This window comes from Scomber scombrus, chromosome 9 (genome assembly GCF_963691925.1).
Source record: "Scomber scombrus chromosome 9, fScoSco1.1, whole genome shotgun sequence".
In the NCBI taxonomy this organism is placed as follows: domain Eukaryota; kingdom Metazoa; phylum Chordata; class Actinopteri; order Scombriformes; family Scombridae; genus Scomber; species Scomber scombrus.
Genome location: NC_084978.1, coordinates 20,804,351 through 20,948,529, shown reverse-complemented (window position 1 = coordinate 20,948,529; position 144,179 = coordinate 20,804,351). Strand labels below are relative to the sequence as shown.

Below are 144,179 nucleotides of genomic sequence, written 5' to 3'. Positions count from 1 at the left end.
TAATGGAGTCATTATCTTGCTGTAGGGTTTCTGTGTGGATGCTGTGCACATATGGGTTACACAGCACTGTAAACTAAAAGGATCAGAGGGGAACTAAGGGTTAATTGACTGTTAAGCCTCCATGCTTTAGAGATCAAAGATTTTGAAGTCTTACGATCATAATCAACACCTTGCACCTCCATGCAAGCCGCTGTTAGAGCCCTCCTGGCAAGGTCACCGCTGACAGAACTTTAAGCTGTCTGTGTGTATCTGTGAACATCTGTGTATATTAGTGAGTGTTAGTGAGTGACACTGAGCAGTGTTAGTGTCTGACTGTAATGGCAGCCCACTCCTAGTTAATTAATTTTGTTGTATGCAAATTAAAAATCCAAAATGTATGTGTTCATCATTTTGCATGCTTTTTAATGTAGCATATTAGAACTAACAATGCATCTGCATAATAGGGGATCCTTTGAAATTACTTAAAGTTCAACTGAACCTTTTTTGCTGTAATAATAATGTCAACATGTTTTTAAATGTACTGTTAATTGTATAATTAGAATTCAGAAAGCTGGAATTTAACAAGCACTTTTTGTCTCAGATGGCTGGGGCAGGAGGCTTGTTTAATTGACAGTAGCTGGCAGGCTAATGCTACATCATACAGAAGCAAGACAAAATAAACAAATCACTATTAGAAGTCAGTGTGTTGAAGAGAAGTGACCAAGCCAGCATCTAACAGGTTCAAAATTACATTTGCACGTTTTAATGTTGTTTAATGCAACTGAGCAGCTAATTTGCCATCTAGTTGCTAACTCATGCATGCAGTTTTGTTAGCGTTTCCCCAGTTAATGGCTGGCTTCTATAAGGCTCAGTGTGACCGTCTGCTCTGCCTATGATAGAACGCCATTATTGTTTTATGCAAGATCCGATTGGCTGTATTAAAATAAGGTCTCCAGCTTAAGTAGGTGGATAGTGGAACGTACTTAATCAAAATAATGTAAAACAGGGGGCACAATTATGAAATCAAACAATTAAATAATACATTTCTATCATTTGGTTTGAGATTTATTTTTCTCAAAGGATAACATGGGGCAAGGGATTTACAGACCTGATATGTATGCTGTAGCAGACGGAAAAAGGCAATTTAATTTCAGTTGGACTTTAACCTGCAGTGCAGAACTTTTACATATAAATGAACAACTGTTACATTCAAGCCCTTGCCAAAGGGCTGATTAAGCCTATTACCGCCAGGTAAATCTCTGTATTTCACAGTGTAAAAGTTTTCAATGTGGTGTTGGGTTTGACATTCCTGCACTTGCTGGATGAATACATTCCGTGCATGCTCTATGCGCAGTATGCATTCATCCAGCTCTTGGTGCTCTTCAGACCCCAGGACGAATAGCTACAGCAAGTCTGCAGCTACTGGGGATCATAATAAACTAAACTAAACTAAACTCTATGGGCCAGTTTCAATTAGCTCTCTGCTAACTTGAATGGGGATAAAGTAATTTAATTGTGCAGCTTTTATGTTATTGGAATGGATCCAATTCTGATAGTGAAATGTGTCATTGCGCTAGGGTTGTGTGATGCTCAAAACAATTTCTCTACTGTTTTACAGCTGCAACAGTAGGGGCAGGGAAGGCTGTGGCAGAGCCTATAACGTAAACATGTGTCAACAGTATTTTTTTGTTATTATTTTCACCACCACAAGGAAGACACAAAAGTCTAAATTCTAAATGGTTAATAAATAATTTGCTATTCCTTAAACCATAGGTCAGTAAAGCACCATTAATAAGAGCATCTTGGTGGCCAGATTGTGAATAATCTCTCTGTGAAGTGTTTGTCCTCTTCCATATCACACATGCTTTGGCTTTTTAGCTAGCTCTTTAATTTAGCAGGAAGATCCCCCTCCCGCAATGTGCCATTTGTCTCCATTTGAAAGGAACACTTTCACCCTTGCTCTTTATTCAATTTGTTAACATTTTGGTCTGTGGGTTGGACTACCACTTGCAGGGACCAATGACTAATAGTTTTCCTTGACTGATAAGCTTTGGCCTGAAAATAAGATGATCCCTGCCTCCCTTTCCAAACACCTGCTTTCGGAAACAGACTTGTTGAAAATAACAGCTTCAGACTTGTCCTCTTGGAGTTTGATTGGGAGTTGGAGTTGAAGTTTTTTCCCGAGATCATAACATAAATCCCACATTTGTGTACTTGTCCAAATGTGTTTTCAGTGTTTATCAGTCACATACGCACACACACACCCCATTATCAGACCCATCGAAACAGACGCAATTATTTTCTGTTTTCAATCTACATCATTTTCTCTGGCAATAAGCATATTTCTCATTTGAACTCCATATCATGATGTTTTTCTGATATTGGTAATTCTTGGCTCTTTGGAAGATAATTTGGTCATCAGGGGATGCATGCTAAACACTGTTACGGCTGACTAGCTGAAGCAAACCTGCCAACATTAAGGGTACAAACAACCTAGTACAAAGGTGTCACACCTAATAATCAGTTTGATGCAAATTATCTGCTCCTCGGATATAATACCCATACTTTTGCAGACTTAATTTCCTTTCCAGTTGTGACCGAAGTGTAGCATCATTGCAAAATGAATGTTAACACTGGACCTGTGTGACTGGTGTAGTACACCTGTATGTGTGAAAGAAAGTGATATATGTGAGTGAAATGTAGGTACCAGTGCATTTCTAATCCAGAGGTCTGCCAGGAGTGCAGGAGCGAGAGGGAATTACCATCTGTTAGTCCTCTGCCAACATCCAACACAGTACTAACCGTCTTCCTCATGCATAATTACCCCCACACACTCTCCATGAGTCTGTTTCTTCTCCATGAGATTGCCTCAGCTTGTTCCTAAAGCCTGATTTAGCAGCAGATTACAGAGTTAGATTAACACAGTCAAGCGTCAGGAATTGCTTTAGAAAGCAGACCCCAGGTCAGTACAGACCTGTTTCCCCTGAAGGATCAGGTCTGGATCATTAAGGCTACATTGAGTGCTACTGTGGGATGAATTTCACAATGTGAATTAAGTTTAAACTGTTGTTAATCATTCCCTCTCATCCAAGAAGTTACATATTTTGAGTCATTTTCATAATTTAAAATTCACCAAATTCACTGTTACTAGGGGAATATGTGTTTCTGCAGCACAGTAGGCTGTGGATTATCAACAGCGTGGATTGAAGGTTGATGTGGAGTGTTGAACTGTAGTTTAGTTACCAACCTATTTAGTCTGCCCTGTCAGTCCAGTCACATAATGGTCTGTGTGCGGATGTTTGCAAGATATCCTGCAAGGAGACAGTCTTCTTTCCACTGCTTAAAGAGTGTGTCTGTCTCTGTCTGTCTGTCTAGACATTTTCAGAGATGCTGGGAGACCATCAATAGCCTTTTCTGTCAGGTTGACAAGGTAACCGCTGTTTTTCTCTGCTGTTTCTACATGAATCCTGGTTTCAAGCTGAACTGAAGGCTCATTTAATTCAAAGCCAGCTATAGAGAGAGGAAGGGAGGGATTCTGCTGCAGAAGTATAACTAACTAGGATGCAAAGATAAGGAAAACATCTTTCTTTCTTTATCACTGCAAGAAAGATGGAGAGGTGGTTTTGTATGCTCCTCCTGTGCTTTTTAAATGTCCCTGCTTTTTTTATCAGATGAGAAGATGTCTGTTTCCTTTTCTCTCTCTGTCTCTCTCCCTCTCTATTTCTCTCTCTGTCAATTTCAAAAGCCTTTCTTCCTATCTCCTGATCTTCATTCTTCTCCATTTCATCCTTTTCTGCCTCCCTCTTTAATTCTTGAGGCAGTCAAAGCAGAACAGACATCATGCTCAGAGAACAAAACAGTGCATGTTGTCAGTGAAACTGAGCTGCAACATTTCACCTCTTGTTTTACTAGTTATCTTTGCTTTCCTTTTCGGATATTCTCTCTTATCAAATGACCCCCCCTTCCTTTCAGTTCTTTTTGGAAGGGTGTCTCATTGCAGGGGCTTCCATATATATTCTCTTCTCCTCTCCTCTTCCCTCCAGAGGATCCTCTGCAGCATTGATGTGTGATATATGACTCCCCTGGGCATTCAGGGAGGCAGGTAGCCTGTTAAGGGTGTAGGTTCTCAGGTCTGTTGATATAGTGATAGCAAGAGGACATCTTCAACTGCTATTTAGGTGTGCTTCTCTCCTATGTATGTTTGGCTATGTGTATGTGTGCACAGAGTAGGCTGTAAAATTCTCAGTTATTTATTTCACACATGCTCATTAGTATACAAATGACTCACAGTAATGTATTTGCACACATAAACATGCCAAATATGCAAAGCACGAACATATATTGTTATACTCTGCTTGCATACATCTCTTTCCACACACATACACACACACACACACACACACACACACACACACACACACACACACACACACATACAGACACATAGACATGTGTATGGATATGGATGTCTCATTAACTCAGCTCCTGTTATGTATCCTTGACTGATTGATACTGATAGATGGAGAATGAGGTAAAACAGCCTTTTCTCTATTCTCCCTCCCCCGCTCCCACACAAACTCCTCTCTTCCTCTCTCTCTTTACCTCTGCGCTCACACTCCTGCTCTCTCTCTCTTTCACACTGCCTCAGCATCTCAGAGCCACCGGCTGCAGGCAGTGAGGTAAGAGACTGTGTTTTCACACACACATACACACACGCACAGCGCAGAGTGGAGCCAGCACTGACGCGCACACACACAAAACACACATGCGTGCGTAGGGAGAAACCAGGAGGTTGACGTGGACTCCAGCTATAGTATTTCCACTGGCTGCAGTCAGACATGTAGGAGGAGGAGGTGCTCTGCTTGCCGTTCCATGTCCGCTTCAGTCCTCTAAGCACCTCCCATCCCCCCCTAAACGCTCGCTCCCTGGCTCTGCGGTTGCTGAGGGGCTGGCTGGAATGACCCGGGTGAGCGGGAGACACAAGGAGATGCGCTAGAAGGGGCTGCCGGCCGGGAGGACTGTCTGATCCTTGATCCCTCCTCTTCTCCTGCCTGACAGCTTCACAGCAGACCTCTGATCTGCCCCACAGATGCATGCCCATATAGGAGGGCATGGCTGTGTAGACCGAGGGTCTTCATCAACCACAGCCACAGAGAAAAGGACCACCACAGTGACATGCAGGTAAGAGGCAGCACAGCTGGGGCTGCTCTGCTGGATTTCCATCAATATTGATCTGCACAGTTATGAAAGAATTAGCTATGTGTAGTCAGCAATACAGATTACTCATCTCCTTTAATTGTTATCCATGTTTATCTATTGGTTTGATTATTTACTGAAGGTTTTGATGTTTGTCTTGTTTGTGTGAGCCTGCTGCGCTGCTGTGCTGCATGGCCATTGATTAGGGGGGAGATGTGGATGAGCACTGTGGCAGTATGATAATGGAAAATGTCTCCTGGAGGACATAGTCCGATATCCATCAGACGTCTGGGGAATGTCAGTGAGAATGGACAGGGTACAACAGGGAGGTAGGAGAAGAGGGGAAAAAAGAGACAGACAGAGAGACTAAAAGTCCATGGCATTTCATATAATTTATGTGAGTGCCATATCCTGTGGGCTTCTGCCATTTTCGGGGGGTGACCATTTGGCTTTGCTTTCTCTCAGTGATTCATTTGTAATTCATATATTCATCACACACTCCACATTTGGCCAGTTTTTCAATTAAAGTCTAAAGGCTGTATTTCACGGTGTGGCAGAGTAGCTGAGAGTGCTTATGTTGAAGAAATGTCATGGAGGAGTTTGCAGAGAGGGTGCTTATCGGGAGTGAAAGAGGAGCCCAATGGGTGTATGTGTGGTGCTATACCAAGCCAAGCAGGGTGGAAGTTGGGATAGAAGCCTGGACAGAGAGGGAAGCTGTGATTTGCTGCATAATTAAACTGAACAGTTGCACACTGAAGAAACACATGTTGGAGCTGTGAGAAGTTCATACAGATATGAGTGAAAATGAACACTACAAGTGTTATAAAGAGCGGCCATATTACTAAAGATATATAATGTTGCTGTTGCAGCTTTGATCATTTTGTGGCTGCCTCTGCAGAAAAAAGGAAAAGGTCAGTTTACAACCTCTGCCAATGGAAGATCTCTCCCTTCAACCCTCCACTAATACTCTCAAGCCTCATTACATGACTCTAAAATGGCTATAGAGCTTTTCCTCTTCTGTGTCAATGACAGGGGCATCAGCAGTCCCAAAGTGCAGTTCAGAGATTGGCCCAGGGTGGATGTGCTTATTCAGAGGTGCCTGTGGCTGAAAGAGATGAGCTGTCCAGTGCCATTGCATGGAGCATACATCACTGAATGCAGGGTTATGGACCCAGGAGGAATCAACAGAAGGGAAAGCCATTACTTAGATGACCAGGCTTCTTTGATCTCATCATGTGGCTGGGCAAGTTATAGATACACTGGACATGGGAAAAAGGAGAGAATGAGACAGGTGAAACACAGTGGCAGGCGGTCAGAGGAGGAGAGAGCACTCTCCTCTGTGCCATGATTAATTCTAGAGGCGGCCCATTCAGCATATGCCAAAAAATATCAATATTTTCCATTACAAAGTGTGCTTCAGAGTGGATGGTGGCTGATTTAGAGGTTGATTTTAAAAGCCATATTGCAACATCTATCCAGATGCCACTCGGCCCGATACTGGTTAGGCTGGCGTTTGATGGAGTGGAGGTCTGAGGTTGATTTTGCAGAAATTGCATGTGTGGGTTCATTGTAGGAGACTTTTTGATGCTGGTAAATACGTACACGGGCATCATTGGACTTGAAGAAAAGTTATTAGATGACGTCAGCTTCAGAAATAATATTTGATTGTTGATATGTTGATAACGGGATTGTAAATGTATGATGAATGATCAGGCTTTACAAGCTTTGAAATCATTTCTATGATCTTGTTGTATAATGAACTTTCACAGGCTGCTATTTTATCTTCTCTGAGAACTTCTGCTTAGTCATTGGGGAGAGCAGAACAGCCTTAAGGTTCTTGGGTAGAACAAATTAATACAACTTAACTTGTGGTGCCTGCCTTTGCCCAAGTGCACAAACAGATACAAACCTCATAATATGGCTCATTGAGATGTCCTGAATAGAAGGACTTCCACAAAGCAATACCCAGCCTGGACATGCTTTTAAAATCCAATCAGCATCACAGTGGTGAGGTCTAATGCACATGTAAGGAGAGGCGGTTGGCACTGGCTGGCAGCTCTGCAGAGGGACATAATAGCACATTATAAAAACAGACTTGGCACTCGATAAAACCTACAGATTACACCAATTACTGTGGAGGGCATTCAAATGAGAGGAAACAACACGCATTATTTCAGTCTCGCCAACACTTTACGCTGGTAGTTAAGCAGGAGTAGATAGCTCTGTTGCAAGACACGTGAGCACTCTCAGTGCTACACATGAATGCACACACTCGCACCAACTGCTTTCCCCCCTGCTGGAGTCAGTTTTAAATCTAATAACTGATCTCCATCTTCAGTCTTGTTAAGCTAAATGATTTTCATCCAGCCTTTAAAGCTCTGCACATTCTACAATGCAGGAAGTGGAGAGAAGTCAAGGCACAAGATTGATTTTATCTTATATTGTTATCATTACTTTATCAACAAATCTCATGAAAAGACCAAAACCACCAATTAACTGATCCCGCAGGTTTTATCTGTCTGAATCATTGATCTTCGACCTCCATTGTTGTCCAAAAACAATTAAAAACACACCAGAGAACCATACTGTCGCATTTTGTTGGCACATGTTCATTCATAATGATCATAGGCAGTGTAGTTTAATCCTTTCAGTATTGTAAAATGGCACATCCCTGAGCATGCAAGGTGATGTCTGCCTAGAACAAAGCTTCTGTCCTGAGATCAAAAATTGTGAGGCTACATTACACTGACCATGATCATCATAATGATCATGAATGTGTCAATTGAATGTGTCAATTGATGCAATGGTAACTTTTATGTGTTTTTTTTATGGAATTCAGTGGCACAGATTTACAAAGCTGAGGCTATACAGACAATACTGTTAGTAGAATTTAATTGTTATTGAATTCATGGTTGGTTTTGGTCTTTTCAGGGAATTTGTTGTTGACGATGAAAAGACAACATAATATCCAATAGCCATAAAAATGGAAAAAAAAAAAAAGTTTTACAACAACAATGTATAAAATGACAATGTGTAATGCCAGAGGTGTCACTTTTATGATGGACCATCAGAGTTATCAGGCTCTGCAGCTCCCCTCAGCTTTACAGAGCTTTATAGTGAGTTTGAGTTTATCGTGTAGCTGTCCAGCCAGCAACTTTACTGTTTTGGTTCACTTTCAGCAATCTCAGACACAGTTGGCGGCTAGCTGGATGTATTGAAGCATTTAGAAACTAAAGAGCCAGATATTTCCCTCAGGAATTGATAGAGGCCAAAAACAGAGCTGAGATTGAATACTGGACTTACATTCACTAAGTGGACAGAAACACAACTCCAAATGAATGATTATCCTGCTCCTTAACTGCTGGATGTGTAAATAAGTAACTGTTTGCTTAAAACTTTATCAACTGTAAAAGTGATCTTATATTTATGTTTTGTTCAAAAATTGATATGTTTCCCCCAAATCGCTGAAAAAATCAGTTATTGCAGGTATTCTTTAAGTTCAAAGTCCATTCTTGACCTTGGAAAAAGTAGTTGAGAAAACAGTCTCACATCAAAGTCCATTAGCCTATATAGAGTTGTACAACTAAGAATTAAAACTAAAAAAGACTGTATCACATAAGCAGATAGAGTTTGCAGAGCACATTGCCAGATGGAATTGGAAATGTTAAAATGTCCTTATTTCACAGTCCTTACAGGAATAGCTTTGAGAAGCATTTTCTTACATTTTGGATTTTGTATGGACTAAACTAAGGAGATTTAGCATGTTACCTGGTAACTTTAGAGGTAGTTCCCAGTATTTATGCTTGGCTCTACCTTCATACTAACAGACAGAGATGATACAGGTATGCATCACTTAACAAGAAGGCAAATACACATATTTCACAAAATCATCTCATTGCTGTTCCAATTTCAGCATAAGATAATCACCATTACAATGTTTCTAACTAAAACTTTATTTCTCTTTGGTTATGTAATATTTTTACCATTTCTACATTTGCAAAGGGGACTGAGTGTAATTTGAAACTAAATTATATCATAGAATCTTGACACAGAGTAGTACGTTATGATATTAGAAGCATGGTATTTAATGATAGTGTTGCTGAAATGTCACATAATGGGTTCCTATTTGTTAACTATGACAACCAAAGACTACATCCTAACATTGCAACCCTGATCCAACAATTTGATTGAGTTCCCATGGAAACCACTTGTATTTCTAAAGCTTGGGTAGAAAGATGGATGGATGGATCTTCCTCTTCTTTTATTCAATTTACCACGAGCAAAACGAGACACCACTCAGAAAAACTGTAGAATAATTCTGTCTGTCTGTCTGTCTGTCTGTCTGTCTGTCTGTCTGTCTGTCTGTCTGTCTCTCTCTCTCTCTCTCTCTCTCTCTCTCTGTCTCTCTCTCTCTCTCTCTCTCTCTCTCTCTCTCTCTCTCTCTCTCTCTCTCTCTCTCTCTCTCTCTCTCTCTCTCTCTCTCTCTCTCTCTATGTCTATCACTTGCTTGCTCACTTGCTCTCATGGTCACCCTTGACAACCAGCTGTTTCTGCTGTTGTTTCCTAAGGGCAATCTGGCCAAGCTGGAAGCCAGACCTCAGACACGCATGAGAAAAAAACAAAGGAAACCAAACAACCACAATAATATACTGGCAGTGTTACTGGGGGGATAAATATTGGAGTAACAACATGCATATTAATTGGTCTGAAAATGACGGTAGATCTCTGCTGAAGAGCAGTGCAGTGTGAATTCTTTAGTTAACTTGGCAAGGATCCGAAACTATCAACTGGGCAAAAGAAGAGGAAAAGACTTGCAGAAAATGCAAAAATAACTCTGGATAGCAATATATGTTTGTGCTATAAGATTTTAGCCTCAGAGACAGACAGACAGGTTTTAACCAAAACCTTATCCAGACATGAATGACACAGACACTTTTTTTCCATGCTAGCAGTTCAGCTCTAGTGATGGCAATGTCTGGTTGTTACGCTGCCGACATATAGTCTGAAAATTAGATGGATTGCCATGAACATTTGGTACATATATTTATGCCTCAGGATGAATTTTAATATCTGGTGATCCTGTAAGATTTCATTTAGTGTCATCATCAGATCAATTTTTTTTTCTTATCTTATTAATTTTCTTTAGTTCATGATTAAACACCTGCAAAAGTATAATAACATTCATGCACTTTTTGTTTAGTGCAAACTGGTAAATGTTCACATGCTAACACACTAAACTAAGATGGTTAACATGTTAAGCATTATACCTGCTAACCATCAGCATGTTGTCATTGTGAGTTTGTTAGCATTTAGCTGTCTTTAAAGTCTTAGAAGGCATCCTGACAGAAAACAGTCCTGTGTTAAAACAACATAAGAGTCTGTGTCACTTCAATGAAATACAATCAAGGAAGTCCAGCTTGAGAAACAGATCCACAAATTTGAAGACAGTTATCACAGTGATACTCATTTTACCTTGTGTCACAACCTTTGCGAGGTAAACGATAGAAGCAAAAATTGAGCCAGGTTTAACTGTTTTACCAGATGATCCTGCATTTTTTCACTCTATGTTTCCACCTTTGCTGTATATACGACCAGGCCCCACACAAATGTGTGTGTTTTTTTTTTTAGAAAAGGTTGGTCTGAATTCGGACTAAGCCTTGTTCTTCACCATGTACCTTTCCCTGACATTGTGTTCATTTTGAGATATACATATAGTGGCATTCTACTTTAACAGTTTACACATGGAGAGTGAAATTAACATACAGTAAATACCCTTAAAACTAAGTCTCACTTCAAACTTTAAAATCTCTCAGGCGATAAATGGAGGTCTGCAGTCAAGCATCAGCCATTGCTGAAAATACCCAGGGTCATGCATCATTTGGGAGCTGTGTGCATTGGTTGTGGGAGATCGTTTGCATTTTTACACACAGGCGCACTCACACGCACACACACGCACACACACACACACACACACACACACACACACACACACACACACACACACACACACACACACACACACACACACACACACACACACACACACACACACACGCAAAGAAAGGACATTGAAGAACTGCTGTCCTAGGTCACATTGAATAGACTTACATTAATTTACATTAATAAAACTTACCCTAACAATAACCACTACTTGCATAACCCTAACTTTATCCTCGACATTTTACCAACTGGAGACATGACTTTTGAGCAAAAGTAGCCTATGACAGACACAAATACAGACAGACAGACACACACACACACACACACACACACACACACACACACACACACACACACACACACACACAGAAGCACACACATGCACGAAGTAAAAGGACAATCATTAGTGCAAGGTCCATGTTGATGACTTTTTGTTTTTGATTCACAGGGTACAAACATAGCCATGGGCCATAAAGCTAATTACATTATTAACTGCAGTTCATGTTCTTCTCTGCGACAATGGCGCTCTAAAGGCTATCAGTGGCATTTTATGGTTGGACATCCCAAAAATCCCATCTAGTTTCCCTGAGTGTGTGTCTGTAAGTCATTCTGCAGCCATGTAGAAAACAGATGACTGCAGTGTTTTCTACAGGTTCAGCCAGGAGCTCGGCTGTATTGCTTATGAGAATATTATCTGATTAGTCTTGCTTTTCAGCACTTTCCATTTTTCAACAACAAACAAACAAGGATTTTAAATGTACTATAGAAAGAAAAACTACATTTTGCAGGTTTGGGCAATTTTAGATAAATAGCTGGAGGGAGGGAGTCTGGGGGCAGAGATGGTGCTGCTGCAGGAGAAATTAGGAGATCTTTGAGGTAGACTGCACCAAAGAGCCATCAGGAATATCTCTCGTAGTCCACACTTCATGTCCACACATGTGGAAATTCAGAATGAACTAAATCTTTCAGTACAGTAGGTCTTTCACCAAAGAAACCGGTGAAGTATTTGAAAACAGATAGATATATTTACTTAATATTTCAACAGAATTTAATGGATTTCTCTTACTCTCTCTCTTTTTCACTCTCCATCACCCCGATCTCCGACCTCTCTCCCTCTCTGTTTTTGTTGTGTTGTTTCTTACTCTTCATCTTCCTCTTAAAATCTGGGTCAAATGACAGTGCAAAACATTAGTTTTTTTTGTTTATATCATTGTTGTCATGTTAAAAACTTTTTTTTAAACTTTATTATTACTACTAGTATTATTTATTATTACTTTATTTATTAGAGAACCTCATAAACCCCATAGAGTACTTTTATAAATGTTCCTTGGTTCATGTCAAGTTCACGTTTTCCAGACGTAAGATTTTTACCCAAAAGCAACAGCACAACCAGGATCTTCTCTGAGCTGTAAGATTAACCACAGAAACAGTAATCTTTTACCTGCTTCTGGCTGTGCTACCTTCAATAACTTCTCCATTATCCAATACCTATTACATATCCACAACAATTTGGATAGAAATGTGAACCACCAGATAATATGCAGAAAATGAAAAAGTCTGATCAAGATTTTTTTTTTTTAAAGCAAGCAATATGTTCCTGGAGTGTGATGCAAGTCAGAGAAACGGACTGAGAGAAGAAAAGAGGCACATAAGGATGTTCAGTTGAAGATGATTGATGATCTTGTTTTTTCCTTCCTGCAGAGGAAGAAACAACCTCCTGGAAGTGTTGGAAAGTAGATTTTGACAGCAAATTTTAAAAGGGTTTAAAAAATAGTATGATTGCATGAATAGCTTTTCACTGTCATCCAATATACAACAACAACCTCACATCACTTTAGGCATGGCACAAGAATTAAGCAGCCGCCTATGGTAATATTTTAATTGTCTCACAGTTGGCAGCTCTGTGGACACTAATAATGATTATCACTGAATGTGGAGCATTCACTAACAAGCTGTCAGTAACTGAACTGCCTTACTCATAAACCACATATAGTTTTGTGAAGTGGAACCACCATATCAGCAGAGATATCAGCAGAGAGAGCACTGCCATGCAACTCTTTCATATTTTTCTAAATCACAGCCTTCCGTGGCATTGCTGCCTGGCTCACAAGACATCAGTTTTAATACATATAAATCTGAAATGAAACTTAAGTATTTCTGTCTAGTTTTTTTTTTACAGCTTTGAGTTGATAGAGATTTCTGTTCAGGAGATCAAACAGACGCAGTATCGGTTACATAAACAGCAACAAGCAGGAAGACGAGTTTTCCAGCAGATAGCTGTGTGTGTTCTATTTTTAACAATACAAACCACTGCCAACACACAAAATTAAACCAGTTATACCGAAAAAAAACCTGATATTGTATACAAAGTGTGCTGTGATAAAATGGCACATACAATATCTATGTAGTCTGATGTGAAATGAGGATTATGACACGTCACTCACACCTCTGCAGCCTCATATGAAAAAGTTTCTTCCACCACATAAGGAATGATTAGGGTCAGGTTTTTCTGCACAGTGATGCACATTTAATACATTAATTCCCATACAAATGTGTGGCAAACAGTCAAGAGAGAGAAAATGAAACAAAACATAATGCTCATATGTTTTGTATTTAACTGGACTCCCCACAGGGTGAAATGAGGAAAAATAATAATAAAACAAGCTAAATCAATTTTCAAAATAGCTTAAAGGAAGTTTACCACAACCATGCACTATATTGCAAAACTGATCCTGATTAATGGGAGCTTTAGGATTACTGTATTGTTCCTAGTATGGCAATGATTCAATAAGCCAAACCTACACATTTCTTGCTTTCAGGTGAATTGTTTTCAATTGTACATGTATTTATTTATTTATTATAGTAATTGTTTTACTCTGCTTTGCATTGAATATTACTCTGTATATTAAACCCTGACAACACTGCATGCTCTAACAAGTCTATATCAATGGCCGAAACTGCAGGATTTTCCTTGACAAATAGCATTCTGCAAGAAAACAACATGTTTTTTCAAAAAAGTTAATTTTTCAGATAGGAGGTTTTGCATTTCGGCTATCGATATGCAGTTTCTCTGTCTGTTGTTTACATACATTTACATATATGTATATGTTCATATGTAATGAACATAAAAAAAAACTGTTAAAATGCATTACGTAAAATAGCAGCATCTGTGTTGGTAGAAACTGATTACCTGCTGAAATGTTTCACTCAACTGTCTCTACTTTGACACAAACACTTTCATAAAACATCATTAAAACAGAACAAATTGCAACAGCAACTATTTTTTACATTTACTGTAATTATTTCAAAAGGAGCAAATTAAAAATCAAATCTGGATTCACCTGGCTGATTGTGTCCTCTATATTTTTAAAAGACAAAACCGTTACCCAGATCACAATTACTGTCATACTTTTTAAAGTATCATACAATTAGACAAAACCACAATCATTTGAATGTGTGGGATTCATCTCAATCTTCTGTTATTGTCTTTCTGTGGAGATTTGGGAGGGATCTGATCTTCTTTGATGTGCATGCTGCTGTTTCACTGAATGAATACAAACTGAAGATAAAACCTGTCCTTATAATACAGGGCTTCACTTCAAAGATGTGAGAATGAAACACCTTGACATTTTGCCAATGCTTTACAGATGTGCAGATGTGTGTGTGTGTGTGTGTGTGTGTGTGTGTGTGTGTGTGTGTGTGTGTGTGTGTGTGTGTGTGTGTGTGTGTGTGTGTGTGTGTGTGTGTGTGTGTGTGTGTGTGTGTGTGTGTGTGTGTGTGTGTGTGTGAATGACTTTTTTTAGTAATGGGAGAGGAAATAAGAAAAAAAAGTTCTGATACACAAATCTGTTTTCAGCTTTTGGACTTTTACTCTAATCTCTGATTTTTGGTGAAATATCATAATCATTTGAACATTTTTTTAAATGGAGTGGAAGTATAAAGTAGCATAAACTGGAAATACTCAAGTAAAAGTACCTTTAGATTATAATTTACACACATATAGATTGTGATTGTTGTGTTTGATATGAACTGAATATTTTTCAAGCTTAATGTTATTTAATGTCTGTAAAGCTGAGGAGGAGATAAGCTTCGTATTCTGCCAAAGTGAGAACAGTGTGGGTTATTTCACAGGAGGATTTCTGCATTTTGTGTTTCTGTCCTTGTTTTTCTCCCTGCTTTGAATTGGGTAGGAAGTTATATACTTCTATAAATCAATCTGGATTCAACAACTTTTTAAATCAAACATGATGGCATCTGTAGGATTGGTTTCCTGGTTAGTATTATAGAGAAACACTTGAGATTTGAAAGACTGTTTTTTAGGGGCTTTCAGGCTTAATCTTTACTCTATGTACTGGTAGGTGGCAAGTCATGTAAAGCATATAAATAAACAGATTACAATTCATTCTGTGAACCCAGCAGTCTCAGACATGTATCATATAATCCCTGACTAGAGTCTGGCTGGGAACTACATGTTCTTCTGTCTCTGTCAGCTGTCGAATGCAGGTAAAAAATGCCATAACCTTCACAATATAATCTGAATAATCTCCCACGTGTATCCGCCATATGTTCAGTTACAGTAAGTCATGTATTATAGTGCGGAACAGAGAAGAAAATGTATTTAATATTCTGCTAACTTAGTCACTTCCCCTGCAGATCATGATGCTGTCTTGCATAAAGCCGTGCCAGAATCTGCTCTCAGTATAACATATCTATGTACAAACAGTAGCTACAACTTGAACAAAAAGCACCCATTTTCAGCTGAACTCCACTATGTCAATTTGTGTTTCAATCAGACTGATTGCTCGTGTTTTGAAAAGCACAGAGAGAGGGTTTTTATTCATCCACAGACTGTTTCGGGGGCTGCAGATTTCAGCCCACAGGTCTGTGAGTATTCACATGAAATGTTTTGTGTGTGTGTGTGTGTGTGTGTGTGTGTATGTGTGTGTGTGTGTGTGTGTGTGTGGGTGCACTCATGCATTAATACGCACAGCAAGAGCAACCAACGAAGAGTTATTACTGTAACAGAGATTCTTTTCAACCCTCCACATGTACACATACACACACACTCAGGCTCACACACAAAGCTACACCACAGACACAGCGATTGTGAGGAGGTACATTTATTCTCTTCAGAGAGGACTCATTTAAATTTTTAATGGATTCAGACTCTTTGAGGAAAATAGAGAAGTGGCTTTACTGAATACTTATAACCCCCCACCCCTCCCACCTCAACATTTCTATAACCCTGAGGGAAGGATGCAGCCCAATATGAACATTTAATATAATTGGACACACTAAATGTAGTATTATGCAGAACATGTCTTCACGTAAATAGCACTCTGCCATGCTTGAATGATTTAGTTTGAAACCTCTGTGTCGTCTTGATTTCTTCTCCAAAGTATTAACTTTCAGCACAGTATACTAAACCAAATTTAGTCAACAAGGTCTACAATACTGTGAGTATGTGTATATTTGAGCATGTGCCAGATCCATCTATCATGCTGATGTGATTGTTATCTAATCATTTGAGGAGCAAAGACTCTAAATCCTCTTTATGCATCAACAAAATTACTACTTTTTGTAATTGGATATATTATTGATTGCTGTAAGTAAAAAAACACTTCATTTATACAGCACTTTTCAAAACAGCAGTTCCACAGTGCCTCACAGTTGGTAATAAAAATGCATAATAGTACACAGCTAGTAAAAAAAAACAATTTATAAAACAGAAACAGTCAACAATTAAAGCAATATAAAACAAACTAAACTAAACTAAAAGACAAATAAAACCAATAGGAAATGCAGAGCAGCAAACATAAAAACACTAGTTTATAGAGATGGGGTTTTAAAAGTTTTTTAAAGACAGTGACAGGGGAGGCAATTCCATAATGTTGGAGATAAAGCAGTAAAAACACAGCCCCCTCTTGTTTTGAGCCTTGACCGTTGGACACTTGAGAGCAGTTTTTCAGAAGATCTGAGTAATCTCAGTGGAGAGTATTGGTTTATGAGTTCAGAAATATAAGAGAGTGCCATGCCATGGAGGGCTTTGAATGTGATCAGGAGGATCTTGAACCAAATTCTAAAACGTACAGGAAGCCTATGTAAGTGGTCAAGAATTATGGTAATATACATCATTCATTTAGTGTTTGTCAAAAGATGGGCCGCGTTCTGAAGCAGATGAATTTGAGTTTCTAAATCACTTAAACAATAAAATATGGAATTACAGTCAATAGACTGATTTTGGCAATATTTCTGAGTTGTAAGGCTGAAGCTATTTCTTAATGTGATGGTCAAAATTCAGATTGTGACTGAATACAACACCAAGATTTCTATCAGATGGTTTTATATTTGTGGACTATGGACTAATACTACTTGAAACCTAGTCTGTGACCATGATTTCAGTTTTTTTTCTGTATTCAGCTGTAAAAACACTCCGTGACATCCGGTATTTGAAAGCAGTATGGCAACAGTGAAGAGAATCCAGATTTTTAAGCTTGTCTGATTTAAATGATACATAAAACTGAGTGTCATCTGCATAAGAGTGGTAGGCAACGATCTTAACCTGACGATTGTTGTGACCAGCGGGGAGCATACAAGCTGAACAAAATAGGACTGAAGGATTGAACCTTGTGGGACCCCATATGACATATGAGACAACTCTACACAATTATCAATAGCCACACTGATCTCTCTGTAAGATATGAAGAAAGCAATCTGAGGGCAGTTCCATCTATGCTAACCCAGGGCTTTGGGCTATCCAGCAAGATGGTATGATCAATAGTGTCAAAGGCGGCAGACAAGTCTAATGATACTAAAAGGGAGTGATGACCAAAATCTTCATTCATATGCATATCATTAGTGACTTTTAGCAGAGCAGTTTCAGTACTATGTAGCTGGTGAAAAATCAGAGTGGAATGGATCGAGAATATCATTAGTGTCCATTAGGTCCAGTAGTTGTTTAGCAGCAGCCTTTTCAACGATTTTTGAGACAAAGGGTAATTTAGAGATTAGTCTGTAATTATGAGGGAGTGTTGGATCAAGGCCAGGTTTCTTTAAAAGGGGCTGAAGACAGGCATGTTTGAAACAAACCGGAAGGACAGAGACTCATTTACAATACAGAGAAGACAACTTCTAATACCTCTTTGAAACCTCCAGGGGGTAGAGTGTCAAGGCCACAGGAGGATGAATGTGTGACACAATATCAAGCAGGGTATTCAGGGAAATAGGGGTAAATTCGATCAACAATGAATGCAGCAGATGTGTCTGGGTGCGTAATAGAGGCTTTAATACCCTTAAACCTCTCTAAGCTAAGAACTTATTACAATCTTTAACAGAGGAGGTTGAAACAGTTGAAGGAGCAGCATTTACACAAAACTCTAGAGTTATGCTTTTATGTAGCTACAAGGTTTGCAATATATGCAAGTCTCTCTTTTTTGATTAATAAAATCCAAGCATACAATAACTCCCATAAGAAAGAGGTGGACTTGTAGGTTAGCTTTCTCCCACCTTGGCTCTGCTCTTCTACATTCTCTTGTTAGATGCCAGGCATCGTCACTTACCCTGACCCTGTGGAAGCAATGTAATTTAAAATGATCAACCCAGTCATTTATATCATGAAAGCTGCAATACTTAGTGGAAAATCAGAGGAAAATTTTTCAGCAGATCTCTCATTATGGATGCAAAAGTGAACTTAACATTTCGGGGAAGAACCAGCTAGTTGATGGGCAATATCGAACAAGTCAGTTTTGTTATCAGAGACAAAATCTTTCAAGGTGAGGGAGTTAACAGATAAAGATAAGCTTCCCCCAGACACTATATTAAAACAATCTGATACAACAGATCTGTATAAACTGATTAAGTACTGCTCACTTATTTGATTTTAGCGATGATTAAGTTATAAAAGCTGACTGGGAAGCTGTAGAACACATCAATATGGATCATCATCATCACAACAGTATATAAGGAGGACATATTTGTGTGCAACGCAACATCAATGCTTTTACCAGGCTAGAGAGGCTTTAACATGAAGTGATTTACTCATATACAGTTACTCAGATTTATGGACAAATTCATTAATGATGAAAATCACAGTTTTTTGTTTAATATCTGAGTTTCACAAAATCAGTTTCACATAGGCCTAATGTTTCTGAAACCTGACACTTTTAGAGGCCTTTATGTATGCACATTTGTTTTCAGCATTTGTAAGTAGGGAAAAAAGCATTTCAAATACAGTTTCTCACATCCCAAAAAACTTTAAGAAACCAGCGGCGCTTTATTACATACTGTATTTATTAAATAATGTTTTCTTTTCTTTTTTTCCAAAAAAAACAGAAAAACATTATACTTGAGATCAGTCAGACTTGTTGAATGTATAATCATGCATTTGAACAAAACATGAACCTATTCATAAAAGCATTGCCCCATAGCACTACTCGTGATCAATAAACATTATGGAGCAGTTTTGTTTTTTTTATGAGAGGGTTCCCTGTTTTGTTTCTATGGTGCACACACACAAAAACGCATGCGTAGGCGTACCCGAGTGACGCAATACACATCCCTGCAATACAGTAGGTGGCTGTCATGTGCCAAGAAATGCAGCAATGCACCAGCAAAGGCAGGGAAAAAGATGACTGCTAGCTAGTAAACACGGATGTACTGTAAACAATGCAAAAACAAAGGATGAGGAAGAAAAAGCATTCTGTGTGTTTGTGAGGCTTCAAGGATACAGATCATATGTTTGGTGAGAAACGCAGTGTCTGTATCTTTGTGCTTATTTACAAGAAAACTCCACTGGTCACTTTCACTGTAAGCTTCACCCTGTTCTCACCCGTAAGCATCGCTTAGGTCATGGCAGTCAAATGTCTAAAAGACAGAAGACAATAACACTGTGTCTCTTTATGTCAACTCTTATGGAGACATACTGTACAGTAACCCAACAATAAAACCAAATATCCCCTGCAGGCGACTGAATAAAACTTGTGCCAATCAAAAAGCTGCTTCAACAGTCTATTCTCACAGTCTTTCAGTACTTTTTATGTAACAGAAATGTAAAATATAAAATGCAACTCCCTCCCATCCTAACTTATTGGCATCTAAGCACTCTTTTCTGTCCAGTGACACGATTTTATCAGATATTTGCCTTTACAATACATAATCTCCTTCACATGTCTCTAGCATGATGTTCTTAGCAGCATGTCCTCCCTCTGCCTAATTGGCTGTGTCAGTCTCTGACTAAGCACCTCACAAACAGTATATTTTTACATCCTCCCTTCTGTATGAGCATGACGCCTGCCTTGTCAATTTCAAGTAACTGTGGTACCTACGCAGAATTCACCCCCTGTGTATAAATGTGTTTGAGAAATGATAGCTGAGGAGTTGCACCTGGAAACTGCATTTGTGATATGTTGCACTGTTTGAGAATGAACATATAACTGAGATCAAAGATTCATCTGTTTGCAGAGCTTTTTTACTCAAACCTTGAAAACATTTATGCTTAAAAAGGTTAAGTAATGTTTTGCATGTGAGGATTTACCCAATGAGCATGATGAACACATATAATACATATCATTAGAAAATCAGTTTAAGGATAACTCAATGCAGCACTGATGTTTGCACTTAAACATTTTTTCTTATATACGAAAGCGAAAATAAATGTTGAAATTGGAAACTGGATTTGAGAATTAGGAATTGTGTTTTGAGTGTGCCAAAGCAACTAAGAAAAATATACTCAAGAGATACTCAAACTATCTAAAAGTAAAGTCTAGTTTTACTATCAAAACATCCGTAACTCCTCAAACTAACCCCCTAACCCAGAAATTAACCACAATTAACACTGTCAAGGTGAATTAAATAGTGACTATGTTTACATGCACAAAATATTCTGGGTTTTGCCCTTATACCGAAAAAGACAATATTCCTATTAAGCTGTTTACATAGATAATGAAAATGAATATTTCATTAATATTCCCATTTACATGTAGCGTTTTGAGGGTTTCCCTCTGCTCCAGTGGGAACAGTAATCATAGGATCTCTGCAGGCAGTGAAGTAAAACAGCGAGGTGAAAAACATTAGTGAGCTGCTGCCTATATTCATAAGTTATATTGATATGACTGATATTATGAATTTATAGTATCAGGCACATCCAGAACCGAGGTTGTCCCATGATGTTTACTACACTGCTGAACATTTCTGGTGCATCACACAGAGTCGTCACCATCAGTCCATGGCTGCATGTCAGGGTAATAACCAATCCCCTCTGTCCCCATTGTGGAGGGGGCGTGCTCTGTTTCTCCAACCCATCCTGATCTAATCAGCTCTCCACTCTCCTCTCATTCCTCTCCTCTGTCTGCCTTCTTGCTCCAGCATGACATTTTGCCTGCATAGGGGTGCGTTACATGACCAGCCCTTCATGCATCTCTATTCCAGCCTGGCAAGCTGTTGGCTGGTTAGTTTGTTAACTACATACAGAGCTAAACGTAAACAGGCAAGAGGCCGTGTGTTGCTGTTACTGCAGTAAAAATCCCAACTGAGACGCATATTCCAAATGCGCTGTATACATGTCTAAAGAATGCTTCTAAAATCGAAATAATATCAGCATATCCTAAATGTCTTCATCAGAAAATGTTACATTCTATATAAGGGCTAAGTCAGGATATCCAAATGGAATACACTGATTACATGACCTGCATCAAATTTGGAACACTGTCATATTCAGAATAATAGTGGAATATTATTGTGCTAGAAATGTCACTTTGTTTTGTTCTTATCTCATGCTGAGACCCATAGTGAGACATACAAACATTAGAGTCATCCTTCTCTGATATCTCCTCGCTTGACGACATCAGGGGATTTTTCCTTCCTTGCTGGATGTCTTTTAAGTTGATATATAAAGACAAAATTGCTTTTGATCTTGTCCAGAAATTTTGCAGCATCTAAGTGATCGCGGTTTGCACAGTTGAGGGCCACTGCTGAGATGAAGCTCTCGTCTGGTTAATTAATGGTCTGCAGGTAATGTGGGTGGCACGGTCTTCAGAAGGATTGGACTGTAGTGAAGGGCACTTAGACCACCTGCCAGGAGACCACAGTCATGATTAAAAGTCACCAAGAGTTTCCTCTGACTTAAACAGATTCATCATAGATGTGTTATTGAAACACTGCACTACTGTCCTGTGTCCTGTGATTGATCCAAGATGCAGTAAAACCACAGGTTATCTGTATCACTCCATTGCTAAACCTCCTGCAGTACCTGCATCTGTATTCAAACACAGTGCAAACACAAGAAACTGCAGATATGCAGTAAATGACATGCTTGCTTATAATCTCAGTGTTGATGATGAAGTATCTTTCTGTAAGGAGTGTAACAGCGATAAATTGTGCTTTGCCCAGCATATTCTGATTCAGTGACTGTCTCCAAGGTGAAAAGTCTCGATTCAGACAAATCTTTTGCTAATGTCCCATCATTCTTCTTGGGAATAGAGTTAACTCTGGTTCTGTAATTTATATTTTCAGAGCGCATGTTTTCCGACAAATATGCTGACAATACACAGCACAACAAATATAAAACATGAATAATGTACTTAATAAACGATGTGGAAGAGTCAAAATAAGACAATATTCAGACAAAAGCCTGTTGGGATACATGCATATTAAGCCTCGATTCTAATGGATAAACTGTAATCAGTTTTCAGAGTTTGCTACAGAAACATCCAGACGGTTGCTCCTAACTTTGGCTAAAGCAGTTTCATCTAGCAGAGTTGTAAAATAACAGCTGCTGATCTGCAAATTTTTGCCTTTTTTCCAGGAAAAACTATTGGATTAATTATGAATTTTTCCGTGGGAATAAAGCCAAAACAAAAGTCTTTCTGAATGTCAGTGGCATACCATACTGTGTTGCTATAGAGATTATGCATGGAAATTATTCATGAATATGCCCTCAGTCCTGACTAACACTCATGTGAAGTTGAAAAATGACGGGGAAAAAATAAAAGGCTGCAAGCTTAATCTTCATAACTTTCATAACTGTAAGCTTCTCCATGCTGAACATGCTGCATTGTGATAAATACAGTGAAGCTTGCTGACATATAAATTGTTGTGTCAGCTTTAGTTTGTCATCTTTGTCACAGTCTGCTGTTCACTCATCAGATTATATTGTTTGATCATATGTTTACAGCCTCTGCCAGCTAACTTGGAAGAGAAATATGTTAATTCAGCCCAGTTTGTCTCCAAGTTGTTATGTCTCTGTTGGTAGAATGTAATAATTATTATATATATATTATAATAATATAATATAATATAATATAATATAATATAATATAATATAATATAATATAATATAATATAATATAATCAAGTCAGCAGACTCTTAACTTTGATCCAAATCTATATTTTAAATATACTGACTTCTGAACTGTATACATATGAAGGTGTAAAAGAAAAAGAAAACCAAACTAACCAAAAATACTGAGGTTCAAAGTTTATTCTTGACGCTGAAAACAGTAGTTGAGAAAACAATTTCATCACAAGCTCCATTTAGTAGCTGTTCTGGAGCTTTTGATCATTTTACATGATCCTCATCGACAGATAGAGTTTGACCAGATGTCATATTCAAATATCCATTTTCGTCTGAGCACTTTAAGAATTGCATGCCCTTGTTGGCTTAAAAGCTGAGGACCAAAATTAATTCTTGACCTTGGGAACAACAGCTGAGAAAACAATCTCATCACAAAGTCCATGTAGTAGCTGTTTTGGATTCTATCAATTCATACCAGCTCAATCATAGCAATCCAATGACAACTGGGCTAATTCCTTCTACTGATGAGGATTATGTGATATGACCAGAACAGCTGCTAAATGGATCTGACAGTGGCATTGTTGTCTCATCATAAGTAAATCACTGACTATTATGAAAGTTGGAGTTTTGTGGTTTGGAGAATTGTTCAGCGTTGGCAGCCAGCTTACTTGTTTCAATGGAGTTTCTGTAGATGCAGTTTATGTTTTCATGTTTGTCTGAATATTTCAACAAATTATGGATGAATTTTCATTCAACTTTTAGAGGAACTGTTTACAGTTTTCTTGTGTATCATGTCAACACCCTGTTAATTGCTCAGGTGGAGTCAGCTGATGTTTAGTCATCTGTATAAAACTGGTGGGTGATATTTGAATGGTGATGTTGTTTCAATCACGATGAATGGGTTGGATGAGGATGGCTAGATATACCATTAGGTTATGCATTCACTGATAGACAACACATACACAAATGTTTTATCTGAGCTTATGTGGGGGATTCAGTATATCTTTTATATATTTGTATCACATTTTTTATGTATTTTAATATGTTTTGTGTTCAAGATTGTGCCTTTCTTCTTGGGACCAATAAAGCTGAAGCTGAATACATTGGTCAACCAGTGGTGTTTCGGGAAACTGTTGGAAAGATCATTTCCATTTTAGACATAACCATGGTGACAATTCTCCTAAAACTTTGCGGAATGGCAGGGAGCTCTATGAGGGGTCATTGTCCAAATATAGCTGTGACTGTCCATCTGGTGTTGTGATATTCGTAAAAGTCATTTAAATTGGCTTGAATTTTACTGCCACATTTTATGTCTCATTTCAGAAGCAGTCATGAAAATGTATGTGTGTCTTCATGCAATACAAGTTTATGTGAAAGGACGTTTTTATTTATGGTCCAAAGAATGCAATCAGCATATCTTGTTAATCACATATTGTTGGCAGTTACTGTAAATGCAATACTGAATGTCATGTAGTATGCTGTTTAAACCACAATATTTCTGAATATGCACATATAAAAATAGTGCAGGAAGTTACAGAACGTGCAGTTAGTCTCTGTTTTGCCAAACATCTCACTGGGCAAAGGTGGTGCTCCCAGCTAAAGGCTGTAATCTCCCTCACACATGGCTAGCATGGCACAGGGAGATAACTCCCTGCTTCTCAGGCTCCTCAGTCTGGCAGGGTGTGTTGACCCTCTGTCAGAGATTTGCTTGCTTTGTGAATATAAGTATATGGATGAAGACGGTCGGGTATATTCTCAAAAACACACTTTTCTTTCCGGGGTGCTTGGCAAAAAGTCCAAAACGTCTATTTTGATCATTTATGATGCAGGAACAGATAACAAGCACACCCTCCATCGAGAGGGAACGCTTTCAGCTTCTCTGAAAAGGCTGTGTGATTACTTTGAATGCAGCTCCTCTGGTAGTCGTTTGTCAGAGCGTCGGGGAGAAACTGACACACATTCCCTGTGTTTCTGCTGGTGCTGGATCCTGATGTGTATTTACTATTCGTGTGTGCCAGTGCTTGTGTGTGTGTGTGTTAAGTGGATTGCTTTCCGAGCCGGATGCAGGAACCTCGTATGATAAAAGCTTACTGCTTCAGACAGACAGATGTTCCTCTTCAGATAGCGATCTCAGCACAGAACATGGCTGTGAGAACAAAGCTGTCTCCTGTGATTATGCTCCCTCTACAGCCTGAACCTGGGGAATACTTTGTGCACGGTACAGTCAAGACCCAGCTGATTGGAGTCGCACAGTGTTAAATGATTAATGCATTTATGACAGTTTCTATTTTTATATCTACCACAGTGGCTGTTTGAAATTGATAAAAAAAATAAAAAAATCAGCAACTTATTTGCCTTGTGTTTACTGTGAGTTTCAAAGCCCACTGAGATAAGAGAGTGGGGGATATGGCAGCTGGCAGAGTTGATGTTGTTTTTGAAAAGCAGAAACTTCAGAGCCACGTTTAATCTCCACCTCAGTACCTAAATCATCCCCGGCAGCTGTGAGAGGAGGAACTAAGAAGGTGATTACCAAAAGCAGGGGCAAGGATGTGGCTGAATCACATAAAAGAGACGAGGCCAGCTTGTCCAAACATTTTAACCACAGTGACACTGTTGGAGTAAACAACACACATATGCACACCTTCACACAGAGTAAAAGCTTCAGGGGGAGCTGCTTTTCTGAGGGGGAAAAGGTGAAGGTTTCAACATCTTTCCGGGCATTAATGTGACTACCTGCCTAAGGTTTTGGCTCTCAGAGGAGGCTGCAAGGCATAGCTGTGATGGGAATGTAGAGAACAGAAAATCTCACTGTGGAAAGAAAACGTATTTATCTTTGAATGCAGTGTGTACCCCAAAACTGAGCCACAGACATGTACAATTGAAACCACAAACAGTGCTTGGTATCATAATGTACAGTGATGCTTAAACTTTTTTAATGTTAATATGTGAAGACAATCTGAAAACAGACATTTGTCTGGGTCAGATTTAAAGCGATATTGATATACCGCATTAGTATGTTTACACTAAGGGTTTTTTCTATATAATGCATGCTTTGTGGGAATATTATTCCAGGACCTGCATGACCACAACTAAAAATAAATATTTTTGAATAGAACAAATATGATTGAATCTACAATTGGTCAAAGGTACTTCATCTAGAACAACTGCAAGATTTTAACATGAACTGTAAAGCGCTAGATTGCTTATCAAAGCAGTTTTGTTTTGCAAGACAAGACAGAGACCTTACTTTCAGATACTGAGTATCCCACTGACCCATTGAAAGCTTCAAACAAAACCGTGCAGTTCATTAGACTTTTTAATTTGTCTGACTTTGTATTCCAGCACACTGGATTTGAAAAAAGCGATATGAGTGCTCTTTAAATCTGGCAATAGAGAAAACATATAATTGGTTTATTGAGTTTTTCTCGTCCTCATTTCTTTCTCCCCAAAACCAGGTCATGCAATTAGAGGCAGAAATCACTTTGCTGATTCAAATTATCTTGTTCTCTTCAGTTCAAAGATTTGTAGTTACTGAATGTGTGTTGCACTTCAGTACAAACATCAGTAAAGTAACAAATCACCATTGTGTTCAGTGTGGATTCTGACTGTCATCAGTTCAACAGCATGTTCAGTGTATTGTTAGTTCAAGCTGTTCAACTCAGTTCAGTTCAAACCTCGCTCTATACAAGCAATGTTTATAAGGTCAAAAGCTCAGCAGCTATTTTCAATAGAGTAATCGCATCATGATTGTTTCAGTTTCTGCTTTCACAGCATTTCAGTAACAAGAAAATAACAGGCAGCTGAGCTTACAACAGTACTCTCAGTCACCAGTGAGGGGAGCTCCACTGCTAACAGCTACCGGTTCAGTCAGTGACAATGGTGATTCAGTATAGCCAGTTCAGCTAAGACTCAAAGAAGTTGTATCAATTGTATTACAGTGTTTCCTGAGGTTATTGCAAGCAGTGAGCCACAGTTCGATGTTTGTGAAATAAAGTTGAAGCTGTTTCAAAGGATTTTTACATTTACAATTGTGGGCATGCATTTTACATGATACACAACACATAACAAGATATAAAATGTATGCAGTATTCAATTCAATCTAGTTTTATTTATATGGCACCAAATCTCAACAGACATTATCTCAGGGAACTTTTCACATAGAGCAGGACTAGACCCTACTCTTTAATTTACAGAGATAGCACCTGACAACAGCTGCAAGGAAAAACTATAAAGGTATAGGTAAAAAAACAACAACAACTAAAAAAGGTATAGTTAAAGACAGGTCAGTATACTGATGTACTCTGAGGCAGCTACTTAGACCAAGAAACAAGTATTTGGGCTCAGCAAACCTGGTATATGGTATAAAATAATGATTTATAGTGCTTAAACGGTACAGACTCCTATCATGTGATGAACGAGTGAAGTGTAATTTGAAAAAAAAATTTCAGCCCAGGACACAGATTTGTCTGTCAGAGATTTGCAGTCACAACTGGGACTGTCCAGAAGAAAAGGGCAACGCTGACTTATTGATGCAGGGTGAGGGCATGACCTGTTCTGCTGCCACTAATCAATGTTCACCTCAACCTACAGCATTTCAAGAAGAGCACAATCCCTGTGCCAATGTCATCTGAATGCTTTTCCTCCTCTCTCTGTGTACGTCAGGGTAGCTGAAATTTGTGACTGTGCTTTCTCCATTTTTAGTGGTCCAATGCAGGTGATTTTAATGATCTGGGTTTTATGGTGCTACGTAAAGCATGGCGTTAAAGATGCCTGACAAGAGTGCTGAGGAGGCAAAAGGATACTGTGCACAGCTTCACCGCATCACTACCTCCTTTCCTAATCACAGCCCCGTGAGCTCCTCCCATTTCTTCACGTCTCACTGCAAATTTATGGTTTCTGCTGAATGAAGGCTGAGCTGCTTTGCATATTACCCATCACCCCCTGGAAACAGCACTATAGATCAATGTGTGTCTTGTAATTTGATGAACTATACAGGTAAAACGGAAAGAAGACTTAGTTTCTCTATGTCAATGGATTGTCCATAGTAACTGTAAATTACTGTGAATATAGAAACTAACATTCAAATTTTAATTTAACTGTTGTACGAGTCATGGATAGATCATCTCTGCCTTTCTTTACCTGGGGGAAACACTTTAATTAACAATTACAATGTCCTAATAATGAATTTAATTTGGAGTTTAAATATGATGCTGCAATAAAAAATAAAAAGAATAAAATATGTAACTAAAACAAACAAAATGCAGAATTCTACTCACCATATGCATTATCGTGGCCAATTTACTGAACTTTTTTTTTTTTAGATTTCATGATTTTTATTGACATATTTTGGAGCAGCAACTTCTACATTTCAGTAGTTGTTGGAAACTTCTCTTGCTATGACACTCTCAATTTGTTCTGTGTTTGTCTACTGACTTTTGAGAGCAGGACTGCGCAATGTTTACTCTTTGGGAACAAAAAACAAAGAGGGACAAACAAAGATGAACATGGAGCCAAATTGTGCTAATGATCACATCTCATGAATGCGCATGTCCTCAGGAACAGGTGACATTTATCAGGTGATTTATGAGGAGTTCAGGCAGTTAAGAGAGTTTGTTGAATCAGACTTTGAACAAGAAAAAGTTGGACAGTTTGAGGATAACAATACAAAAATCGTCTTGCATGAGGTCCACTGTGCATCACCACCTGATGAGGAGAATTTTGTGGGTGGTAACAGCTAGTCATTAAACACAAACAAACAGAGCAAACCTAATTAAACCAGTTACATTGCCTGACTCTTAACCTACGCCTCCACCACACACCAAAACATCCATAGCAAAGAGAGGATTATAAAAGTTATCCTGTAGCTTTAAAGACTAGCTGCTGTCTTCTCTTATCCTAATGATTAGGCTCTCTAAGTAGACTACAAACCATTTCATTTTAGATCGAGAGCAGCACTCTTTGAGTCATTAACTCCTCTGAGTGCGTCAGCATTTAAAGATCTCTTCAGCGTTATCAGTGAGGATGCATCATCTTGTTGAATGGAGAACAATTTCCTGAAATGGAAGGTTTCTCGTTCACTGTGTTGTGACAGTTCTTATATCATACCTAATTTGCATAATTCTCTCTACAGCTTTGAACAAAGAGGCTGATGGCTTACTCCAGAAATTGAAATCACATCTGACCAGTGCAATCTTGAAGAAGGTCACTGACTTCACTGGGAAGGCACAACTATCTCAACACACCAACCCCAAGTTAAGACAGACACACAAATTCCAAAACCTACAGTCATGAGCCAGTAACACAATGAAGAAGAAGACCTTACCTGGAGGCAAAATAAAGACAATTCCAAGCTGGTTGAAACATACGACAGATCAGTGAAGAATTCAGAGCAAGATGTCAAGGCCTAATGATTAAACTTTGCCATCAAACCACAGTATGTATGCCAATAATTAACCCTTTAAAGGGCACATGAAATATTTGGAAATTCAAAATTTCAACCCAAGAGAGTTATTGGGGGGATATTACATGAATCTTTTCAAAATGTTTCATTTTTATGTTGCAAATCAAAGTTAATGAAGTTACCATATATGGCTCCTCACTGGTCTATGGAATAAAACATTTACTAAAAAGTTATATTAAAAAATCTACATGGTTCAACATCCTCACATAGAGGTATGGGGAGGCTAATTTGGATGTTTACAGAAGTTACCAAATATAGTTATTCGCCTGATAAAGGGTTAACCTAATTACAGCAACAGAATCGGCCATAACCTACAACCAAGGAAGATACATGGTGGTCCTAAATACAGCTGACTATCACACAAGGGTCAATGACTGAGCATATCAAAAACAATGCATCCTTAAACAATGCTGCTGTAAATGCTTCATCATGTCAAACCTATTTATTGATTACTTTTTGGTCTATGAGAACTCTCTTTTCTGAAACTTCTAGGCCCATAAAACATGTTTAAGGAAAGATAATAGCACATAGTAACCATATTGTTCATGTGGTCTGTCCAAATATTTGTTACCTTGTTTAACACAATATGTGCGGAAAATAGCAAGATTCCTAATGACACCCTACTCTTCAGAATCAAATCTGAATACTGGAACAACATTGCTCCTTGATTTATAATTTATTCAACAAGGATTCCTGCCTCTCTGATTTTCAGTGCGCTCGACATTTAAAACAGACTGTGTTTCTGTGACCCTCTCTCTGTAATAGCTTTCTCTGGACGACTAGTAGACTAGATGGCCTCAAGGTCTTCATTGGGCCAAACCTGTTATGATGCAATGCTTTTACCACTTTCCCTTGAGACTCGACTTTTAAAGAGTCCACTGCAATGCCCTTTGAAGTATAAAGTATTAAGTTCTGGGTTTATGTTACAAAGTTATAATTGGTTACTCAAGATTACACTGCAGTTCTGTACAGTATGTCAGTGAACTCATACTACCAGTTCACGGTGGGCCACGTAAAGGTTTCTAAATTTCAAATACATAATTTATAAATATATGGGGGTGCATTCAGGTACATCAGATTGGCGAGATTCACAGGGGTTCAACAACCATCAAATGGAGCTTTGCAGTTGTACATATTTCAAGAGAACGATACTGGCTTATCCACGACTATGTGACACAGATGCAAAAAGTAAGCTTTCCCTTCCACATATTCACACTGTTGCTATTGCAGGACATATTTTGGAAGTTTATGTCATCCTTCTCAGCCTCTACCTGCTTTTGTGCCATCATACTTTAATATTTATTACTGTATGCTTTGTTTTTGACTTATTGGCACCTCTGTAGCATCAGGGTATCAAATCAGGAAATAACCATATCCATTTCTTTCTGTACACAAATCTTTAGAACACTTGTGAAGCATGAAAAATGGAACATACTAAAATCATCTGGACAGCCTGTTGTGGATGCAAAATTCAGTAAGCAATGAAAAGCTATACTTTTTCCACTATGTTGTACATGTATTGCATATTGTACTGCAGTGACATTGTTACAGGGGCTGCTGTAACATTTACAAACATTTATTTCTGTGGAAACTGGGTATTATATGCCACCTTATGAAGCAGCAGGATTCACAAGAATATGCAAGAATCCATCTTGTCAGGCTTCAAGTTATGGGCTTGTGTCTGAATGATCAGTGGATCGGACGAATCAGCATTGTGAATCCAGCTGCCTAGCAAAGTAAGATGGTTACAGATGGTGACAGACAGATGGTTCATCCAATCACTTGCCAAGTATTTTTTGTGTTTTGTTTAAGTGTTTGCCCTTTTCCAAACAGTTTCCATGGACGATGTCCCAAAGGGTTCTGTGTAACAAATCATCTGGCATGTCAGGTTATATTATATGGGTCAATGACGTATAAGGATTTTCAACAACTCAATTTTAGAATAAAAAAACAAGCATATCTAATGCAGTAGTTCAAACATTCAGAATGTTGTGTACCTGACAATTCATATTACAATTTGAAAGTGATTTTAGTGGGGGTTTTTCAAGATTAATTGGCACTGGCCTGAAAAAAGTCATTTGGTGCGACCATGATTCATCTTGAAATATCTTATCTAAATAAAAGATCATCATTTACAAACATTTAAAAAAAATTCAAATACTTTGTTTCCAAACACTTTATATTACTGAAAACTTGTAAAAAAAGATGTGAAGCATGTTAAGTAAATTGATTTATTTCAAGATGAATCATGGTCGCACCACATGACTCTTTTTAAGGCCAGTGCCAATTAATCTTGAAAAACCCCCACTAAAATCACTTAATTTCAAATGTATAATATGGATCTTCAGTTACACAACATTCTGAATGTTTGAACTACTGCATTAGATATGTTTTTTATTATTCTACAATTGAGTTGTTCTAAATCCTTATACGTCATTGACCCATATACATATGAACACAGATGAACAAATTCTTATGGAACACAAACATATATGTATAAAATGTATAAAATGTCAGGGATTTTTGCTATTATCATGAAATATACCAATGAATTTAAGGAAATGCTGTGCTCTCTTGCAAAACTATATACCAATAAGAAAGGTAAATATGTAGGTGAAGCAAAGCAGAAGAGTTGATAAAGGATTTTAAGCTTTGAAATAATGTGAACTGTGCAAATGTTCTGCTGGTCAATATCAGAATGATGTCAAACTGAACAAAACGTAATTATTGGTGACACTCAAAGTAAACAAATGCGTATCTATATTTTGAAACACAGGGCAAGTTTAAGCTGATTTGCAATGAGCAGCTGGGTGTAATTGTTTCCTTTACTGTGCAACTTTGTTGTATGCCACAGTAAAGTATGGTATGAATAATAGTCATTTTCTCAGCACAAAGTATCTAAGCGGTGGTGGTGCGGGGGAGTATTTTGGGCACTGTTTGACATTATAAGAGAAAAGGGGAGAGACATGATTAGTCACAGATGTTCTGGGTGCTGACGTAAACTCCTCATGCTGGTCACAGGGTACGTTCATGTAATAAAGGACATATTCCAGAGCTAAGATAAGTGGGCTGTAAAAGACACTGTGAGGTATGCACTTAGGTAATAGTGAATTCAAATAAAAGAGAGGAAAAAATTAACAGTTATGTTTAAATTAAATATTTCATAGAGAGTGCCTCAGGACATTTCATTAGGTTTCATATACATGGAGAAGAGCTTCCTCTCATCTCTCTATATTTAACTGTTGAAGTGTTTGTTCTGTATTAAACATTATTACAGATCAGAGTAGCAGAACTCTGCCAGCAGGACGAAAACTGCTCTTAAGAGCAAAGCAAAACCATACTCCCTTGTTTCTAAATCAACAAAAGCAATACCCTTAAAACTGTGTTTTATTGGACCCCGATTGATAATTCACTATTCTAAAAAACATGTACTTGATAATATAATGGCTATCTTAAGTGCTTTAAACAGTTTGCCAATATTCTCTCACTGTGAGCAAGTAAAGAGATTCAAAACAGCAGACAGTAAAACTACAGTATATAACAATGTAACTTGAGATGTAATATTAAGGGAGTTATATGCTCCTGCCTTTGTTTGTGGATTTGTGGCACTGATTTACACATCAAGATCAGTTTACTAGTCATGGGGAGTGATACTCATTCTGTGAAAACAGTTGCATGATGTCTTCTGTGGCCCTGGAAAGTTTGACATACATGGACCTTCAGCTGCAGGTAGGGTGGTCAAAGACACAGCTGGGTTGCATTAGGGGAATTGTAGGTGTTCCCGCACATGTGCAGTGGCGTCAGTCATACAAGGAACTACTCTCTGTTATTAGTCTTTGGAGACAAACTACCATGACCATAATCTTTAGGTCGAAAGAACATGTCACCTTGCGCAATGATGCGGCTCATTGATTTTGAATAGGTTTTGGACAACAACAGAGATCTACGGCACAGAGAAAGAGGCTATATCAAGCTTTGGACACACACAATACTTGTCAGTAGGATCAATACATTGTTGGTTTGGCTCTGCACATGAGATTTGTTGACAATAAGAAAAATATAATCACCAGAATGAACCCTTTATATGTATTTCTCAATTCCTCCAACTTTACGGAAGTGTGATACAAAATTGCAAACCTTGTAAATGGATTATTTGTTGGATTAAGGAGTAAAATGGAAAAATCTCTTAGCTGAGCAATTCTGCTGTATGCTGTATGTTTTTTTAAATGAAGTGTTGAGTTTTCCATTGAATACTGTATAAATAATGTATATAATCGAAAAACAGTAACTCTGTGAGATAACATGCCATTCATACCCAACACATTGTGCTTCTGTTCTGTATTGTAATATCAGAAATTGGGAAAAATTGATTGTCCTTATACAGCAGATCAAAATATATTTCAGGCAGCATTACACACTGTCAGGCTGAAAACGTTAACAAACCAGTTATTTGAATTTAATTAAAATTCAAGGAGGTTGAAATGGAATAAGTCTGCAGCTATTTGTCTCATGAGATCATTTTGTTTACAATGTAAAATATCTCTCAGGATACTGAAAGTGGATCTGGGATCTGATGTTTTCTTCTACATCTACAATTTAAATCTCACAGCTTAAACTTAAGCTGTTTTGCTGTGTTTTATTGAGACACAAACAAGCACAACACAAACGCTGAATCCCAAAGCCTGCAGGGGACATGGCAAAATAAATAATTGATTTATCTGACTCCAACAGAGCCCTACTTTCATTTCTTAAAATCTTGATGTTGTGGTACAGTAGGTTAAAATCCAACAAGCTGCTCTTGGCTGTTCGATTTTATGTGTGTGAGGAACATCCTGCTGATCAGACAGTGAAAAAACAAGAAGGTTTATTTTTTATTAGAACAGTCCTCTGAAAGGACATTAGCCATCCTCTGTTAGGTTGTTTATTTGGATCCACATTAGTTGTTAGCTTGGCAACAACTACTCTCTGTGGTTCATGTCGCTATAATTTGATTATTTGATTCTATGTCCAACTGTGAACCAACCTTGGATGAGTAAAAAGTGTATGACTGATCACATAGAATAATCACAAGAAGGTATAATGACATTAGGTGCACAGATGGCCCAGCCAGAACTGAGCATTATCTCTGGAATTGGATGATGTGATGATGTTTCCCAAGACTCCAGCCAATTTTACCTTATCTCTGAGATGTGCAAGGAATTAGAAATTGGTAATCATCCAACAGTCCCCCATCAGCACCTCCATCGACTCTCTCACACACAAGACCAGATCATTATTCAGTGAAAAAGACTACATTAATTAGTTGCCCACCTACCTATTCACAGTTCACCTTTAGGCCCTTTCTCCCTCTGTATTCATTAGGTAATCATGTATGATTGTCCTGGGGTGTAAACATCAAGCTGCAGAGAAAATCATCGTAATAAGCCTAGTAAGATCTGTGCAACTGGTCCTCAGGGGAAAGAAAGATCAGTATAGCTTCTGTAGGTTACTGCTGAGCACAATTTAAGTTATTCCAAAGTACAAAGTATTTAAAAGGCTAATGGAGCACATGGTAAGAAAAGATAACGCCCGAGGGACTGTAATTGTCAGAGTGGTTTATAGAAGAGGCTGCTGTGTGATTCATCTGGTTTGAGCTAGTGGAGAAAAAAAGTTACGCAAAAAACTGTCACGCCAACTTTGCCAGGATGAGGGAATCTTTGACATTTTCGTTCCACCGGTAAATGGGATTTACACCTAGAGCAGGGGGATGTCGCGTAAAGAGTTTTTGACATTGTTTTGACATTTTTGGAAGCTTGTGTAAAGCACTGGTGGTCCCCAAGTAGTAACACTCTCACCACAGTTACAGTAGCAGAGACACCAAGGGCATTATGTTTTTCACCTTATTTGCTTGTTACCTGTATTTATAATATAATATATACATTTTCTTCATGTGAATTCAAAGAAAAATCGATGAACTGAAAAGTGAGAGGTAGATTCCTTGTTTTAAGGTAAATCTATCAGTATTTTAGTCTATATTTTAATAATGTTCCCTTTAATTACGTAAGTTTAGCATCCATTTTTTTTTCTGTCTTCATCAGATGTGTTCTTGCAAATCTTGCAGTCAGCCAAATTGTCTCACTGTAGCTGAATAGGTTTGCACCAGCTATTATAATATACATAAATACATTAACAAGTTTGTTAGTAAAGTAATATTAAAATAACACATTAATGCTTTCTAATATGAAAGAGTTTTTTTGTGGATATAAAAAAAATGTATGCCTTGCAGTTAAAATTAGTATGGCATATTCATAAGGTCACACATGTGCAGACACTAATCCAACCACGCTGCCAGTAGTTTTACTTTCATGGTAAAATAGCAAATTAAAATGGAGTAATATGAGCAGTTTAATTTTGTCCTCATTGCTCCTCTATTATTTTACAGTGTGTTTCACACTCCCAACATTGTAGTTTGCACTAGGTCCTTCACAGAGTGCTATTCTACTGTATGCATACTTATGCACAGATGAAGTCCACTCCCTCTGTCTCTCTCTCACTTGTATTTCCATGGACACTTGCAGTGCCTGGAGACCTGTCAACCTCTCACTCCCACAGTGAGCAAAAACCGGCTGCAGAGAACAACCCTGTGGACTAACTATCTTAATTAGCAAGTATTCCGTTTTCCAAAGTGAGGCATCCCACAGCAGAGGGCAGAGTGAGAAAAGGCCAAACCACAGCTTTCCATTAAAGGCTTAACCAGGTTAGGAGCTAGCACAAACATCTTACGGCGGGGTGATCAAAGACAATATGCACAAATGTGAACTGTACAGCATAGATGTGTGTGCAGGCCTACACAGGCAGACACACATACAAACTCACAGCCTTGTATTAAATCGAAACCATTTGCGCTTGAGAAACAGCTGGACCACTGAGATATCTCATAAGTCTGGACACTTCAGCAGGTTTATTAGGGATATCCAAATTTGAATGGCTTTCACTTTATTCCCTGTTCATGTGCATCCAACAGCTCCATCAGCCACAGCCATGTGTTATCTCGCAAAAGAAAAAGCCAAAGCACCTGCTCTTATAACCACAGAGCCTTTGAAGGCATTAGGATGCATATTGACAATACAGGGCCCTGGGCAATTACAGGCCTTATCTTCCTGCCTGACAAACAGTCCGCTTCATTATAAGCTTTTAGCTGACACCTTGCTTTAGCCCTCCCCAATGAATCATCACTGCTAATGCAGAAAATGAAATGGCTAAGAGGTTTTTTAAATATATCTGAATTGTTTAATCATAAGTTTTCTTTTTACTAGTCCTTTTAAAGCTCCCATTAGTGAGGGGATGCAGTGAATGACAATTGGAGAAAGGACATTGGGGGATGCAAGGGAGGAAGGATAGGTAATGCATAATTTCTGAAGGAAAGTGGGATGCATGGTGGTTTGAAATTCTATCAAGTATATGACTGACAGTTTTCATTATTTGTTGATTGATTAATTTAATACTTTTTGTCAGGAAAAATATTTGCACACTGCACATGGTATTTGTGCATACAATGTGCACCAAAGCAAATTCTAGAAGGGAAAGGTTTCAGCAGTAGAAATGCAGTACTGTTCGACAATGAATGTTTCACTGCAGATATCCACACAACCCAGGAATCTATTATCACCCATCAATAAGTCACAGCTTGTAGCTTGAAAGAAGAGTGTTGTACACATGAATGCAAATGCCACGGACAACTGTCGCCAATTCAAATGTTAACATTGTCATTATGAAGGAAAGTCTATAGAAAAGCCTGTTCTTCAATAATGAACATGTGTGCGACTATAACCTCAGGTTATTTCATAGACCGGGTTTCATTATCTCACACAACATTGATTGTTTTTCCCTTATTCCAAAAATACAATATTCCTACTAAGCTGTTTAAATGGCTAATGAATATTCCACTTATATTCCCATTCACAGGCAGAGGGTTTTTAGGGATTTTCCTCTGCTCCAGTGGGAACAGGAATAATAAGATCTCTGCAGGCAGTGAAGTAAAACAGTGAAGTGAAAAACATTAGTGAGTTGCTGCATGATATTTATGATTAAGTTATATAAGTTATATTGATATGACTGATGTTATGAATTTATAGTTTCAGGCACATCCAGGTACCTAAATTGTCCCATGATGTTTACTACATTGCTGAGTGTTTCTGGTGCATCCCACCGAGTCGTCACCTTCAGGCTGCAGCTGTCTATCAGGATAATAACCAATTCCCTCTATCCCCATTGCGGGGGGAGATGTGCTCTGTTTTCCCAGCTTGCCCTGATCATCTATTCGCTCTCTTCTCATTCCTCTCCTCTGTCTGCCTTTTTGCTCCAGCATGTGTCATCCAGCTCGTCATGCATCTCCAACCCAGCCTTGCAAATTGTTGGCTAGTTGGTATGTTTAAAACACACACAGCTGACCATAAATAGGAAAGAGACGGTGGTGGTGTTGCAAACTGCAGTAAAAAACCCAATTGAGGCTGATTGAGACGAATATTCCAATATTCCAATATGTATACAGCACATTCAGAATATTGTCATATTCGGAATAATAGTGAAACATTACTGTGCACCTAAATGTAGTCAGTGATGTTATTCGTGATGCAAATGTAGTGACTCATTAATGAGAAACAGGACATATAAATCATAAAGATGACATTATAATGAGGTATTGGTACTGGAATTGAGAATATGGCATAATTTACACATGATGCAATCAAGCTTAATACATTTCAGCTTCTCGGTGACATCAGACTGAAAGATACAGTTCAGTTTTCAGTAATCTATCATTGTTTTATGTGTCAACATTTCTGACTTTTACTTTATGAGGTTTTTATAAGTATTCTAGAATAAAAACCGTATATTGAAATTATTGTCTTGAGTCTTAACATTATAATAGATTGAGGTTAGAAAAGCCTCAGTGTCTTAGGACAAATAGATCTGCTTTGGTGTCCACAGCAGTGTAGAGAGTCTTATATGGAGATAGTTGCTGACAGTGAATGCACCACATTTTTTCTCACTCACACAAATGTCATATTTGTTTTTTGCTATGGATGGCTAGGTTTAGCAGAGAAACATTTTTAAATGAAGATAAGGGAGGTGGGGTGTTTTTCTCCTTAGAGTGTCTCTTATGGGGAGATGGTGCTTCCTTCAATTGCACTTAAAGAGCAAATTGATAGCACCAATATAATTCTCTAGGTGGCTCCCTTTGAAAATACACACAGTGGTAAAGGGCAGATATTTGCTGTCCGCAGTGCTGAAGCATCATCATCAACAGGTGCTGACCTAAAAAACTGCTGTCCATGGTCTTCAAATGTGTCCAGAAGACATTTCATGGTGCTGAACAGGCGGTGCTGAAACATCTCGGTTCAGCGGCTGCTGTCCATGGTGCTGAAACCTTGTCAGGACCCAATATGGTGAAATGATACATCCGAGATGGCTGATTAAGACCTTAAGTTTCTCTCTGTCACTGGTGTGAATGTGACAATGTGCATCCTCCAACATGACATTTTTGTTTTTTTCTTTTTTCCTTGTATGTTTGTTTGTTGTATCATGTGTGCCTCTACTGTACTGTGCTGTACTGTACCGCCTAATGACACCCTAAGATTTTTTTCCAGTCTGGTCTCCTATTCATGCATCTCACCAGCCACTCTGCACAGTGATTTCTGTATTTATGTCCTCCCTTTTGGTTAAAAAGAGGTTCAGACCCATAGACATGGCTAATGAGCTCTAATTACTGATAATGAATAATTGTACCAGCCATGAGACATCTCTTGATGTTACCATAGTGACAGAGAGGGAGTCAAGCCAGTGGGTGAAGCCGCACATTTTTTCAAAGACAACAGTATGCTGCTTGGGGGGGGGGGGTGTTAGTTTTTTTTGTAAAGTTTTGGACAAATGTCCATACCCTAGTTAATTTAAATTTAGTAAAAAAGTTCCAATGGATATTTTTGTAGATACAGTAAGCATCAGGTGTGTGTGATCACAGAGATGACAGAGTCCAGGCTGTGTTTGCCCTGGCCACAGAAATAACCTCAGTGGAGGAGGATGCCAGAGGCAGAGAATGTGCAAGCAGACATAGTTTGCAGCAGACAGATAAAGAAGTGTTACAATGTGTGTCCAGAGAGATGGGAGAAGCTGAGAGAGTAAAGCAAGAAAGAAAGAAATTGTCCGGATGATATGGACAGAGGTTTAGGCTCTGTTTACAGAATATACTGACTAGTCAGAAGATGGATGGGGGAAGGAGGAGGCTTGAAGTAATGGAAGATGAGTAATCAGATGAATAAGAAACAAAAAAAAAGGAGAGAAAGCATCATTTACTCTAGGGCAGTGGTGTCCAACCCTGCTCCTGGAGAGCTACTGCCCTGCATGTTTTAGGTTTCTCCCCACTCTAACACACCTGATTCTAATTATTAACTCATTATCAAGCAGCTGAAGCTTGTCAAAGGGCTTGATAACAAGTTAATTATTAGAATCAGGTGTGTTAGAGTGGGGAGAAACCTAAAACATGCAGGGCAGTAGCTCTCCAGGAGCAGGGTTGGACACCACTGCTCTAGGGGAAGAAATGGGGGTGGAAGACGGATGAGATGAAGGGACAGAAACATTATGATGTTGATTAATTCAGGGATCAACAAAGCGAAGCAACAGCTATCCTGGCATGACATTCAACAGTCAGCTTGCTGAACCTGAAACAAATGACAGTTCATTTGACTTAAGCAAATGTCTTCTCAAACAAACACATCTGATCAACAAAGAAATCTGTCAGGGCTCTAGATGTAAAGGACGAAGTAATGAAGCTGAAACATCTGCGGCTTTGGAGATTATGTTGAGACAGCAAATATGTTAATAACAACAAATCACAGCTGAAATCCTGTGAGGTCAAACATTTTTTTACTATTAGTTTTAAATAACTACGTAAATATTGTGAAAAAATTGCACTCTACACCCCCTCTGTAAACTATCCTCCCTTACTTTCCATGAAAATGTAGCTTCTTCCTTGCTCCAACAACCTCAATCTGTAAAAAAGTCAAGATTGTGTGTTTATGCAGGGAATAAACTTCCCCACTAAAACCTAGACACTTTTACCCAACTGCGATGAATCATGAATCACACTGTGCATCAGTTTTGGACAGAGACAGAAATCCTTCGTAGAACATTACCCCTAACTTCAGATATATATTTATATGGTTGCTTGTGTTTCATAACTGATTCTGACACAAATCAATAGGAATTAATTTTCACAAATCAATAAAAGTCACGGCTTGCGGCTTGAGAGTAAATACAAATGTAATAGTCACTGATTCTAATAATTACTGTGTCTTTATGAGGGAAAGTCTATAAGCATCATTGAAAGAATGCCCTGTTTTTGAATAATGAAGATATATGCAACTCTAACCTCCAGTAAACACAATTCTATAAACTAAAAGTTTCATTATCCCAGAAAACAACGGCTACATTATACATTATACTGCAACAGCATTGACTCAGCAGGGAGAGAAAACAGGAAGGAAGGAAAAATCGTAAAGATGAGATTAAAATCAGGATTGACAAACAGACAGACAGAAAAGCAAATTAAAGCAAGTAGAAATGGACATTTTATCAGTGGCTTAATACATTTCAGCCTCTCAGTGACACCACATTAATAATATAATACAGTATTTCACTCTCCAATCTCGAGGTAAGGATTTGGTATGCAGCACCATAAAAAACAAGTAAAAGTTGAAACTTAACCACTTATTTCAGAGTTAAGACTTTAGAACTGTTTGAAAATGCAAATCTTGTGTTTTTTTTCAATTATTTTTTCATATCTTTCCATAATAAGAGATAGACAACTTTTACTTTTGATAGTTTTCTCTGTGTCACTGCTATTCTCTGCTATTGTGTACAAAGAGTGCTCTTTGCACTTGCAGCTAAAAGAGCCTCAGTGTCTCAGGACAAACAAATCTACTTTGGTGTCGACAGCAGAGACTTTAATGTAGTGCACGAACAGCCGGCTCCTGCTATGTGCAAGCTAATGAAACATTTACCCATACTATTACAGCTGATTTTATGTCAGATCGGATTCTTATCATGAATCCGGAATTCAACCTTTTTAATAGAAGCAGAGGGAGGCTGTTATGCTTGAGTTTTCCAACTTCCAGTGAATCTCCACGTCTTTTTGCTTACTGCGATCAAAGCTGCAGCAGGTCTTTGAAACACATCGTTTGTGCAATTATAAAATGAATGTGGATGTTCCTGAGCCCATTAAAAGTGAAATACTGTACTTGAAAAGAGCAGCGTAAACATCTGTCTTCAGAAAAGTGTGAATCAAGTAAAGTTCATCTTTATTATAATGTGTATTAAAAATACAATATATATCCTTGTGCTCTGCCTCTCTCTGCCTCAACACAAAGACTACACCATGCTAAAACAGAAGAAAAAAAAATACAACAGACCTACATAGGCTATGGACACAGTGCATTCATATGTATACATTATTATCACAATATACAGTAAACAATAACAATAAAGTACAAACTTGAATCACAAGAGCATCCCTTTGTGATTACTCAATATCATATTATGGACCTATACTTTAAATCTGTTCAGTTTGAGTTTATTTGTGCGTTAACATCATAAATAAAGATGAAAGAAAGAAAATGAGAACAAGAAAAGAAATAAATTCCATCATAGAGAGAGGTTACTCAAACATGCAATGAGAATGAACAAATGCTAAAATACAGTTCACATAGTATAATCAAAATTGCTGTAGAGTAATCACAACACAGGACGCAGCAGGCATATACTGTAATGTCTCAACGTTTCTGTTGCTATGGACAACAGCTATACCAGAAGACAACGATTGATTAAGAGTTTGCATGTCAAAAGGACACTGTTACTGATGGACTAGCTGCAGCCACAGTCTAAAAGGAGATAGGAAGAAGACCCACACACAGAAGTCTAACTCATTATTTGCTCCCACTCACACAAGAAAAATGCAACAACAAGAATCAACTGCCAAGGAAGACAGGATACTCGAACTACAATTGCATTAGGAAAAACCTGAACCTGTGACTCATTGATCAAATTAACCCTGGCTATATGAACAGAATAACTCATTTCCAGGAGCTCAGCAAAGTGTAAGGTTGGCAAAAAAAGTTACTGATAAATATCATTTAGGTCATAGCTACCTTTTACACCAGCAGCTGTTGATATGCATTACTGCCCTCACTTAGCAGAAATAAACATGGTATTACCGCCACACTTATGTGAGACTGAACACGAGACACATTAAAACGCTGCTCTACTCATAAGTGTTTTGACATTTAAATGGTCATCATTCGGGCATGGACCATTGGATTAGGGATCAGTGTATGGTGATCATCAAAGGTTTCATATGATAAAATATTCAGGTTTTTCCTGATGATTCTGGTTTCAGAATTTAATACAAGTTGAAGTGTTTAAGCTTGGGCCTTATGTTAACCAGAGGACAGTGTAGTTTATTTGTTTGTTTATTTATTTACACAATATTGAAATAGATGATAAATTACATAAAAAGTCAGGTAAAAAAATTATCAAGTTAAAACACAAGAGATGTGCAGGCAGAGCCAAAAGGCTTATTTTGTATAACATCAGATTTCATCATCACAGCATCATCATATTTAAAGAGCAAAATATCTACAATCAACATTTATGCACTCATCTGTGCAAATCAGAATCAACTTTTTTTTTCAAAATAGAAAAGGTGCTAAAAGTTAACAATGAGGAATTTCTTAATTATTTTTTTTGCTTGCAAAATTACAGAAAATTGAGTTTCTGATTCTGATGTTCTTGAAAATGCAAGCCAAATGTGATTTGGTGCTAAATGTGTGCAAATAATCATTAAAGAGAGAAGGCAGGTTCTTACTGAAATAAATATAATAATAATAAATAAACTCAACAACCTCAAGTTTATTCATTTGGAAAACACTGAGAATGGCAGATCTTGCAAAAAGTTGTTTTGTACTGTGTGTACTCAACCAAGCCATATCAAATTAATATATGATTTCATGATCGACTCATTATCTTAACTCTCAAGTGTCAATGTTACAAACTTGTGAATTAACATTGGACTGATGAAATGAATGCATAATGTTTAGCAGCTGGTCTGCAAATCATAACATTATAAAGACTCATTGTGTGTTTGTTGGTCCAGTGCATGGTTAGCTGTTTACATGGCTATTGAATAAACAGGGCATGTGAGTGTCACTGTTTCACTTATAAATATGTTACTGAGGTTCATGGTTAGCTGCATTCCACATCTTTAATTCAAACAGAGGAACTTTATAAATAAAGAATAACAACAAGCCCACCAGAGAAGCCTGTGGTTCAAAACTGCAATAATTTAGTATAACGTTCATGCCAGCTCAGGCAGATGAGAAAGATAAAGTTTCAGTTGCATTAAAAATCTTTAGGCAGGGTGGGAATCAGTGCCATAAAATAATTGACAAACCAATGCTGATGTCTTAACACCAATCTGTGCAAGTCATGGGTTTTGGTGTCCGTTAACAACTTGAAAGGGTGTTTGGGGAAAAAAATACTGTGAGCCATAAATGTATGCAAATAGCCTGATAAACCGCAAGTTAGATACCCATGGAAGGGTCAGCAGCCTTATTAGAAAGTGTACTTGTGATCTCTGATTAGAGCGATCTCATGTGTTAAAATACATGAAGTCGATGGCTGGGAAGTGAAACTGCAGTGCCAGACTGAACATGTTTTATTTATCTTAGTGAAATCTGCAGCTCTGATTGCTGAGAGTGCACATATGTGATTTGTTTGTTTATTATTGTGGTATAATTGCATGCAAAACACACTTCATGTCAAATCAAATAGTATTTGCACTCTACAGTATCTGGTTTTAATAAACTATAATTTACAGCAATGGATTTTCATGTTATGGGCAATAACATAAAAAGAGCGTGAAACAAGATGGTATTTAAAATTCTACAACATTACCAAGAGTGTCAGTATGAGCAGAAGCAGCACAGACATCAACCTGTGAATTTGAATTTCAGCAAAAGGCGCTGACTTTGTAGAGCAAGACTTTTTAATATTACATATTTCTTTCCCATTTTCAGGGTATTTCTTGCCAGCTCTGGTGCTGCTGTAAAACACTTGCACATTAAATCATGTTCAGCTCTACGGTATGGATGAAATGAACACTCAGATATCAGTGAATATACTGAATCTCTGTGTGGCTGATGTCACATTTGCTCTTCAGTTACCCCGTTTCATTTCAAATCTGCAGCAGCATGAAGCAGAACATCACACCTGACGTTGAGTCGCTGCCTCATAACATAAAACACAGCATGTATCACACCTTTCAACTCCTCTGTAGTTCACTATCATGCAGATCCAGATAAAACAATCCATAAACTGTTTGCTCGTGGTCATTTACTGGTTCATCATGTCAAGCACATACATTTAAAAATGAATCTCAGGTAGCTGTGAGGACAAAATGTGAACCAGACATCGAGTTATTTTCACTCCCCCTGCACTACTTTTCATAAGTAAACTGTAATTTATTTTTTTTATTCTACTATTCAAATCACAAACAACTTCTATATCTGTCTGACTTTTTCCTGATGTCTTTCTTTAGATTTCGGTCACATGGGGCCTTTTTATGTTTTACTGTAACATGGACGGGTTGTTCGGCATCTGCTGAGTGTGACAAGGATTAACAACTTTTCTGTTTTGTGTCTCTCAATAGGTACACACACCACGGACCAGACGCTTGTTTGTGTGTGTATTAGTGTGAGTGTTCGTGGATGATCCCTGCTTAAAAAGAAACCTCCTGTGCATCAGTCGGCATTCAGAGACCGTAAGTACACATTGTACCTTCCATTTTCTCTCAGCTTTTATGAACTAAAGCTGTACATGGGTACTAAAGGATCTATATGTTAACTTCACACCGTGAAATTGTTTATATAGTAGAAAAGCTTAACTCAATTCAAAGCTAAAAAGGAGTATTAGATGAAGCAGGAATCATGTGAATGAAGACTTCAAACTCCTCCTGTCTCAGTTTGATGTAACAAAGCATATAAAACCTAATCTTACATGGATTAAATTCAAAATCCTTTATCAATGTGAGCCATAGGCAAAAGCTATATACTGTAGATACAATTTGCTGAAATGCATAACCTTTTTCTCACTGACTGATCAGTTGGCTTTTATATAAGCCGTTTAAAATGATAGACTATATTCCTAGTGCTTTACCCTCTAACCTTCTCCGTCTCGCTGTCTTTCTTTTTACCACTGAGATATATAACTTATGGACTGTGAGAGGTTATGATCTCTGTTTTAAAGGAATTCTCTGTTGTCATGATATTGCAGTGAAGATGTGATCACACACACAAGGCAGTTTGTGTGTGCAAGTGTGTGTCCTCTCCAGCTTTTGCTCACATCTGCAATTCTGCATTGATTCCATGCCAGTGGGCAAAAAGCTGATGCAGAGGGGTGGGCTCTCTGTTCGCCAGGTGCATCAGATAGTGGCTAGTTCCATAACTGGACTTGTGTTAGGGAGTTTAATAATGCTGCTGAGTAAAAGACTGCAGTCAATACAGTAATCCGATCTGCTGCAGTCATAAGCAATCGTACTGCATTGGTTTACATTAAAATATCTTAAATTCAGATTCAAGATGAACTCAAACATTGAACAAATACAGCATAGAAGACTAACACTGCAAAACAAAAAGTAAATCTCAACAATTGGAAGCGTTGCCTAATTAACATATGAAACACAATGTTCACAAACATCAAAAACATGTTGTTTATCCCTACAGCGCTTCAGGATTGTAATCAACTCATGAGCCCACGTATTGTCTCATAGAGGTGGCCACTTAAGCTTGTTAGTACCTCCTCTAAGCTGAATCACTGCCACATATTTTTGTCACCTTGCTTTTCATTAAATAAATACGGGTCCATGTCAGGGGAGACTGAAGTGAAAACACCTGCTGTGTGTCTTCCATTTCAGTAGATGGCTGGTAACACGCTGAACTGATATTTAGAGTGTGACGAGGAGAGATGTTAAGATTGTAAATTTGCTGTTAGGACTTGTCAAATAACAGACCATTTACATTCCCAATGCAATGTGCCTCCATTTCTGTGGAAAATGTCATTTAACATCTGCTGCAGAATTCATTTTAGTTTCAAAACTGCAGTATGTGTAACTCAAAACTCACAACTCTTTAATCATCTCTCGCAGTTTCCTCTAAATGAGACGAGGACACATTTTTCATCTAGATGCAAAGTTTCATATTGTTGCAGCCCACTATGAAAGTGCCACTCCTAAATATTTCAGTTTTAGCAGTGGAGGAGAGAAGCCCGCATCCTTCATCATTTCACAGAGATTTGAGCAAACTAGGGTTTGTTTGTTTGCGTTGTGTTTGTGTGTGTGTGTGTGTGTGTGTGTGTGTGTGTGTGTGTGTGTGTGTGTGTGTGTGTGTGTGTGTGTGTGTGTGTGTGTGTGTGTGTGTGTGTGTGTGTGTGTGTGTGTGTGTGTGTGGTATAGATAGTGATGCTTTTGCCAAAACATTCCTATGCGATCAGATTGCTTGGCCTTTAATAATTACCAGTGCAAAAGAATAGTTCAAACTGACAGTTCAGACTGTGATCAAGTCTTCTGTAAAGACATACTACCTGAGGAAAGATAAGCCACTGTTACATCATGAGAAACACTTCACAGACAGCTAATGATATGCAAATTCATCAGACTCTAACTTTACACTCTGCTTCTTGCCACTTACTAAACGTTTCATTGGCTCATACTGATTCTAGGATATAGATTTAGTGACATGAGAAGCATGAGCAGCAGCTTAACCAGGAGACCTTAAAACATTCACCCAACCTGGAGGCAGTTTAGAGACCTGCTCTGAGGTTCTATCAAATCTTTTTCCAAAAGGTTTTCATCAAAGATAGATGCACTTTAATACTGTGAAGCTGCCGTTTAACACTGAGCCCTGGTCTCTCAACAGCAATCCCCTCCGTTTAAGAGGTCTCTTCTTCTCTTCTGCTGTGTTACTGATATGGGAGCTGACCTGGTTCAATGGTTGTATCGATCACATTGATTAAATAACAGTCTGCCGTTTGACTTTATTCTGTGGAGATCTTTCTATCTGATGAGGCGAGCTCTGCTGCAGGACCGTGATGCATTTCCCCAACTCCAGACACCCCCTTCAAAGTTGTTAGAGCAGACATCAGTCAGACAAACCCATCAAAGGCACGCCTTGATTTCTTAGTGGGGAGCATTTACTAGTTCAAAACCAGCAGACTGATCTTCAGCCTCTAGTAGATTCGTCTTATCTAAACACCCTGGCTCTTGTCTTGCGTTATCCCTGCCCTCTCTGTGCATCTCCTGCACTCAACTTTTATTTGTATTTTCTTCAACTACTCCATTTCTCCTTCTCCCTCCATCAGTTGCTTGTATACTGTGGATACAGCTTTTTTTCCCCCTTCCTGCTCCTTGGTTGAACATTCTGTGATGGAGCTTACAGCAACCATCAAACACGGTGGTTTTCTTATCTCTGGTCCCTTGAGCTGAGAGACTATGAGAGCCCACAGAAGTCTTTCTTTTCCTATTCAGATAGAGAGATGCCAGCTTCTTTGGAGCACAAACACAGTTAAGCTTGTGCCAACATGTTGACATCAAGAGCTGCGGTAAACACTGACACAGAGTCTGCTGCCGATAATAACTGCTGGCAAAACTGCAAAATTGCAATCAGTCGATCACAGGTAAACCACTGTTGTTTTGAAAAGTTGGGATTAAGGCCAGGTCTTCTGCTTTCTCATGTGTGTATCTTAGTGGACCTTAGTCTGTGTGTGTGATCATCTCTAGACTCATCAACATGGTGCTCGTCTCCTGTCACAACACTGCTTTGCACTGAGTGGCTCTGTCACATCGGGTGACACAGAACTCTAATTAATCATGGAGAAGGACCACTAATGAAGTCATTATGAATTCTGAGAGTTTCATCTTGACATCCTCTTTTCCCACTAAAGAAATACCTGAGATAAAAATACACATTAAAGTCTTAAAGGCATAATTCTAATGAATTAGCAAAAATGGAGTTTGACAGGTGAACAGGAGGTGCAATTTCCTTTTTTTGCTAGGAGTGTTAATTTTGTCTTATATCTTTATGTGTATCTTAGATGTTTTTCTCGCCTTTTCTTTTAATTGGTCTGAGATGAGCTGTAAAATCCCCTGAGAGAACTACATCATAGTCACTGTACAATCTGTTTCCAAAGGCTCAGTGCTCATAATTATCATGTGACTCAAACGACGCAGGCTACAATGTGAGGCTCACACTTGTTCTGGTATTGTTTAGTTGTAAAGTGATGCATGGACACCGTCATAAATGATGCACCACTGAAGGCTGAAATAATGAATTCTCTATATTTCTAGTATGGTCCCTGTATCATGAAATTGTACGCTACATATACAGTATTGTCAAATGCAAATGCTGAACTGGATGCAAATATGCTGAGAATGTTTGCCCACCAAAGGCATAACAGTAGTTACAGACACTTGCTAGTTTCAGCAATTAGTCAAGTGTCTTGTGTCTTTGCCAGAAAACATACCAAAATCTCCTCTACAAGGTCAGTGATCAGCCCCTTAATGCTGAAAATGCTATCATGTACACCAAATCCTCCTGAAATGTGGATTAGCATCTCAGAGACTGTAAATATATTGTCACAGTGCAGGTGGTACTGGTAAAATGATTTGATACAAGGTTTAGGGGATTTAATCACCACTAAGCCACTAACAGCTACTCACAAGCCTCAACATACACTAACTGCCTTGACTGCCAACAATAAGAAAGCTTGTGGGTTTTACGTGAACCCCGCAGAGCTCAACTAGCTTTCTGAAGTCGTTCCACTTGTCGCATGCAGCATCACTCTACACATGGTTGGCCTGGTCTGTTTTCTTCAACTGTGCACTGAGAACGACAATGGTTTTAGGGTTAGGGTTCATTTAGGTTAACAATTAAACCCAGAGGAAAACTAAATTAAGATGTGTAAGGGATGTTATCAAGAGTTCCTCACTGCCAGTCACACGCCTATTACCTCTCTTCTTCCTCTACTCATTTTCTCTCTGGTGTCTGCCCTCTGATAGGCTCATTTTAGATACTATAAGACCTGCTGTCTTGAAGTTTGGCAACCAATCAATGGCAAGTGACAGCCATGACAATAACATGTCAACTTCTGTGAGCTTTCTCTTTGCTCTTGTCTCCCATTTTGAATGCTTAAGAAAAAAAACCCAAGCTCTGCTCCAGTCACCATCCAAAGGCACAGTCCCAACTGATTTAAAAAATTGATGTCATGATCACTGATACAGATCAACCTGGGCATTTCTGAAGTGTTCATATTCTTTGGAGGAATTGGAAGGTTGCTATTTTACCATACTAGACCTATCAATTTTGACAGTAATAACTCATTGAAGTAGATATTGGATACTGGATGGGACTGACATGAAGCTTAAAAGGAGGGTTTCATAACATTTTATGACTTATTTGATCAGAAATATTTAGTACAAGATACTACTGAGGTTAAAAAATCTGTCTAAATAAAAAGTGAATGAGGAATATATTAAGTCTGTTTAAAAACTGGCATGCAGTTAAATGTTTTAATCCAACAGGGGGAATATGCTGTTTTTCCTACTGAATTAATGAAATGATATTTAATCTTTTTGGGGCTGTAACAGTCAGAGATTTTTTTTTGTTTGTTTTCATTTCTGGTGAAGCAAAGGATTTCTACTCATGACTGTTGAAAGATTGTTGGCATTTTTAATTGTTTAGCTGCTTTAGGCCAACAACATGAGCCTTAACTTCTGGAAGCAACATTCAGTCTCAAAATTTAAAATAATTAGTAATTTTGTAAATGTACCTCAGCCAATTTTCCAGGTATTTTTAAAAATTCAACATTTTAGGCAAATATGTAAAATCAAAATGCTATGAGACTGAACCAACATAAAGCTCCACAGTGCTGAGTTGCTGCACAGTTCCCATGGTGCTTGGACTTGCCAAATGCTATTTGTGGCTATATTTTATTAAGTCTTCTGAAATCAGCAGCTTGACAGCAGGCAGACAGGCCATGAACATAAACGCATTCATATGCATTTGAATGCAGAGAGAGAACTGAAGAGACAAACACAAAATGAATCTCACACAGACATTCTGGAGCTGAATACAAAAACATCAAAGATTAGAAATTGAGCTGCATACATACTGAGGTGCCAAACTAACACACTTAGACATAGTCATGTTCACACACACACACACACACACACACACACACACACACACACACACACACACACGGTTAATGTTTTAAGATGGAGGAGAAAACTTGGAAAGATACATAGTTGATCTGGGGATCCTCCCACAAAAAAAAGTTAAAACAATTTTTTTTTAAATTCTGCATTTCTACACCATCTAACCTCTTGTATGTCAAGAAACAGCCACCTGCAGTCTGAGTCTAGACTAGTTTGATTGAGGGTTCTATGAAAACCAAGAACCCCTACTGCCTGTTAACGCACATTACGAGAGGAGAGGGAGAGGCGCTGTGCTGCTCTGTCTTGTCTGTCCGTTTGCTGTTAGCGTCCTTGTTATGCATGGTGATATCATCAGATATTAATTTGTTTTTCATTGCATGAGAAAATGTAAGTATGGCATGAATAGCCACATTACACTTAAAAGAGCAACTCTGATTCATTTCCTCCCGAACATCATATCTCCACAGCCGAATCCTGTCAAATCAGGGAGCTAACGTTAGGTGGGCAAGCTGGAAAAACTAGCAAACGTTGACTTACAAAATAGTTCAGCATTTTGGCAACAGTACAAATCCACTTTTAACTAACTAATTTAAACTTTGGCTGGAGTCAGTGGGCCAAGCATGTTCTTATTTGAAAACATAGCTAAGTAACTGATTACTTGAATTGGGGAAATAGCATGTTACAACAAAAAAGTAATCTGAGTATTCTAACGCGTTACTTTGTAATGCACTGCTTTCAGGTACAAGGTTTGGATGAACTGTCACTGCACTGCTGACTAATGTGGCTTTTTGTTTGGGGCTTGGGGCTTGGCGCGTGTTTTAGAGCTTTTTACACTGGCTGCTTTTGTATGTTGCACTTACATGACTGATCTGGAATTTAGACATGGTTGTTGGCAGAATGAGCACTTTCAGAGATGTTGGTAGCTGCAGGCAATACAGAGACACCCGTTAGCGCTAGTGAATATTTGGGTTTAGTCAGTGTTAATCCATCCTTTACACAATCAAACATGTGTTATTATTATTAAGCAATGCTTCAACAAAACAACCCCACCATTATCCATCAGCAGCCATTCTGTGTTTTTTTACTGGAGGAAGCTGGTAACCCTACACACACATTTATCAAGAATAAAAAATCTGCAGTCATTGTGTAGAAGAAACTGCAAGATAACTGCCTAAGTTTCAAGAAAACCAAGTTGCAACGTCGGAGGCTGAAACATGAAGCCAACACAGAAGTGCCCAAGACTGCAGTTCCTCAAATGCCCACTAGAGGCTGGCTTCAAAAAGCAAGTCAATCCCTTTAAATCTCTGTGTAAAAAGTCAAACTTAACAGCAGAAATAAACATGTTTACAGCCTGGTGCAAAAAATAGTTTTGGTCTGTATAGCTAATTTATCTGTTCATGACAACTGTACATAGGGTGAATAAAACATAACTGGCACGTTTAAATTTCAATAAAAATGATGCATAATGCTCAAAGTTATGCATAATTAACGGCACAGCCACTTTGAGTGACAGGTGAGTCACTGGCACTGGCAAGTCGCTACCACGGTGACAACATTGCTTAGATAATGTAACCATGGTGTAACAGATTCACAGAGTATAAGTGTAGCCGTCACTATTTCAGGGAGTTTCCTCATCAAATAATGGGGATTCATTTGCTTCACTTGCTCCGTTCGTCATGCAGGCACCTATGCGTACAAACACCCACCCCCACACACACACACACACACACACACACACACACACACACACACACACACACACACACACACACACACACACACACACACATCTGTCTCTAAATCAATCTAATTTCTTTTTGAGTGACACAATGTAACGGGTGGTTTGATAAAACTAGGGGAGCAATAAGATCTGTCCACATACTATATCATATTTTACACTGCAGACAGCAGCTTTTATTGACATGTGTTCATAAACACTCATAACCAAGCTTTGTACAAAAGGAATCACTACAATGAATATCATTGTGTAACAGTGTAATAGAGATACTTTGCTAAGGACCAGGAACAGTAAGAGGATGGTGTAGATGTAGATAGTGGTCTCAGGGGTTTGTACAGTGCATCCTCTTACTCATAACCTCTCTTCGTTCTTCAGGCCTCAGGCTTACAGTTGCTGCATTGTAGCTAGGATAATTTGCTCCTTTCACTACAGGTTGCTATGGTGATTACTGACCTGAGGAATATGTAAATCAAAACTTCCTGAGTCTACAGATTTATTTTTTCTTAGAAAAAAGTATGAGAGATGGTCATTGTTGTACACCGTGTGTGTGTGTGTGTGTGTGTGTGTGTGTGTGTGTGTGTGTGTGTGTGTGTGTGTGTGTGTGTGTGTGTGTGTGTGTGTGTGTGTGTGTGTGTGTGTTTGTGCGGGGAACATTCATAAAGCATCTTATAATTTCAGTGCAATAATCTAATCATGCCCAATAGACACATTTTGTGCTACGGGTTTAAAGATTTTTTAATGTTAGGGATTAATTATTCTGTTAGTCTGCGTACTCTTTCTCAGTTTTGCAGCGCAGACATACACACACACACACACATACATAGACACATAGTCACACATGCATGTACATGTGTGTGATGTAAAAGGCTTTCTGGAGCATGAAATAAGCTTTCCTGGGGAACAGTGAAGAAGAGAGTGGCTGATGTCCCCTGCTATTTCTTAATTAAGTACACGCAGCTCTCATTTTAAAATTGTAAATGTCACCTCAGAGCTTCTGGCTACCGTTCTAGTCCTTCCTCTTGGTTATGGCTCGTAAGTAAAATGCTGAGGCGCAATTTGAGTAATGCAACACTTGCCCATAATCATAATAAGATGCTGTGAATGAAGGGCTCTGTTGCTACAGTGACAGGTCATCCATTATTTTGTAATCGCATAGATAAACTTGAGAATTCAATTTTGTTCTTAATGTCAGAGTGAAAAAAACCCCCACTGAAAACACAGACATTTTATCCATTAGCTTATTAAACAGGTAAATAGATTCTCTGCTCTCGTCCTTCTCCCATCCTTCTGCTCCCTCTGCCTCACTACCACACCCAAGAAAGTGTGATTTTGTAGTGTGTGATGTTGTTGTTGTTGTGTGTGTACGTGCATGATGTGCTCTGGACTGTGATGAGCTGAGAGGAGGCAGCTCGACGATAAGAAACATATCAGCGCTGAACACCTGCCTGCCTGCCTCCAAACTGACTACACAAGCCTCTTGCGTGTGGAGTCCCTCTCACTGTCGCAGCGAAAAATCCTGACGCTATAATGAGGAAAGTGGAGTGTGAACACTTGCGTTTTTCCAGTGAATTAATTTTTTTTTCTGTGCGCGCCGCCGAAATTAACCACATCAAAGATTTATTTTTTTTAGAAATTTTTTTTAGAGTATTTTTTGTTGGAACTTCAATTTGTGATCAATCTTCAAGAGAGATAGGGAAAACAAACTTTGAAGCTTTGAAGATTAAGCTGCCCGTAGCCTCAAAAACAAACTATTGCATCTGAAACCTACTAGCTAAAATATATTTGTCACTGTGTAACAAAAATCTGTAATAATTCTTCTGACAGGTTAGCTCCTATCATTTCAGTTGCACACTTATCAGCTTGTTTTACCTGTGCTATAATAACCTTACCAACTCTGATCACGTGTTTCCAATTTTCCAATAAATATCTAGTGTCTAACATCTGATGTTGTTACCTTGGATGATTCAAAAGCACATAATCTGTCTTTCAAGCCACTCTTTGTGTTCTGATGGCTTGTCTGAGCAGCTCAGCAGAGCAGCAGAAACATAGATATAAATATAATATTTAGCACAGTGTCACAAAGCACAGCTGTTAATTATCTTAATGCAATCAGACATTTGTTTGTCCTTTAAACTCAGAGTAAAAGGTTTGAGCATAGAAGCCTGCAAACATTTGTCTCCACTGCTTCCATTGACGCAAACTATGACATTTATAAATTGTTTTGAATTTTAAACTGTATTTCATGCATAACTTCCTGTTTTTTTTCTCCACAAAATCAGAAACGACTCACCCGAACCCCAGCTTCTGCACAATTCCTTCGTTTGTCCTCCCTCCCATCCAAATACACATAAACAAACACTGTATTGTGCTAACCTCTCAGTGCTCCTGTCACAACACCACCAGTTTGCAATCAATTTTGCTTTTCTCAAACTTCACACACATGGCTGAGCACAGGCGATCACACAGCGCTGAAGAGCAGAGGGAGATGAGCTGTGACAATTAGCCGAGGCAGAGCCAGTGAATACCTCCAAGACACCTATAGCTCTGGCACAAACACACAAATACGCACTGTGGGTCCGCCACTAACACAAAGATTTGAAATGTAACACTAAATGTGATTTCATGTGAGCTTTTGTACTTAATTCTGATAAGATGGACAAAGTTGAATGTCTGTAATCAAAGAGGTAGAATAAGAAAAATACTATTTCTCAGTCAAAGAACGGCTGAAATTACCACAAAGTGACAAGCTTACACAAAAGAGACCTGTGCTTATTATATATGACACAAATGCACTCATATTTCTCCAATTCTTGCCTTCACCATCATGACAAAAATGTTCCCCAGTCGACAGTGGTTGCAGTGCAACACTCTCTACTCAACAGAGACAATTTTACTGATTGATCCCTTCAAATGGTCCCGCAAAAGATTCAATATGACACAGCACCCAGGGCATTACCTGCAATCTTGTTGGTAATCTCCCCATTCTCATCGATTATCATGTGCCCCCCTCCTTCCCCTCATACTCAGTTATCACTCTGTGGTTGCTGATACGGAGATACATTATTGATCACAGCCCATTAACAGGGATAGAAGTTCACAACCATCATTCACTGGGCCACCTACACATGCGACTGGAATGAGCATCCTTCTGCAGGTGCACTTTACACCAGGTGCCATACAAATACTGAAAATTTACTGGAGGGTGGGTATGCGCAATTTTTGTCAAAACTAAAATAAAAAAGTAAAAAGGAATCTGTACACCATGCTTTCTCTTTTAATTGTACTGGTTGAATACTATCAGATGTGCATAATTAATACTGATGTTGTGCTATTTTGCATCCTGGGCCAGAACAACAAACATATTGGTGAAGTGAAAGCAATAAGCACAACAAGAAATTTATCAAGCATACGTATTTACATTTTGTAAGATATCAAGGAACAGTTTGGGGGTTTTTTTTCAAAAATTGAACACCCCGACTAATGCTGGCAAGCGAATTACACATGACAATGGCAACCGCAACAAGAATTCCATGCAGTCAGCGGTTCTGCTTCAATGCAATAGTCAAGCTCTTTCAGATATGTGCACCACAGCGGGCTACATATTCCTCTCCTCTCTCCTTTGCCCAGTGTGCATTAAATGGATTAAAGTACTAAGAGCAGCCAAGCACATATTCATTTCCTCCACACTGAGGGTGAGAGACGCAGACAGTGTACTATGCAGTGTCACAAAGTCCCCAGACCATCTCACCAAATCAAAGACAGAAGATTAAAATCTTTAGAGTAGATATAAACTTCGTCATTAAGCAGCTTTAATGCTTGTGTTTGTTTGCTTTTTGCCCACCATAAGTCTGCGTTACCACGTTCATATGGGAGAAAAGATGTGAATAATTATGTATTCAAAATATAATGGTCAAGAACGTACGGAAGAGGATTAGGGCCATTGTGGGGAAAAAAAGTGAGTTCTGACTTTTTTCTCAGAATTCTGAGATTAAAGTCAGAATTCTGAATTTTTTTCTCAGAATTCTGACTTTTTTCTCAGGATTCTGACTTTAAACTCAGAATTAAGAAAAAAAAAAAGTCAGAACTCTTTTTTTTCCCACAGTGGCCCTAATCCTCTTCCGTTAGAAAGTGTGATGAAGAGATTTTCACCAGTCTCAGCAATGTTAGGACATTGGATTTCTGTTGCTTGACTCTGTGTGCGTGCGTGCGTGCGTGCGTGCGTGCATGCGTGAGTGAGTGAGTGTTTTTATACAATGCTGTAACGTCTTTATGTTCAGTCCCTGTTATATCTTTTTTGTTCTAAGTCTGAGTGCAAATATAAAAGAGCCAACTGGTTGATCAGCACACAAATCATTCAGTTCCCAAACTGCCACTAGACTTCACTGGTCAGACTTGGCTTAATGTAAACAATTTGAGTTGGTAGTGAAGCGCTGACAGTCAAGCCAAAGTCATGTCAAATTTCATTTATACAGCCCATCACAAATCATAAATTTACCTCAAGGGGGCTTTACAATCTGTCCTTAGACCCTCATTCATGCTGTATACCTATAAATGTTTGCATTATAATGTTGATAAATAGTCATCTGAATAAGTCCCTGCAAAACCAAAAGCAGGTTTCAACCAACATATTTTGTATACTGAACCCCAAAACTGCATTAGATAATGTATTTAGTGTAATTCAACAAGGAATGATTTTACAACATTAGAGATGAGGCAGCACTGCTGTTCCATTTTCAGGAAAAGCCCAAAAGACATCCATGCAATAATATGAATGAGTAACAGTGGATGGATAGCTGGATTGATGGATGGGTGAACAGATATGTTTTTGAAAATATAGCATCAGTCAAAAGTCTGGATACACCATTCATTCAAATGAGAAAGTGCATCCAAACTCTAAACTGGGACTCTAACTGTGGCAACACATTAGAGAACAAAAGCTATACAATTGCCGCACAGCAATGGACTTTGGTCCAGGCTGAGGCTGCAGGGCTCGGGCTGGACTCAAGCAGGCAGGCAGCAGGAGCATGGCAGCACAGCAGGCCAGATAATTACACATCCTGATGGAGCAGCCACTTGGTATTCTCAGCACACCCACAAAAACATACCAGCACTAGATAAGTCAGTGGTGAGAGAGGGAGAGACGGCGAGCAAGAAAAAGGAAGGGGGGTGCTGCTACAACTTCCTGCCCAGCAAGACCCAGATGGTAGGCAGCTGGGTTACAAATCAACCCCTTACTGTGGTCTGAACCTGAGGTGTGGAGCCCTCTGATAGACAAAACCAAGATGCTACACCAAATAACTAAATCTTAGATTTTACTCAGCGATTTCAAATAATTTGAATGAGTGGAATCACCTCGGCTCTTCTGGCCAGAAAGCTGCATCGCTGTTGGGTAATGAAATCGAGGTGGACCAGAGCGGTCACACTGAATATTGCGGTTAATGGGGTGTTGTACTGGTGTGTTCACACACTGTCATTTGTATATGTAAATGAGAGACATGGGTGGAACTATAGTATCAACTGTTACAACCAGCTTTATTAATATTCTCTGTTAAGCTTTGTATGTGCTGAAATTTATGTACAAAGGAGAAAAGTAGGGCCTCTAATATCACTTTTTACTTCATTTTACAGAAAGAAGGTATGTAGAAATGTGTCTTGAATCCGAAAAAGTGTTGACAATGTGAGAAATGCATAACTGAACATCAGCACTAACAGAAAAGCAGCACAGTGTGGGAAATGAGCTGCATGCTGCAGACTGCAGGAGAAGACCACTTTATTGGTAGTCACAGAAAGGCGGAGTTGGGAGGGGCGTATGGGTGATATCTCATGGGTGGCAGAGAAAGGAGGAGGAGGGGGTGCAGCCATGCTGTATTTCGTAGAGAATGAGTGTCACTCTGTGTCGTTCCGCTGTCAGGCGAGCTGCTGAGAGCTGTTTGCTTCACTGAGGGGTGACAGCGAGGAGACAGAGCCGCTCTGCTGCTATCACAGCCACTCTGCCTCTAAGTTTTATGCTGTGGGCATCTGGCTAGTGTGACTGGCTGCAGGCTGCTAGACCTGAGTGGCTAATCATGTCAAGAAAGCTATAGTCAAAGACAACTGTTAACTAATGGCCTCATTTACAGCCCCTTTGCACCAAAGGAGGCTGGAATTGATTTTGTAAAGGTCAGGTGTATTAGCCTTTGGTGGTAGCTTGGCCACACTCCCAACACTTAAATCTTCCATCTTATTTACAGTATTTATACATCTTGAAAGGTCAGGTAAATAAGAAATAGATCTGGAATGAAGTGGAAGCCGGCACACAGTCTCTACAGTCCCATCAGAGCCCAGGCTGGTTGAAAGAAAATAAAGTGACGTAGGCCTGAGTTTCTCCTTTCAGCTCCTAACTGACTAATCAGATGGAGTTAACCTCCCCAGTCTGAGAACATAGATTCAAAATAACAACTGCATCTGCTTGTTGGACAATGACAGCTGATTCCTTCCTTCACTTAAATATTCCCCATTGCCGCCCCATTTCTCAGCTCCATATTTCGTTTCAAATATTTCTGTTTTATTGTCATGTGCCTTTAATTTCTTTTTCTTAACTGATTTTCTATTCCTGATCTCCTTTTTTCCCACCACCAGCTTCTCACTAAAATTTTAAATTAGGCCAACATATTCAAGTACAAGCAAATGTACAAGAGAGCTGCGGCCGCGTCACATGATTGCAGTATAAAAGGTATAGATGTTTATTATTAAATTAGGTTTTGTCGGACTAACAAGCAGCAACACACAGGTGTGCCGCTTCATGGATGGGTAAAGTGGACCCAAATGCAAGGTTAAGAAGATTGCCTCTGGTAGCTTGCTCTACACTTAGCTTCTTCGACCTCTCTCAGTTTAAAAGCCCATCCTTGCTGCGGGAATTTAGATCCAGCTCAAATTATAGAGGGATTTTATGGATATTATACAATGTATCACAAGTATGCAAAACATTTTTTAATCTACGTCAAATTGGCAAAGTGAATAAACTCTGTACAATGTTCGGTCGAGCAGAGAAAATCCTAAATGGGAGTAATGAAATGCTAATTCTTTCCTTCACAACGTTAGATCAATTCATTGAGGCTCAGTTTTAAAGGCTGCCTTCAGGAGAAGATTGTGTAGTTTTGAGAGCAATGCAGAGCAATAAACAGAGAAGAATGCCAACGCCGTTTTGGCTTTGGTCAGACCGCACCGTCATGTTTGCCTTGATATTTATGACCTCTAAAGGGGTACTGCAGTCTCTGGACATCATTAAAGTCTGCCCCTTGTCCTCTATAAATATTTTCTTTATGGCCGGAAAGTGAGGGAAAGTCGTAACAAGCTATTACATGGATGAGCTGCATTTCTTAACCTCATCCACCCTTTATCAACAAAGATCCTGCTCAGTGACCTGCAGAGACGGTCAAAGCTGAACATCTGTTTGGCTAACCTCCTCCAACCCATTACTTCTCCGTGACAGACCGCCTCTTAACCACAAGACTGATCCATCATCTTCCTCTCCATAACCAATCCTGTCTCTTCAAACTATGTACAAATATACAACAAACTGGGTGCAGTGCATACGCCAAAGTCTAATTTAAACAGTCTCAATTATTTCTTCTACTATTTTTTTGTTGTTGTTTCTTTGTTATACAAGTGACCAATATGAAAACAAGCGGCATGACAGAGCATAAGACAAAGGGGAAAACTACACTCATACAAACTGAATAACAAGACTTCCCAAATGAAATAACAAACACCAAATGAAAAAGGCATAATGTTTGCCTTGGATTTTCCTATTAAAAAAAAAAAATAGAGGAGAGAGAGAACATAAAGAGGAGACAGTATTAAGCAAAGGAGAAAAAAAGTAGATGACAGTCTGACAGTCCATTGTCTCAAGTTAGTTAATTGGATGTCACAATGTTTTGAGATTATGAGGTTTTTAATGATGGTGAATCATCCTTTAAACCTGTCAAAAACTCTGCTGGAGAAATGCAAGTTTGTAAATGTGTAGAAATTAATTGTAGTTATAGAAAAAATAAATATGACTTTGTGCTCAGATTATATCAACAAGGTTTCACAAACACTCTGAGTGCTTTAGAGAACATGTGAGTGAGGGCTGTAACAAATAGTCGAGTAATCGATTAGTTTATTTGGCACGTATTTTGATTATCAATTAATCTTTGGAGTTCTTTTCCAAGCAAAAATGCCTAAAATTTGCAGATTTTAGCTGCTCCAGTTTGAGGATTTGATGCTTTAGTCAAACAAAATGAGACGTTCAAACATGCCACTTTGGACTCTTATAAAACTGAGATGGACATTTTAGCTGATTCCTGTCACTGTGCAGACTGATCAACTAATAATTTAATTGAGAACATAATCCTAATCTGATTAGAGCTGTGACAAAAGATTATCATCATTGATTAATCTGAAAATTAATCATTTGGTCTGTAAAATGTCAGGAAATTGTCCAAGGTGACTTTTTCAACCTGCTTGTTTTTTCCAACCGACAGAAAACCCCAAATATACAATTTATGATGATTTAACACACCAGAAAAGCCACAATTTCTTTCAATTGAGAACCTGAATCTTTCAATATATAGTTAATAAGGTATGTTCACTGGTTAGGGTTGTGTGTGTGTGTGTGTGTGTGTGTGTATGTGTGTATGTGTGTGTGTGTGTGTGTGTGTGTGTGTGTGTGTGTGTGTGTGTGTGCGTGTGTGCGTGTGTGCGTGCGTGCGTGGCTAAATGGGACATAAAAGATTTTCACTGGTGTATCACTGTGTGGCCTTTATATTATAAAGCACTGGAAATGCAAAACAGGCAGCACTATTGGTCAGTAAATGTTGGTCTCTGATAGCTGAGGTCAAGAGCAAAACATTTAGTGCTGTTTGGTCAGCAGATCAGTTTTATATTGCAAAGGAGGGCTAGTAAAAGAGGAAACAGGCACAGTGAGCTGGCTGGTAGATGAAGAGCAGCAGAAAAAAGGCTATTTTGCTGCAGTGCACATTTTATATGTCATTAGAGGAAAACAACTTGTTTTGTTCTGCTGTCCTGTCCGAGGGATAAACCATCAGCACAGTGCATCACGGATATAATTGTAGCAGTTCACTGTGAAATGGCTTTCTTCCATATGGCAGAAATACCCACTACAGCATGGATATCTGTGCCATATGGAAGGAGGCCATTAGATTTCTGTAAACATGGTATACACAATCCCTATACACAATGAAAATAAATAAATATGCTTGTTCCTGTTCAACAGTTAACAACAAATAATTGTCAAAGTTTCTGTTCTCGTTAATTGAAATTTTAAAGTATGATTTGAAAGTTTACAGCATTACACAGGTAACTTTAACATGGCTGGTGCTGTAATCCAATACACAGTAACATAAAATTACAGTGTTTTATTTTACAGTTACATACAGCGTAGTGTAGATACACTATCATTATATTACGGTTTCATTTTTACAGTTAAAATATAGCTTCTGTAAATAAAAACACAATAAACCTGCTGTAATTTATTTTACAGTAAGTCTATAAATCACAAAGTTTCTTACAGTGTTGCCTGTAGTGACCAATTGGGCACAAGGTTTTGTGTTACTATAGAGACTCATATTGTGCCTGAGTAAGTAAATTCCAATGAAAATAGTTTAGTAATCATTTTCATTACCAACTAATCTGCCAATAAATTGATTAAAGATCTGGTCTATTAAATGCTAGAAACTATCACATATTCCAAAGCTGAAGTTGACATATTTTAATGTTTTTGTTGTTTTTTTCCCTGATCAAATAGCCTAAAATTAAAATATATTCAATTGAAAATTATATAAAACTGAGAAAAGTAGCAAATATTCACATTTGAGAAGCTGGTACAATCATTTTTTGACCGTTTTTGGATTAGCAGATTATTTCCAATTAATATTATCTCAAACAACTTGTTGATTAATTGACTATTTGATTCAACTGTATTTACAATATAGTGACCTTCACTTTACATCAGCCATCATTAATCAGTAAACTTTGGAGATCATGATTGATGCTTATAGATGAATCAGAATACTTCCAATCTATTTGTTGAATGTAAGAGGGCAGTCAATTATTCACCTAATTAATCAATTAATCATTTTGGCTATTAAATTAAAAAATACCCATTAAAATTTACCAGAGCCCGAGATGACATGTTCAAATTATTTTATTCAACTATCATCAAAACTCCAAAAAAAGTATACCATGTTAACAACACATGATAATTGATTTGTGACTGCAGTAAAATAATAAGACCATAAGTGTGCCAACAGCTTCTACCGGTTTCCACACACAGCAGTTAGGATACAGAGACACACAGCAGGTTAAAGCTGATAAGACACTCAGAGGAAGGGCTGACATACAGAGCAGAAGTTGGCACCCTAACCTTTGGTCCTGTCAGAGTGAACCTCTTGGCTGGCGCCAGCGTATAGCGCCGCTCTTTCGCAGAGAGGTTGAGGGGTTAAGCTAGTCTACAGACTGTGCACTCCAGAAGGTGGGATATTAATTTCCATGTTGTGGTGAAGGTCGTGTGGTGCAATGATCGCATTAATAATGTAGGAGTGAGTCAGAGGAGCATCTAAGCCAAAGACTAACAGGTCAGCCCAGTCCAGTCCAGTGCAACCAAGGAACCATTCAAAGATGTGAACAGGCATTTGATCATATTTTAACATGAAGATCTTTTTTCGACTTCATGGGAGACACAGGGTGCTGACTTTTGAGTTTTAACCACTGCCTGGATGGTCTGATCATGTGTCATGTTTTAAGCTTATTCAGCGCTTGCAGAAATAACTGAAGCTCACACATATTTCATGCTGCTCACAGCCTGCAAACATGTCAGGTGCTCTCTGGATCAAAATAGCAAACAATGGTGTGGGAGTAAAGTCAAGCAAAGATCTCTAGTCTTTGACACAAGACAAAGATAGAAAGGCACACTATGGCAAAGATGGGTGAATTAGTCATTGATGTGTGATATTTGTAGAAACATCTGTTTATACTGTTCAGATAACACTGTAGGACGTATTATGATAAAAACCTGTCCACTGTCATTCATCTTTATTTGTCTTAGTAGAGGTGCTCATGAAAACAAAGTGACTCATAGTATAGAGGAGGGAGAGAGATTTTAGATAGAGTTAAGTCCAGGTAAGGATGTCAGTGTGTTAGAAAAGTTACATCTTCCAATAAAATCCATTTCCAGAGGGTGTTTGTTTTCCATGAATGCTCCTTTATGGAATTTGGAAAGCGAAGCAAAATTATTCGCTGGTATTCTCCCCAAGGTTGTGAACTCAATAGTCCCAGAAGTCCCATCCACTCCAAACCCCACTTACTTTTTTAAGATCCTTCTTGACCTTTTACCATCTCTAAGACAATAACAACTCCAATAACCAAAACACATTTGGAAAAGCACATACCCTAGCACTTTTTGTTACTGGAGTCTCTTTCCCTGAGTTTCCTCTCATCCAAAACTTTTCTCAATATATTTATTATCTTCTGCTTGCTTGCACTCAGACAGACCTTGATTGGGGTTGTAACCCAGATTGTCTGCTGAGGTCATTTTAGCACTTGGAGACCAATGATGGAATTTGAGTTTTGAGGAACACAACTTGGAAAATTGTGCAGCAATTGTGTGTCCTGAAAAACAGATAGATATAGATAGCCTCAGTCGTCCCCTGTCAGATGAGCTCAAGCACACCTTTACTGACACCACCCGCAATGTGTTCATTTGAATTGATTTTACACTGAATTAGGCTTGGGCTGTATCTATTTTTACATACCTTCCTTACATTTTAATATGATGGGGGTTTTTTTACAAAACAAAACATAAAAGCTGAGCTCCTGGGGATTGGAGTCATTGTAGCATGTAATGTAAGCTATGATACAGTATTGTCTAGTAGTCAGTCAATCATCCGAACTAGACCTGACCCACAAACTGCCAACTGCGCAGAAAATATGTGATGAATATGAGCTCTTAGGTAGAGGTACAAGACAAAACTTTAGAGAGGAAACAATTAAAAGTGTCTTAACTGTTGAATCACTTCTTTTGTAGTGTTTACTTCCTGCGTTGTCACCGAGCAGAAATGCAGACAGCGTCTCTGCCATTTCAACCTACACTGTGATCAAGGGGCTATTACATGCTGCTATTAGGCTTACTCAAGTCTGTATTTTTGACGGTACTGAAAATCGTATTTTAGGGACTGCTAAATACTGTGGTTTACCGTAATACTATGATACCGCCCGAGCCTACCCTGAACTTTATTTGATGATATAAAAGTGGTTATTGTTAGAATATGTTTTTCATGCAAGATACAGTGATCTTAGGAATTGCCATAGTTTAGAATTCTTTCTTTCAATAAGTTTGGTCAATTTTACTAAATCATATATTTCTATTTACTATACCATAATCCTTCCACATAAACCCCTGATAACTGGGTTACAAGTATCTCTGGTTGGGAATCATTGCTGTTGAAGACACACTATTCCTCTTTTCAGAGATCCACAATCATGTAGCTATACAGACACAAGCACATTTTGTCCTGGTCATGCACAGCTGCAAGGCTGAACACAGGTGCACATCTGACATGACAACCTTTCCCCACATAACCATGTCACCCTTTTAGGTCTACAGGCCCAACATTGGACAGTGCAAATCAAGGAAGTGGCTAATGGTTTAGCAAGACAAGTGGTAAACAACTCTCCATGCTCCATTCTCTGCAAACATTCAGTGGACATTTCATCCAGGAGAGCTGATGCTGTCCCTCCTGGCTGCATCAATCACCACTTCTACCCACATCCACAATACATTTTCAAATAGGCAGTTAGCTTTTGCTGCTAAAGGAACATAAACAGTGACAGGGAGTTTAAGAGAGGAAAAACAGAGCAACAGTCTAGGTGGGCAACAAGTTCAGATAGCGAAAGTAAGAAACCAGTCGCTAAATGCATGCCATCTGGCCCTGCTGGGGAGGCCATTTGTGTAAATAGAGGAAAAGATGCAGTCAGCTGTCAGGCAGGCCAGCGGGGGAACACAGCCAGAGACAGACAGGGGATGGGACCTGCAGTAGCATAAATCTTTGTGTGTCTTTCTTTATTTCATACGACAGAAATTGCAATTCTGTGGACTCTGTTAGCAGCCAGCATGTCAAGTGAAGCTTACAGATTTGGAGATTGAGTTTCTATTGTTTACCTGACACCAGGGGTAAGAATGGTTGGCTGGAAAATCAACTCGCAAGAGTGAGAAAAAATCCAGAGACAAGATTAGATGTGAGACAGAGTTAGGACAGATTTAAGTCATTGTTAATGTAAATAAAAGAAATACATCTGTGTGTGTGCTCATGGGAGTCAAACAGTGCAGTTCACAGGTCATTTTCAAAAAGCTTCAAAAGTTTGGAAACACCTTCCTATTCCCTTGAATGAGAAAGTGTGCCCAAACTTTTGACTGGTACTTTACATGGACACAGGACAGAAGATTTGCAACAACAACAAAAAAAAAGATGGAAAAGAAATGTGAGCTTCTTCCATTTTAGTCAAAGGGCTGTCTAATGTTTTAAATGATGCAATACTGTAGATAAAAAAACACAATAAAAAGTTAATCAGGTGGTCCAGGACTGATTATATATCAGCATTTGCTCTCCCAACAAAGTGACTTAGTCATGTTGTTCTGTGGGATTTCTGCGGGTCTGGCCAGGGCAGCCTGCATTGACAGAAAGGATTAGGCCATTGCAGATGGTTTCATTTGATTGGCTCGCTCAGTGCAAAGGCCTATCTATCACCAAAAGTCACAAACCTCAAATCCTTTTATAAAACAGAAAAATATTTGGTAGAGATTTTATCGCAGCCAGCAATTGAAAACAGACTGAAGAACGCGCTGCCGGAATGACTTTCATGTTTGCGGCTTCCTAGAGGCCATACATGTGACAGGCAGAGGGAGGCTCATTTCATAGTACACTGGAGAGATTACTGTGTTGCCTCTTTCATAATCCTAACACGATTTTTGCAGATTCAAGGATTTGTTGCATTGGATACAAAATGTTGGCAGCTTGCGCCACAGGCTGACAGAGGATTTCTCTGTGATTGAATAGGATGTATCAGAATGCAACATGACTTTGTGTACTGTACATACTGTATGTTTGCAAAATTAGCTGAAATTGAAAGGTCTAGCATCCTTCTGATGCATTATATTTGCTGGTGTTTGATGTCCATTTCTTAATTTATGGTTATGTTGGCATGAAAAAGAGCAGTTTTCTGCCGCTCAGAGTTTTCTACGGAAAAAGTTAATCTTTCTAGGATACCTGATTTCACATCAGCCATTTAAAACTGCTATTAGCTTGATTAGCATATTATATGTTGTATATTTGTTTAATTTGTCTGAATCAGAAGCTAAATATATATGCAGCTAATGAAAATGTCTGTCTGTCCTTCACTTGTTTCTAACACTGCATCATCTATGTCACCACTAATATAATACAATAATGATTATACTTCAGCCCATTACATATTCAGTAATTACAGTAGTTTACATTTCCTAGTTCTGATGTTATTTGGACCAAAGAAAACATCTCCTGGGCCAGATTATACACATTGCAGGATCACCTCTCTACAATGAATTGCGTAGTAATGCAACATGTGTGTGACTGGTACAAGTCACCACACATGCTCATTTCTTAACAGCACCCATTGACACTGTCCTCCATTGTTGCTCATTGCAGCAAGGTAATTGAGGTTAGTGTCTGTCTGGATATATTCCAATTCAGGAAATGAATTCCTACTTGAACCAGAGTGCTCAAGCATAAAAGAAAATACTGTTGCTTTAATTGAGCACAATTCATAATTACACTAATAAGTTACCTTATTGAACTTTGACTGTACATTCATTTCATCTAGATTTTTATATTACTGTAGAGGCAACAGATATTACAAAATCATATATTTGTGTATGTTGTTGTGTGTGTAAGAGGATGAGCCAGTGTTAAATAGAAACTTCTCTTAGATATATTTTATATTTGAAAATGAATGCCCTTAAAAATCGTGTAAGCTATCAAAGTAATTTAGACTATAACCCAGCCTATAATGATTCCTACCACCATTGTTTCCATAACCCCCCAGCTTCAGCTCACATAATCAAATGTGATTAAGTTCACTCAGAGCAGTTTTCTAATATGGTACCACAACAAACTGAGAAACAAACAGAGCAGTACACAACTACGGTAATGCATATTGTACTCCTCACATGGGAAAACCATTATTAGATGGAATTCACCAAATGCCAGCACTGATGCGTAGCCTTTATATGTCCATGAATTATTTAGTCAGCTAGAGGCTCTCAGTAATCAGTGCAATAGTCCTCACCTATTGCCTGGCATCTCAAGGCGATGATCCAATAACATACAGTTACTTGTGACTTTCCTCAATATACAGTTAGTGCTGCACAACTCCCAGGTTTCTGCCGCCGATCTCATCTCTGAGTCAAATTATAATTTATAATTCTAATGCGTTTACCAGACGCAGTTAATCAGAGAGATTAACAATTAGTGCAACAGTAAAATAAGTGAAAATTCCTCAAGCGTCAACAGGGTAAGAGCCAGATAATTCAGATTGCTGTGTGGAAGTGCTTTGCTAATTGTCACTGGAATTGACTGTTTAATTCCTTTTAAACCATAATTAAGAATCTACATTTGAGATGCAGCATCCAAAAGGCTAAGCCATAACTCCTGCATGAGGGAATAGCCTAAACTAATTAAGTCTGAATATGAATGTTGTGCAAGTATTTATAATGTGTCAATTATTTACTGTAAATCTTAAATGTATAGATCTGTGTTTTCAAGTTCTGCATCCTCCATATTGATAAGCCCCCTGAAGTTAGCTATTTTATTAAAAAGGCCTTATTACCAGTTTTTCATTTTTCTATAATATTCCCCACTGATAAATGCAGTCACATTAATAAATGCTTAAATCGTGTAAATCACTAAGCAAGGCATCTACATTTCAACATTAAACGCATAGTGACGCTGATGGTTTTTTTATTTGTGCGTTGTGAAATGATGGACCAGCCATGTGAACTAATGCTTGAGGGGAATTCAAATGATTAAAATGAGCAAACTGCAAGTCTTGTGCACTTCTTCATACAAACCATTGTACAACTACAGGAGAAGCAACTTATTTACCCTTTCCTCAAGGGTTCTCAGAGGTATGTCTAATTTTCCTGAACAGGATTGCTGCTTTCAGCCTTTACTATTTGAATTCACAATGGCCTTCATCTTTGCTCTCAGACTAAACAAATTTGCCTTCTTTCATGCCAAATTTCCTGCAGAGCCTATCCAGTTTCCACAGTAGCAATAGCAGCTGCTGACTGTTCTCAATCTCAATAATGCAATTCAATTCCATACAAATATTTGAAACATTTTTTTTTGAATAGGCTTCACTTATGTAACTGTTTGTAACAAAGAACATGTGGCCATTAGTTGTTGGTTTCGTTTGTTTCTTTGAACCATGGCTCATATTCATATTTAATCTGGTGGAAAATCTAGGTTTCATCTTGGACTCTGATCCATTTTATTGGCCACAAATGAAATGTGACAGTCAGCCCTGAACTATTGTAATGTCCTCCTCCCAGATTTAACTACAGTATGAAATAACCATGGGTCAACTACAATTATATAAAACTCACAGCTGTTTTATGGAGGACCAGAAGGAGAGCACTTTTTACTTTTAGAATTTCTTTTAAAGGGGATGTATCACATTTTTAGGTCTATATTTTTATTCTGGGGCACCACTGAAAGATTCTTTTTATTCTTTTTTAAACACTATTTATCTTTTACTCGCCCTGTATGCAGCCCCTTGCTTCAGCCTCTGTCTGAAATAGAATCCTGTCTCTTTAAGACCCCCTTCATGATGAGATCTCTCAATACTGATGGCTCAATTTTTGGAAGCTGTCCTTTAGCAGACTACTGGTGGCTACGGAGGCTACATAAAGAAACAACAATGCTTGTATTTTTCTTTTTTCTCATTCTTTACTCAAAATGTCAACTTCTTAAATTCATGCTTGAGCTCGAGCCCTGGGCTTTTGATTTTCAGGGTGCATTTTTACATGCTTTTAAAAAAATATATATATACACCTCACGTTTTGGAACATTGACCATGTTTAACATAGACATCAGATATTATAATATATAAATAACAGATAATCCCAAAAACTATATGTCCTGTCTAAAGTGTTTTATTGGTTCACAAAACATTAAATAGTTCTCCCTCAGTGCATGTCTGAACTGCCCTCAAGATCAAGGCTCTAAATCATCTCTGGTAGCTGTTTCCTGGCTGCTACACAGATCCCCAGTATTACAGACCCAGCCTTTGGAACAGAAATTGTGGCTGTCAAATTTAAAACAGCTATAATCATTGTTTTTATATTGCCAATGGATGGCATGACTACTTTATTGATCGATCAATTGACTGATCAATCAGTGGCTTTCACAGTCACTTTTGTGCACCTGACCACACTGGAACAGAGCCCATTGAGCACTGTTGCCGTTATATGAAATGCAGGCCTGGGAGGATAATGAGTAAAGGTCAGTCTTCCCAGCCCCCGAGGCCTGATAAGCTGCTGCCAAGTGGGATGCTGGAGCAGAGCAGGTATGTGCTGCTCTGACCATGGTGCCCGAGGAAATGCTGACATCTGGCCATTGTGGCTATGGCGGCATTATAGAGTGGCTGGCTAGTCTTCTCTCCCTCATTGTGGCCACATCGCTATTCTCATCCACCCACCATCCCTCCGTACGAGTGTCGGCAAGCTACTAGGAGCTGTAGTCATAGCAACGGGCAGGCCTTCTTATGCCCTTGGGGATCATTTCTTGACAGAATTCCTTGGTGTCCTCTCTCAGTAAAAGGTCGGCCCCTCTACTGAATGGCTGTTAATCTCTGCAGACGTGTAAGCTTCAGTGTCCTGCGGCTACCTTCATCGCTCTCCCTTCTGTTCAGATCTTTCTGAAAACTCATCTCGAAATTGAGTGTAGAATTTAAAGCTACAAATTCTGTGTGGTGTCCACAAAGCCTCAGGACAAAAGCACACAGAGGAGCAGTTGTTCCTCTGTTTCTGATTCAGTAATGGTTATCTGTGTTTGTATAATAATGGCAGTGCATGGTCAGCAGTTCAGCTGTATTCCAGTTTTCCTATTTGATCATACAGTAGTATGTATAAAAGACTCACAACTCAATACAAAAGGGGCTCTGTTAATAATGGGCAAGGTGTAAGTGCAGGCTGTTCACAAAAGGGATGTTTATATTTTCTCCTTGCTGAGGTCACAAATTTTGGCTCTTCTCTGAGGATTTACTGGCATTCATAGTGACGTGCAGCAGTCACGCACACCTGATGAATGGTCACACTCGCGCCTCCTTGAAGATCCAACAAAAAGGGTGTCCTTCCAGCAACTGGTGAGGGAGACAGATGCTGGATAAAGGAAGCCATTAGATGGTCAGAAAGAAGGAGAATATATATGGATTGAACTGCACTGTCAGAATCCATTGGCAGAATCAAAGGAGAAAATAATCATTCTCAATCAAAGACATGTAATCACTTTTAGAGGCAGAACCAGCTGGTGCAGCATCATTTATCACCAATGTGCACCTTTGATACAGACAGATGATCCTTTACAAAGTCAGCTGAATATTGAATACAGACACTTTTATTTCAATCTAATCTTTTGAAATGATTAGTATAATTGAAATTCAAACCACATGTAACTTAATGGATTTTTAGTCATGGACTGAGTTTAAAATGAAGCTCTCATCTGATACCATGACACAAGGTAGAGATCAGTAATGCATCACTGGAATTGTAAATGAGCCGTGCCCCCCTATAAGACACTGTTATGAGAAACAGCATGTGACAAGAATATGAATCTAAGCTACTGACTAATGTGACTCAGCCTCCTGTTACTGACAGTTTGTTCTCTGCTTGTGGCACAAAGGAAGGTATTTGCTCTATACAATGTATCCCTGCATAATAATCCTGAACAATACTGTCGTCTCTCTCCATTTTAGCCCATCTATGCCATTAACATCACAATCAGTGTCTCCTCTTTAGTCAGCAATCATCAGGCTCCTAGATCATAAATACGAGCATAAATATCAGTCTCTTTCTTTCCCTCGCACACAATCATTTCCATCCATTTTTGTCTGTCATTTTTGTACAAACAAAGAAACCCACGGGCCACATACACACTCACTGTCTCTCACTGTCTTTCAGTAATCTTGCTTTCACTGCCTCCCACGCAGGCACCTGTAAAAGAGCATGCGTGGTTCACACAGCAGTAGCTTGGTCCACACTAGCACAGACTGGCAGATTCACATTTATCTTTTTTTTTTTTTTGTGCTCCAAGATGTGCTTATGTGCTTTGGTTGCAACCCAGAAAATGAAAAAAAAATCTACAAAAGGAACAAACACAGTGTCAATATTTCTTTTTTTGATTGCACCCTATGTCTCCTCTGTTCTATTGTGCAGGTGAATGATTGCAAAACAGAGAGCAGCCTTTGCAGTGCGACCCTGTCCCATGCTGCTCCCTCCTCTCAGGGGATGGCCAAGGTCCAGGATGGACACACGAACGCTTGTGACAGGTACTCAGTACTCTATCTGAGCACACATCTTATGTAGGCAAGAACACACATTTTTACATATTTATTTTCCCTTCCTCTTATGGATTTGTGTGTGTGTGTGTGTGTGTGTCTGTGTGTGTGTGTTTGTGTGTTTGTGTGTTTGTGTGTGTGTGTGCGTGCGTGCGTGCGTGCGTGCGTGCGTGCGTGCGTGCGTGTGTGCGTGTGTGCTCTGCAGCTCTGCAATGTTAGAGGAGAGCCAAGATGGTATGGACAGTGGTACCCTAAGTCCTGCCTCAGCTCGACAGGTCACCATCCAGCGCCACCCAACTCAAGGCTTCGGCTTTATTGCAGGCAGCCAGAGGCCTGTCATTGTACGCTCCGTCTCTGCTGGTTAGTGTGTGTGTGTCAGAGAGAGAGAGAAGACAGGAAGAGTGATGGCAGCACACGTAGATCCTATAATGACTTCAATTAAACTTTCATTTTTACTGCATGTATATGATTTTGTATGCTGGCTGTGTGTCCTGCCTTATCCGCAGACGGCCCATCATTTGGCAAGCTTCTCCCTGGAGACCAGATCTTGGCCATTAACGAGGAGACGGTGAGCGACGCGCCCCGAGAGAGAGTCATAGACCTTGTAAGGTAACATCCTTTACTGTCCCAGGAGGGAGGGAGAGGGAGCAGGGAGGGGGAACTGGGGGGGTGTGGGCCAGGGAACCAGTAGGCTGGACAAGTGAAAAGTAAAGAGGACACGGGTAAAGAGAGCGGATCAAAGGGAACAAACAGTTTCTTATTGCTGGTGATGCATTACATCATGAAAACCTGTGGATGAGTCAGTCCTTTTTTGCAGCTGAAGGACAGTGAGGAAATGGCAGATATAAACTGGAGAAGCTCTCCAAATACCATGCTGTTCATGGCGTTATCTAACTCACTCCACTCTCTGTTGTCTTTCCATAGACGCTGCAAAGACACTATAGTTCTCACTGTGCTGCAGCCCCATCAGGTAGTATATTAGGACACTCACTCTCTTTCATGTTCCCCTCCCTCAGAATTTCTCCTACTCTTTATCAGTCTTAATACTTTTCCTTTCACTGAATCATACAGAGACACTGTACAGTATTCTGTTGGAATAGAGTATGCAAAATGCTGTGCAGACATACATTAGTATTCATGGTCATGCCTACACATTAGAGTAATTTCTTTTTCTGGTAACCCCTTTCAGAAATGCTGTGTGTGGGCACATAAACACCTACACGAGACGTTATTAAATAAAGCTAGTGTGTATCCATACAGTGAAAATGAAAATGTGCCTAACGCCTCACTGAACTGGATATTTATAGCGGATCAAATACAGATATAAAAATGTAGAATGATTTGATTCTGATTTGATTTTCAATTTTTTTCAATTTGATAATTTGAAGCTTGGAGTCCCATACTCTCATGAGTTATGCAGTCATTCTGCAGGGATTTGCCTATGCGTTGATGGCTTTAACATCTTGGCTAACTTGTGCTCACAGCAAACAAGCACAGCAATTTGATAGTTGAACAGGTGAGTTTCGTGTTTAAAGCAGGTTTGCAGTTGTCGCATTGCAGTAGCATTAGCCAGCTCTCCAACACACGTCTCTTCAGCCCTGGCAGTCACAGGGGCTTTTTACTCATTTACATCTCCTCTTTCAAGCTGATTCAGTTGAGTTTCTCTCTCTTTTCTTATCCTCAGTCACCTAAGTCTGCCTTCATAAGCGCAGCCAAAAAGGCCCGCCTGCGAACTAACCCGCCTAAAGTGCGCTTTTCAGAGCAAGTGTCGATCAGCGACCCAGACTCAGTAAGTTCAACTTGTCATGTATTTCTGTGACTCGTGCATGCTGTTACCCTTTCCCTCCCTCTCCCACTGTGCATTTCTTTTGTTTGATCAGCAATCACAAAAGCTTCAAGTATCCTCTCTCTACTGTGTGTATGAGCAAGTCTTTGGTCCAACAGTTTGGCCTTGAATAAATTGCTTATCTGACTGATTTGATTTCTCACAGGAGAAAGCTAAACTTCTTTTCAAAGGCATTTTGAGAGTAGATGCACATCAGATAACACATTAGGGTCCAATCTACTCTATTGAACATGGCACAGCTCTCATGTTCCCACCTTTTTTTTTCAAAACCATACTAATCAACTACAAGCGACAAAACAGACTCAAAAAAAGGCTTAAGCTGTGTCTAAATGCACCACAGATCAGTGGTGTGACCAAGGCTGTCCCATTTCGAGCCAGGCTGATCTATTGTAATTTTCGCTGTAGGACTCTTAATATGTCACTTTATTACGTTGTATTATCTTTTCAGAAAGTAACCGTTTAGATTCCCAATATGTGGTCTGCTTATCCAAATGATGCCCATTCGGAAATTTGCTCTGATGCAGCCCAAAAAATTAATTTAACGTTAGCTCTAATGTCTTCGTAGCATTTTGGCTCATGATATAATTGCTTTTGGAAGATAAATGTTGGTCTCAAAGATAAAATGTAACACTTTGCTGACACATTAGTTTTCAGAATGTAAAGGGAAGCCTCGTGTATTACTGGACAGAACAATAGTGCTGCCTCTGGAGCTCTATATATACACAGATATCACCACATTTACATAAATATAAATGTATTAAATGAACAGATCACTCTATATTAAATGTCGTTTTATTTTATTAAGATAACAGTTTGTTTTTTATTATAGCTACCTTACAGACTGATAACATAATTTACTGCATATCTTTGTCAATAAAGTTATTTTTTGTGAGACAAAAGCAGGTAGTGGGGCTTTGAGTTGAGATTATTTTCTCACAGTACAGTAAGGTAGTTGTGTTGAAGCTGCTGTTGTCAGCAAATACGCTGTTGTTCCAACTGCAGAATGACCGTAAAGCGTCCTCCTGTCCTTCGAAGCCAGAGCCACTTAAGAGGAAGAGAGAGAGAGGATGAGCTTCCTCAATTCATGAAGGAAGACATGGGGTTTCAGAGAGAGGCAGAGCACAGCAGAGCAGACAGAGAATGGACAGGCTCTTCTCTCCACTCGAGAAATTACTTAAAAAAATAGAAAATATAGAATTAATGAATTAATTAAATTAAAGTACATTCACCAGCCACTTCATTAGGTAGGTACACCTGTGCAATCGCATTCAATCCAATACAACAGCTCTTTCACAAATTCTACTTTTTTTTTTATTGTATACATTTTCAGCTTTGTTGACATTATCAAAAAGGTGATAATTCTACTTTATGTTTATTACTGAGGTCGTAATGAGTGGTGGTGGCGTACTGAGGTGCATTATATTAGGAACACCATTCAATAAAATGCATCCTAATACAGCCCCGCCACCCACTATGACCTCAGTAATAAACACAAAGTAGAATTATCACCTTCCTGACAATGTCAACAAAAACTAAAAATGTAGAAGTTTCACAGATGTAGAATTTATGGAAGAGCTGTTGTATTGGATTGCATTAGATTGCACAGGTGTACCTAATATAGAGGTGAGTGTAATTGTTTTTAAAAAAGTGTATTTCTTTCACAGCTGTCTTTATAACTATTTAAAACATTAATAAAGTAAATAGTAGTAGAATAACAGCACAACTGCACATCCTTAAAAATTCTTAAAACCCATTTTATTTCTGGCTCCATTTCTACTAGCTGTGTCCCAACTGCAACTGTCAAGGGTGCTAGGTGACAGAAGCGACGCAAGGGTAAGGGTAGGAACAGCTGATACCTCAAATAGGAAATACTCTGATAACTTATCTTATTTAACAACACTCAGTTTGGCCTTTGCCGTCTTCAAATGACAAACTTTTAGATCTCTTCCATCAAAGGATCCAGCCCCTGAATTGAGATGCTGTAATCCATTGCAAATGGGAAGTCGACAGTTCCGAGTCTGTATTCCCGGCTTCAAATCTAAATGCATCCCAGTGCATCTGGCTTTTACACATAGGCTTTTACTTTTCTCCGAGTTTCGAGTACAATGGATTGCAGCAACAGCTTAATAATATTAATCCATGCTAGCTGCTCTGTGAGGCTGTACTTAGGCATAGTACTGGTTTGAGCTAAATACTAATGTCAACATGCTAATGTGCATACAAGAACATTGTTAACAGGCTGAACAGTTGCAAAAAATAGTTTAATATCATAATTAAGCATGTCATTTTAGCATGCTAACATGTTCTCATTAGCATAAAGCACCACTGATGTCACTGCTTTGCACTGCAGTATTGGAGAAAATAAAATATGGCCACAAGACAGTCAGAGAGTCAGAGGATCACCAATGTGATGTCATTCTGGGGCATGAATATCTGTACCAAATTTTACGGAAATCCATCAAATACTTGTTAAAACAAGACTGATGGTGCTAGAAGGAAAATTAGGGGATCACCAAAGTCATTATGGCTTCATCCTCTGGGCACCATGGATACATTCATTCAGCATTAGTTGTAAAGATGTTTCATTAAAAAATGTGACAACTGTATTGAAAAAGTCAAGGGGAATCAGCAAAGTCAGTAGGATTCCATCCTAGAGCCATAGTAACTAAAAAGGACTTCACACAGCACAGTAAATAAAGTTGCGACACAAAGATGTCAAGTAACAGACAATCAACGAAGAATCAGAAGTTAAAGGATAGGGTATTTTATCACTCTATTTTCTGCTTACCAGAACTTAATGGAAGAAAGTAGAGAACAAGATTGCTCATCACTTGGACCACCCGGTCTCTGATAACCTTTGGATTAAGTCAATACAATGTGTGAGGCAGGCAGATCAAACTCACTTTTCATTACAGCTCATTTCGCCACCCACTAGCCTGGCAATACAAGTGGTCAACATCATGTGAACTCCACAGGTTTCCCTTATTAGACCTGAATCAAATGAAAAGCAGGAATACTCTCATGACCTAGTAAATGCCATCAGCTCCATAAATGTTTACAAAAAATAAGATAGGCTGGATGTCCTCTCTCACTGTTTCTCTTCTTCAACTGTAAATCAATTGATCTAAGATCAAACTACAGAGCACAAGGAACTGTTGGAGCAGATATGGGCGAGATGCTACGATTAGTAATGATTAGATGTTTCAGCCACCACCTCCCAACCAATGGAAACACATTTCCTAATCTCTGCCTCCAATGATGAGGAGCCACAGGTTGCTATTGATCATCTGGAGAAAATGTCAGCCACCTAGCCTGATGTTTATTGAGAGACAGGGAGAGGGAGAGGAGGAAAGAGATTAGCCAGCGGCGTTAAGCTGAGATTTTCCTCTCATAACACTTCTTCTGCATGTGACAAACCAGCCCCAGCTCACTGTCACTAACAAGGACAAAGGTATAGTGGCTTGCCATGGGAAATCATAAACGTGTTTGTGGAGTCTCTTCACTAGTGCACACTCCCTTCAGTGCTGCAGTATGGAGAAAGTGCTGTTTTCTCATAACTCAGGCTTTAGTTGCTTCCAGTCTGCCTAGAAGAACAGCTTGTTGAGCTTGCTGAATACTTAAGTTCTCCAAAAAACAGACTGTAGGGCATCTGCTGTGGACACAGCCCTCCATTTCAACTAAATACCATACATTTTCTGCAATAAATCCACATCCCTATACTGTCATGATAAATATCGGGATTCTGTTTCTACAAATCCCATCATCAGAGTAAAAAAAAACAATACAGGAAAGGATCGATTTTGTTTTGGCAATTATGGAGGATTTCATTTGGGCTGCAAGGCTCCTGCTGCCTCCTCACCACATTTCACATTAAAACCCTCAGCAATCTGTTATTACTTTAATCTACCCTCTTTTCCTCTGATCACAACTGTGGTCTTTGAAACTACATAATGAGAACTGAGTCATTTTCTTAAAAAACCCTCAGCAAGATAAAAAAAAAGGAGACCGTGACAGGGAGTTGAGAAGGTGTGTGTTACCCTCTCACTTCTCAAATTTAGATTACTAGACTATATTTTTGTTTCTTCGCCGCCCCTACAGGTTGATTTTCCCAATAAAATATCTTTAAACAGTGTCATTTTACTGTCCAGCCACCATAATCCACATTAGAGAGAGATGAGTTGATAAAAACTGAGTCATCGGAGTCGCCTTCAGTTATTACCCTGCGCTGAGAGCAAAAAGCTTAATGCAAGTGATGCAGCGACTAGTGCTTTTTTTTTCTGCCCTGTGTTTTGCCTCTCAGGCTACATACACTCTGTGCTGCCATTATTACAGAAAGCACAATAACTAATTTCATTATAATTTGTTGTTTGTTTTATATACACTCTGTGGTTTTTCACAAGAAGCATGTTTGTATCCTCATTCTTTTTTGCTCCTCACTTTATAGCAACGCACAAACCCAATCTGTGCTTTGATAATCTTGATATTTGATAATCTTGAACTTCATCCATCATTTTTTTCACTAAACCTAAACTGTTGTCTCCCTTAATCTCTTTCAGACAATGCTCAAGGACGACTCCTTGCTACTCATACCAAATGTATTGAAGGTGTTCTTGGAGAATGGACAGATTAAGTCCTTTACATTTGATAGCCGTACCACTGTTAGGGTATGTATTCACAACAGCTGTGCATATGTGAGAGGCAACTGAATTTATAGCCTGATGTCCACAAGAGCTGAGGGATGTCAAAATATTTATTTCAGGATTTCACATTCTCAAAAGATTGCAATGGGTCGTAAAAAGTATTATAATGTATCATAATGTTCAACAATACAATCCATTTGCACTTTGTCACATACGTATCTAATAAGTAATCATTTTCAGGAGAGATTAGAAAAACAGCTCTCATTTTGTGAAACGACATCCTATCAGCTTCTGGAATTTAAAATTTCATTAACGTGATTAAGGACATAAAGCAACAAATGAATTCAGTCAGACAGAGGTCATTTTCTGTCTCTATGTCAGTCTCTAAGATGAGTCTGACATCTCTGAGCAGACTCATTAAACAGACTCTATTAGATTTCACAAATATCTCCTCTGCTCGTGGAGGGACAGAAAGGGAGAAAAGCAGAAGCACAGAATAACTTTAAAGGAGAGATAGAGGAAGCTCTCCCCTGTCAGCCTAATTAAATGGAATTTCGGCATAATAAGAGGTCACAGATCAATAAAACAATAATACAGATTAAATCAATGGCACAATAGCAAGGTTGTGTGCCCATTAGACTGTATGCCAGCTAAAGAGCTAAAGAAGTGCTCCTGCAGTATTCAAGGCTACAATCTATAGCATTATGTGGGTCCTTCAATTGATTGTGTGACTTCCCCAGGCGTCATTTAATGCAAACTATACAAGTCAATACTGTTTAAACTGCTTGTCCTTGCTTTTTAGAGACAGCCGTTGCTTAGGTTACATTGGTAAGTCTAAGTAATTGTTTATAGAGAGCAAACCATTAGGGCACATATTTTAAGTCTCTAAATGAGCCTTCAGACTGACACCGAAAGCCAAACTACAGGAACATCACTACTGTAGAATCCCCTTTAATGTCCAAGTCTCTAATATATTAAGAGGGGAAATAAATTATCCTCAGGCATAGCCCACAGTCAGATTTAATAAACCATAAATTTTCCCTCAGAATGTATCTGTGCATTTTAGAAAGATAGGAGAAGGATATGAAAAAAAGCTCTACATCATTCATAGATAGTGATCTGCACCACACCAAAAGTTTACCCTGCTCTCCGCGACACAGACGTTATTTTCTTAAATGTGCTGAATAAAAATATCTGTGGAAGCTGTCTGTTGCTCTAAACGACAAACACGATATCAAAGTAGAGCCAAAACAGAAGATGGATATCAAATTGACAAACTACTGTGTACAAGCATGGAGTGCATGAATTCAGGGTAAAAAAAATAGCCTCCATACATCAAATACATGTATTTCCTTAAGTAGAGTGTATTCTTACTGTGGAAATGTGTTTCCGTCTCTAATCTCTTTCCATCTCTATTCCTCCAGGATGTGATCTCCTCCCTGCAGGACCGCCTCTCACTCCGCTACATTGAGCACTTTGCCTTGGTGCTGGAGGCAGGTGGTCTGGACCAGAATCAGAGGCTGCATCTGCTGCAGGAGAACCAGCCTCTGACACATGTGAGAAACAGAAACATGAATAAAAAATGCTTTTACTGATGAATATTTTTATGGAATTAGGAGAGCAGAGCTGAGTCTAGACAGCATCACAGATGCATCCAATATGTAGTCAACCCTGTTCACCTATGAAACATGTCTTTATAATATTTGTGACTTATACCAAATATGATGTTGGTTATCTAGCTGATACTGTCATATTCCCTCAGGTGGTGCATAGAACCTATTTCCAAGGGATGAAGTGTCTGTTCCGCATCTGCTTCTTCCCCAAGGACCCTGCAGACCTGCTAAGAAGGGACCCAGCTGCTTTTGAGTACCTCTATATACAGGTAAAGCACTGGATTAAAGGGGGATTTAGAAGGATGTCATTCAATCTCATGACACTGTTGGAGAGCCGTCTCCTCAAAGAGCAAGGTGTGCCAAGAGGGAGCCAATGATTAGAAGCTGTCATAGGCAGCTTGTTTTATTTCACAGTTTATATTAGATTATGTTTGCCTTCTTGACTAATTTTAGGGGTGAGTTAGTAAAGTGACAAATGCCAGAGTCAGACTTTAGACACAGAGGCCATATTATAGCATCTTGTTGCATTCACATCAACACTCTTATGAATTTGGAAGCAGTCCCTGACAATTAAGCTAATGATATGACTTGCAGAAGGATTCCAGTCTTTAACACGTGTACAAAACAACAACATTTCATTATGTCCTCACAGAATCGCAATGACGTAATCAAGGAGCGCTTTGGCATGGATTGGAAATCTGACATCACGTTACGATTGGCGGCGCTCCATATCTACATCACTGTGTCCTCCGCAAGGCCTAATCAGAAGATGTCTCTCAAGCATGTAGAGTAAGTCTGCAAACTAAATTATCCATCAAATGAACTTCTGACAAATTACACACAAAAATTGATGTATTGCATTTTTACCGCATTGAAAATTTAGAGTACCAGATCAGTGAGTCCCACAGTGAAGTTTGTTCATTCAGTAATATCTAAATGATTAATAATTAATCCCAATAGTATTAAAAACTCAAATTAATAAAGGATCAGTTTCCCTGGGCCGCTATGAGACAAAGAAATCCATTGCTTTGTGAAATTACATCTCTCCCTCAATTTGCTCATTTATTCTTCAAAACCTCAACCTAGCAAGTAATTAGCCTCTGCTGTCACAACCACAGAAGCAGAACAGATCCACTGTGCTTGTAATAGACTAGGGTGGCCATGTCAAGCCGTGAGTTGTAGAAGATGCAAGCTAGGCTCACTGTGTCTTTCTGTGGGATGAAAAAACGTATTTGTCTTTGTTGAGTTATATTCCCTGGACTCTGATTAACCATTCCACTGCCATTTCCATTGTTTATACCACTGTTCTCTCTATCACAGAAAAGAGTGGGGACTAGAGCCTTTCCTTCCCCTCACTCTGCTTCCAACAGTGAAGGAGAAGAATGTGTGTAAGAGCCTGTCTCAGTTGCTGAAGACTTACCAGCATCCACCACCGTCAGGCAACAAGGTGCTGCTTGTAAACATTTCCATATATGAAACATTTTGAGAAATGTTTGTGGATGGTTTTAGTGCCTTTAGATATACTGCTGTTATTTTCAGAGTAGCTGAGTTAAGATGTACTATGACTTGAGAATGACTAAGAATCTTCTCATACATACTGCTGTTATTACACATTTATAAGCATTGAACACATATAGAGCCCTCCTCCTTCCTATTTTCTCCCTCTCTTAATTACAATGCAGATTTATATCACAACACTTTGCTTTATAAAGGCAATTTAATTTATTGTATTTTATGGTTATGTCTGCATGATCACCAGTCCTTTATCCTCGGACAAGCCCTTCATCTTTATAGATGTAACTGTTGCATAAGACTTTATTAGAAACACGTGTGGCTCAACAGTGCCCCCATGAGGACATATGATGGGCCAGGAATCAAATTGAACTTTTTTTTACATTGGCCAAATGGTTGGTGAATGTTAATATTTTTCCCAACCACTCAGTAGATTACCATTGTTTTTTTGGCCAGTGAGTGAAGCAAATCTACCAGCCACTTGAATATTTTACTAGCATTTCACTGATGGCTGGTGTTTATTTTGGTGTCCTGCCTGTCAAAGATGAGAGTTTCTTGTTTATCATTTTGTTGACAGGTCCCTCCTCTCCAAGGGAAGCTGCAGTACATGCGAGTACTCAATGACCTCCCACCTTTTGGAGGAATACTGTTCCACACTGTTGGACTGGTAATATGTTTTGAACCGTTCTGTGCAGGAATACTACATGTGTACCTCTTTTATTTAATTCCTACCTTCATTCACTTTCCTTATGTGTCTCTAAAGCTGTACATCTAACCACACAAAAAGCTTGCTTCTTACATGTACTAATGTAGCATCTTCAAGGAATTGTCTCAAGACAGAATTTTGAACAATATAATGTTTTGTTCTATAGTGTATGTAAATAATTGTAAATCTCTTGTGTTCTTCTATAGGATGAGAAACAATCAGCTACAACACTACTGGTGGGTCCTCGACATGGTATTAGTCATGTGATTGACCTGAAAAACAACCTCACAACAGTTCTGGCCGAGTTCAGCAGGGTTGCCAAGATTCAGCTCTATCGAGAGAGCCAGGGAGTGGCTCGTGTGGAGGTGACAATACATGAGGCCAAGGTATTGAAACAAATCTCAAAAGATGCATAGTACAATGGCATGTAATAAAGCCAAGACAGATATTTGTGTTGTTCAACAATTTAATAAATCTAAATACATCAGGTCATTACAAAATGAGCAGGCAATGCTCATTGCCTGTCCCCTAAACAGTCTCCTAATTCCCCTCCCTGCCACCCCCTGCAGCCCCTGGTCTTACTCATGGAATGGCCTGATGCCAGTAACTTTGCGTGCCTCATCTCTGGCTACTACAAGCTGTTCGTAGACCCTAAAAGGACCATCTACTTCCGGACCCCTGGTCAGTCTCAGCTGACCAAGGCAGGTATGTTGGAAGTCTTCTTAGCCTATAGCAGTTAATCTTAACTATATGCTCTGATTAGGCAGTATAAACTAAATGTTAAAATAATTTACAGAAAACAACATTGTTTACTTTAAATTTCAAAACAAAAGATCCATATCGCACATTTAGAATGGTATAATTAAAGTTGTTCTTCCAACATATACCAGCATTATATTAGACATTGCATGTCAGGCAATATTTGGTAATTTTCATATGATCAGTCCACATTGACATTGGTCTGTTTGTTCATTGACTGAAACCATTACCAGGTTATCCTTGAACTACCATCCCATGGCGCCCTCTGCTGTCTCTCTTCCCTCTGCTGTCCCATCTCCATCTTGACTCATTGGAATGAGATAGTCCATATTTCTTTTGCCCAAGATATAATAACATGGAATTTTGCGATGCATCTTGCTGTACTTTTTGCTGTAATCACATACATTTGTACAAACATGAACAGATCCTCTGCCATCTGCTGTCTCAACTTGTAGTCCACATAAAAGAAGGATCATCATACCATCACATTCCACCAGAATCTAACCCTCCAACCTCAAACAACTTTCAACTTCCAACATCCATCTCCAAAATAACAAATAATCCGCATGTGACCACCAGCTGTTGACTCTGCTTTCCCATCTGGATCATCTCTACTCCCACAAGTTCTTAATACCTCAAACTCTCCACTGCTCTAACAATTCTATCCTCAGATTACAGAAGCTCCCACCATGCCCACCCACGTTCTGGGGCAACCGGCATGCCAAGTGGAGGGCGACGAGGGGACGAGAGGGAAAGCTCGCACAGAGAGTCAGGGTCTTCAAGGGCCATAGTTCCTGCAGAGTCTCAGCATCTAGGCCTGTGTCATGTCCACCTTCAAGAACAACAACAATTTCAGGAGCTCCAAATACACGCTGAGGCTGAACTTGACATAAATGAGAACTTTATTTCTCAAGAGCCCCCTGGGCGACCCCGCACCAAGTCAGATCCCACACAGCAGAGTACAGAGGAAATTGCTGGGGTTTCAGAGGGCACACCAGTGGAGAATGCAGGATTTAGAATCCGAGCACTAACACTTGGTTTATCCCAGAAAACCTCACGATACTTCTGTGACTCTTGCAAAGCTAGGCACAGGGCAGAGGGTCTATCAACAGCAGTGAACAGTAGTGGTAGCTCGGGGAAATACTGCTCCAGTGCTTGTGCCTCCCGAGATGGAGGCGCTGTTGATCTCATGGCCTTACCGCCCCCCGGAAATGAAGAGGAGGATGAGGAGGAGGCAGATGATGCAGGAGCAAAGCTGCAACCACCACCACCTGCTATTGCTGCCCCGCCACCCGGCTTCAGGGACAACAGTTCAGATGAGGATGACCCAAAGAGAGGAAGGAAGGCTCGAAACAGTGCCAGCCAAGGAGTCACCTCTGGGAAGCTGTCCCAAACCAAGGAAGATGTGCCTGTGACACTGATTGATAACGTAGCCACGAGAACAGTCAGAGATCATGCCCAGGAGCTTGATGATGCTCTGGTGTCCACCTTACAGGCACTGGAGGCTTTGGCAGCTTCTGAGGACTACCCCCATCACCCCCAACAGCCAACACAGACTGCAGGTCAACAGCCTCAGTCATGCCACGGCCCACATCTCACTCACAGAATTAACAGCAGTAATCTAATAATCTAACAAAAATTTCACGTTTTTATCAATTAACATTACACAGCACAATTGCAATGCAACATCATTGTATTATTACTAAAGAGACTCCTCTTGTGAAAGGGCAAACAAATCTTATAATCTCTTAAAGTAGCACAGACACTGCACAGACATATAATTAAGGTAGAGTTACCTCATACCTACAGGATGCGAAACAAATTGACCTAATAACCTAAACTAGACTAAAGAACAAGCCTCCATTATTAAAAAAATAAACATTTTGTGACAAATTTTAAGAACATAGTCAGAATAGTAAATATGCTCATCTTTGCACATTTCTCAGGCACACACATATCTGCATCTGCATGCAAAACCTGCAGTTATTTTATGGAAGCCTATTAGTGCATAGTGCCTAGATAAATCTAACCCTTAAGGACTTTGGAAATTGAAATTGTTCCAAAAGTACTGTTTTCTGTTTGTGATTAAGATTAACCCTATCTACTGCAAATGTCTGGTTCAATAACTAAAGTAAAACTCTAATATGACAATTTCATATTTATGTGCATGTATTGATTATATCTTGATCATCCTAATAGTGTGCTGTTTTGCCTTCCTCCTTAGGGCTGATTGTCTTAGCTGCCATTACACCTGAGTCATCATTGGACTCAGGCCATGAGACCAACTCCTCTGAATTGACAGATGTTTCTGAAATGGTGTCGGCTATGAAACAAAACCAGAACCAGGCCTACCTGCTGGCTCACCATATCAACAAGGAACGTATCCTCTGCCGCCGTGACTTTCCCCTGGCTATCCCTGGTTGCACTGCAAAAACCATAGGGACTGGGGCCTTCTCTGTGGGTCAGATTCGTGCTGGCTGTCCACCCAAGCAAGTAATCCTCAGCAAGACTGTTCCCTTTAAAGTTAGCCCTAGTCAAGACTCTGCAATACTCAGTGTTGTAACAGAGCAGGGAGGCAATCAAGACATCACTCAGACTGAGCAGAAAGCAGAAATGAAAGCAAACTCTGTGTCCACCAAAGCAAACACTCCTGATCCCCCTTCTAAGTCACCTGAGGAACTTAAAGTGTCTGATGATTCACTGACAGCTCAAGTGAGTAGAGATCAGAAATTATCAAATTATTCTGGGGAGACACTGAGTCAAAATGTTTCTGAGGACATAAAGGGGAAGACAACAGCACCTCATAACACAGACCCTAGCATCAAAGCCTTACCTATCCTCTTGCCTGTGGACAGAACTGCCTCTGCCAAGATTTCCCCTACTATTATGTGCCAAGATGCCGAGACTGCCTCTAGTGAGACCATGAAGCCTTCAAGCTCAACAGAACTGCTGCCAGTTGACGACCTTTTCTGCACATGCCCAGTGCAACAGGAGCCAGGGCCTCAGTTAAGAATAAAAGATCCACAGGTTCAGAAGGTAGTGGTGTTTCAGTCCTCCTCCCCCACAGATGATGAGCGCCTTCGTGCCAAAGGCCTTCAGCTGGCTAACAGTAAAGAAAATGCAGTGAGAGTAGGAGCAGATCCTAGTTTGTCAAAACCCAGCCCTCAAATACAAAAAAAGTATTCCCCTCGTTTGCCAGTAAAATCAGAGAGAAAAGAGGAGGCTGAAAGCAAGACTGAGGGTGCCCAGGGAAAATCCCATCCTGATTCACAAAAATGCCCCATAAAATCATTACCTATTTTAGATGACCCAACAACACCTAGCCCCGCTATAGATAAGGTCTCTACTCTCCCAGCCAGAGATTCAAAGAAACAAGGCAGTGGTAAGGGGAAGTCCCAGCGCAGTGCCCCTTTCTTGAGCTTTAGAAACCTTCTTTCAGCTACATTTCCAGCAAGAATGCGAAGAGAAACAGATGAGCGAAGGGCTCAGTTGCAGAAAGTCCGACAGTATGAACTAGAGTTTTTAGAGGAGCTGCTGAAACCCAAGTCATCCCAGGGGGAGTTTATGCCCCAGGGATCCTCACCTGTGCCCTCAGGCACTCCTTGTGCCTGCCAGCTCCGCACCAGCCCTGTCCTAAAGGCACCAGGTATCTCCAGGGAGCAGCGACGCAGCTGTGACTGTAAGAGAATGGGTAGGGGCATGCGACTACCTGACACACCAGTTGGCTCCACAACAGAGGCACAGCACAGAGGCAGAGAGAGAACTATCTCGAAGACCCCTCCAGCAGTCTCCAAAGCCCCTCACACCCAAGGTGCTACAAGGAGACCTCAGACCTTAGAGATCAAGACAACACGAATACGTTCTACCAGCCTTGAGTCAAGAGAGCCAAGGGGTGAGCATGGCTCCTGCTTGCCGACCTGTACTTCACAAACAGATTGCATGGGAGCACCACAATATAAGAAGCTCCAGAGGCGATACAGCATTGGAGAACTGGATAACAGCACTAGCTTACCTGTTTATGCTGAGGTGAAGCCCAAAGCCAAGAGTCTTGAGAAGGAGATGGAGAGAGTAAGGGCGACAGGACTGAGGCTCCCCACCCCCATCGAGCCAGTGCACACACAGTCTCACCAGGCAGAGGGGAAGGGAAAAAAGGGTGTGTTTTTTATTCAGGGAGAGGAGCTACTGCGTGAAAGTAAAGAAGGGACTGGGGAAGTGCTGCTGACCTTGCCTAGTGAAGACAGTGATGAAAAGGATAAATGCTGCTCATTCTGTTTCTGCTACAGGAAGTGTGAGGCAGCTGATGAAAGTAGTGAGAAGGATGAGCTCTCATACTCCATACCTCTTCAGGTCCTTCCAGGCATGGAGCTGGATCCACATACTTTTCCTGTGGTAAGCAAAACACTCCAGGTTCTTAATGCAGAGGACTGCAGCGGAGAGGAAGAGGAGGAGGAGGAGGAGGAGGAGCCACAGACACAAGAGATTGACCTAAGAGCCTGTGGTACATTGGAAGGGAGCCTGGCACGGGTACAGGCTCTTCAGGGGAAAACTTTCAGCTTACCTGATGGTTTCCTAAATGCCCAGTTGGATGCTAATGAGTTGCTAGCAATCCTGCGTCAGTGTGCTAACAGCCCACAAGCTGAGGGTGAGGCTCGTCTTCAGCCCTCACGGATTGCAGAATACAAACAAGAGCTGGCAGTGCGCTTCAAAGAATTCAGAGCATCATGTCGGCGAGTGGCAAGTGTTGAAAAAAGCCCAACACGAATGCTTGCTGTTGTCACAGCTAGCTTTCAAGTGTTGTGTGAACTAACTCAAACCTTCATCAAATTGGTCAGAGGAGTTCGTTCAGAAACCCAAAGGCTGCAGCTGTTGAGAAAAGTTGAGGAAGTAGCTATCAACTATACCTTGCTTCTGCGTGCAGCAGAAGAATCAATGGGACACTCAAGCAGCCTGCCGACAAAGACAATGAGTCCTCAAGTTTCCTCTAACACCAATAACATGAGCTCACTCACTCGACCCATCAAAACTCTTCCTGCCCAGTCAAAATAAATCTGGCAGGGATGTAATCAAAACAACCCTGAATGTGGGTGGCTACTCTATCCAAATTCATTATTTATTTATTGTTTACATTTTTTACAGAATGTGCAATGAATCATCCACAGTAAAAATTGCAATGCAGCTGTTCCATCCCATGTTTACAGGCCCTGAGGTAGCCTCCTGGATATTGTTTTGAAATATAAAGATACACCAAACTAATGCACAATGGAATAAGAACCCTACAATAGACTGGGTGACACAGGGCTAATCACCTCACATCAATATTCACAATATAATAAGTCATTATGGTATAATATTTTATATGTAATGTAGATTTGAGTTGTGTCTACTTAGCAAATAATATAAAGTTTTGTGGAGAAAAAAGGTGATATATATTTGAAATGTATTGAGTCAAGAGAACTATAAAAATTATAATAAACCATCAGAAATAAATGTATGCTCTGGACAAAGATATTTCAGAAATTTTGTCAAGTAGCTACTTCTGTGAATTGCATAGTCCAAAGCGTTGGTTGGTTAGATGGTTGTGTGCTTGTTTGTTGAATTTTCTAACTGTTGTAATTCAAAATGGAGATCTCTGTTGGCTATGTCTGGCGTACTGATGCAAGAGTCAAAATGTAAATGGCAGTGTTGGAAAAACGAAAACCGCCAAAAGACAATTATGACATATTTAACTATATTGATGGACAGAAGCCCATTCTCACAATAAAACTGCAAAGGTATGAAACACACCTGCTCATGGCAGACAATGTAGCAGAGACACAAGTCACAGTCTTATCCTCTGTACAGTCATCAGCTGTAGAGAAGGAGTACCCACACTGTACCTAACACACAGTATTTTACACCATCACTGATCCATATCTCACTTGCATCTCACTTGTTGTGACATAGTTTTAAATATACCCATCCACTTGCAAGAGAGTAAGTTTATCACTAGGATTTTACACAACTTCTGAAATTAGCTCTGAGGTTGAGATGTATCTTTTAATGTTTGATTCAGTGTTTTTTATTCACTCTGCTGCTGAAAACCCACTTGAGTCCACACCACCAGTTTTACATAAATCATCTCCTCAAAGCTAAAACGTACCCGTTTCAAAGGATCCTTTGTTTTTATTCAGGTTTTCAGATACAGTATAAACAAATTTGCTTTCTATGTGCTGTTCTACATTGTGCAATCTAGCAAATATATAAGAAACACACAAAGTAGTTTTCTATGTATTTTAATAAAAGTAACACATCTGTTTCCTGTCTGAAATCTTCTTTGTGTCTCATCCTCTTGTTACTGGAAATTAATCACAGAGGCTTTATACTTGTGCTGGCCTAATATGTATACTGGGCATACTGTTAAAAGAAAGTGCTGTCAAACCAAATTAATAGAGACAACAAAGCTGCCACAATACTAAAGACAAGAAACGCAATATTGCTGTTTTTTACCCAAAAAAAAGGAAAAATAGCTGTCCTTTGGCATACAACACAGTACTCCAGTAAACCTTACTCAAACGTTCATAAAATCCTGTATATGATGACTTGTGATTATCTGTACTTACTTATTTGTTTTGTGCTCTTTAATGATGACAGTAACCATACTGTACATCCTTGAATGAAGGTATTCGGCTGTTAGGTGGCAGGAAACTAACTGTAGTATACTGAACACCATACAACAACATGGACATAACAAATAAACTTACCAATGCAAAATATTTAACATAAATCAGAAGTCAATTCTGGTATTCATTTAATGGCACCTTAATGTATTACTCTGGTTAGTTTTTAATCATTTCAGCTTTGATTATTCATTATTAATTAGGGCTGCGCAATATCGATATTATATCAATATCATGATGTGAGACTAGATATTGTCTGTCTGATTTTGAATATTGTAATATCGTGATATGGCATAAGTGTTGTCTTTTCCTGGTTTTAAAGGCTGCATTACAGTAAAGTGATGTAATTTTCTGAACTTATCAGACTGTTCTAGCTGTTCTATTATTTGCCTCTACCCACTTACTCATTTTATCCACATTACTGATGATCATTTATTAAAAAATCTCATTGTGTAAATATTTTATGAAAGCACCAATAGTCATCCCTACAATTGTTATAATATCGATATTGAAGTATTTGGTGAAAAATATTGTGATATTTGATTTTGTCCATGTCGCCCAACCCTATTATAAATATTTCTGTGTGTGTACATCATGTGTACATCAAAAACTATGTGATTATTCATCAATTTTGCAGTATAGCCATCATTAACACCTTTCATTTTACACATTTTACACAAACACATTCATGGTGTCTACAAGCACTCTCTTTTAACAGTTTTTCCTTCGCTGTTGATGTGGCATTTTCCATAACCATATACAGTGTTTTCCCTGTCACTGTACTGCATGTTTTCCCTATTAGACTTATTAGACTTTCAGGGGCAGATACTTTGGTCACTGATGATGATGATACTGTTTGTACAGATAGTTTTCCAGTTCTATCATGGAAAAAACAGGCAAAAATTAAAGGCCGTGGTGGCATATATGTAAATGTTTTCCACATGATATTCGGTATTGAAATGTATTATTCTACACTGTAAATGTAAATAATAAGCTCAAATATTTGAGAGAATAAGTAACACTTTTAAAACATTACTTGTAACCTGAAGATTTATCTAAACTCTTCACTATTTTGTAAAAAGGAAAAGATAAAACATGTCTGTAATGTAATTATTTATAGTAGTAATGTAACATAGAGACTAATAGCAAAACATATATTTTAAAGAGTATATTATAAGTATAAAGCATGGGACATGTTTATTTTTATAAACAAAACTATCAGACAATATTCTCTCATCAGCACTTGAAATTTAATTGCATTACTGATAAACATTTATATGGTTGTCATTGTCCAGTTGCTTTGCTAAACTGTGGATTTGTCTGTGTTTCATTCACACAATGAGCCATGGCTTAATCCATTGTTTTCTTTATGTGCACCTATTCATTCCTGTCTTAATTTACTGTCAATGATCTTGTCGTCACTGTGGTTTTCTGTCTGTGTACAAAGTTAACCCATGTTTTAAGAGCAATAAAGTATATTATATAAACTCTTTCGGAGAATTTGGAAATGACATTGCATGCTGTAAACTTGCAGAAGTCATGGTGTGTCCGTTAAAATGACTTCAAACAAATGACGCCACGTGAAAGATAATTATTTGGAAGCGTTTCTCTGCTGCTTCCAGCAGGTTCTTACTGTTGTGGATGCCTCATTCATTTGCCTCTGGCAAAAACTAATGTTGACTCAACAATGTACATATCAAACACTTGAAACAACAACCATTCATGGTAAATGGTTTTGTGGTGCTGCTATTTAACATAAACGTACTTACTAGGTTTTTTGTGTATGTTATTTGTCTTATTGCTAAGATTTTAAAAAGCCAATAGAGTATAAACTTAGCCAATCTCCAGCCAGGGGAGCCTCTTTGCCAAAAATACTGCAAGATGGTTATGTTAAATTACAAAAAATGGCAGCAAGAGAGATAATCCAGTAAAATTATAAGAAGTTGTGGATGTAAGAAATCATTATCACTCACCATTTTACACATAAGTCAACCCTAAATATACAGCACTACGTTGCTGTAATAGTTAATAGACTTCATTCATAGAAGACATTTTGACATGTCACAGTGGGAAAAGCACAGGTAACAAAATTAATGGCTGAGTTCTATTTAGTTGCTTCAGTTTACGCTAGTCACACTGTCATACTGCCACAGCTTACTGGGTTAGGGCTAGAGCAAACACTTGGATATGACAAGACAAAATATCTGCTGTGAGAAAAGGCCTATACTGTTGAACTACCAGTGCTGTCCCTTCCCCCATTTTTTTTTCATTCTTACCTCTTTTAGGGACTGTATTTTGCTGGAACACATTTGTTTGTTGTCTTATATGAACATGTTGTCTCTGAGGCCCTACAAAGCCATTGGGACCAAAATGACAACGTTAAATGTTGTTATTATGAAAATAAAATAAACAGTTCTTGTTACCTTTCCAATTTGTTCACTAGATTACTTGATTGATTACTAAAGTGTGTATGAGATATTATATTTTTAATTGCATATACCGGACAACAAACATATATAATTTTAGCTCATTTCTTCAGTGTTTTTCTACTACATATCCAGTTCAAAATTCTAGCTCACATTTTCAGAGGTCCTGCAAACATTTGGGGTTTAGAAAGGCTGGGTTTACAATATCCATTAATTTTAAGAATATTTTTTTAAACAATTATTTATAGGAGCATTAACTCACTTTTTCTTCTTCTTCTTTGACTATTGTTAGCGGTTGGCAAGCAGTTTATATGAGCATGAACTCGCATTTTAGTGCACATATACGCTTTTATTTTTTTATCAGTTTGTGCAGGCTCATTGAATGATGCCTCACGCCCGGATGACGTAATCACGGCGTCGACGTAAGTGAAAGCGTGGGGGGAAGAACCGCATGCGCGATGTGTGGGACATAATGGTGGATAGGTAGGCAACACACTTTAGCTCGCTAAGAGTAGCCCGTCAACTGTTGATTAATTTGCAGTTGTTGTCTTGGGACTTTTCGACCTCTCTGACTCGACAGCTGCCCGCTCGGACTGAACGACGCCCTGGACAGCAACAAAATGCCTAATATCAAAATATTCAGCGGTAGCTCACATCCGGACCTGTCGCAGAAAATAGCAGACCGCCTGGGTCTGGAGCTGGGCAAGGTTGTTACGAAGAAATTTAGCAACCAGGAAACATGGTGAGTTGATGACCATTGCTAGCTGTATTGATTAGAGCTTTTTGTCAGAGGTGAAACAACTGCGCAAATCGTGTAGCCTAGCCACACGGATTTAATTAGAAACGTTGTGTCACGCTGAAATTGCCGCGAAGTGTTAATAGGAACTTGTAGTCCACGCATGGCTTTTGCTAACAACCTGCCTTGTAATGCTTAGCAACCAAGTCACCTGATGTTAAACTGCCCAAAACACTGCTAAACATTAAAGTGTCCGATTATGTGTCCTATTAAACGTGCTTTTTTTTCTAACATTTTCTAACTCTGCGTGCCAGTTTTCTCCATTTTTACCCTGTTTCAAGACTCAGCACATGCAGACACAAGCCATTGTTTACTCTGGCTCATCTGTCTCTTGCCTGTCATTGTGTGTTAGCTCTATGGTGCTAATGTGCTGTTTGTCTTGTCACCTCTCTTCTCTTACAGCGTGGAGATTGGGGAGAGTGTACGTGGGGAAGATGTGTACATCGTGCAGAGTGGCTGTGGGGAGATCAATGACAATTTGATGGAGTTACTGATAATGATAAATGCTTGCAAGATCGCCTCCGCCTCCAGGGTCACTGCTGTCATCCCCTGCTTTCCTTATGCACGCCAGGACAAGAAGGACAAGGTGGGGGTGAGGGATATCTGTCTAATTACCTTTTGTCATGCCATTTGCCATCCAGCATCATGACAAGACGCCTGCAGCCATGTCCATCAACGACTCCTTGACATGGCATATTTGCTTTCTTTTTTTTGTTTTTTTTGTCCTTTGCCTTGCTGTGTTTGCTTTGCTGTTTCAGTTGCAAGCCCATTTCATCTTGTGTGGATAAGTACTTGTCATAACATTTTAATCATATTGCTTGACTGAAATATTGCATTTCCTAAATGAAAACCTATTAATCAATAGAACGGGTAGATCTTTAATATCTCTGTTATATAGCAATAAGTGTTGTATCTTTCTTGAACTTAGAACCATGTGACGGTTAGGCCAAAAAATTTTTTGCTGACATGTTAAATATTAATATCAATGGTTATATCAGATAATATTGTAACTTAAATTGATGCAAATATTGTAATATTATCAATTTGATTTGTGATACATATTAAAGAAACATTTTCTGACTGGTATAATTTTTAAAAACTGCAAAGCTCTCAGTTCAATGTTATATTTAGAATGAGCCATGCCTATTCCATGTGACTGACAAGATCTATTTTCATTGCAGAGCCGAGCTCCCATCTCCGCCAAGTTGGTAGCCAACATGTTGTCTGTGTCAGGTGCAGATCATATTATAACGATGGATTTGCACGCCTCTCAGATACAGGTGAGCAACACAAAAAGCAGACCCAAATAGAATTGCAGCTTATTCACTTTCCTGGCATTAATCAGTCCTTGAATCATTGTGGTGTATAGTCTAAACCTGTTCCTGTTTTTGAAAAACTTACTTATTAGAACTAAAAACCTGATTTTCAAAGCCTAACATTTACATAGGTATCAACAAAGGCAAGGCAACTATATTTGTATTGTGCCCTTCAACAAGATTCAAAATTCAAAGTGCTTTACAAGAAAGATAAAATGCATCAAGCCAAAATGTAAAAGAAACAAAAAAAGATACATTTAAATAAAATTAAAAATAGTTAAATAGAAATAAGCAAAGACATTAAGAGAAAAACATGAGCCTTCTACAGTTTTTCAAACATTAGTATTCAGCTCCTGTGACCCCAGTCCACAAACCACTGTTATCTTTTTCCAGGGGTTCTTTGACATCCCTGTTGACAACCTGTATGCTGAGCCAGCTGTGTTAAAATGGATAAAAGAGAACATCCCTGAATGGAAGAACTGTACCATCGTCTCACCTGACGCAGGAGGAGCCAAGAGGTATGTTTGCTGTAGCTGTTCTACCCTTGAGCATAGTTTACCTTCATCATGTCTGGAATTTACTTTAGATTAAAAGTCTGTTGGCTTTTGTTATCTTTAACAAGGGTTTAATTTGACGTTAACAATAAGGTTTGTTTTGTTTAACCGTAACTCTAATGTTATACTTTCCCTTTGCAGGGTCACCTCAATAGCAGACAGGTTGAATGTGGACTTTGCTCTCATTCACAAGGAGAGGAAGAAGGCAAACGAAGTGGACCGCATGGTTCTTGTTGGAGATGTGACTGATCGGGTCGCCATTCTAGTCGATGACATGGCTGACACCTGTGGCACAATCTGCCATGCTGCTGACAAGTAAGCACAATGCTTTTGTTGTAAATTGGGAACTTGATGAAATAAAACTACTTGACCAACAACTGACTTCTAACTTGTGAAGATCTCATTACCATATTCGATTTAAAGACCTGTTCCAGGATATAATGTCATGTTTCTCTCACTTAGACTAATTTCTGCTGGTGCCACCAAGGTGTATGCCATACTAACCCACGGCATCTTCTCTGGCCCGGCTATCTCACGCATCAACAATGCTTGCTTTGAAGCCGTTGTTGTCACTAATACAATCCCTCAGGAGGAGAAGATGAAGCATTGTCCCAAAATACAGGTCAGGATACAAAATTCACATCAGTTTCACTCTCTTGGTTCAACAATTTCATTGTCTAATAATACAAAACAATATACCATTTTTTTAATATAAGTTTTTATGCAGTCTGTTAAATATTAAACACAATTTCCCAGAGGCCAAAGGGGTGTCTTCAGGTTGATTATTTTGTCTGGTCAATGGTATTTATAGGTATTTACAATGGTAAGAAGCAAATCCTCACTTTAAGAAGCTGATATTCTTGCTTAATGAGGTACTTATAAATAGTAATATCCCATCTTCTCTTTCTCCAGGTTATCGACATATCCATGATCCTTGCAGAGGCCATCCGTAGAACTCACAACGGGGAATCTGTGTCTTACCTGTTTAGCCATGTCCCCTTGTAACAAATGGTGTCCACCATCAACTCTGTGCTGTTACACCAAATAAAAGAAGAGGGAATTATCCAACCCAAACACAACCATTAGCAACAATGTAATGCTAACTAACCATGAAAAAAGTTCATGTCATGTCTGTTACTAATGCTGACCCACACTCCCCTGAGTCCCTTACCTCTTGAGCAGTGTCCCTTCATGTCTTGGGCACCAAAGCAATCGCAAGCTATCAGTTTAGGCAAGCATATTTATTGTACCTGGATAAATAAGTGTTTATCCCCCTTTCATAACCTGTTAGATACAGAGTTTCTCCTGACCATGTCACCTCACCACGAGTCATTTCTATCTATTGTCAAAGAGCTTATTAATATCCCTGGCAGGTTCCAGTGGTCAGGAGAAGCATCTGGCATATAAAGCTGTTACAGTGCTTTTTGTTACAATGAACGAGTGTAGTTTTTCATGTTGCTCTTGTATTCTCTGCTGTTTCAAAGAATATAATTAATGAAGTGAATGTGTATTGAACTAGTTTACAGTGCCACTGAAGCTCCACTCAACCAAGAGTGCCTCAACAGTCTGAAATGAAATGCTTTTTCCTCCAGTCGTATCCTTTTAACCCACCCCTTATTTTGCTGTTTATTTCTCACTGGATGAAGAACTTTCACGTGTCTTATCAGGCTGTAGAATATGTTTGACATGTTTGTTTCAACTCTTGAGGTGCCCTCATTGAGTGGGGTTTGCCCAGTGTCCAGGGTTTCCCTTCGAGGTTGTACGTTGAAGATCTTTCCATACAGAAGCTGTCTGGTTTTTTTCTGGGGGGGCGGGGGGTCTCTGCAGGCTGGAGCTTCCTTCAGAAATGTTCACCTGCTTTTTTTTCTTTTTTTTTGTATGTCTGGAGGAAGGATTTGTCATTTATGTGCATATTCCAAACCTTTGTGTTTACTTTTTCAGTAGGATGAATGCATCATTTATCTGAAGATGCGTTCTTAATAAAATGAAATATGCGTTCAATCTTAAACATGGCTCTTGTATTATTATTATCATCATTAGTAGTAGTAGTATAATTATCAATCATGTGTTATTGTATTAATGCACAATTGCCTTTCAGTTTCTATAGATACATGTTTATTAGTTGAATATTGAAATGTTATACATGACTGGAGCTGCTACCATAGATGACGCTCAATACATTTAAGTTACTTTTTTCGTCACCCCTGACCCGACGGCCTTGATTGATGAAAGAAAAAACCAATCCCCGACTTCGTGACGTAGGCCGTCTTGACCAATGGTTATTTTGAAAGAGGCGGGACGATAGAAGACACCGGCAGATTAACGATCCATACACCCGGTTACCTCGATATGGTTTCACTTCACATGATCTTCTCAGAATCTGAGTGTGTATGATTATATTAGAGTTGAAAAAGAAGGAAGCGGCGTTGTTGTCTTAAGTGGACCAATAATAATAAATTAACGAGCCGACTTGGAAAGACAAATTGAAGACTAACGGACTATTATGCAGAATTAAAATAGACACCACGCTTTACATTTCTGTTTTGGCTGCCTGGTGACAACTGTTATAGTGAGTACATTTCTATTTTGGTTTAATTATTTTTTATTGATGACACAAATTATTTCATGTCATGCAACTGTTACGAAATCAGCAGAGCTAACTGTACCCCTAAAATGAAACCCTAATTCTCCCGGAAGTTCCGGGACACTCCCGCATAATGATAGCGACTCCCTGACGCCCGCAAATTAGATACAACATCCCGGAATCTGGAGCGAGCAAGCAAGAGCGTGACTGCGTGTGTTTGATTGATCATGCAGTGCGCGCACGAGAGGGAGCGAGTGTGTGTGTGTGTGTGTGTGTGTGTGTGTTTGTGTGACTGTCCATCCATCCAGCGCCTGTGAGTGAGAGAGAGAGAGAGAGAGAGAGAGAGAGAGAAAGCATCGCTCTGCGGTCTGTGTTGTGTAGTCTGTACTTCACGTCATTTTTTCTCAGCTCAAGAATGACAGGAGGCTCCGACCATAAACATGAAGAAGGCCTTAGGGACTCGATGTTTCGCTTCCACAGCTACTTGCATGGAGGGACCTCCAGCTTGCTCTCCACCCTCCCCACCATTATCGTATTCCCTGTCTACAAGACTGTGTTCCGTCAACAAATCCACAACACCCCGGTTCACAGTGCAGTGGGACAGCTCTACAAAGAGGGACCTGCAAAGCTCTACAGGGGTGTGGCCCCGCCGTTACTGATGAGGACGCTGAATGGTACACTGCTCTTTGGCCTTCAGGACACCCTCCTCCGCCATCTCACCCTGTCGTCCCACAGTGACATCTCCACTTCTGCTCTGCCTGCTCTCGCTGGGTTTGGTGCAGGTATGGTAGAGGCTATCGTCTTTACCCCCTTTGAGCGTGTCCAGAATGTGTTGCAGAATGGCCAGAATGACCGTAATCTACCAACCCTGAAGAGCATTCTTGTCAGCCTGAAAGCACAGAGGCCAGCCGTTGGGTACTACAGAGCCTTCCTGCCCATTACAGCCCGTAACGCCCTGGGTAGCTCCCTTTACTTTGGCTTGAAAGGGCCTGTGCGTGATGCTGTGGCTGGACAGGGGCTCCCTCCCATGGTCTCCTCCTTCATGTCTGGGACGCTGACCTCCATGGCAATCAGTCTGGGTCTGTACCCACTGTCTGTGCTTGTGGCAAACATGCAGGCACAGGTGGGAGGGGACATGAAAGGCGTCATGGCTTGTTGGAGGGTGCTGTGGGAATCCCGACAGCGGAGTTTGGCTCTGCTTTACCGAGGTGGTTCCCTAGTAATTCTGAGATCATGTATCACATGGGGAATCACCACAGCTATCTATGACAGTCAGGAGAAACGTTCAGGCTAAGGACACACAGCTGACAATAGTTTGTTTTATTGTCGATTATCCAGAAAACAGTACAGCTACTTTACATGGATTATATGTCATGCAGACATTATTTTTTTTCCTAGTATGGTATTAGTTATCATTTCTACCTCTCAGCATTTCCTTCTTACCCTCTGCAAACAGGGGGCTTCACCTCCCATAGATCCATCCCTCCTTCATACCAGCATGAATTCAGGGCATGCTTGTCATCATAGGTTACGCTCATGTGTTATTAATAACATTCACAATGACTCTGATCTACAGTATGTCCCAATAAGCCATAACAGTGTGACAGTGAGTCAGTGTACATGATACCAGGACCCTGAAAATGAAATTCAGTTCAGCAACCACTGATTTTATTATTAACCTCTGTGTTTTTCTTACTGTGACATGTCAAAATGTCAGAAAGTCCTATCGCAGCCACAAGGACATGATCCATCATCTGGTTCACAATTATGTGCATTATAATGCTCAACCATGCTGAGGGGACCACTGCAAGGACTTGAACCCTGATCTCCATGGTGGTGGGTTGGGTTTTTATTATGAGCCAAAGTTATTTGTGTGCTGGAAATATAAATATGGTGCTGCTGGTAAATCTCAGGTGCCTTGCATTATTTTTACTGTCTAAAAGGGCAATTACACCAAGTTGTAGTATACTTCCCCCTGTGGCTCTGGAGGAGTTTTCTTTTTTTGAGTACTTGTGAACATTTTGTCTGTATTATCATAGTATAAAGTAGAGAAATTAGAGTAAAGGGATGAGTGATGATATCTAACAAATGTCAGCACCTGGACTTGGACGGGGGATGTTGTGATTTCATGGTCCACAGCTTAGATTTTTTGATGGGAGGGCAATACTAAATCACTGGTGTTCCCCTTTAAGTGCATTATGGAGATGAATAAATGTTAAAAATATATTGTTACTATGTTGTGTTTTTGTGCAGTATGATATAGATGCTAGATTAAAGGAGTGGATCAAATGAGTTCGGGCACAGTGGCTCAGTGGTCAACACTGATGTGTCACAGCAAGAAGAATCCACCGGTCAGGCGGGACCTTTCTGTGATAACTGTGCTTTTTCTACCTGTGTTTATGTAGGTGTCCATGCAGGTTAGGATAAACAGAAAGTACATTGCTATATACCACTGTGATACACTGCTAACCCACCCCGTGTGTACCCTGCCTCTCACCAGTGTGTGGGACAGACTGCAGCCTTATTATTCACAATGTTGCCCATTAAATTAAACTGAATCTGTTTGAATGTCTAAAATGTCCATTGACTGTAACCTCAACATATAGTTGTGACATTATATAATAACATAAGAATAATTGTTTGTACAGACATGTATAATAAATGTATTAGTCATGCAGTTTCTATGCTGTGCATGCTGTTTTGGAAAGTAACTAAGTGTATTTACTCAAGCAATGTACTTAAGTGCAATTTTGATGTACTTGTACTTTAATTGAGCATTTTTATTGTATTCTACTTTATACTTCCACTCCAATACATTTCAATATCGCACTTTCAAACACAACATATTGTTAAAGATGAAACCAGTGGTTTTTCAATCTTTTGGGCTTTTGACGTCTTACAAAAAGCAGTGTGTAGTCAGGGTCACGTTTCAGATGTCTATGGGTTAACAGCTCCACTAAATAGTTATTTTCCCTCTAAACCTCTCACATGGTATCATTTCAATAAAAGTTCAAATGTTTCACCAAAAATCAAAAATTAGAGAAAAAGTCCAAAAACTAAAAACACATTTGTGTATCAGAACTTTGTTTTTTCTGATATCCTCTCCCATTAATCATCTCACAGATTCTGATCAGATGTGGTGAGTGACCCTTTATGTACTTAAGTGCAATTTTGATTATGTACTTTTAAGATTTTTCATTTTTTTTATTCAAGATTTTTCATGCAGGACTGTTACTTGTCATGGAGTATTTTATACATTGCAGTATTTGCACTTTTACTTCAGTAAAGGATCTGAGTACTTCTTCCACTGCTGCTGAATTCATACTGTTTGAATGGATTTGTTTTCAACCCATGTCGTGTCGTGACCGCACCACTAGATGGTACTGTGTAAAAAAAAAAAAACAACCACAACCAACCAAACAAACGAAAAACCTCATCCACATTAACTAAACGGGGGGCTTAGTGCGCTGATCAGCATCACAGCGACTGTTAATTTTTACATACAGGTACAGAGAAGAAAAAACATGAAAATATTGCACAGCAAGCGTGGATAACTATGTCCAAGGAGCAGCCTGTAGGCATTAAGTGTGTCCAATTAAAATTTGAGTTTTGGTAGCCAATGAGATTCTGAGCATCGGTTTCCATGTTTGGCGTGCAGAATGGGCGTGTTTCCTCTATTTAAACCGTTGGTTTTGCACGGATTACACAGATACGTCTCACCTGTAAAGGACAGTTTCACCGCGCACCCCTACACCAGGTAAGAGGATTCTCAGTTAGCTCTCTTCTGCAGTTTCTGCATTCAGCGACACTGTCAATCATTGCTATGCAAAGTAATGCCAACATCATGATTCATTTAAAAAATATATTTCTATGTAGGAAGTCTTATTGGTGTTATTCAATATTGGCCTGCAGCTATTCTAATACAACTGCCATGCTACAGTAAAAGCGGCTTCTATGTGGAACATGTTCAGTCATCACTGAATTTAGTTTTTTCAAGCAAACCTATCGTAACGGATCTGACCATTTGTTTTCACCTGTCATATCCTGGTGAATATGAAGTGCGCTTCGTATACATTGAAACACAGACTTTGCAATCTGTAGGTTTGGGCATGTAAAATCTTAAAAAAAAAATTTCCCCACGCACTTAGCAAAACTGAAACATTTAATTTCCCAACTCAGTTCTCACTTCATTTATATTTGCTTTATTGGCTCTGGTTTGCACTGTATAATGTCCAGACATAAATGCACAGTGTACAAATAAAGCCTTAATGGTACTGAATAGCTGCAGATAACAGTAATGTAACCTGACACCACTTTGGAGCAGGTTATACTATGTGCGTGTTGTTTCTTGTGACTGGCTTACATAACTCCACAGTACAGCCCAGCAGTCTTTCTTAACTGAGGTGTGGCTGTATTTGAGTACCTGTATGAGCATGCCTGCAGACAACATCTAGAGTGATGAAAAGGATAATGACATCATGCCATAGCTTTCTCATGTATTCTTTTAACGTGTCCACATATCTTTTGTAATAGCTAAGCTACCTGTTTTGATTTGAATCTTCATTCTTGCTCTGCCTCTCTCCCACTTAGAAACCTTCCAAAATGAGTGACGACAATCCAGTCAAAGAGGAGGTGCAGCAGTTTAACAAGAAAAGTCTAAGGAAGACTAGCACAAATGAAAAGAACCATCTTCCCACCAAGGAGGGTAGGTGTTTAAGATGAACTAAGTGGGTTCTTAAAAAAAAAAAAAATTCCATCTGCCCTTGACACAGGTTTTTCCTTTTCCGCACCCACTCTTCTAAGTAGTATAACACCTTCCTGCCTTTCATTACGACAGGCAACTGCAAACATTGCATCACTGATAAACTGTAAGTACACACCCTACCTAAGAACTGAGAGCTTGCCCTTGTGCCGCCAACCTGTTCATAAGAAACAAGTAGCCCCATCCCCACCTCTACAGTGCAGCACATTATCTACTTTTATCTTAGAGTGACGCACGAGACATTTTTTATGACTATGAGATCTTGGTCTCTTTAAAAGATATATAAAGAGTGGAGCTTTGTACAGTCAGAAATGAATAAACTGTCAGAGCTGGTGTGACATGAAGCAGCAAGAAAAGGAGAGTTTGTGGCTTAAGGCTTATCCTTTCCCTCCAGAGGCTGAGAAACTCTCCGCTGACTGACTCTGACTTATATGCCAGTGGGAAAATACCATCAGTATTAGCACAGAAGCAGGTGTATGTTGGCTTTTTATGAGTCTTTAACTGTGATTTTTCTCATTAGAGATCCATTATGTTGCAATGGAAGGAGGAACCTGTGTTGAACATTGCTTATAGCACAATAAATTGGGTTTTGATTTGGAAGAGTCCAAGTGAGATTATGTAACTTTTGCATACTTCAAGATAAATTCATTATTAATAAAACACACTTGATCCATTGTTAGAATATTAACTAATATTAACAAACTTTAGATCAATACTGCTGTACGACATTTAATAATGACTCTGTTCTACTTGAGTTGTGGTTAAACTATGTTTTAGAGTTCACCATTAGCCTGTAACTCTTGCTTGTAGCTACAGTGGCCACTGTTCATCAAAAGTTACATAAGTATACTTGAACTGTTAATACTAAATCATAATTATTTATTTTTATTTCAATTTAGATTTTAGATTTTTCACTCCTAAGCCACACCCTGACACACTCTACATTTACTTTCACAGCTTAATATTGTAGAGTACATTTTACACATTGCTTGTAATGAGGAATGCTATACAGTCTATGAGCCTTCTTCTCTGGCTCTGTCTAAATATTATACACTCAGAGTGTGGTGTGTGAAAGAGGTGGATGTTTATCATGCAATAAATCACTAGAGTGTCTCATTAATTATTTGCACTCCAGTCCGTGCATACCTGATCATTGAGAAAACAACTGAGAAAGAGAGAGAAAGAGACACTTAACCATGTAATGGAAGTTCTGGCAGCTTATTAGTGACAGAGCCAAACTCAAACATGTAACCATCTGCCGCACCAGCTGCTGCACAGTCAAATCTTACTCACCACCTAGGTTATTTGACACTGATGCCTCAGATTATTGTTGTACATCGGTTGTGGTTTAAAATATTTTAAAGGATGATAATTTTTAAACAGCTTTATAAATTGTTTGTATACATCCTAGGACTAAAATATATGTTAAGATACAAGTTGTTGGTTGTAGGCTTAGTATTTTCTGACCAAAAAGACTAATCATCACAATTCAGATTTATACATCCTGGGTTGTTGTTTTTTTTTGGGTTATTGTTGTTGTTGTTGTTGTTGTTGTTGTTGTTGTTGTCCTAATAACAATTTAGGACTAATCATCATTCTCCAAAATGATTCATATATTTATGACATCCACCGTCTTTGTCTCTGTCTCTCTTTTGATCACACAGAAATTGAAGAGGAGAAGAAAGCCAATAAGGAAGGGCAATGATTGGAACACACAAGCATGACACTGCATTGTAATCAATACCATAAGTTTGCCTGTAAATGGTGCCAACCAGGAAATGTTCCAAAAAACAACATATAAGATGATATTTTTGTTTTAATAAAATCAATGTTTCAAAAATGTTTTGCATTTGTGTAAGTCTGTCTTGCTGAACCATCTTGTTTATGTACCACATATTTGAAGAGACCGGGACAGTATTGTTTCTAATGTAAACTGGACATGGTGAAAGTAATTGTAAACCACGAGTGGCAAACATAAATGAAAGTTGTCACATTTGAAGCTCAGATATAATTTCAATATCAGATCTTGCAATATGTTTCTCCTCCTAAGACCACAGTGCAGGTATAACATTACTGCTCTAGTATTCAATAAATGAAAATTATGGTAGTTAGAGTTACACTGGTTCATCTGGTTAATTGTTAATATTGAGATTTAGTGTCTGTCATTTGTGCAGCACTCCAATCAATTTAACATAGTCTATTTAGTCTTATGCCAGAAAACTGAAACTTCAAGGAAACATAAAACTGATAAACATGAGAACAGACAGAAATACTTTGTAAAACTGTGTCATCTTTTATAAGTAATTCCTTTAATTTACATACTTTTAATATGAGAAAACATGATGTTCAAAGTACAATTTATTGTCAGAGTACTCTGTGTGAAAGAGAGCAAAATTACGTTGTTCAGTGCTCCAGTGTACACAATTAACAAACAAAACAGTAACACACAGTGTTTATAAGTCACAGTTGTAATCTATTTTTGCATATTCAGTGAGGATACAATAATACAAAAGTCCACTTATTGTTAGTAATAGTACCATAATATTTCTAGTTATAGACACTCTCACTCTCATGTAACTCAATGAGGATTGGCATAGTAAAGTCTAAAATCAAAGTCAGTTGCCATGTCCAAAGGTCATTTATGAGTAATGAAAGTAATAAAATAATGATCATAGTATGACAGCAGGAACATTCAGTTTATCTGTGAGCTGTAGTTTGATTGCATTTTTGAATGGCAGAGTGTATCTTACTAACTTTTATGGAAAACCTGTGGCAGGTCTACGCTTGCTGCAGGAAAGGGCGTGGATCCACTTCAGGTGTTAGACATTCCACATTGATAAAAAGCAAGTTTTAACATCTAAATTTAGTTTACATATTAAGAGAGTTCTTCACCTGTTTTTAAGCTGGTGATGACAAGTTCACATAAATCTTGAGTCTTAGCAGTATGAACATGCCTCAGAAAGCCCATACTGAAGGAGGAGGAATGCTTTGCATGGATCAGTGGCTAAGCATGTTTTGTTTCCTCAGACTATCTATGTGGATTGCTTAAGATGCGTGGGCTGTGTTTTTCTACAATAAACCTGTTGAAACATGCTCACAGAGGAGCAAGCAATAACCTGTGAGCAAAGACAATCTTTACTTCATACTATCTAATTGGCTTCGATGTGGAATTTATTTTCAAAAATCTGAATAGTTGTGCAGATTTCTAACATTTCTTCAGCAGTGTGAAAGCCAGTCAGAGACCATGAAAAATACATTTCTAATCAAGGGGATGATCGTTTTCATGACTGCAAAAAAGTGAATTAGTAGATACAGATAGATGTAGTTTTCTTTTCCAATGAACTGTCAGAGTCAGGCTCACGCACTGCAGATTACAGCACAAGAAGAAAAATAACAGATGAAGACACAACTAAATTATACGATTTAGACGAAGATATATAATCTCATTTAATGTCTTCAAAGCCATTCTAGGGCCATGTACTACAGATTCAAAACCTTCATGTGTTTTTCAATGGAGTATTTCATTGTTATAGGCCTACTGCTAATTTGCACCTGGATTTGTATTGCCTGTCCCTGAATCAGCAGTGTGACAAGTGCACATGATTGTTGTCTCTCACGAAAAACAAGTTATACAGGTAGTTTCAGCTGCATCACAACTCCCTTTATTTCCCCTGAATGTAAAGAGATAAAGTTAATGTTAATACCTATTCTTTGTGTGTTAGGCCAATACCTGTCCACACTCTGTCCAGTATAAAGGCAATGATGACAATTTTGAAAAAGGCAACCAATACAAAATGTGTGCAGTAACCAAATATCGTTTGTCATTTTTTAACACCATTAACTGTTTTGCTGCATTGAGTCCAGCATATGTAAGTAATCCTACATAACCAGCTTGTAGTTGATTTAACACACAAACTAAACATTTGGATCCAATCCAAAAGTGTAACTCTGAAATCATCACCGTCTTGTACCACTAAATGTAAACTATTCATTTTCACAGAGTTGTGATTTCTGGCACAACTTCACCTTTGAAGTTGTGCCAGAAATCTTATTTAAATGTTCTTCACTACAAAGAACATTTAAATAAGATTGGATGTCACCCTTGTCTTGACGTCTTCATAATTAATTTTCACCAGACACACACAGAGGAAATCTTTTTATTTATTGTGAATATAATGCTATTAAACAGATACAATTGTTTATTTTTTGGTTCAGCCAAGAAAAAAAGGTGGGGAATAACATTTCAGTAACACTGTATTGTCCAACAATCTATTTCTATACACTCAAAATCTATTGCGTGTCTGTCTGTCCTGGGAGAAGGATCGCTCCTCTGTTGTTTCAGAGGATGTTATATTGCAGTACAGATTCTAAAACCCTCTGAGGCAAATCTGTGATTTGTGATATTAGGCTATACTCAAATTGATTTGACTTGACTTGACTTGGCCAGTATCTAGGAGATACTTTTAGTGTTATTTGCCAAGCTTTTTAGATGTTTTCCTGCTGAGACTTCTGCCTCTGCTCCTGCACAATGAGACTGAATGCCCATAGTACCTTATTACCCTGCTAGAACACTATGCTCCCAGATTGAGGGCTTACTTGTGGTTCTTAGAATGGGGAGCAGATCCTTCAGTTATCAGGCTACTCCTGTGGAATTATCTTCCAGTTTGGGTCTGGGCAGCAGACATCCTCTCTACATACAAGAGTAGGCTAAAAACTTTCCTTTTTGATAAAGTTTATAGTTAGGGCCAGGCTTGTCTTGGAGCAACCCCTAGTTATGCTGTTGTAGACACTGCCGGGAACTTCACTTGATGCACTGTGCTCATTTCTCCTCCTCTCCGTCTCCATCCTTACACATGCATGCACAATTAATGCATGTTAGTAACTTGGCATATTCCCAAGAGATTTGTACCTTCTCATTTTGCAGGTGACCTTCAGGTGTGGACCACCTGCTGCATGTGGCTGCAGACCACCTGATTGATACCCACTGCTACAACTATTATTATTATTCATATTTCTATTGTTATTAGTGTTGTATTATTGTTATTATTGTTGTCACTGTGCTTCTCTGCGTCTCTCTCTTCCCTCTCCCCCTCCACTTTTGCTCCAAACCCAACCAATAAAGGCAGCCTGGTTCTTCTCAAAGTTTCTTCCTGTTAAAAGGGAGTTTTTCCAAGTTCTTGCTCATGGGGGAATGTTGGGTGAATAAGAGAGTTAATTTTAGACCTGCTTAGGTAATTTAGTAATCTGTAATAGTTTACAGATTACTAGTTATCCCATTTAAAATGTAATAAGTAATGTCACTATTTCAATTACTTGATCAAAGTAATGTAACTTATTACATTTGATTACTTTTTCATTACTTTTCTAATTTTCTAATGAATGTTTGCGTATGTGTACCCATTAAGCCCACCAAAATCTAAGTCCAGATGTTTTTCATGGACATGATGTATAAGGTACATCATTTTTTATAAAGCAAGATTTATCTCTCATTTGAAAATGCATTCATTAGTCCATGTAGATTTTGGAATATAAAATAAAGACATTTTTATGAAAAAAAAGATATTTTATTTTTTATCAAAAGTCAAAATGGTGTCACGATGGCTTAATGGCACATTAAGCCAATGTGTGTTCCAAATAAGCCCATGTCATGATTTATTTACAAAATACTAAAAATAAAGATTATAATAAATAAAATATAAATAATAATTAAAAAACAGCAATATATGTATTAAGTAACATGTTTAACATTAAAAAAGAGGGAAAAGCCCTTCTCCTAGGCAACATCTTAAAGGTCTGACTTCAGATGTAAACCCCTTTGTAATCATCATTTTCATAAGTAACTGTAAGTTAATTACACCTTTTTTAGTAACTGTAACAGATTAGTTACATTTATTTTGTAATTAAATTACGTAACGCCGTTACATGCAACTACTTACTCCACAACAACAGTCTGTTCCATAGACTGTATATAAGGGTCTGTTCTGTCTGTCCCACCTTTGATGCAGCGGTGTGTTGCACCATTATGTAAACAGCGACACTCGATGGCTAAAATAAAGATTACAGCGATATGTTGCAGCAGTACTGCTTGCCTACGATAGGGGGCGCTACATAGCTGAGAACCAGTGGGGGGAGGGGCGAGCGCCGCTGCAGGTCTGGCTCAGTGGGCTAACTAAAAGTCTATCAACAAGCTAGTTAGCAGGGAGCAATATGGTGAACGCTATCGGCGAAGCACAATCAAGAAGATAACATGCAGTAGCTAACCGAGAGTTACTCTGGCGTCTTGGCAATCACCGACAAGCCTCGGGCCGTTTCAGGTGGATGTTAATTAGCGGCTTCATTCATGCGGTCGCTGGTGCAGAGAGGAGTTTGAGCTCTTGAGCGGCGCGGGCAAGCTCGCTGGGACAACACGGCTCACTCACCGGTAAGGTTACGGCTGTTTCGCTGGTAGCAGGCTAACCGAGCTAACATTAACCAACAGTGTTTGGATATACATGTACGAGCAGATAATGCTCTCACTACAGCTGCTATATGCTTACAGTTCGGAGGCGGAGTTCATGATGTGTTACAGCATCTGTGTGTACTCGGCAGCTAATGTTAAGTTAGCTGTTTAGCCATGTTACCGCGACTAAGAAAGTGGTCGGTGAGATGTAAATATGGGTTGTTGTTAGCTGAAATTGCTGAGTTAACGATTTGACACACGAACTACTTGGTGTAATTCTTAAGGTCTAATTGTTGAGGTCTAAAAAAAGGTTAATCTAAAAGATTGTTTTGTCGATAAGCACAGGGTGTAGCTGTGATCACTCTGAGTTGACTTGGGGTTATGTTGCTGCCAGTCACTGTTAGTGCATCTGGCAACATAACGTGAACATGCATGTAGTCCTATTAAGCTTGAACAAATGCTTTCCTTCTGTCCTTTATGAAACATGGTTCTGCTCTCTATTGTCCTCATGTTACTGTGACTCCCAACAGTGTCGGAGCATGGTGGTCCCGGACAGTGCCAGCGTGGTCCCCCAGCCTGACAATGGCAGTCCCAGCGGCCACATGGAGAGCTCCAAGTCCGGGTGCGAGGAGGAAGAGGAGGGGGGTCAAAACCTAGCAGGGGTGGAGCTGGAGGAGGTCCGAAAGCTGCAGGAGCTCGTTCATAGATTGGAGGTCCAGAATGAGACGCTCCGCAACAGGGGAAGCAAGAATATCATCCACAGAGGAGCCAGCAGCAACAGCAACCTCACAGCTGCCGTCAATATCAATGAGAGACTGACTTGTGACCTTAGGTTGGAGCACAGTGGTGAGCTGGGCAGCAGAGACTTTGAACTGTCACCCCCTCAGGACAGCAGCAGCGGTGAAGACATGTCCCCTCTTCCTGTGGCCAACAGACTGGAGGAAGAGGATGAAGAGGAGGGGGTAGAGGAGGAGCGGGGTCCATGTGGGCGCTTTCTCACATTGACTCACAGCAATGGAGCTGGGCAGACCCTGGGGCAAAGCCAGACACCAGACAGCCCCTCTCAGGAAAGTTATGAGTCAGAGACACTTGCAGAGAGCGACTCAGGGGTGGACCAGACTGCACTGGATGAGGTGGATGTCCTAGATTTGGAGGATGAGTGTGCAGAAGTAGATGACGCGGACAGTTGGTATGTTTCAGCTGCATTGCTTATCCCTTCTTTTTTTTTGCGAACATATATTCCTGTCATAGCTGGCTAGAGCAAAGTCCTGCACTAAAAGTGTTGTGGATGTGAGACACACTACCATAATATAACGTATTATGGTGCTATAACGTAGCAGCACATACATTCATAGCTCCAGGAGATGTTTATTTGTGTCACACAGGTACATGGGCAGCTTCAGCAAGATGAGTCACTTGTGCTTTTTCATTTTAACCTCTGGTTTGAAAGTGTTACTCCCCCACAGCGCAGTGACTGTGTAGAATTAGGTTATTGAGATGTAAAACTTGTCCAAGACAGAAACTGACTATTTTTCCTCATCCACAAAGGTGAATCTTTTCCTGCATTTTCACCACTGATGTTTTTTTTTAAAACTTTAACCAGTGACTGTTACTAATGATTAGGTGCTAGGGATGATTAAGAGAGTAATGCAAAAGACTTTGCGGCAAAAGAAGTGCAGCCAGCCAGTGTTTGATTTCAGAAGCAGTTGACAAGAGTGAGACACTGTCGGTTCAGTTGACTCTACTCTGAGTTCTCTAGACAGGTAAACAACAGGTGTTAACTGGTTGTCTACTGGTTTGGTAGGTTAGGGTGAATTTCCTTTATTCGCAGCTGCATGAATGAGTTCTATCGAGCTGGAGAAAATTTTTTTATTAACATATATAATGATAAATATGTAAAACCAAAAAATGTTATTGGCCAGACTGCACATAGCTCTGCATTTGCCAATGCTTGTTGTACAAAGTACTAAAGAGAGCTTTGTCTGCATTAATTCCTGATGGTAGGTCAGGTAGGAGCTTATTTTGTATTTTGAAATACGATGAATTTGCTAATTCTCTCCAAAAGCAGAACATAATTATCCAAAAGAAAGAATAATAGAAGATGTATTGCTTATTTTTTTAAAAAGCCAATTTAATAGCAGAAATCAGTCCCAACATCTTAGTGTTGGAGTATCGTTTATGCTGTACACTTGGATAAAACAGTATTGTGTTCCTGGTTGCTACTTTAGCAGCTCAGCCATGGCACTGAACAGCCGGACCATTCATGACTTATATTCAGTTCACATCATTAGCCATACCATATGTGCTTTGCGAGGTTATCATAGCCAAAACATCCAGTAATCCCAACAGCGACATAATCTGATCTGCTCTGGGCTGGATGCTGCCACATGGCTAAACTGCTTTGGATGGGATTGCACAGCATGTGATGTGGGGGCCCCCTCTGTGATCAGACTGCAACAGGCACAAAAACACTGGAACTGAGAGCTACTACAGGATTTTATCTTATGAATTACAAACCTTAACAAGATTAAAAAACACAAAATATACACAAAAATAGAATCCCAGTATCACACGCTCAAGATTGTAAATCCAGGGAATAACTAACTAACCAGATTTATAAGGGAGCAGACAGTCTTTCAGATCTACCACCCTACAACTCAAGACTGCCATGTGAATGTTTCTTAGAGTATCATTTAAGAAAATACTGTAAGTCTATAGTTAATAAATAAATGCCCCCCAGCCTTTTAAATTCCACATACAGGCCCAAACCTCAAAGCTCCTGATGTAAACACTTCACACCAAACCTTTTTCTACAGAGATCCTGCAATATTGGCGCACAGAAGACCCGTCATTATGCCGACTGAGCCAAACAAACTACCGCCCATGATACCATTCTGGCGTGAGGCATGACGTGTAACACAACAGCGCCGACGTGTAGTGTGGGTTGTCCCGCCTTGCCGGCTGTCCCTATTACCAGACATCAATTTGGCAATGTGATCACCTCCGCTGTCGGCTTGTCCATCTGCAGAATTGCATGTGCAGTGTAAACAATGTGACAACCAGTGATAACAAACTGAGAGTCAGCCACTGTTTTATTACGTGTTGAAGCTCCTGTATAATTTAATGATGTAGCAGTAATGTTCATGGAGGCACAGTGTCAGTCTAACAAACGTTTGTCCACGTATGGACCTGTGATCAAAACTCAAATCAAACAGGTTTTGTATGCATAAGAAGAAACCGTGCTCTGCTGCAGGATGTGTGACCTGAATGTTGCTCTCAGTATTGTTGCTTATTCCAGTGGTAAATGGGTCCTTTTGTGTTCACTCAATGGGAAGATGATTTGTGATGACTGGTTCAGAACCAGTCAGTCCGGGCCTTTTGTGTATCCAAACTCAAAGGATCAGCCCATGTGACCATCAGTTCAAAGCTTGTGACTGTTTGTCTTAACTGGGGCAAAACTTCTTGCAGTAGAGTGTAACACAGTGATATGACTTCTCTCTTTAGATGTTGGATCATCCATTGTAGGACTTTTTGTTTTGTTTTCACACACCAAAGCGTTTCCACGTATCTGCCATAATGCATTGGTGTTGGGTGTTGCCTGCCACCACATACACAAGGATGCCATGGGAGCCTGATGTATTAAACACAAGTTATGTTAGGATAAGGTGGAGCCAGGTTGTTAAAGGATGCGATAAGGATGTTTTTAAGATGTAGTACTTAAAGTCAGCATGGGTAGGATTTGTCAGTTGCGGTTTGTAAACACGGCATTCAAAGTTGACCCCTCCTCCCCGGCTCAATGACAACAGAAGTGCTACGCTGCACGTTGCTACGTTTTGGATTTTTTGTTTTTCCGCCCTAATACCGTGCGCGCTGTTATTGGCTGGGGGCTACACACCCACTGCCCAAAAGTTGACACCCAGAAACATCCCAAACACAGCAAAATAAGAATATAGGCTGAAGGCAGGGTCAAATCTAGTGGGTCATAAGTGATGATTGAGAGGGATTATTTTGTATGAGTGAATACATCATTTTTGTTGTTTTGTTTTTTTGGGGTTCTTTTTAGTAAAATTCTTCTGCCTTTAAGGTATCTGCTCACTCACTACTTGTTCTGATTACATCATTTACTTTATGTAAAACAGTCTGGTTATTTGTTAGATGTGGGATCTTTGCTGCTTCACGTCATTCTTTTGCCAGAAAAACCATTCATTGGCTGGGCGTTAGTTCTGCCTGCGGTCACTCTGGCGTTGTGAAAAACATTCTCACTGTAAACCACATGCTCAACACTATTAGGTGCATACCTTACAGGCCAGTGGTTAACACTAATCTCCAGCCTGTTCTTATTCAAATCTTCTGCTCTGCGCTTAATGGCAAACACCTGACAAGCATGTTTAATAAAAAGTAGATTAGGCTTACTTTTTCAACCTCGAATCAGCTTTTTCCCTAACTCAATTTTCACATCTCAGTGTTACTCTTCCAATCACTTTTACTCCTTGTCAAAGTTTTCTTCTTTGTCTGCCTTTTCTCTTCAGGTTATATGTGTCTCCTAAAAAGCAAGTAGCAGAGGCTGGCCCTGGGTCTCCTTTGAAGTGGTGTCGGCAGGTTCTTGACCACCGCAGCCCGGAGACAGAAATAGCATGTCGGACCCTGATCAACCGTTTGGACCAGAGTACGCATTTAACAAGCACACACATACATGTTTACATCAAACTATGGGAAATCCGTTTAACTACAATATTTATGAATCTGCAGTTTTGTAAGTCCTAAGTTAATAATCTATAAAGGTCTTGAAGTCACATTTAGCTGCTTTAGAGACGCAGCCTCGCTCCCTTCTGTGCATGTACTCCATTCTTATTTACTGCTCACCTCCACTGTGCATGTGCACCCATCTGTGTGTTTTTGTCGTATGACAATGGCCAGGTGCTTTGCAGTGAATGTGTATGTAGTGTGTACGTCTCTATGTATGGACAGACGTTTGTGTCTGATCCAACACACCCCATTCATTATTTATCCAGCTCACAGCTCCTACTTCCTGATCACTGCAGAACCTGAACAACAAAGCACAATCACACCAGGGCTGAATGACTACATGAAGTCATGGACTGGGTTGGATTACCTTCCCCCCCTGGGTCAGCTCTCCTTTTTAAACAGCAGCACCAGGCCACAAAACTGTCTAGTGGCACGGAGCATGTTTTATCCAAACCGCACATATGATAGGATTAGCAGTAAAGATATATGAACTACATTACTATATATTGTTTAATTTGAAACCTGTTTTGTTATGTACATATGCAAGAATTAGTTTGTCTTTAAGGCTCATGTGTGAAAGATTCATACCTGCACCTGCTATTAAACTGAACATTACTGTTTACACACTCTATATGGCTTTTGTTTAAAACATCCTGTAAGCATATGTGATGACACTTGCATCTCAACCATACTTGCTATTGTGACTTTCTCGTCACGTTGTCCCTTTTTGAAGCGTCTACATTCTTCTCAGGGATCTAATCTTTCCCTCCTGTTCCCTGCAGCGTCTCGATGGAGAAACATGTACAGCAGCCCATCAGCAGAGGCAGGCTCGGCAGGCTCAGGCCTGATCTCTCCTGGGTACCACAAATCAACTAACAAATCCCTACTAACTTGTGGCAGCTCAGGTATGGCATGACATTAACACACTTTGCTCCTCATTTTCTGCTCAACACAACAGTGGGATTGACGTCAGTTATTGTAAGGATTTAGGTCAGTTGAGATGCGTGTGCGCTAATGCGTCAACGTGTGCCCTCAGGGATCTGAATGGTAGTATTTAAGTTATTCTTGCATGTTTTGCCCAGTTTGCTGAACATCACATATACTTGACGTTCCTGCCAACCATTTTCCAAATGATTAATTTTATTTCTGTGTTGAAATAAACTTGCTTGAGAGTGGTAATCCATCACAGGGAACATTATTTGAGGTTCAGTTGTTAGTCAGGGTTTCTGGCTTGCAGGAAGGTCTTGAGTTTTAAATGCTGTTAATAAAGGACTGTCTTCTCATATAGATGTTCTGAAAAGTAGAGGGTGTATTCATCATCTTCTTGCATTATGAATATTGCTGTTGGTCAGCCCACGTTTAAGTGGCAGATGTCAGACTTTCTGTCCTCCATGTGAATGCGTTGTGAATGTAGATTTTCCAAATCACTCCAAGCTTCACTCATTTTATATTCACTGTGAAGAACTGTCTATCTCAAGTATTCAAGATTCAAGAAACTTTGTCACATAGTCACAGAAATTTCTCTTTGAAACAGCTCTGTCAAAGATAAAAGTAAAGTATGTGTACTTTAAACTGACTTAATTTTCATGATATATTAAAATGAATAGAAAACAACGTGTGCCTGGCAGATAGGGAAAACATCTGCAACACCAGCACAATTTGGAAGATGGTCAGTATGTTAAGTATATGTGATATATATCTCTGGGGATGAAAACACTGCATATTGATATATGGAAGGTGTTTGGCTAACCTGTGTGAAATGTATAATATTGTGGATCTTGACTTTGTGGTGGCATTTGTTACTTTGCACTCCTGTTATTGCACACAACACCTTCACTGTATGAAGACCAACAATGTCTGTGTTGTCCAAACCCTGTAAATAACCAATCTTTGCATGAACTTGAAAATGCTTGGCTTGTGGGCAGTGGTGACCCTGTCTAATACCAGACTTTTTACATAACAAATGCCCATGGATGATGTTGTCGTTTCCCATTTGTCTCAGTCTGAGTGGTAGGCTTGTGTCAGACAGACATGCCTGGTAGGGAAGCTTTTGCATACTGCTTTCCTGGGTATCATAAGTGAACAGTCCCTCTATTTAACAAAACTTCTGGAGTGATAACACCTGGTGAATATCAAACTTAAATCTAAATTTGTCGTGATACAAAAGTGTGCATTAAGATGGTGTGGGTGATAATTTACAGACCACCCGCTTTCTCCAATATTACCCAACTATACAAAAAAAATAAATTCCACTTTGATGCACTATTCCGCTTCATTACCTTGAAGCGATCATTCACAGCGAGGCTGATCAATCAATCCCAGTCATCTGCTAAGCAGAGTCAGACACATCCTGAAGGCATTTAATCTTTTGTGATCAGTTCAGTTACCACATACGTGACAGTCTGACATTTGTTATAGTCATTATATTGTGTGAAAGGGGCCCATTAATCAAGAGTGGTTGTCCACTGTTATTATGCATAATGGAGGAAAAACTTTTCTCATTTCACCTTCCTAAGGGGAAATCCACAAAAATTGTTTATTTTTACAAACTAAAATGCATACTGTAGTCTGAATACTTTTTTCAAATATTATGATGTTCCCTTTAGCCATTATGTTACAGGCTATGGTACTTTCTCTTTATCCCTCTATTTTTCACTGGCTTTTATATGTTCGCACAGACCACATGGCCAGTTTTTGTAAAGTGTCTTGTAAAGCAGTTTTATTTCTCTCTGACAAAGGTGTAAATAACTTGCAGAAAATGCGGTCAATAATGCCTTTATCGATGTGCAAGATACTTTTTGAAACAAGCATCCTACTGTGTTTACAGGTGTCACAGGTATGCAATCAGCCCTGAGCTCCCAGTCCTCTATAGACAGTGAACTCAGTACATCAGATGACTCCATCTCAATGGGGTATAAGCTGCAGGATCTCACGGATGTCCAGATCATGGCTCGCCTACAGGAAGAGAGTGAGTAGAGGTTTTACATTTGACCTTAGTGCTTTAATCTGTGTCTATGCGAGGGTATATTCCAACTTTGCTTTTTAATTTTAATATTTTTGATGTCAGGTCTGAGGCAGGATTATGCTTCCAGCTCAGCGTCTGCATCACGCCGCAGTTCCACAGCGTCTCTGCAGTCCCTGCGCCGGGGTGGCACCTACAGCGACCAGGAATTTGACAGTTACAGCCTAGAAGATGAAGAGGATGAATTCTGCTCTCTGCCCCAACGGCGGCATCGCTTCACCCCCTCGCCCTTAGGCTCACCCCGGTGCCTGTCTCCCTCCACTTCCAACCACGGTCAGGAATATAGCAGCCGACTCGGGGCTCCACGCACAAGAACCCCCAGACGATCTCTTCAGGGCCCCAGTGCAGAGCTGCTCAAATTTGCTAAGAGTGAGGGTACGAAAAAGTCTGTTATAACTCAGGATTCACACGCTAGGTCAAAGAGGACAGAGTTAACAACGCAGAGATACTATAGCTGTTCTACCAAAGCTGTGATGATACACCTTCTGTTGTTGCTAAATGTGTTGTCTATGTGTGGTTCCAGAAGAGTTGAGGCACAGCATGCCTAATCTGGCCCCCCGCACCAGCCTACGTTCCCTGGAGGCAGTCAGAAACAGCCGCAGCATGGAGGCTAACCTCCAGAGCTCTGGCAACCGCATGTCCCACCTGACTCACTCCCCCTCCACAGGTAACCCTACCCTCCTCACCTGGTCCACACCACTCCTCTCATATGATGGTACCCACCTTGCATATATCCCTCTGTAATGTCCCTTGTGCCCCACCACCTCACCGCCTCTTTACCTGAATGCTACTGCAGGAAGGGTTGGACCCATGTACATATACAATTTAACTGAAGCTACAAACAGCAGATATTCAATGCTAAGACAGTAACATTCATACATTTCAAAATTTACGAAAAAAATTAATTTAATCAAACACTTGTTCTGCCAATACATATTTTACATGTAATTGAATTCATAAAAGTAAAGTGACATTGGCACACTGATATTATCCTTCCAAAAACTGAATGTAATAGTAATAATAATGATAACTTATTATTATTGTTATTAATCTGACCATGATTGTCTAACCCTAAGTGCACACTGAAAGACCTAGAACTAACTCACACTGTATATGGGTCAATATACACTATATATAGGAGATCCACAAAGCATCCCAAATTTTGTCCTACTCCTCCCCTCACCACTCATCTTTCCTGACATACTGTAGGTAATCTGCAGGTAACCATCCTCATCGAGAACTCTTTCATTCACCTGCCACAGGATTTTTCCACTAATTTGCTCCAAACTTGTCCTTGATAACCCAGTACTGCTTGCCCTGGTTTAAAGGCATGTCTACAACTCATACGTCCCACGTATGTGGAGTTCGGATTGAAACTACAGCATTTTTTAAATATGTAAACAGCATTTATCTCTATTACCCACTTTGTCTTGAAGAAAGAATCTGGATTGAGATTCTGTCGTACCACTGTGCCTCTCTTCTGCTAAAGGTATGGCTTGTAGTCGACTGCGTAGCAATGGCCAGTCTCCTCTCTCCCTGCGGGCTCCAGTTAAAGCTGTCACTCCTGTGGGCCCCGTGGCACCTTGTCGCCAGTCTTCCCGAGGTTTGCCTGTTGTCCACACACTTCCTGTAGGAGGGGCCCGCAGGGTCCAGTCACCGGGCTCCACTAATGGTGGAGCCTATGTACCCGGGAGAGCCTCTGCTGGAGCAGGCAGGCCTGTAGTGGGCCGAGGACAGGCTGCACCATCAGCGTCAACCAGGAGTAAACTTTCACAGCCGCCAAGGAGGTGAGTGCTTAAGTCAAAACTATTGAAGGGGTACTACACAGATATTATACACATCAAAATCTGTTTATAGGCGTTTGGGAGTACTACTGACTCAAATGATGTCACTTGAGTCACTGTAGGTTTGGGCTGAAAATGAAAAATATCTTGGGGTGTGGAGTTAGAAGGGAGGATACCAGACATCTGTAAGCTACTCGTTCTCTTTTCTTGAAGCTATGTTAGCTGCTACTAGCATAATACACCTAAGTACCTGACCAAAATGACAGTGGTTGAGTTGCATCATGGGTAATGTGGGCAGCAGGAAAGTGTAGAATAAAAAGGCTGCATTAATTTTGATGCTTTTTTATTTAAACTGTCCATTGTTAGACAGTTTTATAATTGCAGTGTTGCTTTTCAGCTCATTAGATGATCACAATATGATATTTGTAGTATTATTGAGCAATTATTTGTTAGTGTTGTTGAATGACCAACTACACAGTCTTTAATCACAGGACAGGCTAACTTTCTGTTTTATTGACAGGTCTTTGGGCATGACTAAAATCCCAGACGACGCCTGGAAAGATGGCTGTTACTGAACCTGACCGAGGATGAAGGATGTCCACTGCTGCAACCTACATGTGACCTTTCCCCATTGACCTTTCATAGTACAAAGAACACAGCCAATGTGTCACACAACCTCTCAGTCCCCCATTTCAGACTGGATCGCTGGGCTGCACTGGATTTGTAGTTAAGATTCATCTCTTTCCTTTGCATGAAACATTGTCAACCCACACACAGAGAGGATGTGTAGGCAGACATGAAGGCACACACGCACACTCCACTTGTTATATGGACCAACTCAGAGCTTCCAGAAGATTTGTTTGTGTCAATTTTACTTATTTTTCTATGGTAATTGTGAGAAACTGCTGGAATATTAAGGGTTGTAATAACTTTATTCTGTTGATGTTGTTGATATGAAGACAATTTAAATGAAGATGTTGCTGGTTTGTGCATTTTCTGTGTGAATTCCTACTAGATGATGGTGCTGAGTGTTGCATGCTCGGTTTTGGTTTTCCTTACCCTTTTCATCATTATGTAACTCAAATATGACAAATCTTCCATGTGTCCCTACAATGATCCGTGAGAATTTATGAATGTTTGAGTGGTTCCTAGTGATATTCTCTCTTAGATTTGTAGTATTTCTGTTTTTGCTCTTTGCTTTTACACAGCAATGCAATTCCTGTAAACCACACTGCCCTTAAATAGTATAAACAAGGAAAAATATAGTTTGTGCCAAGGTGCATTTCTGCTGCAACACTCTTTCAAATTCCAGAAGTAATCTGAAGTCATCAAAGGTACTGTTGGCATACTGCATTTTCCAGGCATTTTTACTGCAAATCCAATGGTGGATTTGAGTGTTTGCTTTTGGGTACCACTGTAATAAATAAAATGTTTATGCACGAAGGCCTTGTGCCAGCTATGCACCCTAATGCAGAGTGCCTCTGAAAATTTGGGAGCTGTCATGAAAATGAATAATAAAATCTACCCTAAAAATATAATTGCATGTGTGGTCACTTGAAATATATAAATGCCAAGTGGAGGTTTGTTTGCATCGCAGGCTAATTAGTCTCTTTATGCAGCACAACATAGCAGCAGCAGTATGTCCCGGATAGTTCCTGGGTGCAGCATGACCATAACGCTTCTCAAATGAATGCTCAATGCTACCCACCCCTTGTGACAAAATGGCCTACAGGCCTCATCTGCGCATACAAAGTCTGAGCGCACAGCGTGCAACCACATGAAAAAAATATTATTAGTCTGTGTGATAGCGTTCAATTTTATGTCTTAAGATCAGGGCATAAATACCCTATGTTCCCATTAAGAGAATGAGTGTGTTAATGTAACTGCTCTCTTATGCATGACGCAAATAGTAAGGGATCAGCGGTAAACGAGGCCACGCATTGTCTGCCCCCCGCCCTCCCTCTGCTCGTCAGGACGCAAGCTGATTGGCCGAGGCCTAGCAAAGAGTGCCCGGGGATCCAAAACTGCAGGCCGCACTTAGCTTACCGTCAAAAATAAACCAAAACAATAACAGACAAAACGGACAAGGCGAAGAAACACCGATAGAGTCGGGAGACGACGTTATCAGGTAAATTTATTTTGAATCGGTCAGAAAGGCATATGGAATAAGACGCGAGGGCCCAGTCGGCCGTAGCGGGCCTCTTTCAGCCTTGTGGAAAAACAACATGGAAGATAATGCGGCACAAGCGGCTCCACTTAGCTTAGCAAGCTAGCTAGCCAAACGGACGGCTGTTGCCACGCAGATTAGAGCGACAGGTAATACAATAAACTCTTGAGGCATATTAATGTGTTGCTTATGCTTGTGACTTTAGTAACATTGCAACATTATATGCACATGACGTTCAAATGGTCAAATAATGTCGGTTCTTGGGTGCCTTGATTTAGCCATTATGCTAAAACAAAATGGCGCTGGGAGGAACAGCCCTAGCTCGCCTGCTAGTTAGCTCCGGTGGGTGGAGGGCGGTAGCTGCCCGAGTATGCATTGCATAACGTTTACGGTACTTTCATTGGCGGCCATAAACGCGGAGCATGTGTAGTTTTGTGCAAAGAGAGTCCAGACAACAACACTTATTTAAAATGAGGAGTATGACCACACAGTGTTCGTTTTTATCCTAAAATGATATAACCGCGAATAAACATGCACCCATAACGCCACCCCAGATCACTGCAGACATGACATATTTGGCTTATTTTGAACCATCATGTGACAACAATGCATTTCCCCCCCATCACCACACAAACAAGCAGAACTCCTCTGTGAGCTAACGGACGCACTGCCTGTGTGCTCGTCCTTAGTCTCAGCTGAGCTGCAGCCATCAGGCTCAACTGGCTCCAGGTGCATAGCTCTATATGTCCTCAGGTTGAAGCCGCATGTAGTACTACTGATAGGCAATGGGTGGAGCCACTGGTCAACAACATACCAGTCCCCCTTCTCAGTGGGAACTGGCAGTTTTTCTGTATTCAAGTTGTGCAGAGCCCAGTACCTTTTTATTATAATCCTGAGCCGATTTAGAAAGTTTGTTTTAAAAATTATTTAAAAAGTAAATGTGTTTTAAATAATTTGAACAGCACGTGGACCCATAATTAACTCATTACCTACTATCTGTCTTCTCTTTATCAGTGTTATGTGTAAGAGTACCAATTGTGTGTATGTTTTTCTTTGTCAGAGGGGTTGATTACCTTGATGGAAGGAAGCACATCAAATATCCTGTTGGTTTTATTCTAAGGTTCTTGTCATCAAATGTGAAGGTATGTCGTAAATGCTGCATTCACTTTCATTTTTAGTCATGTGCACTCACAAGTGAAAGAAAACGGCTAACGTTTTGTGTATGGTAATTTTCAGTCATTTTTCTGACTAAAGACATGGACCAAGGTGGAGGGGTGTTGGAGCTACACACACAGGAGCTGAAGATGCCTCATACTATGATCATGCAAGACTTTGGTAAGTGGTCAAGTAGGACAGAGTGTCACCCTGTTTTATTGTTAACAAGCACACCTAAAGCCGAAACCTGTCATACAATTCAACTAATAAACTACTCATCTTTACCATTGTTAGACATCTTTTTCATATTCCACCATGAGTACGGGTTTCTTGAGTCACAGCTGTAAAAAGTTCAGTGCTATCACCTAAGTAAATTATATATTTGCACTACCATAATGTGGTTAGTTTGACATCACTTCATCTGACAATATAGGAAGGAATCTCTGTATGTGTGCGTGTCTGTTCTTTGCTTTGCTGAGGATCTAAAGTGCAGTGTGCAGCGACCTAAAGTGTGAAGTTGTTTGGATGAGAAAGATATCATTAAAAGAAAATATTTAGCATATCATGACCTCTCCAATAACGGGGCACTGGGCACACTTAAAATACTGAATATTCATCTGATCAACGTCTCACTTGGTGGGTACATTACTAAGTACCCCAAGGAAGTGCAGTGTCGTCTGCAAGTTAATTATAACCAATAAATGATTGAATTATTCAATTTTGATTATGCCTTTCTGTTTTAACCAGCACAGTTTTTCAAGCCTTTATGTGACTAGTTAAGCATCCTAGGAAACTGACAGCATTGTGACTTCAGGACTGAGATACACATCCATGGGAGACAAGATGAGACACTACAGTCAGAGAAAAAAGAAAACATTGCACATTATTCCTCAGAACATGACCAGAATTCACCAAGTTAAAACTAACAAAAACATTTAAAATAATAAAATATACTGATCAGTCATCAGGAAACAATTGCCCCTACTGATTGACATGGCATTAGATTAACGGTTTTATCCAGCTATTCAACTAATGAAACATTTTACGCAGTGAAATCAACATGCTCCTGTAAAACACGAGACCTAAGTTGATTAACAATAAGTCAAGCAGCTGAAAAAACTCAGCTGGCACAGATGTTGTACCCACAGAGATAGAAGAAGAGGAGGAGGGGTGGGGGCTGCTGCCCCACTTAGTGGTGGGGGCATTACGCAGTATATTGGACACAAAAGTTAACCAGTGTTGTACATTAATAAAATACTAATAACTTCAACCAGCTAGTATTTCTGGTACCGACTAGCTAGGGTAGCAACGTTTAATCTTCTAGTCAACTAATCACATACATCCTGAGTGTATGTAGTCGATCACACCTCACATCAACAGTATTGATTTTTCTATGCATTGAAGCAGTGATACCAAGCCATCAGCCCGTTTTAGTCTCAACACGTTTTGAACGGGTGCTGCAAGAGTAACCGAAACAAGAAAGTGAACATCATAATCATGTTATAAGATGCTCTGACTTTTTTTTTTTCATGGATTGTAGCTTTTATTGCTATTCTGTTGTTGAAAACGTTATCATGTAACCCTCTATTCTGTTGTGTTTACAGTTGCAGGCATGGGGGGTCTGGCTCACATCGATGGGGAGCACATTGTGGTCTCTGTGCCTGAGGGTATGCTTCTTTCTGATGTAATGACGGACGAAGGCATCCTCCTGGAGCATGGGCTTGAGGTGGAGGGCCTGGAGACCCAGGTGGTTCAAGACCTGGAGACAGAAGTGGTTGAAGGACTGGAGACTGAAGTTGTGGAGAGTTTACACACAGACGTGGAGGGCTTGGAAGCAGAGGTGGTTGACGGTCTCCAGACACAGGTGGTGGAGCTGGAGGCTCAAGTTGTCGAAGGCCTGGAGGGTGAGGTAGAAGTGGAGGGTCTAGAGGCGCAAGTGGTAGGGGGTCTAGAAACTGAGGTAGATGTGGAAGACCTGGAAGCTCATGTTGTCGAGGGCCTCGAGGAGGAGGTGGAAGTCGAGGGCTTGGAAGCAGAGGTTGTTGAAGGCCTAGAGGTAGATGTAGAAGATCTGCAATCTCAAGGGGTAGAGGGCCATGAAATGACCAGTGAGGACATGGTGACCTCAGAACACAGTGTGATCATGCCTGAGAATATCCTGGGAACAGAAGTTGCAATAGAGGAAGCTCTTGACGCCCACCACCACCACCACCACCACCATGTCCTCACCTCAGACCTCATCCAGGACTCCAACCACCACCACGATGACATGCCAGACCAGGTGTTTGTGGCAGAGCTTCTTTCTGAGCACCAGGACAACACTCTGGACCACCAACTCGTTACAGAAGGGTTGATCGTGACCGAGGCCAACTCCGAGACCATAATCCACGAACAGCTGCCAACTGAGGCTGTTCCCCTGCAGACAGATGAGGATGATGATGCAAGAAGCAGCTCTGAGGATTACCTCATGATCTCCTGTAAGATAGTTTCCCATATGATGGCACAACCTTGAAGACACTGTTCTTATGCAATGTTGTGTTTATTATCGCTAATATACAATTTTGGTAATCAAGCTTATTTGTGCCATTTTATATTTTTCATGTAGTGGATGAGGTGGGAGAGAAGTTGGACATCGGAGACACTCCCCTTGAGATCAGCACTGAGGTAATGGAAGACAAGGAGTCCAAGGAGGAGGACGGCTCTGAGGTCATCAAAGTCTACATTTTCAAAGCTGAAGCAGACGACGATTTAGGTAAATGACTGAATTATCAGTTCAATCATTTCAACGATGCAAGATACTACTTTTCAAATTCTTCCCCGTTAAGCTGAATATAGATCAGGCTTTGATTTAATTCATAATTTTGTTCCTTTAAGGTGGAACAGAGGTAATAACTGAGGATGATTACCAGAACGGCCATCCTGATCTTGAGGCTGCATCGTCGGGAAGACTGGGAGTTGGTCGCGACAAGATGGTCTACATGGCCGTCAAGAACCATCCAAAAGAAGAAGATGATGATGAGGATGACAGTGATGAGGATGAGGATGATGACATCAGTACGTTCTTTTGTTACAAAACCACCCGATTAAAAGTTTTTAATGCATTTTGTAACCGGGTCCTTGACTGTTATTAGATGAGTTGCTCAACAACTAGATGTTTGTATTCATAACATTTTTATGACTTGATGGTGCCGTAACACAAACTTGTTTTTAAAATAGCTCATTAATCTGGTTTCACAATGAAAAGTGTTCCTAATGATAGTAAAATTTGAAAAAATGTGCCATGTTTGTTCAGGTAATACCATTGATCAGGTGAAGAATGGAGCAGCTACACCATTCCTTCAAATCCGAGAGGGGCTAGGCGCCAACCGTGTGCTCAAACCCAAAACTAAGAAGAAGAAGAAAGGAGACACGCGGCAGTGTCAGACTGGTATGAACTGTGTAAAATTCTGGCACTGATGAATGATGAGATTGCAGTCAAACACTTTTGTAGTGTCCAAACAACAGAAAATGTGATTTGATGATTCATAGTAAATACATTTAATACCACTGGTTGCACACAATTTTTCCACCTTCTCTTTCAGCTGTCATCATTGGACCTGATGGTATGCCTCTAACTGTCTACCCCTGCCACATATGTGGGAAGAAGTTTCGCTCGCGAGGCTTCCTCAAATGCCACATGAAGAACCACCCAGACCACCTGTTAAAGAAGAAATACCAGTGTACGGACTGCGACTTCACCACCAACAAGAAGGTCAGTTTCCACAACCACTTGGAGAGTCACAAGCTGCTAAGCCACAACAGCGAGCGCTCTCCAGAATACACTGAGTACACACGGCGCTACCATGAGTCCAGTCCCCTGGGTTCTGACAAGCTCATCGTCAAGGACCGGGAGCCCAAACTACATCACTGCAAGTACTGCGATTATGAGACGGCTGAACAGGGCCTGCTCAACCGTCACCTGCTGGCAGTGCACAGTAAGAACTTTGCACATGTGTGTGTCGAATGCGCCAAAGGCTTCCGCCACCCGTCAGAGCTGAAGAAACACATGCGGACCCACACAGGCGAGAAGCCCTATCACTGCCCGCACTGCGAGTTCCGCTGTGCAGATCAGTCCAACCTAAAGACTCACATCAAGAGCAAGCATGGAGCAGATCTGCCTTTCAAGTGCAGCCACTGTCCCCAAGCTTATGCAGATGCACGGGAACTTCAGCGTCATATAGAGATGGTACAAGGCCACAAGACCCATCAGTGCCCACACTGTGAGCACAAGAGCACCAACTCCAGTGACCTGAAACGACACATTATCTCTGTTCACACCAAGGACTTCCCCCACCAGTGTGATGTGTGTGAGAAAGGCTTTCACCGGCCCTCAGAGTTGAAGAAACACGCGGAGACACACAAGGGCAACAAGGTGCACCAGTGCCGGCATTGTAACTTCAACGCTCCTGACACCTTCACCTTGAGTCGCCATATCCTGTCCTTGCATACAAAGGATCTCCCCTTTAAGTGCAAGCGGTGCCGGCGAGGCTTCCGACAGCCCGCTGAGCTGAAGAAGCACATGAAGACACACAGTGGTAGAAAGGTTTATCAGTGCCAGTATTGTGAGTATAACAGTACGGACGCTTCTGGCTTCAAACGCCATGTCATCTCCATTCACACCAAGGACTACCCCCACCGCTGCGACTACTGCACCAAGGGCTTTAGGAGGCCTTCGGAGAAGAGCCAGCACATAGCCAGGCATCACAAAGACATGTTGATGTAATCGTACACACAAACACACTCCTCTTTCCTGAGTAAATATGTGTCACACACCCAGAGGTAATTTTAGTGTATTAACAAAGAAATGACGGATGTAGGCTGTTGATGAAGACGACAACATTATAATTGCCGTTCTGTGTTCTGTGTTGTAATGGGTGTAAACCTCCTCCCCCCACCCCGAGGTAAAGCAAGAACACATTCTAGATGGGGGTGAAGTCTAAAAAAGACAGTGTGTACACTGAGTGGGACAGCTGTAAATTGTGTTTTGTTTTGTTGCAGAAAAATCACATATGAACATTTATTCAGGGTTTCAAATGCTATATTTTTATACCCACTCAGCTGAAATGCTGCAAGATGATGACTGTGTCCTGTAAAACAGAAAGAGGTGCTTTGTGAACGTCATGCCAGTTCTTCAGATGATGTGGAGTGAGTACAGGAGAAGTTTGCCTGCCTCCATAGTACCAACTAGTATCTGTTATCCTTATTAACCAGCTTTTATCCTGACATTTCTTTTCAGTGCCACCTGGTCTTTAAGGGGCACGACCATTCATCAATGGTTTTCAGTGATGTTGACAAACATTGAGCTCCTTAAAAGCATATTTCATTAAAATTTAACCGTTGTACTTTCATCATTTTCCTCCCAAGTCTGAACACTTGGCGTTCCATTAAATTAATCATGTATAATACAGCTTATATTCTGTTTAATATGTCTTAAAAGTTGAATCAGAATGTGGTCTGATCAGCAGTGTCTAGCAATGAGGAGAAGGGTGCAGTTGGTATATTAGTAGAATATCCCTTTAGTGTACACAACACATTTCTGACAGATAATCTGCTATTATATCTGATACTGTGATATCTGATATGATAGTTAACAGATGTATTATGAACTTGACAGATGGTTGGCTTCACATTCCGTGGCTGCTCAGGTGGTTGTATCTGACTGCCGCTGTAAGTTGCGTATGTGTGATGTAACCTATGACACAGATGTGCTCCGTCAGCTAACCATTTGATTGCAATCATGCCTTACATCTGTTGGTCTTTATCCCTTAAGCACTGATGAACACAGCAAATCAGAAAATAAGTGATTTTTAACTCTCAAACATGCTGTATCAATACCATTCTCTCAGAGATTGTGTGTTTGAGTCAGTAGAAAGCACTTTAATAATTTTTGTTTTGTATTTTAATTACATGTATGGGGTATGTGTGTGTACATTTGTGTATATATATAACATATATATGTACATACATACACACACACACAGACACACACACGCACACACAATTATAAACAATTTGAGAGTTTTGTGAGTGGGTAAAGATTGTTTTGAGTGTTATCTCTGGCAAGTAGGCGCAATCCATTACTGCATCAAAAACTGAATTGTGATTGAAAGTGGTGGGTGAAACCATTTATTGTTTTGTTCTCTGGATACGTGATTGGGTTTTGTGTTTTGTTTGTGGTCACTAACAAGTTTTCCAGACCCTAGTCCTACAGTCCTGAATAACCCAACCCAATCCCAAACACGGGATTATACCCTCAAAGTCAGTGGTCATAATATTGGCATTAGTCTTTAAAGTATGCACATATGCTGTCTCCATGAAATTAATTGTGGTATATATTAAAAATCCCTGCATTTCGTGTACCTTAGTCTATATTTTCTTTCAGTCTGATTGTGGATAAACTACTGGTGGGGAAGAACCAAAATAAACAATTATCTTTTTACGCTTTTTGGTCTGTTTTCTGAGCATATAACTCAGATATAGAGGTTCAGTTTTATCACGTGTATGGTTTCATTTGCATTACAGAATGTCCCTTTAACTTACTCACAAAGAGAATAGGAACTTTAATTTTTAATCCAGTGGGTTTAATCAGCGTACCAGATTCAATGGACAGATACAGGATTGTAGTTGTGACTTGATGTAGCTTCCCAGTAAATATTGTTCAGCAAGATATTTGGAAATGAAGTGACTATAATTCTGTTCCTTTAAAAACTTCACACATTCTTCATCCACAACTTCCATCTGCAGAGATGTTTATTTTTCTAAAATATGTCTGCCTGTTTTTTTTTAGTAGTTTCATCAGTTTTACAGCCCACACATTGACCCTTCGAGCACACTTTGAACATTTATTGAGTCTGTACAATTTAAGTCAATCCTTAATAAATGATGAAATATGCCAGTAAGCCCCTGTAACTCTGTAAAGTTCCAGTGGCAAACAAGCCTTTTTTTGGATTCACTTGATCACCAGCTCACCCCCTCACATCAGGGCAAAGATAGAGGATTTAGTGTTAGAGGAAGCTAAGCTGTACTGCACAGTATTGCAGGCATCATCCCAGCAGACATTACAGTCTTCCACTTCAGTTAGCACAGAGTGAAACTGGTCCAGCGGTCCTAATGCTCTCAACTTGAAATCCACAGACACAAAGGCCTTCCAAAGAATTATTGTTGAGACTGAAACTCATTGGTGGAGATTTAGGAATTGCTATGACGCATAGCAGGAGCAATAATCTCTGTAAGTAGTACGTACAAGCTCAGGTCTTTTAAGACAGTCAGAGCCTGTTTGGCAAAAAGAAGTTGAAACAACAACAGTCAGGAGAAAGCACAGCATCTGAGCTGCTGCAGCTGACACAATTGCACAGTGCCCAAGCCTGTCCTGCATCTTGAGGTTTTCTATCAACCAGCTGTATAAAGAGGTTGTCACACTGCTTAAGCTGCATAATCATTATGTTTTGGTTGAAAGGATAGTTTGATTATTTGTGTTTAAGTATATACACATCACATGTAAGTGCAGAGCAACTGGAAAACAAAACCGATGAAAAAAGTCAATTTTTGATACCAAACCACATATTGATGTAAATAGACAATATTTTCATCCCAGCAGGGTCTTTGTCATGGATCAAAATGTTTTCGGTTTTAATAAATATGTAGTTTGGAATCACTGTTCAAGTGCTTGAGTGCTTTCAGCAAGGTGAAATCCTGTTGCATGTGTTTGAATTTTATACAATTCAAACACATGGATTTAACTCTATCAAACACAAATGTCAGAAATAGTAGCTGACAATAGATCAAAGAGAGAAAGAGTTATGAATGTGGATTCACTTTTGCCAGAGTCTTATACAGTATATTACAAAGGGAGGATATGACTGGTTTGGGAGTGGCCATGAAAAAGAGAGAACAAACAGATGTATTAAATTATTTAGGCGTAACTAGTAAAAATGATGAAAAGCCTAGACTGAGTCAGGAGGAAAGTGGGGTATTGATTCAATTAAAACATTTACAGTAACAATGTGTGTGTGTGTGTGAGGCGAGGTGGCCCTCCCACTGTAATGTCCTCTACATTCATTAACCTGTTGTGAGTTATATCTGTCAGTGTGACTCAGTCTCACCAACAAATAAAAGTCCCCTGCCTCTCCGATGAGACCCAGAGGGGATGTGTCTCTCTTTCGACGTACATTTTTGTTAAGAATAAATCTGTACAATCTCACTGAGACACGTTGCAGCCGTGTCTTGTTTCACTTCCACATCACCTGTCTTGAAAGATGTATGATTCTCATGCTGGGGGAAATGAGGCTGTGCAGATGGGATCACATGAGCGCCACAAACACCTGAGAAAAAAAACAGATGCAACAGCCTGTTCATTTTTTGTTGATCTCACAGAATATCTCATAAATCACTTACCAGCGCGGCGGTCAGCAGAAACCGCTGAGGACGCAGAGATCAATATGCGGACATATCCATAAAATCCTATCTAAGTAACCCTTCTTTTTTATTGTATTATCCAATGATTCAGCACCAGTAGCATGTCTGGCTGCTTTTCTCTGAATACATACAGATTTACCAACAGCAATAGCAGTAAGTACATTTTTCTATTTCCTGTCTCTTTGTGCTGAACTACTTTCTCCCATTTTGAATCAGCAGAGCGTCAAACACACACACATATATACACACACTCACACACACACAAACGGCTCACCTATCAGCCTCCGAAGGCCATCACTGAGATGAGAATTGACAGACGAACACAGATTATCCAGCTGTTGCAGAAGGTCAAACTAATTTATTTGATGTATTCATTTTGTCCATTTTTCTGAGGATCAATGAGCTATGGTCTGGATGTGATTAGAATGATGAAACTGCCAGTAAAAATCCAGGGTCACATGCTGATGTGCAGGGACTTGGAAGCTGCTCAGAGTCAGTGAATGGAGAGTTGACGATCTATAAACAAATATAACATTAATTTAATCATTTTAAATGTGCAGCATCAAATAATATATTTAGATATGGTATATTATATTATATGGCCTATTATTTTGGGGGCTTTGTTTTGGACTGCAGTGGTGTTAGACTGCACATTGCTTTTGCATATTTCAGCAAATGGAGCAGCTAATGGAGCAGGGCCTGTGTCATCAACTCCCCTCATTGGCAGGCAGCACTGCCATATTACCTCCTGGTCCTGTGTGGCCCACACAACCAGAGATGGCAGATTCGGATTGTCGCCAAAAAGGCTTTAGTACCGCAAGCCAGCTGGAGACTGCGGGGGCCCTCTGGGAAATCAGAGCCAGATCGCTTGGAGACCAGCAAAATTGGCCTGCTGATTAGTCAGAGAAAGGACTGCGTGATGGACAACACATGACTGAGAGAGAAAAGAGACAAAAAAACACAAGGCATGTTGATTATGCAGGTCTCTCTGACTCACACATGCTCCCTACTTATGTGTTTACACTTTGACTGTAGGATGTGTCATCTGATGTGTTTTTTTTTCTCTAAAAGCTAATAAGTGAACCCTTATATTTAACTTTCATGCCCACCTATTGTGTACTTAAAGTGCAATAAATGACGTCATAAAAGCTGCTGAACTCGCACGTCAACAGATCCAGCCCCATGATAACTGAGTAAACTCCATGTAATATGGTTGAAAGCCCCAGAAGAGTCTAGTAAGAGGACCTTGAGTTGGGGTTGTACAACTCTGCAAACTCAGTCTTTGTTGAGGATATTCTTACTGGTGCCATAAAAAGTAAAAAAAAAAAAAAAAAAAAGCAGGAAAAAAAACAACGTTGGAATATTTAAAATCCTCTTCAGGCATGTTTTATAATTCTCCGCATTGAGTTTTTGTTTCCACAGAAAAGTTCATTTTCCTCATAAAAAAAGAACATGTATGACTTCTCCCTTTGTAAATCTATGATGAATGTGCAAGTATTTCTCATTTTAAAAGCTCAACTGCCGGAATACAAGATGTCTCCTGCTTCATAAGAGTTCATTTTCAGTGAAGGTGCACTGGAAGCGTCAACATTTGTCTACGTTGCATGTTGGACCAGGATGTGATGTCAGAAAGTATTGCTCAGATTGTCTTTGTTCAGGAGATGAATGAAAACAGCCTTCTAGTGTCACACTCTGCACATGCATCACTCTGCAGAGTGAAGCTCAAACATCCAAGTGAGGACACAACAACAAGCTGAGCACATTTTGTGTGTCTTGCTCCTGAGTTTTCACTAGATGTCGCTGTTATCCCACCCTACACATGGACACTGACTCCACAGATCACTGCAAGTGTTCTTAAGAATAAATGCATAAAAATGAAATGCAGTCCCATTTTTGAGCCAGTGGCTGTGTTTTTAATGAGAATACAGCAACATTATGAATTAGGCAGTAGTGTGATTTTTTAATTTTACCTCACAATTATTTGGTAAACTTGATAAAAATGCATAAATGGATATTTGGGATAACAAGTTTCTCTCTCAGGAGTCACTGTTATCTTCTTTTTCACTGTATAAATGTGGAAAATACAGTTAAAAAAATGTATAAACTGTGGCATTGTTTTATGTTGGTAATATGATCCTGTCTGTTTATTTGGGGCAATGCATTTTTCAGTAAGTGTTAATGAAAAATTCCAGACATAACTGCCCCTGATGAAGCCACAGTAAACAAGCTGGTCTCTTGAGAGCAGGATATTTTGACCCGGATCACAGCAGAGGTGCGTCACGGCGGGTGGGCGTGGCTAATCGGGAGGAATAACGCTGTATCCTCGGTTACTTTGCAGCAGAGTTACTGTCTGACACGAGAGAGGAGCGGAGGGACTGAACAGCTGACCGCCTCGCGTAAAACGTGAACCCCGGTGATGGAAAAATTGGAGGTTTTTTTATTCACATACCTGGTCTCTCACTACCTCTGGAACATCTTATTCATTACGTGGCTTTTCACTGCCGGGACGCCCACTGAGATCTCCAACTATGGATTGCCTAATTGAAGTTGTGCCACCTGATCCTGTTTGCGCGAGGAAAAACGACCACAATTAGAGAAAGAAGTCGTTATGGACTGTTGTGCAATCCGTGCATTTCCTGCTCAGAGAACTGGTGACAAAAGCAGAATTTACTCAGGATACCACATCTGTGTGCGCGAAAAGGACATGGAGACAACAGTTCGATTCAACGCTGCCTGAAACATTCTGCGCTATGTTTTAGTCATTATGGGGAGAAGCTGTAGTTAGAATAAAGGCTGTGCTTTTAGAGCTGTTTGCTTTCTGCTGGCTTTGATGTGAGAGTTGAGGACAGCTTTTATTGCGCGCATACCAATTGAGCGCTGCAGTTTAGCCGCTCCGTTACCACAGGATATCCACTGCATCAGGACCTGCAATCTTCTCAACAGGCCTCTCTTACCACAGGGAAAAGGTGTTACTGAGAACACTGTGTCAAGTCCTGCAATTTGAACTTTAAAAAGTTGAAAAACTTGAAAGTTTTTTTTTAAAGCTGCATCCAAGTGCACCTGCTTGGCAGAACTAAATCATGGCTTTACCAGATAGTGGCATATCTGGGGAGGAGGTACCCTTCCCAGAGATTATAGAGCTCAATGTTGGTGGCCAGGTGTACATAACTCGCTTCTCTACCCTCACAAGTGTGCCAGACTCCCTTCTTTGGGAGATGTTCAGTCGAAAGTCAGCCAAAGGACTGGCCAGGGACACCAAGGGGCGTTTCTTTGTGGACCGTGATGGTTTCCTGTTTCGTTACATCCTGGACTACATGCGGGACCAGCAGCTGGTTCTTCCTGACCACTTCCCTGAGCGTGGGCGGCTGCAGAGGGAGGCTGAGTTCTTCAACCTTCCTGAGCTTGTCAAGATGCTGGCACCCAAAATCAGTAAGCAGAACTCCCTGGGTGAGGAGGGATGTCAGAGTGACCCAGAGGAGTCCTCACCTGGGATTGACACAGCCCGCCACCTTGGCTCTTTGGGTGCTGCTGCTGCCGCCTGTGCGAGCCTTGTGCCTGGTACAATGGATGGAAAACGGTCCGGGTTCATCACAATCGGCTATCGAGGCTCATACACCCTGGGCCGTGACAGTCACACTGATGCCAAATTCCGCCGGGTGGCAAGGATCATGGTGTGTGGAAAGACCTCCCTGGCCAAAGAGGTGTTTGGGGAGACGCTGAACGAGAGCCGCGACCCAGACCGCCCCCCCGAGCGCTACACATCCCGCTACTATCTCAAGTTCACCTTTCTGGAGCAGGCGTTTGACAAGCTGGCTGACGCAGGCTTCCACATGGTGGCCTGCAATTCCACAGGAACCTGCGCCTTTGCCCACGAGCAGACGGACGACAAGATCTGGACCAGCTACACTGAATATGTGTTCTACCGTGAGTGAGACTATAGGCTTTCTTCCCCCGGTCCCCCACCCTGTCTCCAAGTGCCCCCCTTCCAGCCTCCAGCCATCCTGTCCTTCTCTCTCTGACGGCTTCTGCACCAGTAGATGTACCGTAGATGTTGTGCCCTTCCATCTCTCACTGCAGCCTCCAGCATTTATCCTGTGAACAGTACCCAGCAACTGCTCTGGCTCTTCATACCTTTTCTGCAGATTGAATCTACAGCCCTCCCCTCTCAACCCCAGATCCATCCCCCTCATCCTCAGGTCCAGCTTTTGCCCTCGCTTAAGCCGCCAATCCATGTAGTTGTAGTCCCCAATCCTTGACCAGAGCAACCCCACCACCTTTCCTGCAGAGACTGATAACCTTCTATGTACTATTTCCTTTTTGTACTCTATATATATATTGCATCTGCCTTGGTGAAGCACAATACTATATCCAAGAGCTAATTTTGTTAAATGAGAGCCCCCAGTGTGTCTGTATGACTATTGAAGTCATAACAAGGGCATAAAAGAAAGGGCTTCAAAGCGTGGCCGTGATGTACAGTGCTATACTTTGTCTGCTTACTCGAGCAGATCGGACTCTGTCCTGCTCCTCTGAACTAAATTACCAAATAATTGGACATCTTATCAGCCTAGAGGGACATGAGCAACCCCAGCACAAGAAAGAAGTGCAACACAAAAATCTAATTTCTTTCAGTTTTTAGCAAATGTGTCCAGTAACATGTGGTTGGGAATGTGCCATAGGTCATCCGTTCAATTGTTATTATGAATGAATGGGGGTTTAGTTAAAGCCTCTGTTTAGAATAATACAGTCACACGGAAGGGGGGGGGGGGGGGGGGGGGGGTGCATTGAACTTTTAAACATTTTGAACAGGAAAGCTTGATTGTTGGTGTGCAGAGATTCCTTTTCAAAAAGATGCCGCTTGTGTGGCTAATGAACAAGCAACAGGCTTTGATGAAAAAAAAAACGATGAAAGCTCAAATATCAAGAGATCTCGTACACGGAAAGAGAGAGAGAGAGAAAAAAAGCGTTGCTAGAGATGCCAGATGAGGTGTGTGTATTGATTGTGCAATGGAGCTTTCAGTATTTTAATCGCCCACGCAGCGAGGGCAGAGGCGATAGAAGGTGTTACATCACTCAGAGCCCCCTGCTCTATATTTTTCACTCATTGTGTTCTTTAAGATTTCTTTGCTCAACATATTTACGAGCATTCTTAGAGTGAAGCACATCTTGGGACAGGCTGACATCATGACTACATGTCATTTCCAAAAAACTAAAAACTAAACAAAAACAAAAAAATGTGGTAGTCACCTTAGCAGGTCATATTTTGTGTGTTCTGTAAACAATAATGTTATTCTTAATATTCAGTTCAGTATCAGTTGAAGCTGTTGCATATTTGATGATAGCTCTCACTTACTGTAAGTGAATACCCATGAGAAAGGGTAGGATTACGCTGTAGCCAGCCAAAGCTCAATGTTTTCTCACCGCTGTAGCAAGGGCACTGTGAGAGCAGTTTATAAGAGAGCAGGTATAACTAAAGTTATACAGGAGTGAGTAAAAACAGAGGGTTGTTTTCAGATACAGCCTCAGGACAGGTCTGCACATCATATACCTCAGACTACAATAAAAACTGAAGGCACTCAAGTCCAACAGGAGATCCAGCCAATGGCCCGAAAATACAGATGCTGTAATAAGATTATGACATGGAGGTTTTTATTTTTGAGCAGAGTAGTGCAGGATTTCACCTGAGCTAGAAGGTGTGAGGTCGTAATTTTGTTAGGACGTCTTGACAGTGACAATAAATGTGTTCCGAAATGTCTACAAACCGCCATGTTGTGTTTCAGTGTGATGAAGTGCTTTTGACAACTGAGTCAATATGTTAGACCTGCTGCAGTGTGCCGCTGCAAGCGTAGACGCCACTGAAATTAAAAGTGTTCAAGAAAAAAAGCAAATTGATTTGTCAAATAAAAGATGTTTCCTTTCTATTCCGGCTGTATTTTCCATTCATAATGTTTTCTCTGTGCGCAAAGGCAGATTTTGAGGAAAATGGCTCTTATATTACATTTTTCAGAATTTTAATTTCCTCTGATGGTACAACTCAATCCCAAGTTAACCAGTTCAAATTCTCATCTCACCATTTTCCATGGAGATAGGTCCATTAAAGGAAAGGTCCTCAGACACAAACTATACTTAGTATTAAATGTTCAACACTCTTACCCTCAGGCACCATCTCTCACTCTGCCATCTGCCTTATCGTCACTTTTTTTTCTCTTCTGGTTTATTCTCCAGCCTGGTCTTGAATCAAACAGTTGACCAGAAAACAGAGCCAAGATAGAAATGTGGACATGCATAGATAACAAGCTCTTTTAAAGCAGATGACAAAATCCTTATTTTGTTGCTAATAATTGACCTAATTACATTTTACAGTAAAAACCTTGATGCAGATGGGGGTGAAATCCAGGTCTGTTAAATAATGTAATTGCAAGGATTCATGGGGCGCAACGATTTGGCCATTTCTAAAAGCTCCGAAATTATTTTTGTCTATTGTCAGTAAAAACAGCATTTTCACTGAGCACATCCACAGGCAGACAAGTGGGCATAATTTACACTGGAAAGGGCAATCAGGGTTGTGTTTATGTATGTGAGGCAGTCACGTGTCATTTTAGTTTTCCACCCAGACATTATGACATACTAATTACCTTTGTATAAGACCTCTGAACCTGATCTCTGTCTGGCCTAGATAAAAGCATAGTTGATGAGCTTTACAAAAACCTGTTGAAAAATTGATGTGGCTCCCTTCCTGGAAAACAGATTTTTGTTGTGGTCTAGAAACCATGATGAGTCCTCCAAGACCAGGACAATACAGTGCCTGCAGCGTCTCTCCAGCCCAAACAAACAGTCACAGGTAGCACCCCTCCTTTCCTGTTCTCCTGCACACGCCGCAACACGGGAGAGCCAAGGTCAGTCATTAGCACAAACACGGAGACACAAGCCTCACGTGTGAAATTTTAGGCATCAGTGTCTAAAACCGCTCTCCCAGCCTCACCTCCATGTGTTGCCTTGAGACTCAACATTCAACAGTGGATGTGTGAGAAGTGCTGACACCCAGATATTCAACAGCAGTAGTAGTGAGGTCCACAGGCCAGGCTGTAATGAAATGCTGCTTAGGTTTTTGTTTGATTGAAAAAAACAGAAAGGAAAAATCCTTTCTGTTTTTGTTTTTTTTAAATGCCTTGTTGTGAAACCTGTGGCTGAAAAAGTGTAGCATGCCTGCTCGTGTGCCATATGAGAGGCAGGTTCTAGTTTGTGTCACCATAGTGCTGTGCCTGTTCGATCCAGAGTGTTACAATAAAGATATTTTACCATGAATTTTGCTTCTCTGTCTTTCGGAAAAATCAAAATAACAGATTGCATTTATCAGACAAGTCCTGCTCATCAGACAGGTCACAATCAACTTTATTTCATATTGTTTATATGTTATGTTCCTACCAAAAAGCTACTACAATATCTCAGTGAGATTTTGCAATTCATTATTTACCTGCTGTCATGAAACCAAGAAGCAAGAAGAAATATTTACAAGACTGCTCTCTCCTTGAGGGCTCTACCTTGAGGCAGTGATCTGACCCATGTTTCGCTCCTGTGTTGCTATTGTAGCTATTGGCCGCTCTACATAGCAACATGCTTTGGCCCGTCTATTTCTCTTTCTTAGAATGATCCCCTTGTCTCTTAGCCAGCTAGGTCAGCAATTTCCCTATTTGGAGAAAGAGAGGAAGAGAGCAAAGAACAGCAGCGGATGTAAGTCAATGGAAAAAGAGGATTGGAAAATGGGGCAAGGAAGCCAGAGACAAAGAAGCTAGTAGAAGTGAGGTGAGAGAGTATTTAACCAGCGAGGATTCAGCGCCTATCTTATCTCTTCCTGAGCAACTCCCTCAATGAAGTGTCCTGTTATTGGGAGAGGTGCTGGATCGTCAGTCCTGTCAAACAAAGCCCTCACTGGGCCATGCTGTAATGTGGTTCTGCTGTGACCTGTCAGCTCTGTGAACACTCACAAAGAGATTCTGTTACACCAGACAGATATAGAGCCATGAGATTACGCTGTATGGTTGGGATTCATATTGATTCATTGTGTGACACTCAACAGAAATGGGGAAAACTGTTTTCTGTGCCACACGAAATTGTATTTTCTGGTCTGAGTAAACATGTGAGTGTGCAGCATGTCTCATCTTTTGGTGAATCAGCTGTGCCTTCAGCTCAGCTTTCCAGACTGAATCTTTTATGAATAGATTTGCAGCATGTGTCACAAAATACACAATGAGTCATTTTCTCAACATCTTAAACTGAGTGTACTATCAGATGTTGTCTGCGTGTTTCGGCTGTTTCTGTTTATTATGAGCATTCAGCTGCAACCATCTGCGGCTCTGTGTTCGTTTACATCTTCTCAGCCTCGATGCCTTATCTACTTTTGGATCTGTGCTCCATTTGAGTTTTGGCTCTGTTGTTGTTTTCATGTTGGTGTTTGTGCTTACATGGATGATTGGAGGACAGATTAAGTGCGTATTTGGGCCTCTGCTCTGCGTTGGGTCATTACTAGGCTGGCATGGGGGCCACGTGGGGGGCAATGAACTAGGTGCACTCCCTGTCTCACAAATATGCTGAGCAGGCAGTTGGCATCTCAAAACACGACACAACAACAGAGTCACGCACAGAGAGAGAAGTTGCTACGAGAAGATGTGCAACAACCCTCCCGTGTGAGTCTAATGACTCAGAGCTGTGAGGTTTTACATCTAATTGGCTGACTTCGTGATCAGTTAAAAATGCATTAGCAGGAAAACAAGCCATTTGCCTCCCTCACTCCCTCTTGACAGCAATAACCAGGAGAAGTCCATGCTAATATAAAAAAGCATTATTGCTGCTAATTACCCGGGAGCAGAGTCAGCCAATAGGATGATGTACAGTAGAAAGCATGGAGGAGCTTGAGGCCTACCGCTGCCGATCTCTCCATCAATATGTGACATATGTTTGTGAAGTGAGCGTGTGCGTCTTATGTTGATCCAATGTGTGAGCCTTCATGTTCATTTGCGCAGGCATACTACGTGAGCTTAGACCTTTCTGTGTTTATGTTTGTCCTTGACAACAACAGAGTTCGCCCGCATCGCCTTGTAAGCCCACACGCACAGAGTACAGTAGCGTTGGCTCGAGGCATCTTCACTTCATTGTGTGTTGGGTTATTTATAGTGAACCAGGCATTGAGCCAGATGTGTACTTTCACTGCACCGCTCTATCCTCCAGCATGGGCACACATGCTCTGTCGCCCCTCCTCCTATTCACACACGTCTCCTACAGAGAGCAGCTGTCACAAAACATATTGGCCCTGGAAGAGTAGAGGGACTCCATCATGCAAGGTCAGAGGTCACACCCAAAGGGGAGGCGTGGGTTACGATGGGAACATCTAGCAGCTGAAAAAGAGCAGATTAGGTCACAAGTGATGTATAGTATCTTAACTCCTTCCTTTCTCACCACGTTGTCTCTCTATTATTCTATCTGACCTTACTTTTCCCCTTTAAACTGCAAGACACAGAAAGAAGAACTGAAAGCATGAGGGACATATAAACACACAGAAGTAGGACGGGAATGTGAGAGCATAAAATTAGGTGAAGTGAGTGACTCATGAATGTCAGGAGAAAGTAATGGGATACAGTAGGAAAGCAACAAAAAGGATAAGTGGCACGTTCCTCATGTACAGCACCGTGGAGACTGGAAAAAAGTAAAGAGCAGCAGAGCATGGAGCAGTTGGAAAGAAAAGGAAGAGAGGAAGAGAGAATAAGAAACGGTAGATTGGGTAAAGTGAGGTGGAAACTGTGGCAATGAGTGACTGAGGAAACAATCTGTTTAACTTCCTCTGCTTGACTCAACAGCAGACACGGATACAAATGTTTCATTACAAATACAAACATAGACACTTTTTGACTGATATTAAGAACTAAGCTCGAGCATTTGTATGAGGTGACTATGACTGCAACATCTGCTATTAAAAGTCAACGAGGTCAGTCTAAAGTAGGGATGTCCTAATGATGTTTTGTTTTTGTTTTTTTAAACTTTTTTCCTTCAAAATAGGGCTGCAAAGTGCATAATAATGCTACACTAAAATTAATTTCTACACTAAAATGACATGGAACCATCCCATACAGGATGTTTTCTTTGTAAAAAGCATTTTTAAGGAGGACATTCAATGTATTTTTAACCTTGAACCTCTGAGCTGTTGAAATGTCTGAGCACAAGAGCCCGTTGTTACACAATCGTCCCACGGCTGATGCTTATCAGTGGATATTTTTGACCATTTCAACTGATGAGCATCAGTTTTCTGAAGTTTCTGTCTGTGCAAATGCATGTCTCAAGGTAGCAAATGACTTTAATTGCATGTCATCCATCACTGACAGAGCAGAAGTAATATTTTGTTTATATTGAGGGTTTTCTACACTGTGGGAGGTAAAAAGTTAAGCATCTCCTAGTTGTAACAACAAGGCAACATAATATTACCCTGTATGCATTTGAGTAAGTGGTTACTTAATGTTAACGTGCTATATTATGTAACACTTGGTCACTTTATGACGGCAGTGAAGCCACAGTGAGCATTTGTATGTCCCTGTGTGTCTAAAGTAGCAGTGAGTCGTAAACGTGTGTGTTGCTAGGCTGGGATTCACCTCGGCCATCTGGAGACTTGGGCTCTAATCTGCCCCTCTAATTATCAGTAATCTGAACAGTCAGGCTTGTCCTTGGTGCTGCAGTCCTGGGCATGGTTGGACCCTGGCTGAAACCACAGAGGGGAGGAGAAGTTGGGAAGCAGGTGGCAGGGGGGGCTGTAAGCTATGAAGGGGCCGTGAGGGGTGCCAGAATGGGCTTTAGGGTGCTTTAGCAGACTGGATACTGGCGATGGGAGCCAGACAGCAGCTCAGGTTGTTTAAAGCAAGGACAGATAAGAAGAGACACATGAAGCAGGTGAATCAGCAGGACACTTACATCAGATGTAGATTTAGTGCAAGTCTGCACAAGTAAAGATTATATCAAAGTTTTTTTCATGCCCAAACACATAGCTAAACCTCATCTGCTTTTTAATTATTAATGATGGTTGTCAGGTTTATTTCAAACACCTCCTTCTCTTTACCGCTTCTCTTTCTCCCAACTCCTTAACTCCCTCTTTGCTTTTCTTATTTGGCAGCAGCTCCCCTTGGCCTCCTGCTGTTTATGTCACGCATTTCCTCTACATTATGTAGATTGACAGATTTTATAATTGCTCAGAGACTTGTGAGTACACTCCACTGATTCTGATACGGAGGACTGTGCGTATGCCCCGACTTGTAAAGTTAGTCTGAAAAATAGTGTTACTCCCCCATATGTATTTTCTTTGACGGCAATCAGAGAAGAAAGACAATGAATGAGAAGACTGTAGGTGGTGAGGCCCACTATGTCATTAGGCACCATACAGATCATTTCACAAAGCAGATGTTGGATATCTGAGCTGAATACTAGGTAATTAGATATAAAACATTCCTTAATGGCCAACACTATGTAGCATGAGCACAGCAGGATGGTGCCATATGTACAACTTCACACTGTGGATAAGAGGCTTCTCACAGTCGAGAGTCATCATGCATTTGTGTATATGCTCCTGCACATCATTTTGGTGTTACCATGGAGATGATTCTGTCCTCTCGTTTGCCGTTCTCCCCCATCCTCGGATTACCTGCCAGCGGCCACGGTGAATTTTAAAAAGTCCCCCCCGGTTGATTGACCGGGTCATATTTAAAGTAATTGAAACGTAGCCACTTCATTCATTTAAAATTTGAATCCATGTCACTCATGGGGAATATAAAGTATAATATTACTCCAGCTATTGTCCACATTTTTCTAGTTTTTAAAGGAAAATTGACCAACTTTTGGACATATTTTTGGACACAGTGTTTCAGCTTCAAGCTTCTAGGGGGTCACTTCCGGTGGGAGTGTTTGACAATTGAACACAACATTTTTTCCCCCTTTTCCAACATGACCACATAGCATTGTTATGTACATTTACACTATTTAAGCTATTTCTTTATACCATTCAACAGGAGGATCCTTCCTTCTGCTTAGTTTGTATTCCACACAGAAAGTGGGAGCTGTAACTTATGTAAGCTTACTTTTCGTTGATGTTAATTCAACCTCATCAGCAGCTCCTGTGCTCTGTCCTTCATTATAGAAAGGAATGGCATCTAGCTTGCATGAGCTGACCGTTTTTCATGAGTCCAGCTGTGGTGACAACACATGTCCAGATTTAGAAAACTAACAGCAATGAGTCTTATAAATTCAGGTTTCAGTATGTTAGTAAGTGATTCGAATCACGATGTGGAGTAACTAATGTTGTAGTCCAGGCACTGTCACGGAGTAATGAAGGGAGTGCTCAAATCAGAGATGGGAATAATTAACACTTAATAACATCAGCCTCCATGCTACCTGTGTGTCTGATGGAACTGACATGATGTAATAAACAATTATTAGTGGCACAAATATGACGACTCCTGCAGAATGCTAATGTAGAGGGTACTACCACCACCAAAATAAATACAATTTTATTTCCTCTTTCTTGTAATTACAATTTTGACCAAACAAATAAACAAAGCAAACCATAAGGATGTATATATACAAAAATAATATATATGTAAAAAAAAAATCTTAATTTTAGTTTGACTCATATATGTTTACATTAGGTTAACAGACTGACAAAAATAAGATTGAAATCTACTTCATTATCTTGCCATTGTTTTATTTAAATAAAGTTTTATTTGTTTAATAGAATATATTTAACATTTTATCAAATATTTATTTAATCAGGCCGTCTCATTGAGATTAAGATCTCTTCTCCAAGAGAGACCTGAGAACAAGTAACAGTTACCAGAATCATAAAGACATCAGAAGAGCTTTAAAACCTCCAAGACGAATATAAGACGTAAGTTTGAGGGCATCTTGCAGTTCCATTTAAAAGGTGCCTGAAACCAGTTATGCCAAAATTAGTGGGTACATGATACTGGATTGTGTTCTGTAGTAACTACATTTAAATGAGGGAAGAGGTGAGGTAGTAGAGCTTTGAAGCTTAGGTTATTTCTTCTTGTCTGTGAGGAGGTCCATCCAGCCGTGTGATACAGAGAACAATGATGAGTGCGAAACTTGTCATTTGTAATAAAGCGTAATGCACTGTGATACACAGGGATTAACTGCTGAAGTGTTGATGGGGCAGCATGACAGTACAGAATATCTCCACAGTCAAGGACAGACATGAAGGTTGACTGCACTATAGTTTCATAGCTGGAAGATGAAGGACAACCTTTAAATAAATACAAGAAGCCTAGTTTGATTTTTTAAATTTCCAAGTCAAATGCCAAATATGAATTTTGAATGATAGTCTGCTTTCCAGCCAAATTCCTAAGCATTTGTATGACTCAGCAAGAGTAATGTGGGTGCCCTTTAAAGTTTTAATGGCAGGATAGTCCGAGTCACTAGTGGAGGTGGAGAATATCTTTGGTCTTTTTCTGCATTGAAAATGTGTATTGTAAAGTTCTTGCTTTCTCTTTCTATATTATTCAGGATTATTTAATTTTGTGTATATTTTTGACTGCTGTGCACCACAACATCAGTGTATGTGAAAACCTGCTTGGTAATAAACCTGAGTCTGATTTAGTCAGTGTGTGAGATTACACGGTGTACTCTGATTCAAGTGTAATATTAAGATTTATGTGGCGTGAAAAAATAACA

The 144,179-nt window shown here is 39.9% G+C and overlaps 7 protein-coding genes across 8 annotated transcripts; all 7 read left to right on the top strand.

Moving 5' to 3' along the window:
• Positions 1 to 78,928: 78,928 nt before the first annotated feature.
• Positions 78,929 to 88,690, top strand: frmpd3 (FERM and PDZ domain containing 3). The gene is made up of 10 exons (XM_062425837.1): positions 78,929 to 79,036; positions 80,437 to 80,568; positions 80,775 to 80,894; positions 81,278 to 81,414; positions 81,946 to 82,072; positions 82,715 to 82,804; positions 83,050 to 83,229; positions 83,413 to 83,548; positions 84,274 to 85,164; positions 85,827 to 88,690. Exons 1-10 carry the CDS (start codon positions 78,932 to 78,934, stop codon positions 88,646 to 88,648), a joined length of 4,740 nt encoding a protein of 1,579 aa, XP_062281821.1. The 5' UTR covers positions 78,929 to 78,931; the 3' UTR covers positions 88,649 to 88,690.
• A 4,444-nt stretch (positions 88,691 to 93,134) lies between these two features.
• Positions 93,135 to 97,352, top strand: prps1b (phosphoribosyl pyrophosphate synthetase 1B). The gene is made up of 7 exons (XM_062425323.1): positions 93,135 to 93,426; positions 93,883 to 94,066; positions 94,662 to 94,760; positions 95,190 to 95,314; positions 95,492 to 95,665; positions 95,813 to 95,972; positions 96,263 to 97,352. Exons 1-7 carry the CDS (start codon positions 93,305 to 93,307, stop codon positions 96,353 to 96,355), a joined length of 957 nt encoding a protein of 318 aa, XP_062281307.1. The 5' UTR covers positions 93,135 to 93,304; the 3' UTR covers positions 96,356 to 97,352.
• Positions 97,353 to 98,349: 997 nt separating this feature from the next.
• On the top strand, positions 98,350 to 99,228 carry LOC133985624 (solute carrier family 25 member 53-like). The gene has a single exon (XM_062425281.1). It carries the CDS (start codon positions 98,350 to 98,352, stop codon positions 99,226 to 99,228), a length of 879 nt encoding a protein of 292 aa, XP_062281265.1.
• Positions 99,229 to 101,635: 2,407 nt separating this feature from the next.
• On the top strand, positions 101,636 to 104,538 carry tmsb1 (thymosin beta 1). Its single transcript, XM_062425945.1, has 3 exons — positions 101,636 to 101,691; positions 102,525 to 102,639; positions 104,361 to 104,538. Exons 2-3 carry the CDS (start codon positions 102,537 to 102,539, stop codon positions 104,399 to 104,401), a joined length of 144 nt encoding a protein of 47 aa, XP_062281929.1. The 5' UTR covers positions 101,636 to 101,691; positions 102,525 to 102,536; the 3' UTR covers positions 104,402 to 104,538.
• A 4,308-nt stretch (positions 104,539 to 108,846) lies between these two features.
• On the top strand, positions 108,847 to 120,172 carry zgc:66447 (SLAIN motif-containing protein-like). The gene is made up of 9 exons (XM_062426108.1): positions 108,847 to 109,117; positions 109,666 to 110,324; positions 113,665 to 113,801; positions 114,664 to 114,786; positions 116,709 to 116,849; positions 116,949 to 117,278; positions 117,427 to 117,570; positions 118,393 to 118,690; positions 119,208 to 120,172. The coding sequence occupies exons 2-9, from the start codon at positions 109,675 to 109,677 to the stop codon at positions 119,260 to 119,262; spliced, it is 1,878 nt and encodes a 625-aa protein (XP_062282092.1). The 5' UTR covers positions 108,847 to 109,117; positions 109,666 to 109,674; the 3' UTR covers positions 119,263 to 120,172.
• A 504-nt stretch (positions 120,173 to 120,676) lies between these two features.
• Positions 120,677 to 128,487, top strand: znf711 (zinc finger protein 711). Of its 2 annotated transcripts, none has more exons than XM_062426074.1 (8): positions 120,677 to 120,815; positions 121,915 to 121,996; positions 122,109 to 122,189; positions 123,614 to 124,486; positions 124,615 to 124,761; positions 124,884 to 125,063; positions 125,302 to 125,436; positions 125,591 to 128,487. In XM_062426074.1, exons 3-8 carry the CDS (start codon positions 122,111 to 122,113, stop codon positions 126,769 to 126,771), a joined length of 2,595 nt encoding a protein of 864 aa, XP_062282058.1. In that variant the 5' UTR covers positions 120,677 to 120,815; positions 121,915 to 121,996; positions 122,109 to 122,110; the 3' UTR covers positions 126,772 to 128,487. The 2 variants fall into 2 exon arrangements, with proteins under 2 accessions (XP_062282058.1, XP_062282057.1); XM_062426073.1 differs by having other exon boundaries at positions 122,091 to 122,189.
• A 4,338-nt stretch (positions 128,488 to 132,825) lies between these two features.
• kctd12b (potassium channel tetramerisation domain containing 12b) lies at positions 132,826 to 135,232 on the top strand. The gene has a single exon (XM_062426075.1). The coding sequence runs from the start codon at positions 133,544 to 133,546 to the stop codon at positions 134,393 to 134,395; it is 852 nt and encodes a 283-aa protein (XP_062282059.1). The 5' UTR covers positions 132,826 to 133,543; the 3' UTR covers positions 134,396 to 135,232.
• The last annotated feature ends 8,947 nt before the right edge of the window (positions 135,233 to 144,179 follow it).

What these genes read in the sequence shown, in the direction of transcription:
- frmpd3 (XM_062425837.1), top strand. Translation starts at nt 78,932, where the DNA reads ATGCTCAAGGACGACTCCTTGCTACTCATACCAAATGTATTGAAGGTG. An exon ending in ATAGCCGTACCACTGTTAGG is followed by an intron (nt 79,037 to 80,436) that starts GTATGTATTCAC and finishes CTATTCCTCCAG; the next exon opens with GATGTGATCTCCTCCCTGCA. An exon ending in TGTTCCACACTGTTGGACTG is followed by an intron (nt 82,805 to 83,049) that starts GTAATATGTTTT and finishes GTTCTTCTATAG; the next exon opens with GATGAGAAACAATCAGCTAC.
- prps1b (XM_062425323.1), top strand. Translation starts at nt 93,305, where the DNA reads ATGCCTAATATCAAAATATTCAGCGGTAGCTCACATCCGGACCTGTCG. An exon ending in GACGCAGGAGGAGCCAAGAG is followed by an intron (nt 95,315 to 95,491) that starts GTATGTTTGCTG and finishes TTCCCTTTGCAG; the next exon opens with GGTCACCTCAATAGCAGACA. An exon ending in ATCTGCCATGCTGCTGACAA is followed by an intron (nt 95,666 to 95,812) that starts GTAAGCACAATG and finishes TCTCTCACTTAG; the next exon opens with ACTAATTTCTGCTGGTGCCA.
- LOC133985624 (XM_062425281.1), top strand. Translation starts at nt 98,350, where the DNA reads ATGACAGGAGGCTCCGACCATAAACATGAAGAAGGCCTTAGGGACTCG.
- tmsb1 (XM_062425945.1), top strand. Translation starts at nt 102,537, where the DNA reads ATGAGTGACGACAATCCAGTCAAAGAGGAGGTGCAGCAGTTTAACAAG. An exon ending in CCATCTTCCCACCAAGGAGG is followed by an intron (nt 102,640 to 104,360) that starts GTAGGTGTTTAA and finishes TTGATCACACAG; the next exon opens with AAATTGAAGAGGAGAAGAAA.
- zgc:66447 (XM_062426108.1), top strand. Translation starts at nt 109,675, where the DNA reads ATGGTGGTCCCGGACAGTGCCAGCGTGGTCCCCCAGCCTGACAATGGC. An exon ending in GGCTCGCCTACAGGAAGAGA is followed by an intron (nt 116,850 to 116,948) that starts GTGAGTAGAGGT and finishes TTTTGATGTCAG; the next exon opens with GTCTGAGGCAGGATTATGCT. An exon ending in CTTTCACAGCCGCCAAGGAG is followed by an intron (nt 118,691 to 119,207) that starts GTGAGTGCTTAA and finishes TTTTATTGACAG; the next exon opens with GTCTTTGGGCATGACTAAAA.
- znf711 (XM_062426074.1), top strand. Translation starts at nt 122,111, where the DNA reads ATGGACCAAGGTGGAGGGGTGTTGGAGCTACACACACAGGAGCTGAAG. An exon ending in GGATTACCTCATGATCTCCT is followed by an intron (nt 124,487 to 124,614) that starts GTAAGATAGTTT and finishes TTTTTCATGTAG; the next exon opens with TGGATGAGGTGGGAGAGAAG. An exon ending in TGAAGCAGACGACGATTTAG is followed by an intron (nt 124,762 to 124,883) that starts GTAAATGACTGA and finishes TGTTCCTTTAAG; the next exon opens with GTGGAACAGAGGTAATAACT.
- kctd12b (XM_062426075.1), top strand. Translation starts at nt 133,544, where the DNA reads ATGGCTTTACCAGATAGTGGCATATCTGGGGAGGAGGTACCCTTCCCA.